The sequence below is a fragment of the Bombus terrestris genome, chromosome 10 (genome assembly GCF_910591885.1).
Source record: "Bombus terrestris chromosome 10, iyBomTerr1.2, whole genome shotgun sequence".
In the NCBI taxonomy this organism is placed as follows: domain Eukaryota; kingdom Metazoa; phylum Arthropoda; class Insecta; order Hymenoptera; family Apidae; genus Bombus; species Bombus terrestris.
The window spans coordinates 5,862,121-6,006,299 of NC_063278.1; the positions used below are offsets into that span (position 1 = coordinate 5,862,121).

The 144,179-nt window shown below is 38.6% G+C and overlaps 1 protein-coding gene and 1 long non-coding RNA gene across 2 annotated transcripts; both read right to left on the bottom strand.

Moving 5' to 3' along the window:
• Nucleotides 1-7,597: 7,597 nt before the first annotated feature.
• Nucleotides 7,598-56,471, bottom strand: LOC100645414 (B-cell lymphoma/leukemia 11A). Its single transcript, XM_012312643.3, has 3 exons — nt 54,662-56,471; nt 28,681-29,133; nt 7,598-13,906 (listed from the first exon to the last, which is right to left on the bottom strand). Exons 1-3 carry the CDS (start codon nt 54,696-54,698, stop codon nt 11,763-11,765), a joined length of 2,634 nt encoding a protein of 877 aa, XP_012168033.1. The 5' UTR covers nt 54,699-56,471; the 3' UTR covers nt 7,598-11,762.
• A 65,579-nt stretch (nt 56,472-122,050) lies between these two features.
• On the bottom strand, nt 122,051-127,012 carry LOC125385749. Its single transcript, XR_007225334.1, has 2 exons — nt 126,842-127,012; nt 122,051-123,899 (listed from the first exon to the last, which is right to left on the bottom strand). It is a non-coding gene; the product is annotated as an uncharacterized LOC125385749 (long non-coding RNA).
• Nucleotides 127,013-144,179: the final 17,167 nt, after the last annotated feature.

Here is a 144,179-nt window from a genome sequence, read left to right on the forward strand (position 1 = left end):
AAGGGAATACAATGTACGTTTCTAAGTAAGTTTACATTTTTAAAACGTTAGTCAGAGGGAGAGAGAGAGAGAAAGTATCCTCGAGAGTATCTTGGTCTACTTTATGACCTCTATATCTTGGCCCCATAAGATATAGCTTGATATTTAACGTTAGATGGATGGGTTAAGTTTTAAAGGAGGTAATCAATTTTTAATTGTGAATTTCTAATGGCTTATAAATAAATTTTTCGATCGTGATAAATAAAAGAAAAATCCTCCTGAGAAGTGAAATATCTTTCATTTTAGAATTTAGATTGATTTATTAATAAAAGATTGAATTGAGAATTTCGAATTGAATTGAGAACACAATGGGGATCGATTTACCTCAAATTAGAAAAAGAATTGTAACCAAGGCGCGAAGCTTACGAATTTAAAAACCTCTTTCAAATAGATAGAAATCTATTATTTATATTATATATTGTACATATATTGAGCCAGTGTATAAGTGGTTAAATCGGAGAACAATTACCCAATCAATATTTCATTATAAAATCACCTTCTATTTAAAAATGATTGCTTAAACTGCGAATTGGTATACATTTATTGGAAATCTGTAAAACTTATAAATTATCCAAATTATAACACTTGACATAATATTCAGTAAATAAAAGAATTGTCTGTCATAATTGATTTTCCGTAATTATATTCATAAAAATGTGAATTTGCATAAATATTCGCGGTTTGCCGATTATAAAATTACAGCTTGTTACATCCAATCTTAACCCTTATATGTACATGTCATATATCTAGAAATTTTGTTTTTAACAACTTCCACCAAGTAGTCGCTAAAATTTTCGTGTCATCGCTAAAAAATTCACGTGTCAAGTGCCAGAAGAAGTATAAATTCGAGCGTATCCCAGGAAATTGCGACAAGTTAGCGGCGTAAAATTTTAACGAACAGCCAGCCGCACTAACCGGGTTCGTTAGGCTTCGGCATATCCCTAAAGGGACCAGTTTAGCCAGGACACGTCAAAACGGTCCTCGATTGGTCAGCAGAAAGGGGTGGCAAGCCCACGCATACGATTGGTCAAAGCTACCCTTGTAGTAAGCGAATACTGACCCTTCGGGGGAGGATTTCTCTCCCTTGAAAAATATCGCCGATCTTTCGCGCCCCTGGCAAACGAGCGGAAAGAAAACGCACAGGGAACTCGATGAAACGTATGCGGATAGTTTAGCGGCTTGCGGTGATTCGTTTCATGTCTTACGATTTCTTTTTCCCCTCCTTTTTCCCTGTACCTTTTTCATATCGTTTTCTGTGGATTTAAGTAGAGATGAAAAAATATTAAATGGTATATTGATTATTATTGACAATCCTTGATAAGGAAGACTGTCAACAAAATATCTTACAAGTATTTCTAAACAGGCATATTGTTGATCTTATTGAAAAATATTATAATTATATAATACATTAAATCTGTACATCTTGTTCACGAGATATAAATGTAAATCCTGTAGATCACATACCTGCACGCATCACGTTACAGCGGCATTATATGTATTTGTCACTTGAATTCAAACGGCTTCAAGTACGAGCAAAGCATTGGCATGGCGCTACTTGAATTTAACCCTGCCGCGATTCTCGAATTTTTATATTACGATCTTGCTCTTATCTCTGTAAATAAGAAGATTTGTAATGTCTTAAAAAATGCATCAACTACAATTCTCTCTCAACGTGCTCAAACTTGAGATAATTTTCAATATTAACAAAATGCAATGGGCGAAAAAATCAGCAAAAGAATACGGCAAACTTAAAAGTTGATTTGATTCGGAAGTGGCTTCATCCATCGACAGCTAAGGAAAGAAAAAGCGCGATAAGAGCAGCCGGTCTCGCAGTATCGGCCGCAAATTGAAAAATCGAAAAGCAAGGCGTGACATGGTGGCCCGTGCAAAGAAACGTTCCAGTAATTGATTTAGGAGTATCCATTTAATTAGGCGGACGTTGTAAAGGCCGAGAAGAGATCGAGATCCGACAATACTTTCGCAGTTCTTTATCGGGAAACGGAGAAGGACAGCCGCGGGAACGACGAAGTATCGGCAATAATGAGATTGAAATTAATTCGACGTCGTGCCGGTCGACGAGATATTCGACGATAAGATAATTCAACAAATTTGCCCAACTAAGTCTCGGATTTTCGTTCCACACCGATGTTACTATTATTCGAGAGTATTACCCTCTTGGTCGCTATTTCTATTTTTTTCTTCTTCATCCTCTCGTTCCTTTTCTTTCTACTTTTTGTTGGTGATCCTTAACGCTTCTTCACCGTGAAACGATTCTCGAACGAAGGAGAAGCGAGACCTCTTGCCGCGAAGACAAACGAGCACCGTTTAATCTTTTAACCGGGAACGAGACAGTGGCGCGAACGCAGCCGAACTAATCCAGCGCAATTGTTTTCGTCCGTGTTGACTGCTTATCTGGCTTAACAGCCGACTAATTCCGCGATCTAACAAACTTCGAGGCCCCGGTGCCTCCTCAGCTAGTAGTTAACCTCCGGTTCCCGTAGTTTTTCACGGCGCTCCCTGTAACGCTGCAACTGAATACCGGACATTAAGATATACACGGCGAACAACGTAATCGCTTAAACGGCCGCGAGATCATACGTGTCTCTAACGAGATAGCGAAATGGCGGCCATTTAAAGGGAAATAAACGCGTTCTTGGGAGCAATCGCGAGGAACGAGAGAACGATGCTTGAGTGGTGTGATCGTTTGGTTTAGAAAATTAATTGTGCAATTGATCTTATATATACAGAAGAAAGGTCTAAGGTTTTAGGGTTAACTGTTATAAGCTTGAAAGGTTCATAGCGTGTAAAGAGAGGAATAAGAGGATGATTAATAATAGAATGTAATCGTGTATTATGTTGTAGGGATACTTGACGAGGTTAATTTATTTGTTCGTCGTAGATAATTTAGTTAAATTATAATAATGAAGAATTATATTGTATAGGATGAACGTGTAATACGTCCGAAATTTTTATTTGAAGCGAAAAGTTTTACAAAAATTAGACTTTCAATTTTAGTTCTTGTTATAATTATTTTTATTAGAATAATAGTTTCTATTAAAATTAGAGTCTTATTAAGATTTTATTTTTTTTGTCAAAGACGTGTCAAAGAACGATATGGCTCTATTGGCATTCTTTAAACACAGCGGTCCCTTCCTATGCAGGGTCTCTAACTCACCCTCGGATCGGTTCTGTGAGGGGTTGAAATTTTGTAAGGAAGTGTACCACCTATTAGTAGGCAACCGTGTGTTACGTCGCTGCTGTACTTCAGGTAACTCAGGTGTATGGAACGAAATAGGAAAACACTTCGAATCGATACTCGAATCTTAGTTTCGAAAGAATTCTTGATATTATTTGCAAATTATATGCACAGAAATTTGTGTTAACAATGTAGCTCAAATTTTCGAGCATTGAGATTATTCGCAGGTGAAAATCGATAGTTTAATTTTAACGGAGATTCGATTGGGCTAAGTTTAGCACGCGCAATTAATGGTTACATTCGTTGGAGAATACCCGAGTCAATATAATTCACGTAATAATCGCAAGACATTGTTACGTAGAATTTGAGAAAATTTCAATTTTGAATCGCGTTTGCTATTATGTTATTATTGTTGGATATTATTTCTGCTTTTAAAAAGCAATTTTGAATATAAGTTGTTATTAATTCGACTGAAACCATCGATATATTTTTTGTAATTATAAACAGAGGAAATCTGAAGTCAATTATTTTTATGAGCTTCGCATCTCTACTTAGAAATAAAGAAAATCCCAATCAGTTGATATGAATCAATTGAATAAGCCATTTACAAATCTTCTTTCCAAATTCATATAAAATGCCTGAAAGACAGAATGAAAATTGGTTGAAGGTAAACGTTGCTATCGACTCTGTTACCTGTCACATGAACGAACGAAAGTATAGAAATATATCTCGATAAATCAGCAAGAATACAACTCGTTAACGGCAACGGAGAATCCTAAAATTTAGAAAAAAGAAAAAGACAAATGCGAAGGAAAAAGAAAATTTCTGTTCTTCGTGCTCGGTTGTCGAAACATCGCGATAAAAAAGACCTCGACTCTGTTTCCCAAAACGCATGTGCAACCGAAATCCCTAAAAATTCGGCAAAACTAAACGTCAACGACGAACTCGGAATAGTTAACGAAACGTCACGATAAAAGGCTAAAATTATATGCGTCCTTCTCCATTTCTCTGCCTTCCTCTCCACTCTCCTCTTTTTTCCTTTTTTTTCTTTTATCATACTGACTGCTGGTGCGCTGTTTTCTACGCTCGCGACGAACGGATGCGGACGAAACGGCGACGCGACGCCGGAAACGCGGATGGGGTGGGAGTTGAGCGTTTGACATATTTTGTCCGGAAAACCGACAGATCAGGGACGATAGCGGCGTACGAGAAAGGGTTGGTGGTTGGGGTGAGCACAGGGGCACCTCTGCTTCTGACGTGGAGATTAGTGTCCGCCATTGTGGTGACGTCACCATAGTTAACACGCATTCAAACGACCGTGCAAACGGCTGGTGAAATTATTGACCAACGCCTCGCGAGTTTCGTCACCTCGTCCTCATTCGTTCTCTTGTCTTCCTCCTCTCTTCTCGTTTTCTTCTTCTCTTCTTTTCAAAAACTCATCACGAGTCATTTTACGTAAAAATAATCGAATAATGGAAGAGATAGGATAAAAATTGATTTCATGGTGGACAGTAGGATAGAGGAAGGAGATGATCTACCGTTGAATCGTGTAACGTCGAGTCTGCAGGCAGAAGTCGGTACCGGTTGACAGATGAATTGTGCCCCGAGGAACAATGGGACCGACCAAAAATTAACGGCATTGTCTTAACTTTGAATTCGCATGGCGGCTGGTGTTTGCCTCATGCCGTAGTCGATTACCACGAAACAGGGAGGCGCGGCTGGGCGCGAACGCATTCAGAAGAGAGCTTTCCGGGCTTTCGATTACGCGCCCGACGACGGATTGTCCCTGGCGTTACTGCCGCATTTCGAACTTTATGACGTGTAATTTTGGCTTTGACATCTTCGGGAGATATACGAGCGAGAAGGAAGGGGAAGTGTGCGTTTATAGCCATCACCTGTTCTATTGCGTAAAAAATCCGCGGAGTTAGCAAAGTAGATGTAAATATGAAATGTTGATCCATGTTGGATAGGATTTACCGTGATTTCTATTTTGAATCCTTTTGCTTTTTCAGGATGTGAATGCGATTATTGAATGTAGGAAAAAATTCGGTGATTTCATATATATTATGGCGAAAGCGTAGACGTTGATGGATGTATACGATAATGAAGTAAAGAGTTTAGGAAATGTTACCCGTGAAATTGAAATATAAAATTCTCCCCATTTCCATTTCCAACTTGACTTTCTTCGAACATTTAATAATTGGTTAAGACAATCGCGATAAGAAAAAGGAAAAATAGTATATATCAGTTTATATCTTTCCCAAAAGTAAACTAAGGACAGTAGAAACGATACGTAAAATGCAGATTAATATGTTTATATAGAACGTTTTATTACAAATTTCTAAATTTTTATGAGTATGCATAATTTCTTTTTACATTTGGTAATATGTAAATTTTTTGTGAGAATTTATTATTATTCTGTTCATGTATTAAATGCCAAACTGTAATGCGATTTCATTAACTTTACTGCTACTTTACTATTTACGAATTTATTTCGTAATTTTACTAATTAATTTATTATTACTTAACTATCAGAAATCTATAACATAACTCAATTTTATCTAATTTTACCTAATGTTAAAACTGTGCTCAACCCCCGTGGTACTGCAACCAGATACGCGCTACAGTAGTACTCATGGCTTGACGTGCAGGCGAACTATTCTTACCTGAGCCTCGTCCATCGATACCTCTTTCAAACGTGAGATGGCGTACAGCTCATTTCCAACAAGCGTTCTCCCTCGTACTATGAATTTAACGATCGCTCAGAGAAATCGATTAAAAAGAAAAATAAGAAATAATAGCTCGATTATCTGATTCCGGACAGAGCAGAGGCGATGGGTTCACGCGACGCGGCGGTTTCGCACACGCGAGACACGTTGCGAAATGCATTATGCAATAAACGTAATAAGCGTCCAATAGTAATGGCTCGAGAGGAGTTAAACAATTTATGTAACGAGCTTTCTATAGCCAGCGGAGGTGTATCGAAATCTGGCGTGAGATCGATCAATTATTCTCGCATAAATTCGCTCTTGTAATCGAGGAAGACGATCGTTCGTCAAGATCGTATGAATTGAAATTTATCCTCGGCTGATACCTTTGGGTCGTGGATGACCAAAACACTTTGATTTAGATGTAGCGGCACAGGAATCAAAGGACGATGCGAATCGAAAGCGACTCATGTTGTTGTTTTACCTCAGGACATTGACACAGCCTTGACGCATAAAACATAATGATAAATAAACTCCAGGCAAAACAATGTCGCCGCTACATGCAATCGTCGAATAAAGGCAAATTTTAATTCTCCGACTCTCCTCCTACCAGTACAAATAAACGGAAGTGATCGCGAGCGAGCAGTTATTGTTCGAGTTATTGTCCAAGTTATTATCTGAGTTACTTTCCGAGTTATCGTATGAGTTATCATCAAGTATTAACGGAGTTAATCTCAACAGTATTTATACTTATATTTATTTAATTTATTTAAATATATTTGACGGGTTGCAATAGCAATTCCTCGTTATTCTATATTATAATCCTCGACACTATCCACCATATAGATTTAAGATTGATTATTCAATCTTAACTTTTAAGATTTTATTTCTAAATTCTATTTAAAGTTTTTGTCATATAAAATAATGTTAAATAGTTTAATAGGTCATTTAACGATTATAAATTGAGGATCTTCAAAAATATTTCTTGAATTGTATTGATATCGATTTATATGAATTATATTTGTGACTGTATTTTTGAGTTAAAGATTCTACTTAGTTAAAAAAAATTATTTAAATAAATTTTGTACATTGATATATACTTATCTTTCTCCCTTATCCATTTCAATCAAAAATAGGATTAATCTGGTACAATATCTTTTATCTATCGATCACGTGATATAAATTTAATCGTGAAAATAATTTACCTAAAATTATGTAAACATATTAAAAATAACATCTTTTTGGAATTGCTATAAGTCAATTAGTGAGTCAATGCCTTGTACTGTTACTGAAATCTTATTTTTTTCTCAGGAACAATATACTCTTTTTACAAGGAATATTATTATACCTAGCTTCGTTAACAATCATTATTTGAGCGAGTTACTGTCAAAAATCAATCGATAACAATACCAAATAATTATTATTACGCAATATACATTTTAATGCTGAAAGACAAAAATCTAACCCAAACCAATATGTCAGTAATATTATTGAAACAATTGATGAGACGCAACGTATGCGTCAGTAACAGTGGAAGTCTTAGTGAATCTAATTACTTCAAAAACCAATCTGAAAAACATTAATTTATGGAAGAATTAATAGAGATAGTTTTTAATACAAAAACCAGAATGGGAGTATATTAATATAACACGAATTATTTAAAAACAATGTGGTTTATTTGAATCGCACAAGACATACACCGTATCTGCTATGTTTATAATTACGGACCTCCCCGTGGAAAATCTGGTCAAAGGATGTGTTGCGAACTTTGGCCAGTCTTTGCCCGAAGACGCCTTGTTTTCTCGTATTGCCTTAATGTCGATCCTCGGTTTTTTCTGATTTTTCATTTTTCTTTATTTTTGTTTAAAGTGTTCGAAAGTGTTACCAGGTCTTGAAAACCCAGTCGTACCGTGTCTAGAAACCGAGCTTCGGATTATTTTTACCCTGGATCAGAAGATTTCATGCTAAAAATCCAATTTCCCTGCTACCGACTGTTTTTGTTCGCCTCCGTTTCTGCGCATCCTGCCGCGTTCATCTTGCGTGTGGCTCATTTCCCATCCTGTCGCTTACTATATTATAGGAAATACCTCTTCATATTTTTTTTCTTGTTTATTTATTTTATTTAACTGTCTAGATACTTCAATTTGCTATACTTCTGACGTTTTGCTCTTCGCTTTATTTATTTATTTTTTTATTTCGTCTGGGATTATCTTTTACCATTTTACGTGGTTTACCCTGTGTAGAAACGTTAGAAATCGATCGACAGGACACGGCGAGGCGAAATAACACGATTTATTTCATCCACGTGAAAGAAACTTCAGGTTTCGTCGTCTGGAATTCGTTCTGGAAGATTCCACTTTCGCGGCGAATTTACTCATCGTCTCCTGTCGATCGAATCGCCCGCCGCGAGATTTGCGTGTGTGATTGTGTTCTTTTTCTTTTTTTTTTTTTTTTTCCTATGTTCGCTTCGTGAGGCAGGGAACTTGGTCCTATGTGGGATGAATTCGAATAAGAAAGACGAGAGAAACTTTTGGAAACGAAGCGCGCGTTTCGTCGCATCGTCTCACGGATTAAGGTGATTCTGTGAACTTATAATTCTTTTTCTTTCTTTTTACCGTTCCTTTGATTTAATTCTATCTTGCTGTTTTACAGAATTAAATTTTTCGAAAGCACTCAAGAAGGACGAAACATCCATCTTTTAGATAATTGCCCCATTTGTTTCTCTTTTATTATTCGTATTCTTATAATGTTCACGTGCCAATAAAATGGCCAACAAACATCCTCGAAGATAATGATGAACGAAACGACGCGTTCTCGTGTGCACGAAAAAGATTGATACAATTAATATTATGATGATTTTTATTTATTTCTCACGTTTGAACGCCGACGATCATGTTCGTCTGCCTTATTCTCCGCCCGGTTCTCCACCTCCCTGTATTCGTTTCCCATTTTTGCTACGGGCAGTGCCATATATTTACAATATATCGTATAAACGGAGCCTGGCATGTACGTATTTCAGAATCAATCTAACAAACGCTTTTTTTTCTTTAACTAGATAACGAGATTTTCATTTTTTTATCATTTTGCCTTTTACCTAGGGCCGTACACGTCTAACACCGAGACAACTATCGTGATATGAGTTTTTTTCTCCTTTTATCCTTTTATTACTCACTCGTTATTGACATTCATACAATACACAACTCACGGAAAAATTGAAGAAACTAACGTTCGATCCTTTTTCCTTTAACGCGCAGACGCACAGTTTCAACGAACTCATACATACACAAAAATCGAGAAACGCACACACATACTATACTCCAGTTACTCTTTATCTTATTGCCTAGATCATCTTTTTTTTTATTTAGGAACAGTCCCCTTCGAAAACGTTTACAACGAGGCGTTTTTCGGGAAAACGAAATGAACGAAGGAAAAATAACGAAAGGGGAAGAAACAGAACTATACAGTACGCAGTATAATGGAACGTAAGAGAAAAGGAAAGATAATTGAACGCTGGATGCATCGATCGTGCGAATACAATATGTAAGTACCTCAGTCTTCGGTTTCTTCCAACGAAAAAAACGGAGAAAGTAAAAAGATAATCAGTTAACCAACCGTCGCATCGTTTGGACGCGCCACTTGGTGGACACGACGATTTTCGCAGGATCAACGATCCGCGGTCTCGATCCTGCGAAAGCCGCGCGATATCCGATCAGCCGCGACGGTAATAAATATAACCAACGAACAAACGCGCTATAATAATAGCGCCAGCGTGTTTTGCGACCGCAAAATGACCGTCGAAGATTTCTCGAACGCCCTTCACACGAGCCAACCACAAAACTGTCTTTTCAACGTCTATAGATCATACTTTTTCCAAATCATCGCCATTATTTTTCCCGAATTTAGTTTTATCACCTTTTTGTTATTTTTATTTTCTTCGTTATAATTCTTCTATTATCTGCATTAATTTCTTTTCATTTTTATTCGATTTTTTTCTGTGAACGTGAATAGACAAATTTTTATGACTAGCTATCGAACGTTAATTAGACGCGTTTTTTTAAAAAATCCGTTTAACATAGCGCCATCGCGAAAACAACAAAGAGAAGTTTCGATAGAGAGCCTTCGACGAACATCTTCGGCCGACGATCATCGCGCCGATAAACCTAAACAACTTTGGCATCTTCTTAACCATGTAAAACATCATCTTCGATAATAATTTAATAATAGCGGAGATAAAATAATGAAGACAGCGCTTACAGTCGCTTGTAACCGCGTTAATAATGGTGGCAATGAATAATAATAATAATAATAATAATAATAATAATAATAATAATAATAATAATCAGTATGACAATAATAATAATATAATAGTAATAATAATAAAGTCAATAATTAATGTTAATAATGACAATAATAATATTAATAATAAGCAATAATAGAAACATATATAATAATATTAGATAATATTAATAGACAATAAAAGTACTATGATATATTTTACATAGGATCGGGGGTGGAGCTTAAAATCTAGAAAAAACGCAGCGCACACTTCCGGTTCACGCTGTATACGATTAATCGTACATCAAATACTCTCTGTATTCCTAATCATCGATAGCTAAACGCTGTTGAATTATTATTTAAGGGTGGATTTGAGGTTTTTCGAATATCGATGTTTCGCGCTTATATACATACACAAAGGATAATTTCGAAATCGCTCACGTGATTATTCTTCTTCCCGATGGAGAAGAATAATCTGCCACTTTTATTTTCTGGCTTTTTTCGCGTTTTCTTTTTTTTTTTTCTTCTTCTTAGAAAACAAAGAGAGACGCTCGATGTACCGGAGCGACGTCGTCGATGCAATGTACAAAAGGATTATTTTTCCCCACCTAACCCTCTAAATCACTTCTCTCTCGCCCCCTCTTCACGATCTTTCACCCTAAACGCTATACGCACGAACTGGTTGCAGGTTTTTTCATATTATATAACGTAATGTACATACATATACACGCGAACACGTTTCTCCATTACACATATATACATATATTACGTTATACAGTATTAGTATGCGATAATATTCTCTATCATTATTAAATAAATAATCTTCAAATGCAATAATAAAGTTACTATGTTCATTATCCTATGTATAATATTTATATTTTGTATAATTCATCCTCTCGCGATTTTATATTTATGTATATATTTATACATTTATATATTTTTTTTATACTCTTTATGTATATAATATGTATATTTATATATATTCATATTTATAGTTTCTTTATTTATAATTATTTACTCTTTTAAATAGTTCTGCTGAGACTCGCAAACTGGTAACCATTCGTTCGTTTCTCTAGTTCAATGTTTAAAATCGTCTTCATTCATCGAACCAGTTTGAATTTTTCTTTATATTCGGTTTCCTCCAATTCGGAAACCTTTCTTTGTCATCTTGAAGTCCTCAAACGTGGCTTTTTCACTTTTGAGGCTGACATTTGTCGTTGTTCTTCGTTTATACAATGATATACATTCCTTGTGTTGCCGGGACCGTTTCCAGGTCATATCGATCGGCTGTTTCCTCGTTCACCGACCTACCGCCTCCCCCAACACTGAGAGGCGATCCTGGACATTTGACCAGAGAAGATTATTCGGAGTACACTGCAACCGTGTCTTCGTCTGAACATTTTAAGGTTCCTGGTCTTCGTCCAGGATTCGCCATTTTGCCCTCTGTTTCACTTCCAAGGAAGAAGATCCCCTCTTCAGTACACCGGGTATGGTGGTCTGTGTGGCCACAGTGGCGGGATCGGCGGTAGGCTTCCGTTCCAAGATCAAGTGTCCTTGGTACTCAACGAGGAGTCCTCGTCTTGGCTACCAGGATATGGCATGCCTAGTTTTGGACCTTGTTGCACCACAACCACGCACTTTCTCATGTGCTTCTCCAACGTGCTTGGCACCGAGAATGGCATCTCGCAGAAGCGACATTTGTACGTGTCTTTCCCGTGTCTACCGTGTGTCTTCATGTGCCTGGTCAGTTTCGAGCTCTGTGCACACGCGTACGAGCACAACTCGCACTTGTAAGGTTTTTCTCCCGTGTGAGATCGCCTGTGTACCGTTAGATTCGAGCAATTCTTAAATACTTTGCCGCAATACTCGCACGTGTCGTTCCTGCCACTTCGTTCCTTTTTCAATAAGGGACTTGGTAAACCTTGAAGGGCTAAACTGGACGTGGTAGCCTTCGTTGCTTTTCGGAATTCATTGTTTTCTAGGTAATGAGGACTCGGTAGCCAGAGGCCACCGAAGTCCGGCCCCGAAGATCTGGGAAAACCCTGACCAGAGAATATATTAGGTGTGGTTGAGGAATTGAAGTTCGTGGGCGATAACGCGCTGTCTTTCTCCTTGTTGTTGTTCAGAGAGTTGGTCATGTTAGACGGCGATTCTGTTTTAATGAAACCGCCCCGGTGGTTCTCCTGCAGAGCCTGTCTATAAGCCTCCGAGTACTGTGCGATGTTACTCAATCCGAACTTTTCCATCAAATCACCGACTAAACTGGCTGGTTTCTGCTCTATTCTACCACTGCTTTCTTCTCCGCTTTGACCTTGAGTAGTACTCAAATCCTCTGGTGTATTCTCTTCGGTATCTTCCCTTTCTCCTTTCTGTTCGTTCTCGTCCGCTTCATCGAGATCCATATTCTCATCGCAACTGGAACCATCGTCCGGAACAGTTTCGACGCTCCCTTGAGGACTAGCCGCGTTCAGATTCTCCTGGTGTTCTTTTCTCATATGTTTCCTCAACTCGGCAAAGCTTGGAATCTCCATTTCGCAAACTTCACACCTCGTCGGCGTCGTTTGTCCATCCTGCGTTCCATCCTGTCCATACTGTCTCTCCTTGTCCCTGTGACTTCTTCGATGCACGATGAGATTCGACTGGAAACGGAACTTCTTGTCACAGACCTCGCACGAGTAAATCGTTTCTGATACGGAGTCTGCGATGATGGGCGTCGAGGCGACAGGTGGACTGGTCTTTTCGCTATCGGTTGAATTATTATTGTTATGATGACCAACCGGGCTCTGACTGTAGCAGGGCGGCGAATTCTCCTTTTGGTGATTGTTATGTGTCAGTATTGTAGCGTTGTTCGACGCTGGACTGGGAGGTTCGACAGGTTGACTGTGATTTTGTGCTGCTGGCGGCTGCTGTTGTTGCTGCTGGACGGTGCTCGGTACAGGTACAGGCGGTACCGGGGCAGGTGGGTTCGAATTCGTCGTCGAATTACCGCTACTAGGTGGAGCCGCGCCTAAGGACGGATTAGCGAGGCTCCTTAGGCGCGCCGAGTAAAAATCCAGATTGGCCTCGAGTGGAGGAGGATGCGCTTGTCCGGCGAGGCCACGGCCGTGCGACAGTTCGGCCAGGTTCGCCAGATTCCGGGCATTGTTCAAGGAGTCCAATGAACTACGGACCAAGGGATCTCCCAAATTTAAACCATCCATACCTCGAAGCGGATCGCCAAGATTTTGGAGATTTCTCGTGGCAGTCTGTAGCTCCTGAAGGCCTCTATACCCGGCCAAAGGATTCAAGGCCAAAAAGTCTGGCCTAAACATGGGTGGGAAGCTTCGTTCGAGGTGCTGAGGTAACCTTAGAAAACTGTGAAGCGGATCGCCAACAAGGGACGCTGAGGATTGAAGTTGTTGTCGTCCACTGCTACTACCGCTGGAACTGGTGCCGCCGGATGAGTTTCCCGTGGATGAGCTTCCGGTGGATTTACTGCTTAGGTTCAGGTGGTTGGGTGGGCTGAGGTGATGCGTGTGAGTGGGTGTGGGCGTTGGTGGACTTGGCGCGGGTGTGTTCGACGAGGAGTTCGTCGATGACGTCGGGGAAGTGTAAAGACGGGCGCCGTGGACGCTTTGTACATGCTGGAGCAGCTCCCACGCTGAGGATAGTCTTCTGGAACATTGCGAGCACTGCAGCCATCGTGGTTCTGAAACAAGATAATGTAGATAGTCTCGGTTAAATACTTGAAAGTATAGATTTTTGGAAAAGAACTCATTGAAGGAAGATATATCGTTACTTTATAGTAAATTGACAAATCGAGTATTTTAGGAATATATGGGACTATGTTGATACGAACAGCTACAAGGTACAAAGGTTTTTTAATTTTAAGGAATTAATTTTCTCGTCAGAAACAGTGCAAGGGTACACGAATCTCCGAAAATTTCTACATTTCGAAGCTTGTGGATTGCTTTTATTTTATAAAACGAGAATATTTAATACTAAATGCGGAGGGGAACGACTTCGGTAAATTTTAGATTAAATTAAAATATAACATGTTCAGAGGGTCGTTGATGATTCTCCGGCAGTAATACGAAATGGGTCTCGGGCATTCCAGCTGAGCGTCGGGCGGTCCACCGTGGGGTTTTAGTCGGTATAGTCCGACACTACCCCGACGTTTTCAAGGGGAGAGGGGTGTCCATGAGGATTTCCCCACGTATAAAAAAAGAAAAAAGAACAGAGGTCGTTGATGATTAGTCTGTATGAATTCACTTGCACATATAAAGATACAGAAATGCATCAGCGATCGTCTATGTACAAGAAAACTGATTATTACCGTGACGTAAAAGATATGGTATTTACATTTCGAATAACGAAAAATGGTATAAAATCGAGAACTGTTCAAAAAGCCTTGATCACGCCTAAGATAAGAAAGGATCGAAAATCGCATAAAATATTTCACCCCCGAAGCAACACTCCTGCGAGCGATCACGCATGCGATAAGTTGCAACCGCATCAAACCAGTCCAGAAGATTACCGTGAACCACGATGATATATGGAAACACGGGGAAAAAATCTCTCGTCAAAATTGTAGAGGGGCAAGGCGACACTACCGCGAGAACATGTGTGTCTAACGTGTGTCCGACCCACGTATATAGCAAGTTCAACTGGCTATCAATTTTCGAGGCACCCTTAATTTCGCGGAATCGGGATAGAAATCGGGTCCGCCGATTGAATTCGGAATTCAAACGGCGCGGCTGTGTCAAATTGCGGCCACGCGGGGGCTTAAAAATAATATCCCCGACAACGATGCTCCATAGTCAGGGGGGTTGAAAAGGCTGGCTCGAGGCGAATAGGGATCGGTTCAGACTGAAACTGACCCTTAACGACTTCTCGACCCTGCCTCTCGCTCCGTCGACGACCACGGGAGGAACTGGTTTTGAATTTCAATGTTTTTAATCCGGAATATCAGATTTTCGGCCATTTTTCACGCTCCGGAGACGACGCTCTACGCGGTGCTAGGGTGTCCGTAAGATTTTATTAATTCGTGGCCACCCTCTCGTAAAAGAGGATGAAAGAATACGAGGAAAAAATGGAAGGAAAGCGGAACAGACGTTGTGATGGTCCCTTGTTTCGTACCGCGGAAATGCCATTGAACGGAGGATCAGGGACATATTCGGAGAACTCGTGATCCCGGACGTTAGGGTGACCGTGAATTAAATTTGTTTGGAAGAAACGTGGAGAGGCGATGTGGAGTTTGTAAGCAGAGGGATTTTTCGTTTGAGGTGTAACGATAGTTGAGATTACGAACGAGGAAAAATGCAATTTAAGTTATATGATCGAAGATTGTAAATAATTCATAATGTGTCTCAAGATACATGAAATTCAAGTTTAGATTTGTGTTCCGTGACTTTGAATATTTGACGATTCTTTTAAATAATGACACGTGTTTTTAGCAAATTGTACTCCTTTCAAAGTATATTTTATGTCTTCAATATGCCATTTGCTTTCGTCTCATATGTTATAGAATCGTGAACTCATGCTTATCAGGAGTTAATATATTTATGAATTTCAATAAAATAGTGGGGGAAAAGTTCTGTGATTAGTATAAACGAGTTAGTGTTAGAATACAATATAAGCAAAAAATTACACAGTTAGATCGAACGTGGAAGAGAAGCGTGTTAGAAAATTAAAAAGTTGAGGATCGGTTCACCTATTATACCGTTTCAGACTGATTTAACATCGGGAAGAAAAGTCAACCGGGGAGACAAAAGATCTGGGAAAAATAAAAGCGGTCCTAATTAAATGGCTGTTCGAGATAGGGGAAGATCTTTGTCGTCGAAGGAAGTCTGGAAGCGAGAGTCTTAAAGCCGAACCTCCTCTAAATAAGACCTTACATTTTACTTAAGTTTCTTATTCCATTCGAATTGAGTCGTTTGTTACACCAAACGGAACGTTCTCGTCGATCGTTTACTCTTCTGAATTCTCTTTAAATCGTATAAAAACAGTACGACTTGCAACTAAAATGATCAGGTTCTATAGTTCCTGTACATTCTTCTATTTTCAGTGTTAGTTATACCTTGCGATGTTTCATATTGCTCTATCGTAAATATCTTTTAAATTAACTGTGAATTAATGGAAAAGAAAATCATGGATTATTTATAAAAAGAACAATAAAGAAACTAACTACTAGCAAGCATTTAGTGCCAAATACATATGAGCTTTTTCGAACTTAAATTGATCAATTCCGCTTTTTATAAAGTTATGAATGTCGCATTATCCAGATACGTAATTAGTACTCGACATCTCAACAAAGAAACCATATTTTCATAAATTTATTGATCACAGGAGAATGGCGCAAATAACTGTAAATTTCAAAAAAAGTTCTCACAAAGTAATGTTTGTTTAATTTATAAAGTCGATCCGCATAACTTCTGAACGATTCACATAGCCCGTCCAATCCATCAAAAAGTGTTGAAACCACGACGAATGCGTAGAATATTAAAAAAAAAGAAGAGATAAAAATTCCGAATACCAATGGAACAGGAAAACAACGAATTATACGATTTTTGGTCACACCTCGGTCTCGTTACTGAAATTATTCAAGAGAAACTGCTTGAGAGCCGCGTGGAACTCACAGAAGCGTGTATCAACGATGTCCAATAAATGAATCACGCTGGCGCGGATCCCGGCGACAATGGGACACGTAAACAATGAATCCTAAATTAAATTAGAAACAACTCGAGGGACGTCAGCTTCATAAGCGATAGGATATACCCCGCGACAATACACAATAGAACACATATCGCCGCGTGTAACAAGGTGCTAAGTAGAATAACGAGGCTGCCGGGTGGGCGACAGATTTTTCTTCCCCGCCTCGCTGACCTTTCACCACGATTACGTTTGCGTTTACGCGTCGTGGTAAGAAACGCTCGCGGAATGGAAGAGGGAAAATACCGTGATTCCTCGCAGATAACCTCGTTCCAACGTCTACCAACGTTGCGTCGGCTTCGAGGCTGAAGTCTGAAGTTCAAACGTGATCGTATATGCAGTCTACAGGGGAAAATGACGATAGATAGATTGGGAATTTTTATACAAATTTGTATTGTATTTTTATGGACACAACTAAAGAAATAATAATTAAATAGAGATTCGTTCTATCTATTACAAATTATTATAGTTACCTGTTATACATTTTTACCTGCAATATATTTAGAAACGCTTAAAAATGCACCTGTTAATAATTACAAGTTCGTTACCTTGGACAATTTAAATATTCTGTTAAGTACATAAACATTCACGTTCCATTTATCGCAGAACATATAATATTTAATATACTAATATCTCACACAGCTTACTACAAGATGTAGCTTATTTCATGATGCAATTTATATCTTCGATTTGTAGAAATCATTAAACGAACTCGTAATATACGATCCTGACAAATAGAACATCTCGACGAACATAGTAAAACTTTTCGAATTTGACCGCTTCGACTGCTCAACAGAATTTCCAAACAAAACTGAAACGGCTACACGGTTATCTCGACAAGCGGTAAAACAAAGGAACGCGATACCGCAGAAACAGGAAGAAAAACCACTTAATTTTCACCGCGTCATCGATTCGACGAACCTTTTCGAGTGCGAACTTGGCTGACCCCGGCGAGGAGAAAATTAGAAAGCGAAGAAAGGGACGAGTCACGTCACAAATGAGGGGTCATCGAGTGGCAAACCGTGAAAATTTGGCATATTGTTTCACGCGTCTGGCCCTCGGGCGACCTTTCGTCGACCGGAAGTCGAAGATATTACCGAGTTCCCTCGAACTCGTTGAAGAGGGGACCCGACACCGAGGAAGATAAGCAAGTGCTCGAGCATAATAAAGGTGTATCGATTCACAGGCGGACGCTTTTCATATGCAAACGTCGCGGCCGGCCATCCGTTAGGATTATTTCTTTAGATTTTCCACCATCTTCTCTCTCCATGGATGCTTCTGCCCTTACTGAAGATGCGGCCGATAGAGAAGCGCATCGATCACGATTTATAGAGTTCCACTTTACAACGTGAATGGTGTTGCGAAAAAAGTACTGCGGCAATGGAAATCATTGGAAATTTGAAAGTTCTGTATGAAGCTGGCGTATAAAAATTATTAACAAAAAGAAAATGAGAATATTATCTATATATTAAAATTATAGTTAGCCCATTTTGGGTATTATTAAGTTCGCCAGAATTACATTTTCGCATTATTACATAGAATGGATGATATATAACATACTAGAAAATGTTAAATATTTCTGCGATCACCTATGAGTCGATAACCTCAATTGAAAGTTAATTTTAAGAAGAATTTAATACAATTTAATTATTCAATTTACATATCGTATTGTGAGAACGTAAATGACCGAATCATCTAGTTCTAGACTAATTCTCTCTTTCTATTGTTAGTGTGTATGCCCTCGTGCGTGTATGCCGAGCCAATACACGTGACTTTGTCGAGCCGCCGAGCCGCCGCGGCTTTTCCGAAAAGGCCGGGCTTTTTCTTTTGTCTTTCAACCGTCGATGTCGATCACCGAGGCCGATCAAAGTGTGACGAACAGTTTATAACGAGCCGGTCGCCGGTGAAGATCTAATAACGAGCTTCTACATTCTATTGAGAAACAATTCTCCGTAACTTCAAAATTACAATGAATTAATATAAAAATTTAGTACAATATGTACATTTTAAGCTTTTTATTAAATTTTCTACATGAATAAGTATAAAGAACCGTTTTACAAAAAAACAGATAAACTGATTTATTATTATATTTGTTTGTCTATCATACAATAATCGTATCTTCGAACGAGTACTTGATCAAGCAATATGCAACTAAATTTCTACTAAAGAATTTTGTTAATATATTAAATACTAAATATATGTGACATACGACTTGATGGCAAAAGCTAAATTCGTCAGGGGTATCGTAGGATCAAATAACGAACAATGTGGTCGCATACTAATACATGGTCTTCCGGTACTCGCGATAGTGACCGAACGATTTTCCTCAGAAATTGCCCGACAAATTGGCCCACGCGACGTTTACGGGCAAATCGTTCGGAATGCCATTGTTTAACGACCATCCAAACCCTGGTCATCCTACGAATACTTCCTTTCAACCCTTTCACGGAAGATTTCACACGAAACCTAGCTACCCTCAATCGGTGGGTATAGTTCCCGCGAAATAATTTTCCAAATATTCTTCGTCTCTTCAATTCAAACGCATTTCTCATAGACTTCTAACGTGTTCATTTTACAAACTTTTGGAAAAATTATGAAACTGAAAGTTACTCTTTCATAATATAATATTTTATATATTTTACTGTATGTGCTACATACTATACGAAGACAATAAGATGGAAATACAATAAGTTCATTTTTATTGATTTCGTAATTTTAGTATTCTTAATATATCATAGCTGAAAAATCGATTCACAAATCCAGAAAGTCTTTTAAAGGAAAATATTCACTGCATAATGAATAATATTCGATATTCACAAATGTTACGTTTATCGTAAGTCAGAGTCTATCGTAAATAGAGATTTGTCTGCTGAATATTTCAAAATCATATTTTCTACTTTGAATATTTCATATATTTTTACAGATGACACGAATTCTGCATATTCTCGGCTCTTTAAATCTTTCATAAGTGTATAAAAATTCTCAACCTGTTTACGATTAAAGGTCAACTACAACGTCAAGGAGTATGTTCAATTTGACACTTTGCACAAACTTGGCACGAAAGAAAGAAAATTAGACAATTCTACTTTCTATTAATTTCTTAATTTCATTGCATAAGTCCACGAGGAATATTGAATTCTCAAAAAACGAATGATTCACTTTTTGAAGTTTATCCATCGCAAAAATATGACGTAAATTTAAAAACCACTGTTTGTAACGTCATTATGTTCCTATGCTTTGTGCATGCGAAAGATTCTCACAAGAAGAATGTTACGAATGAAGAAAACTGCATACAGAAAGTGGAAAATATGAAACTATTAAATAAATTCATTTGATGTTCATATGAAACACCGCGAGGCAAAGTTTCAATCGGTCAATCTCTGTTGAACAAGCATAATCTGATCCCTGATTGCGATGCGACGCGCGTTGTCCCTTTTAAGTGCAACCCTTGTACGTAGGACAAAGTGCATACGCCGCATACGTTGGCTAATCGATATTTTAATATTGTCACACGCCATTCTGGATTAAAGGGCTTTCGGCGTATGCGTGTACACACGCGTATCCACGCGTGTGTACGCGTGGTGACGTGACGAACAGCAGATGTGCCCGGTTTGAAAAGCGAGAAGATTTCCTCCGACGAAACTGTATCGTTTTAATAAATTTTCGTGCCGTCCACGGGACGTTCGTCGACCGAAAATTCCGAAAACAATCGCCTCTGGACGATCAATAGTCGTTGCCAGTAATTATCGTTTCATAATTAATAAATTCTGGAAATAGTTATCGCTCGGTGATCACGACTGTTGTTAACGTACCTCTATTTGAGAATAGCTTTGGTAGAATTCGAAACGAACTGCTTTTTGGATCTATAGAGATCAGACTGAGATGCAAAGAAACTTGATTTTTGGAGACACGTAAAATTGAATGGGTCCTGCCGAGTCTTGCCTCTCGCCTGTCACGTTCAACCTCTCCCAGATTTAATGTACGTGAGCGTAGTATTATTTGAAATATAGCGTTTGATCTGCGATTCTTCTTTTAGCATTCTGTTAATCGAGAGACCGATAGTTCTATCTTTTATTTTTTTTTGTTTTTTTTATTTAAAATTTCAGAAGTGTATTAACATTTTGGTACTTGTACGCGTTTGGTTATTTTTTTTGTTGAACTGGATTGTAATTTTATGGAAATATTTGTTGAATGAAATGTTCGATCAAGTTTGCATGTCTTATTTTCATATTTCTTGGATTAATCTCTTTTGCGAAATAAATTTCTGTTAGTGGATCTAAACAAGATGAGATATATAGGTCGTAAGAGGAAAAATTGATAAGCCACATTATGTGCTATGAGTTTTTGGATGAAATTTGCTACTGTATCCTACGGCTAAATATAATGCGAAAATGTTGCTCAAAGAAAACACTTTAAAAGCTTTATCAAAATGTTACAACAGAAATATGGAAATAATAGTGGCGTTATTTGCAATGCAATGCAAAACATGTGCAGAATATTATAATTAGATAATTATAGAAACCTTCCATTTCTCTATCGTATTAAGTACACGACATATTACACTTATACACGACATAGTACACTTATTATATCAAAATTAGTAAAATCGATAGAGTCTTATTATTTTTGACTAATGTGCTTCATCGAATAAAGTGATACACATATATTTTCTTTCGCATAAAGGCTTCTCTAAAATATATGATGAACCGATTTTTTCTTTGAAATGCAACATATTCCAAGCACAATTTTATTAAAACATTAAATACGATCTATTGTCAAATGCGCTATATGTTATAAACGTCGCTGAAACTTTCGTGAATCGAAGTTCTCTCGCTTTAAATAAACCCACATACTGTTCGAAGCTTCCCGCGACTGTATTTCTCGTGGTCACTACAATGTTGCAACGCGACTGGCTAGCGTTTTCTCCGAGACTTTATGTCCCTTGTTCCCCTGTCCAACCGCAAACGTCAAGAATGGACCACGGTGCCCATTAACTCTCTCGTCTGGCAAACAAACGAAAGAAAAGAATCTCGAAGCGAGAACGTTGTGTTCTTCTGTTTGAAATAACAACATTTCCAAAGAGCGCGCGTGCCAAAAATATTGCTCTTCTTCGAATGTTTGCGCGTTATTGCGTTCAGCTTCATCTGCCAAACATGGTGCAGTTCAAGAAAGAAACGAAAAGAAAAGGCAAAGTGAGTACGCGTTTATCTTAGCAGTCTGAAACGTTGCTGCTGTTACTTTCTCGTCTTCGACTGTGACACTTTAATTGTCTTCGTTGAACCTTCGCCGCCAGGAAGAAGACAAATGAAGTTTGTAGTGAGCTTTTTAACGTGTCTTTGTTAAAGAAGATTGGCAAGGGCATGAGGATAAAGGGTTGAGAAAAAATTGAAAACCGAAAGAAGGTCGTGTAAAATGGAAACTTACTAACCCTTTATACTTTGATAACTCGCGTGACAAGACCAACGATTTAAGTAGATTTTTCCAATCAAATTTTTTGCGACCAAGGATTTGTTTCAAAACGAGAAAGATTACAAGTTAGTAGCCTTCTTCATTTTTCTGCTTCATATGGGTTGAAGCAATGTACACCGTACAGTGTAGTGCGAAGGATTAGACAAACGTGACTTTGTAAAAATGTTCAGAGAGGTTTCTTCGAAAAATTGATGATCTTTTTATTGCAAGGAATAAAGACAATGTTTCTAAGATTCGCATGGTATGTAGAATATTAATTAACAATTTAACAACAACGACTACGATAACTTGATCAAATACGAGTTAATTTAATTTCGATCAACCAGTTAAAATTGTCATCTAATTAAAATTCAATCGAAAACCATCGCGCTATATCGATTGTTACCGTCAAAAAGATTCGAACACCTCGAAACTAAACATTCGAGGAAGAAATCGTCGCGAGCAACGATGATGAAAAGTAGAGGAAAAATCCTTAAAAAATCTGGTAGAAAAACACGAAGAGAGGGTAAAAAGTGAAGACTGTCGCGCGTATTGGCACTGCCGCTACAGTGTATCACTTTTATGTCGTCCTCGTTGACTTCCTTCCTTGCGGGGGTGAGAAAGCAGGGAAGAAAGAAGGGAACGGAAGGGCTGCAGGAGCTCGAAACCCTGAGATACAACCAATTCGCAAGCAATTCTCGTCGCGCCTCGGGCGGTCCACGAAGACGAGCTAGCACGAGGATGACAGAGAAAGAGAAACGAGTATAAAGCGAAATAGAAAGAGATGGAAGAGGTTCAAAAAGGGGACGCGCGAAGGAAGCATAAAGAACCACCGTTGGAAAAAGCTCGGCCACGAACGAGAATTAATATTCCAGACAAACGTGACAGATAGATCAAATCTGCATCTCACCGGGAACACCAGTGTCAATTTCGACGGATTATCGCTGCTTGTCTCGGTTCCTCCTCTTCATCCCCCATGCCAAACTTTCGTTTTTCCCTGTAACGTCAATCTCGATCTCCTTACGTCTCTGTTTCTCAAGAGACAATCGCGAGAAGATTTTTTTTTCGTTCTCTGTATTGGTTTCAAAGTCGCTGATCTTCTTCGTCGATAAAAAGTTTGTATTTATGAACATAATTTTATAATATATTTTTGCCAAGTTCGTGAAAGTGAATGAAAGTCCCTTAAAAAAAGTAGCTTTTGATAGCTTCTATCGTGAAGTTTGAACGATAAACGACGTAAATGCCACAAATGATGACAAATAGTATATGTTTGTTAGATTTTGTTATATTTCTTGCGTATCGCCAATTATCAGCATGAAATTGACCAGTTTTTTATTTTTTTCGTTAGAAGATCAGCGTTAAGCGAAAGTCTACAAGTTTTAAAACTCTCCGAGGTTTCATATTATAAAACACGTTTCCAAGATCATTCAAAGCTTCGATAAACGAAAAATTCAAAAATTCCTCATCTATATAATATTCTATAACACTATTAAATCATCATACCTACTTATACCGAGTTAACCAACCTCAACATCTTACTCCTTCGAGAACCAAACTACGTTAAACCCTTTCACCGCGAAGGGTTCAACACATCTTCCACTTATACCAGCTAAAATATTATGTCAAAAGACACAGTTGCCATTTTCACTCATGAACGAACTTCATCAAAAAACTAGATAAAAGGCAGATGATCTAGAGTGTAAAGTCTAGAGGGCTCCATTTCCGCTTCACTTCGTTTCTGTCGATCGTCTCCGATTCAGGTTACTTTACCTAGAGACAAACTACAAACTAGATATACCGTGATGTCGCAGATCAACCGGTTCGCTCACATTCACGCATATTATCCCACGAATTCACACATACGTATTCGCGTGCGTGCTCGTGCAGCATTGGCTCGTGCGGACCACGTGGCCAAACAATAGGACGATTCTAATTGGGCTTTTGGACGTGGCCGGTCGATGACAAAAAAACTGGGCAAAAAAGGCGACGAAAGGGGCTTATCCAGGAGAACAAGTCCAACGTGGACGCGGTGTTGGGGGATGAGCACCAGGATGGGGTTAACGCTCTTTCTCCGCGTACCTAGCAGAAAAGGGGGACCGGGGATGCTTCAGCGAGTTTCACGGACCGTGATGAAATTTTAAAGAGACACACCGGTGCGCTCGCGCCGGATCAACAAGCTGTTGCGTAATTATTATCGTTTGCATTAATCAAGCGGTGGCCGCGGTTTGCCCGCGATGGAGGATCAACCCTTCGAGTGTGAAAAATCTTCGAATATGAAGGGATGACAGCGAAACGGGGGTAAACACATATTTGGACGGCTGGGTTGAGATCTTCCAATGAGGTTTCATGATGTTCGGGCGAGTTTGATGATGTTTGATGATGTTTAATCACGTATTACTGCGGTTTGTATCAATTGGTTTAACGTGTAGCGAATGTTTAACTCTAAAAGAGCTAGTTGAGTCACTCTGGATTGCTAGCAAATATAATTATTTCTAAATGTTTAATTTTTGAAAAAAAATAAGAGCGCTTCTATGTTTCGTTAGAAATTATAGCAGATTATTATTATTTGTGATTATAGCGATTATTTTTGAAGTATAGCGAAATATATTGAAGATAAATATTGGGATAAAGAAACTGGTATTTCTATTTAAATATGTATACAGGTAGGATGAAAGTAATTTAATGTGGAATTGTGTTTGCATGAGTTAATTAGAATTATGTATCACTGGAATCTGAGTCTGAGGTAATAACGTATAATGTATTATACATCTGACTGTGAGTAGCTAATAACTGTTATATATTAATGATAATTAATAACGTTTTGCATTTTAATAAGGATAGATATGAAGGTATAGAAAGGATTCCTGAATGCAGTTAGCATTATTTGTTATTAGCTTTTTCGAACAAGTAAACTATTATAGGGTTACATTATTGATAATGCACATTGCTATTCATTTATTCTGTTATTCATATCATGGAAAAATAATCATTCGTTTTTAATTGGTATCGTTGGGTCATAGGTTACGATAATAATTTATGCTAGGTTCGTGTTAAATTACTTAATCTTACAGTATAAAGATTACTAATGATATTTATCGTGTAAAATGTGAAATTATATAAAGTAACCTATAAAATCCAAACCTACCATAAATTAAATTGTTTTAATTATTTGTAATAATTAATAATTTATAATTCAACGATGCTACTTCAAAACTAACGCAGAAGATCTAATTGTGATTCTTTCTATTAAATACAATACAGTCTATTGCACGAAACAGCCATCACATAAAAGCTTATCTCATTTTAAATAACTCGACTTCAGGCGTTTATATTGAATTAATTCCTTGCTTAATGATATTTTAATTGCTATAGAAACATGTCAGACGACAAATTATTCATCATTACTAATTAACAATTCTCAATTTGAAGAATGGAAACAGTGTTAGCGTTCGAATTAAATTGCACAATTTATATCACAAGTGACATTTGATCTTATTAAATCAGGGGTTAAATATTTCAATAAAGTACTTGGCTCGAAAAAGTGTAATAAGGTCAAAAATAATATAACAGATCTGTTTCTGCAACTTCTTGTAGCTTCAATGGAACGCCTAGTGATCTAAAACTTTTAATCAGTAGTGTACATATAAATCAACGTTGTTTCATCGATGGTAATCGTTCCAATCGAACGATTATTCCGCCAATATCCTCTCATCCACGACTTTCCTATAATCGTCGCTTTTCGAACGGGACACAATTAAGATGGAACGATTCTTAAGTCTTAAGGAATGGCCGGATCATTCCGGAGCGAGCGTGATAATATTTGCAAAAGCGAAAACACGCTAATTGTAAGAAAGAGAGCAGAGGAACGACCAGCGATTCTCATTGAATACCATTACCGGGATCCGTCTTTTCTCTCTTTCGTTTCCACCCTCTCTGTCTTTATTTCTGCGATGCAAAACAGCCGGCCGCGGCAATTTGCACAGGTAAGCACCGAGTTAAGAATCTCAAAGGCTGTGCTTTCAATTCATCAGGGGCGTCGGGCCGCATGAATTTCGTTCGAGGTCGTCGCCGTGTCTTTGAAGTTAATCGGAGTAAACCGTCGCGATCCTGGTGTCGATTCGTCCCTACGAGTGGGTGCGAAATTGAAACCCTCCCTTTCGTATCGTTGTCATTCAGTCATCGAACGTGCCTATTTTTGAAGCAAATTTCGAAGAAACTGACGGATCAAGATATTATGAATGGAAACTTGAAAATTGGCGAGATTGATTGGTAGCGAGCCAGAAAGTTTATTTTTCGCATTTTAAGTGTATACCTTAGATTAGTAAAAGATACGAATCGAACACACTACTTTTGTGGTTCGATTTTTCAGTTGCAAGAAAATCCTTGAGAATTATTAAATTACACAACATAATGACGATACTGTGGTAATAATAATCCTATGGAACGCTATGTAAGATGACGCTGAACTTTATGAAAATTGAACACAGTGGGGATATTTTTTATTCATCCTGTGAATATTTCAACTTTTACTCTCATCATTTATACAAAGTTTCACGAGAAATATTTATATTCCGTTTTTCAGATAAAATTATAGTCCACAACTATTCGTTAATATTTCTATCCTAAATACCAGTAATTCTGAATCGAATAAAAAATGAGATGAATTTACAAAGACTATATGTATATATGGAAACATGCTACGAAATTTTATTTCTTTATGTTTTAACTACAACTTTTACAACCACGAATGTTATTTGCATCGATTCGATAAAAGTTGCGTGGACTGTCGACCATCGAATAGTCGATCTGTCATCTGCGCAGTGAAATTCTGGTTTTGGATTCGCTGGTCGAGGGGGCGAGAAAGAAAGAAAGAGAAAAAGGGAGTTTTAAAGTACAGTTACGGGCTGCCATGTGATGTCGATCGTGGTTCAACGAGCATGGACAATACCGCGGTAGATTCGATTTTTGAATTTAAAGAGCCCGCTCGGGGATTGGGGTGAACCTGCCCCCATAGCCTCTCCCCTGCCCCTCATGGCCCTCTTTTTTATCGGTGGCCGCATTGTCGAAAAGTTCAACGTGCGAATGTCCACGCTGGTTTTCAATCATGGTCCACGATGAAAAGTCGTAATTAATTTTATTTTCGAAACTTGCCGCTAGTCTGATTTCGGTTTCGAGTGCCGTCAAGGGAATCATAGAACCGTCACGCTGCAGGGTAGAGCAAAGTTTGTAGACATCCATCTGGATGATCGACAAATCTCAATGGTTTATTAGATATTAAAGAATAAAGGACAGGAATCCTACGTAGTATCTTAGGATAGTTTCAAAAATTTATGACTTCACTCTTTTTTTTAAGGACGAGCAGTTATGGAAATAGGTTTGTAATTGAAAACATGATAGAGAAGAGTCAGTAACTTATTGTTATCCAGTTAGCTATTGAATTGTTTGTAAATTAAATCATCAAAATTGCAAATTCGAAAAATGAAATTTCCAAGAATATCGATATCGTTTTTTAAATCGGAAAATAAGTAATAAATCGGAATTTTATTGTGTTGTTATATTAAACAGATTTCTGAATCGAATTTAACGTAATTTGTTACTTATTCTATCGGAAATGTCGGCTCGGGAGCTGTATAGAGTACGAAAAGCATTTGTTGCCGGAACACTCGCGTTTTATTTATAGAGGCTACCTTGACTCGGAAGACCCAACGCAGAACTGAAAGCGGAATATGTGAAAACATCGTGAGGCATCTTTAGTAACGCGTATATCGTTGAGATCTACTTGATACTGCGAGTTCAATGTCGGTTCCACTTTTGTTCGAAGAATATTCCTGATAACTTTTATCAGGGTAGCATAAAGGTTTAAAGATCGTAAAAACGTCAGTATATACCTACGTATGATAAAAGTACTATTTAAAAATAACGTGCTTTATATATACAACCTTAAAACTCTTAAAATCTACCAATATATTATTTCAATCCTACATTGCTCCAGGATACTATTCCGAATATAACTTTTCATTTTATCTCGTTTCATCCCCATTTCTTGGAACCTGCCTGGAACCTGCTTGGAACCTGGAACCTGTATTTCTATTTTTCTGAGCGAAATAATCAATCAAAAACCACTTTCTAATCATAACTTAACAATTTTCCGACGAATACTCCCTTTCCAATCTTCAATGCTTTCTAATACGTCTTATTCTTACGTATTTTAAATTAGTATTTCGACTTTCTGTGTTAAAAGCACCCGATTCTCCTCATAATTCACCTAATACCCAACAAATGAGCAAATTCCAGGGACTGGAATTGACCGTATTATCTACTCACCAGAATTGACCGTATTGGTGTCCGCGTCCACAGATTCCGTCTTCGGTTTCTTCGGTAGATCCTCCTTATCTTCGTCGGAAACTTCTGTCCGTCTTTTAGGTGTCGAGCTAGCGCTTGCCTTCAGCTCGATCGGACTTCCAGCGTCCGGACCGGGCCCTTGAAGCGTCGGAGGACTCTCCAACCTTCCTCCGCCTCTTTTGTTGATGGGCGCCGAAATGCTGGGCACCGAGTTCAACTTCGAGTCCTGGTCGACCGTCTTCAAGGCGAGCGCATCCTCCGGATCGGAGTCTTCCGGCGCCGCAGTCGCCGGTGGACTGTGACAACCTTGAAGAGTGCTGCGACAGTGATTCACCTTGTGTTCGATGAACCGCACTATCTCGCCAAGGGGGTAGGACGCCCTGCATGCCCCACATTGGACGGTGTCTGGGGATGTGGTGCCTTGCGAGGTTTCCGCTGGAAAATTAAAAAATTAAACTTTCTTAATTTGTTTGTCGTCGGTTTCCAAAGCATATAGAGCAGTTAAAAATAGCGGTATAAGTTGTTAAGTGTTCGTAGATTTTTACTCTTCTTAATGAATAGTATAGAAATTTTAGAAAGTTATTTTTAAACCTGCAATGTTAGAGACAATAAAATTCGAAGTGTAATAATGAATGTATCGCCAGTTATTTTCATAATAAATGTCTTTGTATGGTATTGTTTATATGAATATGTAAAACAAAATTGTGATAAAATTGTCGAATAGAAAGCTTAGGTATTACGTAATGCGCGAAATAATTCTTCAAGATCTCAGTATTTTATTTTAAGTTGATTTTTCAAAGTTCGTGTTCCGTGTTTGACAACATTCTGTCCAGTTTTACGCGTCTTACAGAAAGTCGTTCACATGTTCCTATGAAACTAAACAGAAGACCCTCTTAAGAATTCGCCCAAAGCTGCAGACACTTTAGATAAAAGGATACTTCAAGTCCTTTCTCTTGAACCTGTGTTTCAGACCACCCAAGAAAATTTCACCATCTCGCAATATTTTATCGTGACGCTTTCACCGTCCACGTTCTGGATGAAAAGTTCATTAAATTTGTTCCGTTACGTTTCCCTTAAAATACGGCTTCTAATCTCTCTCGAACATATTAAAGCGTGAAGAGATATTCTGATTGCGTTTTAGAATTAGAACTACGAAATGAGGTATCATCGATTACCAATCAAGTTAAAAAATCAATGAAAGTGTATATTTTATAACATATTTCCATATTTTATGACAATAATTGGATTGTAGGAAATGTTCTCTTTTTTTATATGTTATTATCTATAATACTTCGTTATCAAATTTTTACAACCGTTTTGAAAAATTGCTCTTTTTAGGATAGAACATATTAATTTTACGGCAACGAAAATTAATTTTACGATAATAAAAATAGCCTTATTACAATATGCATGAAGATTTTTAATACTCCTGAAAAATGTTAAAAAAGAAAAAAATCTCCTACACGATAGTTCAACCAATCGTTACCAGAAAATCTCACGAAATTCCCACAATTACCGCATGCTTATGCATATAATTGAAGCGCGTTCAATTACAGCGCCAGTTACGCAGGCATCGCGAGCTCAATTTTCATGTAAGGGGTTGAGGGTTGAAATTTGGTTAGCTGAAGGAAAACGCGCGCCGCTGATATAGAGATCTAATTTCCTTCTGTGCGAGTCTTATAATTCACCGTGGTTCGAGGGGCTAAGGTCCCGGGGTCAGCCGCAGACGTAACAATTCACTTTTAAGTGTCCTCCAGCAGACCTCCTGGCAGCATTCCTCGCGGCTCTTCCCCTTGCCCACTGCTTATGCCGCGCTCCATTAACATAGAGATTGGCAGGAGTTTCATGCATCGATCTCTCCCTCGTCGGAGTCAAGTATCCATATCCATCCGAATGGGGCTGCCAGTACCGCGTAAAAATAAGAAAACCCTCTATCATTGTCTTTCTGACCATTTGTTCTTCTACTCTTTCTTCAAATTTAATAGGTGTTTTAATACAGAAAACATTATAACATATAGTTTGATTTGGCTGTGTTGTACAAATATTTCGGATGAGCTTCTTAGCAAACTTCTTTTTATGGTAGGGATGAAAGTCCATATTTGGATAGCCTGTGGCTATTTGCCCGTTTTCGTAGGTGCGCGGACACCGTTCGATTCTTTCGGGGCGGAGCTCTGATTGACCACTGGCCAACGCGCAAACGCAGTTCGGATGACCCTGCGTATGTAAATCACCTTTCGTTTGATTGAGATTGTTAGGTAGTTGCATGGAAAGGTTTCAGCGATGCATTTGTATCACTTTTGCAGTATCTTGGTCAAAATTTATCACGTGACGCTCATTAATCATTTAGACATCATGTAACTTCGTACTTAGTGGCATTGTTGGTCCTGATGGAAGTACTCGCATATCGATCTGTGTTTTAAATATTGAAATACTTACAGTGGGGGAATTTCTTAAATTGCACTTGTTCAGATCGTTTTTTATAATTTTCATTTCACGATTTCATTATTCTTGCCTGGCTTTAATCAATTCATCCTTGAAAACACTAATTTATATACTTACTTATTATAAAAGATAAAGGATATAAACAGATGAATTATTACTCACGAAGAGAACAAGGGAAAACAACGTCAGAATTCGAACAAGTAAATTTACTTCTAGGTCTTATCATATCTTGTACAGCAACACTATCGAGCCTTTTCTTTGGAGAGAAACGTTTTCAACACCCCTATATCCGGAAGAATCCATATCTGTTGCCAACAACTATATCCAAATCTTAACCAACATAACTGAATCTATACCCGCACACTTTCTATGAGGATACAATATTTTAACCATTCCTTCAACATCGCCGGCAAAAAGACGCGTCCTTAGAACCAACAAACCTAACCATCCACTCAAAAAGATACACCATATACACTTCGGCACAGCAATTATTATGTATGAGGATGAAAAAAATGTTCAACGGTGAACAGGCTGAAGCAGAAAACACGATTCAACGAAGAGAGACAGAGAGAGAATCTTAAAAGAAACTTCGCGAGCAGGACGAGGAGGGCTGAGAGAGGTCCAGGATCGAAGGCAGAGAACACAGAGACAGAAGAAGAGAAACGGGACATAGAGAAAACGGGGCCTTGAATGGACTCGGTTCTGGGTCCGTTATTCGCCTACGATTGAAAAGCGCTCGCTTAGAAACAAGAGACGCGCGACCGGTCGTTAACGACAATGGGCTTTTGTTTTTTCGGGGGCAGATGTTGGACCGAAGCTCGGGAGCTGCGGCCGACGGGTAAACTCATGGTTGAAGAGGAAAAGAGAGGAAGAGACTCGTGGTTATGTTACCTACCCCTCTGTGGCGTTCCGACGAAGGTGATCGCGAAGGAGGACTTGGACGACACGTGTCCGCTCCGTCATTCTCTGGTGAATCTCCCTTCGTGCATACACGCACGCGTCACCCTTCTAACCTGTCCGCTAAACCGGTCCAAGAGATACAGCGTACGATACGTATGACGTACATACGCTGTCGTTGTGTATTTATTCATTTGACGGCACGACCCACGGAAATAAAAAATGAGAAATTACGCGAATGAGTGAAGTACTTGAGATTTTGAAGAGTTTATGGACGAGATAAAGAAGAGTCCTGTTGAGGATATATAAACACTGGAGATATCGCAGTTTCCTATTTCTAGAACTTCTTTCTAGTAAACTTTCCTTTTTAAAAGTATCGATAGATAGTAATTATTGTTTTAAACAAAACACGGAGTAATACTTGTGTTTAATTAAAAGCGAAAAGGTTGGTGAGTAATTGTTCTTGTTAGTGGAGATGATAATTTTTGCTGATTAATTGCTCAATGGCTGAAAATGACCAGGCTGCTTTTTCTCTTAAAGAATAATATTAAGTATAAATTAAAATAAAATCTTCTAAGTGCCAAACTAGTGTGATCGTTTGAACAAATTTTGGGAGTAAAGTGTACATATACATACGTACATTACTAACATAAGGGATGTTTGGAGAATGTGGTGTGAAAAGATGGAGTCAGAATGGTTGACGCGTCGTCCTTCAATTCATATATATGCAAAGTACAACTCGACGTGTATATGTATATTTTATCGCTAATATAAAGAGATATCATAGTAAGGAGCAGCACTCTATTTCCTCTCTTGTAAAAATTTCGATTCTTCTTTCAATTTGTATACGTTTCATATATATAAATCATTGAATTAACATAGACATATTTTGTTATATTATTTAATATATATATATACAGTAAGACGAAATTTATTGTATCGTTGGAGTTATCAAGTATTTCCATAAAAAAGATACAAAATCACATTTAGATTTTTAAAAAATTGTTCAGAGCTTGATAAGCGTAAAATTAGGTTTCGAGATGGTAAGATTGGCGGATGGGAGATGAAAGTTTGGTTAACGGATGGAAGTAGGTGATTTCTCTTTTCCGTAAGATTGTAAGGGGAGGAAAAGAGTTTAAATTGATTTTGTGGGTAGCTTAATAAAAATATAGTCTGAATGTTTCCTGATCTTCAGCGGAATTTATTAAAACGGATAACGTTTAAAGTTACCGTAAACGATAAAAGCAATGTAAACGTTGAATTAACTTTGTTTGCTACATTTAATAAGAATCTCGGTCGAGTAATCCTCGATGTTATATAGAATTTATTAAAACATCGTGTTTCCTGTATTTCATTTCTCTTAATTATGACAAAATCTTTGTACAATATCTTTCGTATAAATTGTTGGCGTAAAAATATTTCGATCGTCTTGTTAACAAATAACATTTATCTGTTAACATTCTGTCATCGTTCAATTTGCCAATTTTTTGAACATTCATAACTTTCTATTGCAGACATACCAAATTAAATGCGTTTCTAAATAAAACTTTAACTACACACAGGTTTTTCAAAATATAATATCTTTCGTTATGTAAAACTAATTCTCACGTCGGTAATTAGCTAGATTCATTATTCCAAATCTATTGCAGTTATCAATTCTAAATTTAAAAAATTCCTGGAACGAAGTTTTTACACTTTCTTTTAAAATATTTATAAATTCACGAATTAAAAAGATGCCCAGATGGAATAGACTTATTTCGATTCTTATTGATTCGAAAGTTATTTTGCCTCCAATATAGAGAAAAGCTTTTGTTTAAGTTCTTGATTCTCGATTCAATTCGATTCTTCCCGATGGCTGACATAAATACGCTAAGAGAAAGCAAGCTTACTGGCCACAAGAGTAAAAGTAACATCCTCCAATAAAAGGATGCCGCGAATAGCTAGGAAAAGATAACATAAAAATGCAATATTGCCCCGCGAATGTAAGTTGGATTGCTTACAAATTGGTCCATACATCCGTAATGCCTCGATCACTGTACCGCGTGTCTCCCTTATTGCGAAGAGACTTCGTAATTTCCATCGACGAATGGAGGGGCAAATGCGTATGGGAATCGCTGCAGGAAACGTCCTGGAGCTTATTAGTCCTTCACATTAATTTTCTTTCGTTTGCCGTTCGAGTTAGATGAAACGCTCGACCAAGGGAATCGACTCTACGCGTCGATTAGTCACGGCGATCTCCGATATTAAATTCTGAATCGTTTCCTTCGAATAATCTTTTTCCTTCTCGAAAAGTTAATCGCTCGATCAAATGTCTATCTTTTACGTTCGCTGATAGTTGAATTTTAAGTGAATTTCAGATAAATAATAATGCCCGAGTGATATTAAATTTCACTATTTTTTGAACTGTTAATTGTTTCGCATTGAAAAATTAACATTAATGTTAGTTTTAATTATCAGGTTGATTCAAATATTCATTTCTCGATTCTTGAAACATTTTCTTTTATTTTAATAATATTATAAGTTCTCTTCATTCGCATTTCTCAAAATCGATCTCGATAAATGAAACAAGATGTGGAATAATAAACATTTTAATTAGAACATTTGATCCCCTTTTTCTCTACAAAAAAAAAAAAAAAAAGGGAGGAACGACAGCATTTTCCAATGAGCTTCATAAATGGACGCAGGAAATTTTAGAAACTTTAAGTTCTTTCCAGATCTGAAAGTATTGCTCGTATTACAGTCATATAATCAAGTAGACACAAGATCGTTCTTCATAAAACATTAAGAAACTTCTAATTCAAAACACAATCACAGGTCCCAACGCACTCAAAACTGCCCTTAACTATCTTCGAACATATCTATTCGTAACTATCGAGCGACGTTCCTTTATGAGCAATTTCCTGCAAGTTTAATTTCATAAAGAATTACTACACCAGTTCAATTATCTCCGTATTACACTTTCAAGGAACCAAAAACGGACAACATCCCATGTAAGAACATAAACTATTAATTCAATCTTCAATCAGTAAAACTGATGTTGGTATAAGTACGATACAAGTACATACAAGATATAACACTCATGGAACTTACAAACTTATTCGCATATAACTAACATTTAATTGAACATCCTCCAACCTAACTCAATAACTATAAAAATGTGATTAAATGCGATCAACTATAAATTTAATAAAAATGTTCAAAATCTTAATATCAACACTAACAAGCTTGTCGACAAAACAAAACGTGCAAGGAGTTGTTCCTGCAATTCTTCTAATTCCAATAGTAAAAATAGATTTCTGATGTAGTAGTATTCTAAACAAATACTAATCCAAAATCCTCCAAATCTTCAAAACCATTCGTTTCAACGTCAATAATACGACATCAATAATACTTACAGCCAATTTATTCCCAATGTATACACAATAGACATACACTTGACTAAATACTAATCCAAAAACCCACAACTCATTCAAATATCAACAGAACCTTCAAAAAACACCACTTGGCCAATTAAAAACCAGCAGTCATCGCGACTGACCTCCACTCCACCAGTCGCGTATCAGAAATACCACGCGACATGTATACTCATCCAGACTTTCCAAAACTAATTTCGTCGTCACCGAATTTCAAGAACCAGACGGCTGCAGGTTGGAGCATCTCGGAACGACGTCGATTTCATCGGGACGCGGTTCCATTATCAGCTATGCCTCGCGTCGTTCCGTGCGTGGCTCGATATTCCTGGCGACGTGTGCCAGGAATCCATCGGTTTCTTGATCCGTCTGTATATTTCGCGTTTCCCGATGGATCCTAGCTGCACACGTACGCGCGTCCGTTACCTCGGTCGTCGAAGGAAATTGCCGCGACCCAATACTAATGGATAATGGAATTATTGGTTACGGTCGGAGCTCGCCCTGGGGATGATCGTAATTCAATTGCTTCGATGTGTCCTGTGGACGTTTTGACAGGACGGATGTCCTAACAAGGAAACCGCCTCGGGATATCCTCGCGTATATATCTCTATTTCTTCATGTGTTGTGTCGACGTCGTTTGTATCCCGACATAACGTGGTGGAAAACCGTGACTGGGGGAAAAGTCGAACAACCGTGTTTCGAATTGGCCGTGGATAATGAGAAACTACAGTTCACCAGATTAAAAATAGAGAATTTTGAACGAGAGGTTGGGGGACGTTCATGAAAGTATTCGAATTTGTAGATACCTTTTACGAATATATTATGCGTGTTATGTAAAACATTCTGAATTCGATCTACATTTTTAGATTCCTTCCAAATTTTACCGATACAGTCATGATTATCTATCAGTCTTATTACAGAGTCTAATTAACCACTCGAATTTACGTACAATATCTTAGGCATCAAAATACCTGTACAATTTATTCAACAAGAGCCTCTTTACTTTCATTATCAACGTTGTTATCTAAATCACAAGCCCATAATTTCATGGTTAACAATCTGTGTCGAAACACTTGTAAATCAACTAAACGATCCTAAGTCTTCGCTCATCAAACATACAACGTGTATTCAGTTTTAATGCAAGTTATATTCAACCTTCAATCTTAGACGAATCTTCACAATAAAGACGTTTGCAAATAAAATCCAATCCCAAATTGTATCCCTTCAAGTAACAAAATTCTCCCTCAGAAAACCAGAACAATTTCTCCTTGCAAGTTAAGGTTTGTTTACCTTTATGCGCCATTACGCGTCGGTCCATGGCGATAGTTTCCATGGTGCAGCGTACCAATTCCCGAATCATCGTCCACTTAATCAGTAACTCACTCGTAAACTCGGTAACGATCAATGAACCAACTCATCCTCAATTTTACTGCAACCAATTAAATAATTAAGAAACGAATCGCGTTCGGTTAAGGCGGTGGAAGATCTGGTTTCTCGCATGCTCGGATGCTGACTGGAGAATTTGGCGGGGCACAGGGCTGGCCAAGGGCCCCGACAACAGGATATCAAAAGAATAGAAAGGACCTACCAGCGCGTTCTCCGATGGTGGGGGCAATTTTTATACGGAACCCCCACTTTTTCTCTTTTCTCTCTCTCTCTGTTGTCTCCCTTTTTCCTTTCTCCACACCCGGAAACCCCTTCGTCCTTTCGACTTTCTTCTAGGGGTGAAGAGTTTTTAACCCTGGACCTGGCATCGAAACGAACTTACCCCACAAAGGACTCAAAATGGCGGTGCCATACGTGTTTTTTTCGTTCTTCCATGTGGAAGACCCTTTCCCTTACGTACGTGGACCAGATGATGATGGGAAAAAAACGCTGGTCCATGGAGATAGAAGAAAAAATCGGACCTGGTTTGCGGATCATGCACGTCGAAGACTATATTCGAAATCTCGTTTTGTGTACCTTCGACCCGCCTATTTTTATGGAAGGAGGCTTTTCTTTTTATATCTTACTCGATGATCGTTTTCCCTTTTAAGGCTCCGGTTTTTCTTTAGGATACTCGAAATCGTTGGAAACGGGAGCGAACCTAACGGCCACTTGTTTTCGAATGGAAACGGGGTCATAGGTGTAGCAGAGGATCTATCGTAACACGGGACACAGGAAGTGGGAGGAATTCAGTATTATGGTGTAGGTTCGTGCTTGAAGCGATTTTCGAGTGTTCGTATGTTTGAATACCAAGAAATTGGGATTTAAGGAAAACAGTCACAGTTTTTTGTAAAGTAGATCAAGTTGTCTAGTCACATCGTATCATATTTTCTTCAGCTTTAAAAATATACAATCTTCATATTATATTCATGTTAGAAATATTCAGAAATATCAAACTTTCAACATTAACATAACATTCGTAGAACGTACATCTTTTTCAAATATGAAATACATTGATGAAAGGATAAGATGACCTTACATTTCATATGCATAATACCCGCATAATATGATCGCGTAATAGTCGTACCTATAGTAGTTTTGTAATACGACTCGCTAAACGATGCATATCTCCTTCCGTGTTTAAATAATCAATATCCAAAAAATCGACGTTACCCTCAAACAAGATTCAATTAATCAACATTCTATTCTATATTCGAAATTTCAAAACAGCAAATGCATTATCTCTGGATCAGGAATCCAAAGTGCACAGTATCCTGGCGAAACTTTCCATCTCGGTCCACCCACGCAGGTTCACCGTCTCTTATCGTCAACGTCTGCATTGTCCTCTGCTTGGCACGCTATCTAATCTCAGGGCATCGGCTCGAAAGCTCGAACGAGTCCTCCGGAAACGCGGCGTTTCTCACGTGTCACGGAACCGCTTTTCCTTCTGGCCGACGATCAGATATACGCACAAACGGGAGGTAGGGTTCTTATTCTTCTCACGACTGAGGAATCGCGTTCTAAGCAAGGTGGACCCGACCAAGGACGCGCGCATGAGCGAGAGGAGAAAAGACACGCCGTGTTTCAGAAATTTTAGACGGAACGAAATCCGTGAAAACGGGTTGACCAGTTTGGGAACAACATACGCTAGATTCACAGAAAATATACAGAGAAACAGCTAGAAAACTGCGAGCCACTCTCTGTCCCGCGGTCGGCCAGGCGGTTATGAGAAATATGAAATCTGGTTCTCACGGACTGTGAATGGGTACACCGCGGCGTATCTTTCTCTTTCTCGCCCGGTTTCCCACTCACGCACCGGGTTAGATCCTTCTCTCTGTATCGTCGCTCCACATGCGTATCGTGGGAGGATCTCCAGATCCCGGGGGTCCTTTGTACGCCTGGCTAGCAGGACATTGTCCATTGAGAAACGGCCAAACAGGTCCTAGAGAGCTGACCTGTACACCCGTCCCCTTTTCAATCGACCTCCTTCTTTCAAGAAAAACCCCTTTCCTTATTTTTTCATCAAAATAAATCATGTGAGTACAGTTATCCATGGTCCAGCTGGTCTTTCGAGTAGGGCGAATTGAAGCCATCAGATTAAGACCATATGCAGAAGTTCCATTTTTGTAACTGTCACGTGTTATATTCACTGACACAGTGTGTCAGATATTTTTCTTTTTCTTAAAGCAAATTGTACTTGGCTTTTTAGATTATTACGACGTCGCGGAGAATCGTGTATTCTTCTTAACTCTTCGCTAGCTCTTCTTTACGAATATTAGGACATTTAGAGAGAAAGGGTGAACCTGAGAAATTATTAGGAAATTATTAAACATTGAACTATAGAGAACGTATGTGTTCAATGTTTCAATCGTTTTAGTTAATTTTAATATTTGTATTATTAAGTTCTGTATGATATTTATATTAGATATTTTACGATGATATTCATATTAGCAATATTATTTAATACACTTACTGTAAATCATTCCATAAGTCAGATTTAAGTTTTTAACTGTTTAATTCATTCCGAATGTTTGCAATTAATTTTAGATGGAACATTTATGTAAGGATCGACGTATAATATAGCTCGTTCGTTATTTTGCTGTTGAAAAATGAAAAATATCGAAAGTTTCGAATAATTTTAATTCGACGTATTTTCTATCGTCGTATAAAGATCAGAATACACTTGACATATTTCTAAACATGGAATATATCCCAGCATTCTGTCACGTTTCTTCTCTCCCATGGAATCTCTGAATTCGCCCATGCGTGCCCTTTACCGCCAAGTTTTCACCTTTCGTGTGAGAATCGATGGCTTCTCGTCTCGTTTCGACACGGTGGCTCGAGAGTGCAATTACCAGGCTAGAAACAAGGGAAAAACGTGCTATGCAAGAAACGGCTTTCAGAGGAACGAGCTTTGTGCAACGTTTGCATAAAAAGCGTTTACAGTCGTTACCACCCCTTTGTATCGTATTTTTACAGGCAACCGAGGAACAAAAACGGATCGCGTTATTACAGGTGGAAAAAGGGAAACGATACCGAACAGTCGAAACGTGATGTACGATTGTCAGCTCCTTTTAGTGAATAGAAGTAACGAGCTCAGAAATTTTCTAACATTTTTATTACACCCAAAGTCTTTTATGCAATAATTAATCAACATATATATATGTTGTAGTATTGGTCAGTTGAAATATTACAGATTGTAGCTTATAAACCTCTCTTTTACAATTTTAGAATTTTAAGTGATATCGAATACTCAATATGAAAACAGCATTTCTTTTTTAATATCATTTTCTTTGTTTACTATTTTCTAATGGGTAGATAACAGGACAAAAGTCTTGATTATCTTTTTTATTTTATATTTAATTTATAGTAAAACAATTTAAATTTTTCTCGCCTCTCTTATGTATTTACATATGTATCCTACATTCTCATTTACACGACGCGAAAACAGACGGTAAATAAAAAGAGTGTCATTTTTTAACAAACCAAAGATAATCTAAAAATTAGTTTTCAATTAAAATGCTTTATCGCGTCTATTCTGTACAACAAGATATAGCATCACTCGTATTAGTATGGTATATTAACACCAGAAGTCTATAAATATTGCTCGAATTAACGAAAAAGCGATCACGAGATTATTCAATAAACAGTAAAACGAAATTTCTGTGCAATACAGTTTTCTTCGCTTAAGAATCATTATTTAAAATTTACTATTGGGAATTACTATTTCTTCCGATTAAAATTACTACTTAAACTATGTCCTATGTACAACACATTACATTTGGCTGAAGACTTATTGCCAGGGGTAGTAGCAACTGGTTTGCCCGACGTGACGATCAGTTGGGAACAAACGGTGAGAAACGCGAAACGAGGAGATCGCCAACGCGACGAAATACCACGGATAGGCCTTTTGTATTGTCCGGTATCGTGACTGATTTTGCTGTCCCTTTCTTTCCTGGGCTCTGGTCGGTTCTCTTTCTTCGTTCTCCGGTGTTCCCCGGGTTTCTCCGGCTCTCTCGACGCTCCGCGGGGCCAGCGTCGGTTAATTAGAAAGTTCTGTGGTAAAGAGAGGAAAGAGGAGGCGGTCCGGGCGCCGCGGAGGTTTCGTTGTTACATTATTCACAACGTCCCTCCCGCGAAACTCGCCGGGCGTGTGCCGCAAAACATCCAAATGCAAACTTTTGACAACGCGCGGACGCGGCAAGTGCCGAAGCATGTCACGCGAAATAATTAACGATCGCGCGAGGCGAATTTTCTCGAGCGAGAATTAACCAGCGAAGCTGGGATCGTTGGTTTTGGTGAGCGTGGAAATGTTACGTTTCCGGGCCTCGTTGTCCTGTTGTTCGCCGAATTCGAACTGGTGGCAAGCCGAGTTTCCCAAAATGTTATCAGGTACTACATTTCTAACGCGAGTACGTGTATGTGCACGCTGTAACGCTTTCTGGTTGTTAACAGTTTACGAATCCCCTGGTGCTTTTGGGAGTGTAAAATGGTAAATGAGATTCTTGTAAGGATTTTTCGAGATAAAGTTACACAATGATGTACAAAAGTACAGATCAAACTTTGAACACGAGATTTTTTAATCAATTTGTAATTTGTAAATTATAACTTTCGAATTTTTGGAGTTTCAATATATACGTATATACAAACAACGGTAGAAAATTGTTCGTTGTTTTTAGATTTTTATAGGGAGTGAGGTAATTTTCTCTGTAAATTTTGTATTTAACCCTTGTGTAGATAGCCAAGATATAGCTCTTCCATAGTATTTCAAATTTTTCCATAAATTTCGTAAGAATAATTAATGAATGATTATCCATGATGGTATTTTTAGAAAATACAGTAGAAAAGTAAATAAAGGAATTAGTAAAAGAAACACAAAAGAACACATAGCAAAATATTATAGAAAATATCAAAAATGGTTGCTCGAGGTATAACGAAAGTATACTGAAGAGAAACGTTAGAGAAATTCTGATACTTTAGAATTAGAAATACGCTTGGTAGTCAGAACAGCGCGCAACAGCGAGGCCAGAGTTGAACTCGCCAGTGGTACAAAAAACCTGACCCCAGATTTCTTTTTTTCTCTACATCATCAGATCCAGTCTCTAACCCCCCGCGGATCGACCACGCAATTGGTCCAGCCCGGCGGCGGTCGATGAATTATCTCGAACCCGATCCCACTCTACCGGTTCGAACAGCGGGTTCGATTTTTTCGCGAGAAAAAAACCATCCCGCTGAGCAATTTTGTCGTGGCCGGCCAATTGGAAAGCAGCAGGCGAAAACGGCCACGCCACTGGCGGATACCGGCCGACCGTTCCTCGTCTTCTTATTCGACTTCCGGATCGGCCGATGCAATGGCCGGACATGACTTCCAATGTCTGGTTCTTTAGCTCGTGTTGTTCCATTGTAAAGGGACGTTTCGTTTTGTCGTTTTCTAACTCTGCTACGGAACATTGAGTTTTTATGTCTAAGTTTTATTCTTCTTTCGAAATTCTTTAACTTGGAGTCAATTGTTACGATAAGAATTTTAATGTTTTGTAAAAAAAAAAATTTGTTGCAAAGTTGAAACGAGAAATTACCTACAGCAACACAACGATATTTTTATAATTTTTCTTCAGCTTAAGAATGTTTTTAGCGTGGAGAAACACGGTCATGATGATGACGGATATGATCTGGACGAAGATAATTCAAAGAACGTAATAGGATTAATGCTCCGTGCTTCGTAATAAAATTGATCGCAGAGATCTTTCAGCGCCTTCCAGGGCGTTCTTGACCTTTAAAATCCAAGTTTTCGTCCCTGGTCTGTGAACTATTTGCAAACAGTTCAATCAGATAAAATACTTTCTTCGTAAATACCACGTATCTACTCCGTTTACTATTCCCGTAGTATTTTTTCTTTCACTTTCTACAAATACCAAAAATATCGAATATTAAAAATTCACTTTATCCTAAAAATATTATAAATTCCAGAAAAATTAACTAATAATGAGGCAACTTTTTCCAAAAGGTACGTAAAAATTTGATTTTCTGAAATATTTATGTACCTATATTGTGACCAAAATATAATTTTTTAAACTTTGTTACATCCAAAATGTAACTTTCCAAACTGTATTATATACAAAATATATGCTTTCAACATATTCAAACACAATCTGCATCAATTTTCTCAATAATACAATGAATTCCAATAAACAAAAGGCGTATTACTCATTCTACGAATATAAGAACGTCCAGTTCTTGTAGAAAATTCCTTTACGGTCAGTCGTGTTTCGTTGAAGCAAATATCCTGCTATCCGGCCGAAAACAGCGTCTCGAATCGCCGTTTCCTCTTCCGGTGGACGCGCGACGAAGGACGTGAAATCGAGAGGTAAGATTTGCGTAAGCGGATGGGCGATCGTTAAGTGTTTCATCAGAATTCGGTTTAGACGTTTTTTGTACGGTTAATGGGTTGAATAAACGAGTTTACGTGTTTCAACATGGTCCATTTCTGGAGAGAAACATAATGAAGAAGAAAAGACTTGTATAATAAAGCTATAATAGCCAGATTAGAGTATTGTTAAATTTTGAATAATTTTATTTTCTCTAATATTTACTTTGTTCAAGAATATAGAAAAGAATATCTTCATTCGATGACTCTTTTATTTTAGCAGACTATTATAGTTCTCTATATATCACTAACTTATGAAGTATGCAACATGTTAATTAAATCCAGTGACATTTTGAGTGAGCAGAAAAATTTCCCGAGGAAATTCACGATAAATTGTCAATGAAGAATATAATTACTATTTTTAAAAACTAAATTTGTTTCAAAATTATTTTAGATTGAAAGAAATCGAATTATGTTAAATATATTTTGAGGAAAATTTGTGTATTATAAAGATATCAAATAATGATTATAGAGTCGCATAATAAGTATATAATAGCCGGGATGTTTACAGCCATTACATATCAATAGCTAAGAATAAACGTTTAAATTGGGAACCGTTAGTTTCCCGAGTAAAATATTTATTAGTCACTCGATAAGGGTTGAAACGTGTGTCTATCTTGATCTTCAACATCCACGTTGAACCTTCGAAATATATTGATATCCTAGAGTAATGTAGTCTCCCCGAAATAGGAAAGCTTATTACTTCGACAAGCCTATTTATAACAATAGATTTATTTTGGAAACAAAGCATTAATAGATTTATTTTCAATCCACTTGAAATAACTGCCCTACGCCGCGGAGATATTCGCACTCTCATAAGCGTTTCGGCAAATGTTTCTATACGTAAAGTATATTTAGAATATAAAATAGAATCAAATATTCGAACATTAAATATCCTAGCTCGAACTGTTCCACTCACTAACAAAACATTAATTCACAAATGAGCTTTATCTTATGCTTTATGAAGACTATTAATTATTTCTATCAGTAATATATAGAATTTAAAAATAATATCAATAATTGATTAAAACTTTTAAAAAAGAACTCATTTTATCGTCTACCTGTTTAATCAAAATATGCATTGCACTGTATATACATCGTAACGATTTCATGTATACCCAGTAAATGATACTGTATGATTCAATGACTTTATATCTCTAATGACGCAATGCATCTGATCGTACGATCCATCTGTTAGAAATATTACATAAACCTACTTTGTAAATTGTCACGTGAGATCGATCCCTCATCTGCACCAGGCCTAACACAGCTCTCATTGTTGTCTATTTAATCACACGCTGTCAGGCTTTCAGTAAAGCGGCAGTCAAGTTATGTCCAAGTCTCGAAACGAGTAACTGACTCGCGACGTTCCAACCTTCTGACGATTCGAGTCATAACCGGCGGAAAATCTAAAAACGAGACTCCACTCTGTTCCCCTGAACTTGGCGTGTTCCTATTTATAGAAAGGCCCAGTCAGCGTGTGTACGCGCCACGTGGTTTACATACGCGTGCGTTCTTCTGGGATATTGGACTATAACGGGTGACCGACACTGGGGAAAACAGAAAATCGCCGCGGAAATGACTGGACTTTAATGCCGCCTGATTAGGTGATCCAAATCCTAATTAAAAACTTGGCTCTTTATTTCTCTCACTTTAAAGCATTCGATTCGTATAATAGATGGACATCATCGTGATTGTCGGTTACAAGCTGATGGATAGTTGATTTACTGACGAGAAAATTCCTGGAGGAAAGCTGATCCCGAGAAACACTTTCTAAACATGAAAGTAATTATCTCGAGGACACGCGTGATTAGTCAATCAAGCCCATCACCGCTTAATCTTCTCTTCCACAAGGTCAAGTATAGGAAAAAACAGAACTGCTTGATCTTTAATATCTGTCGACGTTGTACCTATGAATTGGAAGGTTGCGTTTTGATCGTAAGAAGACAGATTGACCTTCGTTGCTCCCTGACAATTAAGTTGACACGGTCCAGGATGGTCCACGAGGGGTGAAACGCACCTTACTAGGTAAGGCGCTTCGAAGTGACCCTTGGTCAGGTAGGCGATCTTTCCCCCTTTTGGACAAGTGAACTAGCCGACAAAGCATGTAATAATACGAGTGGATTATCGCCCTGAAGGGTGTTCGCACCTTGGAAGGAGGGACTCGGACAATGCCGGACAATGGAGCAGGAAACCGACACCGCAAACAACATAAATTTTCTTTGGGCACCTCGCCATTATGCTCCACTCGGACATCTCCGTGTTCCATGGGTCAGACTGTCTTATTCTTTCCTGGATTCTCCCTTCTCTTTTTTACTGATGTGTACCGAAGGGACAAATAACAGGGTGATTTCTTCGAGAAGTAAGCAGGTTTTGAAAAAGCCTATTTCCAAGTGCTTGTAAGTCCATTATTGGTTGAAAGTCGAGCTGGATACCTCGGTATCCGTTACTCCGGTGTATAGGATGTTTAGGTACAGTGTAATGTATTGTGATTTGTTGTTGTGAGATGTACGTTTTTTTTGGAAGGTAAATGAGATTGATTTAGGAAATTACTTGTACAAATAAATACACTTGTAAAATTTGACATTTCTTTATTAGGGAATTTCTCATTATTCAAGTGTATTTATTTGTACAAGTAATTTCCTAAATCAATCTCATTTACCTTCCAAACTGACTTGTAAAATTTGACATTTCTTTATTAGGGAATTTCTCATTATTCAAGTCAGTTTCACAAGCAAAGTGTTTCATTATCCTACTTGACAAAAATTTATGATATTACAAAAGGATAACTTATATAATATATAAATTATGAAATTTGTAAATTAATAAGTTGTTAGTTATATCATCAGCTAGTAAATTATCGTGCAAGGGAACCCTGGCTATTTAACTTTACTTTTGTTACTACTAACTCTATAACCGTACTTTACTACTTACTAATTGTACTTTTCACCTCTTTTAAACAGCATCTGTATTCTTCATTATTGCACGAAAACTATTTGACAACACATCAAATATCCATGTATATACAACGCCACCGACTCTCCAAATTGCCATTCTACTTCGTGTCAAAAGAAGACGAAGACACACATTGCTCGAAACTCATCAAATAAAAATCATACATCCAATAAACTTTCCAATCTACACGACCGACCCAGTCATCTATCAATATTGCCCCAAACACTTCTTTCTTGAAACTTCACTCTGAAAAATCGATCGATAATTCAGACTCGATCAGAGCGACGAGGACGCGAAGCGATCTGTACACGGCTTCGCGGTCTTAACCCCGTTTTGAGGGATCCAGAGGCGGGGAGGCCAATAACCCAGGTCGTCGAGCTTCGCGAACGAACCCGACGACATCGTATTTCAGCCGAAATTGCCGAACGGCAGATTGGACGGACGATATACAGCCACGTTTCGGGAAAGATAGCGAGAAGTGGTATCGGCGTCGTTCTGTCCTGCTCCAGGAGGACAAGGATTTAAGGAAAGGATGGTTAATTAATTTCTTACTTCTTTTACTGGCCATTTCTTTCTCGTAGTCGATCTGATTAAAAATTACGGGAGAAAAACATAGTAAGTGACATTCTTCATGTTTAATGGAGAGACAATTTCTTCATCGATATGTTATCGATACAATTTTGTACTATCATTTCTGCTGTCTTTGTTCGATTTTACAATTAAATATATGTACGTACATCTGTTTTCCATTTTCTTGAATATGCTGAAAAATATTAAAAGTAATATAACATTGTGCTATTGGTTTATTACGTTAGTGGATTTATCAGATATTTCTAAAAGGCTTGTATTTTGGGATTTAACAAGTCTTCCTACCAACTATGCAAGTGCATTAAAATACTTCGTTTTAGCCATTAAGCTGGCCATCAAAATATGAAAATCAACATGGATAGACTTGTCACGTGTTTTCGTTGCGTTCGTCTCTTCAATTACATACATACTCTTCGAAGTAGTTTCACAGGATTGTCTTCAGGATGTACAAAAACCGTGAGCAGTGGTTAAACAATCGTGCGATCTGCAGTCGCTGTTAAGTGTATTTAGAAGTAAGAGTAACCGCGGGACGTTAATGTTCTGAGCTGTTATCTTATCAGTTGAACGTTTTCAGAAGACATCAGATACCTACTGGAAGCTTTTGATCGCTTAAGTGACTGTGATGTTATTTGTCCCATTCTTTCGCGTTTCTTTCTGTTAAATTATGTGAAATAATTTGATTGTGACAGACTTGTACAACAGAGTTTTCCCTTGACGAACTTTAAATATACCTCGAACAAATTGTTATAGATAAAATTTTGGAAGAATGTTGTTGAAGTATTTCTGCAGTCTTCGTGTCTAAAGGGTAAAGAATCCGGTATTCGCAAGACATAAAGGGTTAATAATTCAGAGATAACAAAGCATAGTTGCACCTTGTCCAATAAAGATACGTAACCATCCCATTCACGTCCTCGATTCCAATTCGAAGATCTTTCCTCGAGGAACCAAGTTAACAGTTAACCAGACCATAGTCCCTCTCGACTATTACCCTAGGATTAAAACTTTCCGTGTAACGACGAGAACTCATTGACAACGAGAACCTTTGCTATCTAGTAGCGGACGTCAATGCGACATCGGACAGCGTCAGGTGGCGCCATCTATTCCACCCGCGTCTCTGATCGATTCCTCCATAAATATTCCACGAATTAAAACATATGAAAAAATCCCTCCACAATTAGCAAAAAGCTACTATACTACATTTATCCATAGAAGCATCTAAAAACCTTGATTTACTGTCAACCGCCGTTATTTGTTATTCGCATTTGTTATGGCATTTATACACTAATTAATTAAGTTCAAATATATTAAGTTTCATATCGTTTGTCGGTTACTTTCGTACGAAGAGAAAAATTTGACACTATGGAAACGGAACGTGGAAGCTAAAAGAAGAACTCTTCATTGGAAAAAAGATTATGCGCAAATACTTCTCGTAGCTGGTGTATAGTAAAAATTGAAAATTCTTGTGACAAGTTAACTTATCCTCTCCACTTAACAGATTTAAAATTCTCGTCTGAAACTTGCACGAGAAACGAACTCTTCTCTCGCAGCTGGAGCGGGATAGCGCGCGACAACTTTTCCTCACGGTCCATAAAAGATATCGCCATTAGCGAGACTCGTGTTACGGAGACTTTTTGCGTAGCTCGCGTGCTTCTGGGATCAAAAGTCGGGTTCCGCGTGGTCCCTGGCTGCACGACCGCGCGAGAGACTTCTTACCTGGCCACGTGCTGGGGCTCGGTGAGTAGATAGCGGTTCGTAGAACGACAAAGAGGGAACGTGAAGAAGAGAAACGGTAGGAGAGTCTCGACGAGGGAAAGGGTTCGCCACGCGCCCAAAGCACGAAAGGTTAATCTGAGAAATCAAATCAAAGTAGTTTTTTGTCGAGGCTCGAGGCGGTTGTTAGAAGAAGAAAGAAGGAGAAAGCGGCAGATTAGATTGGTTGATTTCTCGTGTTGAAGAAGGATAGGTGAAAGAAGCGATGTTGAAGGAAGAAGATCGAAGAAAGGGAAGGAGAAGGGCTTCCGACGGGCTGCATCAAAGACAATATTTAACGCGCTCGGCATAGAAAACGCCGCATATGCCGTGCACGTGCCGACAGGGGCGCGTAAAACTCACTTTGTTTGCTAAATAACATCCTCGAGAGTGCTTCGGACCCGATATCAAACTGAAACGACGCCCCAGCTTCGCAGGACGCCGCGCACCGAAGAGGTGTCCTGCTATGCGGGCGTAATTGCGTCAATTAGCGAGTCACGCTTTCCAACTACTGATAAAATTGCTTTCGCCGAGCGAGACGTCATTTCCTACCTGCGTCGTGATCAGTTTCTGCTCGCCGCGCCGAGTGAATTACTTTCGTATACTCAAGACGATAAGATATGAATGTATTTTATGGGCACATACGTGTGTGCCAATGGTCAGAAATTTAATATCATTTTTGTATCTAACTAATTAGTACTGTACTTTCATATTCTTAATAATGTTAAGAACATAGCGATAAAAAGTCATTGAACATAAAAATCTGAAAACTAAAAGTGCAAAATGGCGACAAGAAAGTAAGCAAATTGTAAAAGTGACCACGTCCATCATCTTAGTTTCAATGCTGATACAGCCTTCGAATTATTTACAATCTTGTTGCGCCTGCCATTCGTTAAAACGTTAAATTTCTCAACTTTGAGAAAAATACGGGAAGACTATCACATACTTCTTGCTCCTTTTAATTTCATACGAGAAATATTAATTTTCCTCGTAGTCAGGTTCTTTCCTAAACTTTAATGTGAATGGACTTAATAGGATTGATGAATTAACGATCGAATACGAGATTGAATTAAAAGAGTTTCGAAAATTGTTGCAAGGTTAAATCGTAAATTTGTTTATTAGTTGACTATTCTATTAACTTCTTCTTTTATTTGCAACTTCATTGTGCGGTTTCTGGAGAAAATATAATATTCGTATAATATAACACTAATATCACAGGTTTTAAGATGAGCAAACTAGAGAGGCATTTAATGTTGCCATCTAAGAACGCTAGATTCATTAAGCGTTATGTGTTAGAGCGTAGCTCGTTACTGTTTGTGCAGGTTTGTTAACAAGCAAGTTGCGTTGTAAGTACATACGGGATTATTGAATATATTTGTTGAGATCATAACTTAGAGATGATTAGAAGATTAGTTGGAACAATCTCAACTTCTACTCGTTTAGCTTCTACGTAGGAAACTTTATCCAAAAATTTAACTTGTGAATATAATTATTTATTTGATCTGTACCAAAAAATCAAATCCAAGCAAAATAGAACCGAAAATTTTCCTACTCAATTGTGGTATTAATTTTCCTATTAAATGCATTGACCCTACGAAATCTACTTCCAATTCTACGTGTAAAGTTATATTGTCAAAAATGAATTCCTCTTAACATCTCTGCTCTCGCATCGATTATTTTTAAACTTCTGCTTAATATATTTCTTATCAAAGAAACCATTTACCCCGCCATGTACAAACTAAGAAGCTACGTTATCAGAAAATAATAAAACGAATATCTAAAACATTGACAACCTTTTCCTTTCTTTTTTTTATCGACTACCTGCACACGTAAGGCGATACAGTCCACAGGGAAGTGATAATTTACTGGCAATGCTGGCGATTCGTTCGTTACACGATTTTCCCCTGACTGTCGCCGATATTTCGCTCGATTCGACGTTGTTTTGTATTCAAACAACAGCTGCCTGTGCTCCTGTTCTTCGAACAGAAGCGTCACGGTCCCGTACAACGCCCGATATACGATTCCTATCTTAATTGGGAATTTGCTTATTCCGATAACGGGTCGCGCCATCGCGTTCACTTTAATCGTTGATCGCCGACCTGTGAAGAAATTTGTTCGAGGAAAGAAGAAAGAGAGAAAACGACCAGCGATTTCGAAAAACGATTTCCGTTCCCGAGATCGCAGCTGACAATTCCGCACGGTCGCTCCTGTTCGAAAATTTCCACTCGTCGCGTCGGGTACCGATAGTTGCGCAATTATTCATTTCAAGCATAAATCATACTGCATAAGCATAAATCATATTGACGCTTGAGAAAGAAACTTTTTAAGGAATCATAGTTTTAATTGACTGTGACTATAGTTGGGCAGCAAATAAGTAACTGTGAAGGTTCTTTTATTTAAAAAAAAGGAAAGAGAAAAAAGATCAGTCCGAATTTGAAGTTAAAATGTATTTTCGTAATGTTAACAAGTATCTGAAGATTTAGCAAAGCATAAAAGAATTGTCAGTCGATGAGAGATTACTTCTTTCTTGTTAAAATATTAAGAGGCTTCTTACTTATCGAAATAAAAATAGAACCGAGGCATAAAATTGGAAGAATTACAGCGGAGTTAAGACAGAAAATTCTCAACATTTTTCTCTTCTTCGCATCAAGAAAAATACGCGTACTTTAATCTCGCTACGTTCTTCCTTAATAATATTTTCCTACTAATAAATTTCCTTCAAGGAAAATATGACAGAATCGTTCTTCGGACGTGTGATTTCTTGTTTCAATCCCTATGCTTTAATGCTTTCTTAAAACAAGAAAACATTCATGAAAACCTGTAGCAGAGTAAAAATAATCGAAAATTTATTTGTCAAGATTCGTAAAATACAAAATTATCGAAGCCGCTGTGGTAAATTGCAAAATAATTGTACAAGACGTTTACCGATCGAGGGCTGGGCGATCGCGTGATCTATTTACTTGATTACTCGTATGTAGGACAAGTTGGAAGGCGGATAATCGCGATGTAAACAGGAGTCGTAGATTCAAGCGCCGACAGGATAATCCGCATTTGCAAACAGAAATTTAAAGGTTGACCTCGCGATCGTCAAATCGAGCCCTCTCGAATCATCAGTCTCTAAGCTCTAAGACCGTTCGATCCTAAATTTCAATAACGCGAATTCACATAATCAAGGTAGAAATTAAAAGAAACGTCGAGTGACGCGCGTTGAGACGAAATAGAACGGAAATTATCGCAATGGAAAGCGATCAGAGAAATTTTGACATTTCGACCAAGCAAACTGTCACGAAAGAAAATTATTTCGAGGTCTAATCGATCGGACTCACCTCTTGAAACGCACGCGATGCCGAAATCGTGTCGACCAATTCGCGAATTTCCTCGGAATCGGCATCACGCGACGCGTGCGTGTCCACGATCGACCACACACGTTATCGTCACCTTCGACAAACTCGTATCTCGCATAAAAGATATAGCAGATTCATTTCTCGAATAAAAACATGGTCGAGAACTGATCGAAAGCTTGTCATCCTCGTACAGCTATTTCACAATTCCGATTCCATACATTCCAGACATGCGTACGTAGTTGACTTGCGAGCCATCCTCGCTCCACCTCTCACGCGCATATGTATACGTAGCGACCACTTTTCGACACTGACAGAAGCCCAGGTCACCGATGAAGGCACCAATCACGCTGACATTCTTCCTCCCCTCGAGAACTTAACATCTTCAACAGTATCAAACAACAAAACCACGATTCTACCTATAATACAAATGAATAAAACACACGGCGGCAGGTGTCCATGTCCAGCCATCCGTCGTCTATCGTGACGATCCTGACTGACCGATCGAATTAGATACTCGATCGATCGATACTTTATAAGGTGGAACGAACGATTTCATAAGATGGAGCCGCGGGGTTAATCAGTGGAGAAATATTCCGGTATCTTTTCGCGGCGGCGTCATCGCGCGAACTAAAGAATATCGCAGTTGTAATTAAGAAAACGGAGCCGCCGCCGCCGCCACCGCCGCCGCTGCTGCTGCTCTCTCCGTGGGGGCGAGGGGGTGCAGAGAGCCGGTTCGAGGCGACGCGGGGTAGGGTGCGTTACCAACGGGGGTGCCGGCAGTGACGGGGGTGGAAAAGTCTGTGAAAAACGCGCGCATGACAATGCCGCCCCTCCTTATCCATCCCACCCCCTCGACTTGTTCTTTCTCCACCTCCGCCTTGGCCGACTCCTTCTTCTCCTCTCTTTCTCTGCAGCTCTTCTTTTTCCACCCTTGAAACTTACGAAGGTGGGGGTGTCGGGGACTAATTAAAAATTCAACCGGCGACGAGTTCTCCGAAGACGTTGGCCTGCTACCCCGCTTTTCCCGCCACCACCCCCGCCCGGTCTTCTCTCCATTCATTCATTCCTTCCCTTCCCTTTCTCCTTCTTTCGTCACGTTTCTTCGTAACGTCTCTCTCTCTCTCTCTCTCGCGTCTTTCTAGACGTCCACGCCGCGCGTCTTTTATTTTTCTTAACCGTGGCCACGCGACCGCCACCGATTCTTCTTCCTTTTTCATCCCCCGTTGCTTCTTTTTTCTCTCCTCTTCTCGCAGCTGCTTTTAGTTTGCCCTTGCTACGAGAGGCGACAGGTTGCCCTTCCACCAGAGAGAGACGAGGAAGCAAATTGCACGAGATTCGAATAATTTCATGACTTTGAGTTTAGGAAATGTTTATAAAGATCGCGTCCCTAGCAGAAAGATGAAATCGGAATTATTTGGTGAATTCGAGATTGGAGAAGTGTGGATCGATTCAAGTGTTTGGGTTAAGGTTATCGTTAAGAATTAGGACAGCGGATTCGAGTTACACGATCGAGAACGATTTATGACCTCTCGGTCGGCAGGATTTCGAACACGTTTGGTTACATTGAGTCCTACAAACCGAGGATTTGTCGGCAAGAGGTTGTGACGGTGACAAGATCGCTTTTAAATTTCTTTTTCAATTTACTGGAAGGTGGAATGAACAGCCGAGCGATCTTTCAGTAATTCTATGAATCAGTTCAGAAATTGTTCGACTGTTTCGTCAATATTATCATTTAAAATTGATAATAGGAACCTTAAAATAGATTTCATAATACGTAGCTTTCAATGTAATTCTATAATAAGAGAAAAAACAGAATGTAAAAGCAAACTTAATCGCTACGGTTTATTCTAAATTACTTTAGGTTTAAAGATTTGCGAAATTGTATAAGACCGAATAGTGTTAGAGAACATAAACTTTTATACACTGTATTACCCTTTTCTACTTGCCAAATATAAAACACAAAGAATAAAGTAAAATATGTCAAATACAAAATAACTAAAGTTTCGATTTACTTTTACCGAACAGATACATTTTGCATATTTCGGTGCATGTTTCCGTCAAATTAAAGAAACGTCAATTTCTTGTAATTCACAAAGACAAGTTATATTCGCAAATTTTCCAGTAGCGAGCCAGCTATACACGTATCGAACACTAAACAGATGACAAATAGAGCATCTTCGATTTATAAGATTACGAGATCGACACCAAAAATCGCCAGAAAATTCAAACATTCTGCAATTAGAAATTAGAACGAATCTCACAAATGAAACTATTTAAAACTTTTAATTAGAGGAATCATGAATCATTGGAAAACCAATTATTCTTCTATTATTACAAATTAAAGGAAATTTCACATACGCGACACGGACAAATCGCAAATTATCGGAAACCCCAAATATTCTCCTGCGATCAAAGATTAAAACGAATCTCGCGAATCAAACCATATTGAATTCTCCGTTGACAAAACTACAAATCTTTTTTAAACGAAACTTCCAAATAAAGCTGGAAACGAAGCATGAAGGAGCGAAGAAGGTTCGTGGCAACGAGGAAAACTTCACTCCAGGCTTTCAAGTTCAGGCGCGCGTCTTCGTCGCGCCGCGCAAAATCCAAAAATAATAACACGTTCGAAACGGAAACAATTACGGTTTCTGATCAAGCGACGGACGCTGACGAGTCTCGGCTTTCTAAATACAAATTGAATTTTGTTATTTTATTTCAAATCTACTCACCTTGCGCGATCCTGACCGCGGGCATTTTGATCCTCATGGTGACGTTCGTCGATTTTCGTGGCGCGTCGCACGATTTATGCCTCCGATCAACGGGTTTCCTTCGAACGTCCAGGACGGAAGGTAGTTCCGCGATCGAAATGCTCGTCCTTCGATCGTCTTGGCCGATATTCTACGCGATTCCAACGAATCTTCGACACACTTCTTATTTTCAAATTTGCTTGGTATTTTTTTTTTTTTTTTTTAACTGTGAGTTGTTGAAGAAAAGGGGGAGGTGAGGACTACGCTGGAAGGAAGACGGTTCCTTCGAGCAGAATCAAAGTAAATTCGTCAACACCTTCTGTCCTCCTCCCCCTCACCTCCGCCCCGCGGTGTTGCTTCGTTGAAACGAGTCCATCCGACGTTTCACCTGTTTCCACCTTGAACAACTTTTCACTTCCTTCCTCTGTTCCTCGAGTCTTTCGATCCTGGTCGATCGACCCTCGCGATAAACCCCCCTTTTGAATCACTCTTTCTTTTTTTCCTCTTTTCCTCTCCGTTAAATTTATTCTCGATTATCTCGAATATATTCTCGTTGAAGATTTTCTGTTCTATTTACCGTCCGATCGTCTGGTGCACCTGGCCGCGACGACGACGGAACTGACAGTCGGCCGGGACGCACTTCTTCGTCAACTAATGTTCGTCCTCATCGTGTTCCTCGGCTGGCGTTCAGCGCGGCGCGTTCGCGAGAAACGACACACGTCGCGGCGCACATATATGCGATCACACAGACGTGGAACGAACAGAGCACGAACCAAGGTGTTTAATCGCGATCGACACTTCGGGGAAAACAGAAGCAAAAACCTGGAGACTTTCTGTCGCGCACAGGTGCTTCGCCGGCACCGTCGCGATTCACTGTCGATTCCAGTCAGCCGAATTTTTCCCAGAAAACTGGCACCGTCGCAGGAATTTCACCTCGTGGAAGTTATATCTCTGGTAAACAGAGTCACCGCAACAGTGTCGCGGCCAGCTGTGGCCCGTCGCGCGTTGTCCAATAGTCACACGCTATCACTAATTATACCAACAATCCCATCCTTCTTCTGTTGTCATTCACCTCTCTTTTCCTCTTCACCTTTCCTCTCACCGAAATATTATAAGAGTATCGGAACAATCAGAAGCAAAACCGATATGAAACAAACAAAACAAGTGCGCCTTAAGATCAACGTAACTGTCGCTCCTTCGACTGACGTAACACGCTTCACACACATTGGTCCTCCTCCTTCTCGGTCTCTTCTTTCTTATTCTTACAATGGGCTCTAAAAAGCGCGCCAGACGACACACGCGTATTTCAACTGAATTTTCATCGGCTTCGGTAACATCTTCCTGTAACTATCACGAAGATCGTAATACAAAACACTCTGCTGTTGCTGGTCTCACGTCCTTCCGGTTTGAAACATGTACAAGACGAACAACAACGTGCTATTCCTTTCTGGACGGTTCGTCAAACGCGTGTCCTTCTGGTCGGCGTACTTTTGGACGTTCTCGACGAGGTTCTTGCCGACGAGGTTGTCTCGGCGTGTGGGCTGACGCGCGGATGTCGAATGCCTGATGCCGGCGTGGACCAGAGCGACGATGGTCCAGCATGGGTCGTATCTCTGAGTGGACTGTGCCGGACGGTGCGCCTAGTCGTGCCGTGCGGGACCTGATGTCTCGGGCACTGTGCTCACTTCGGACGCGCTCGGTTCGCCTCGGCGCCGAGACCGGACACCCCACGCGCTCTCGGGGTAGTTTTCACCCCCGTGGTGGGGGTAACACGGCTCCCCCTCTTTGTCGTTCCTCACTGGCCGTGCACGAGTCTCTCGCTCGCCCGATCACTCTCTCTGTCTGGCGACCGGCATCTGTTCTCTCTCCACTCTGTACACTCTCTCTCGTGTGTTCTCCCTTCTCTCGCAAGCGTGCAAGTTACACGCGCGCACTAGACTGGTGTGTATACTCGTGCGCGTACCATAGCCTCGTCTCTGTCCGCTACGCGTCGCTCCTTCTCCAAGCTGCCGTTCCCCGTGTCCGCCTCGAAATCGTTCGTCTCTGTCCCGATCGAGACGACTGACTCGCGCGCGACCCGACTCGACAGTCTCGCGACGGGACGCGGGATCGCGCGGATACGCATCGTTTCGCAGGGTTGACTTTCTTTCTTTGTTTTTTTGCCCATTGGAACGTTGATTCTTAAAATACATTATTGACGGAAGATGTGTATCGATGTTTTAAATTTTTTATATGTTGACGACAGAACACGTGGATCGACGTTTTCTAGTTTATTTGATATGACATACGTATTTGCCAAAAATGTACGGGAACCGGGTTAACATTTATGTTGCGATATACCGTTAACAATATGTTGGAAGCGCAGACTCCTTTGCTTTCATTGGCCCTTTCTATTGGAAGTTTGGTTTGAGGTGAAAATTGCAAAAGCAAGTTGGAGGGTTTGCAGCAATAAGGACGTGCTTTTAATATGAAGATCATGGACAATAAACGTGATTGGCTCGTTTTTCTAGATTTTCATTGTTTTAGTACCGTTTAATTTTAAACGAACCTCGAGTTGGTTTTTAGTTATTAACACGATTTACTGTCAAATGCAACTGCTTCGTTATTGCAACCTGCTTTTTCAATTGATTTCAGACGTTTCTTCGCTAGCCACTAAACTATGGTTACCGTGGATGTGTGAACACTGTCGTACTGTCATTTTGAGAGATTGAGAACATTTGAACATGCAATGTAACGACCCTCGTAAAAATCTACATGAACAGAAAAATAACTTATAGAGAAGCAGTTCGAAAATTCAGTACATTGGCAACAATGTACTAAATGTTTTGAAGCTAAACGCGCGCTTCTTTCATAGTCCTCAAAATTCTCAGTATATCTGTCACAATGAAATTTTAAAATTTACAAAATTGTAGTTGATCGATTTGGCCTCTGAGAAACTCGTGTTTAAGCGTTTTAGAACCGCATTGATCAACTTCATAGATTAAAAAATACAAAAAAGTAGAGATGTTGCAAATACTATTTTTTATATTTATCTTAGAATCGTTCACCATCATTATACCGTGATTTATTTCGTCCTGCTGTGACAAACGAACTTGTGCAGCTAAGTCGTTTTTTCCTTCGGAATTAAATATTAATTATATATGTACTTCTAATGAAATTAAGTAAATGATAAAAATGTAGTTGATCAGAGTCTGGCTTCTGAAAAGCTCCTTTGATTGTTGCGACATATTCATTAAAATTTTAGTTCGTCAGAAAACGCGTGCACAGTGACCAAAGATTTAGTCGGTAAGAAACGATGCGATTAACACTGGCCAGGCGTTTAAATTACCAGAGTAATTTCCACGCGTGTTAATGCCGGCCTGGAGAGGTGCCAGGCTTTTGTTGACGGTTGGTGTCACATTTGTTATGCTCACGTTACCTGCGCTAAATTTCACAGCCACATTTTCACAGTAGGTATCCTTCTAACAGCATCCTTACCCTTAAGTTGTATCTTTTTGTTCAAGTTCCTCATTTTTCTTTCTTCCGTCTCTTTCTTTTAAGGTGGATGAAACGATTCGTTGACACGATTCAATCGCCGGCATTGTGCAACAGTTGGAGTTTGTAAGTTCGATACGACACGGAATACCAAACTGATTTCCACGCATGCATTATAAAGTGGGTAATAAAAGTTTCGAGGCGCGGTTGGTTTCGTTGGTTCGTCCGCAACTAGACGTTAAATACGAGCGCGGTAACATGATTCTTTATATTTGATCGTTTCCACTAATAAGATATTATCGATGGAAATTATCGAATAACAAATATACTGTTTTTGTATGTTGTTCAATTTGTAGAATATGATCTTGTATTCTGGGATATTTACATTCGTTTTAATATTATGTGATCAAATTAGTCGATGTGGTTATGGAAGTTAAAGAAACCTATTGGCTAAAACTCTATATAAAGGCAATATGACGAGGAAAAACGTAATAGATCCATTTTTATTATATTTCTGATTTCGAGATTATTTGCCACCTGTTATCATCAATGATCTAAAAAATGAATTTTATAAGGGGCAAGTAATAAATATACATGATGCTTTATAAAAACACTAAGACACAAGAGGTAAGTAACATATAACGGTTATGACAATTGATATATTCAAGTAGGAGAATGAAATAGCTATATACATCATTTCAAACCTAAACAGACAAATGTCATATTTATAATATGAGTGTAGGAAAATGTAGCGCTAGTAAGTTTAGTAACGGTATGATTTGTTTCAATATCGTTCACGTCAACACAAAATCAAGTAGGATGCTCCGTCAGTCTATATGCATACAGTCGTCATTCGTCACTAGCTACTCTCGTTATAACGGTACGCTCTTTTTCACGCTGACCACGCTCCTTGACAATGCTGACAATACTCACCCCTCAACGCCTCACTGACGGCTACCGCTCATATCATGACTCCGGTATACCTGGCACGCCCATGTTCCACAGACCCATGGTCGCACATATTCCAAAGACGTGGATGACCCATGGTCAACTGGACCTTAATTACCCAGGGTTAGCCACCTACCTCAGCAAGTAAGATGTTTTACAAATGTATTTAAGACATCTCAATGATCTTCTATTGTGGTCAAAATATCAACACTTTTATTTTGGTCATTTGAAATCCATAAAATTCATTACTCATATACTGACTAAATATCCGCAAAAATATCGAAAATACCATGCTCCGTTCGAATTGTAAAAATTCTTTCGGAATCCTGGAAGAAATTTAACGATCGGGCAATCGCTTCTACAGGCAATCGCGGGAACAATGTTCGAGTCGTATCCATCAGTCAGCCGCGAACGTTACAGATCCGCGTCGCGATTACCGATGCACGTTGGTCCCCTTCGAACTTCCCGTAAACACGTATACACAGCTTCAAGTCGCAGAGAAAGTGGAGTAGACGAGTGTACGCAAGGAGGTACCTGCTCTCTCACATTAATTATTCCGTGACTAAACCCTTCATCCGCGGTGGGATCGATACCAGCGACGCGGATCTTTCGACGGGATTATTCGTCCAAGGATCGAGATCCTTGCGATGGAAAGACAGTCTGGAAAAGGATAGAGTAACGGAACGATATTAAAGATAGAAGCAGATAGAACGAGATTGTCTGGATTTTAATGCTGAATTGATAATTGAAATGGGAAGATGTCCGATGAAATTGCGATTAACGTTATGATTTTATAGTTGCTCGCATATTAATATTAGAGGGATACGTTGTTATTATGAGTATGAAAGATTTGATCGAATGGGCTTTTTTCTTTTTAATTACGTTTAATTAGAAAAACCTGAAACATCCATTTGCAAAAGGATACGTTCATCGCTTCGAATCAGTACCTATGGGTTATACTTTGGTGGCGCCCTTTAATTTGAAGCGGACGCTTTTTCTGCTTTCCTTCGGGTTAGAAACGAGGAAAGGGCAAGGAAATGTGCGTCGAAAATATTTCCCAGGCTTAGGGGCTATCCTGGTCGGCGGAGGATCTGAAGTGACTTTTAACTAACCCGAGAAATTATCTGTTGCGGGCTTCTGCGACAGACTCCCGGGGTCCTGGACAGTGTCCCGGGACATAGATATCTGTCCGAGATACCTCTAGTGATCTGTATTTGGGTGTACTGCCTGAATCGTGGGCTGTATATTCGTTCAGAATGTTTGAAACATTTTATGAATATGATGGATTTTTAGATGTAATTGATTTGATTTTCATACTGGTGATTAATTTCTTTATTAGTCGTTCGAGCTTAATTTAGTTGACTTGAACTTTGAGGTATTATAAATTCGACGTTTATGATGATTCGTTCGATTTATAAATTTTCAATAATTCGCAAATTAAAAATCCACCTCCTATCGACCGATACCGATCGCATCTGGCAGCCAATCCACGATCGCTCGATCTTAATACGTAGAAGATCCCGGAGACCGCGATACTATCATAAATTTCCAGCATATTGCACCACTTCCTGCTCCGAGACAGCGTTTTCTCACCCAACAAATCCCAAAAGTCATCCTCCTACATCGTTCAGCCATTAAACGCGAACCTGCTCGAAACATCAACTTTCACAAGAAGAAGAAGAAGATGTAAAATCACGTGCCCAGCTAATTTTTTTGTTTATGCCTTCGCGTAACAATTTCATCGATCATTTATGTTGTCGATAGCGATTGCGTCCGAAGAATTTCGATTCTGTATACGAGTCTCTCGCCATTTCGAAACCACATTGATCAATTTCATAAACTACAAAGTAGAAGAGAAAGATGGTGATGTTACAAAGGCAATTTCTGTTTATTTTAAAATTTACTGTTCTTTATATCATCTTCCTGCAATAAATAAATCGATAGAAGCAAACCGTTTATTTCTTAAGAACTAAAAATTAATCGTGCAGGTACTTCCAATATGTAATGAAACTGGGAAATTATGGAAAGTCGATTGGTCTGCACCTTCTAAGTGGCTTTTATTTATCGGTTTGGGTCCTCTTAGTTGGAACTCGGTTAAAATGTCGGCGAATTTACAAGCGCGCGGCTATCCGGCTCGCCTCGTATTTATTGCAGTGCCAGATAGATCGTATCGTCTATTCGGAATGCATAAGTTATCAAGCCTGTTTATTACGGACGTGCACGCTATATAGCGCGGGCCAGGTCTGCGCCAGGAGAAATTCCAAGTGCATCATCCTCGCGTGTGTTATCCCTAGAAAACGCAGCGATCCGTTGACCCGTGTGAAACTCCCACATTCATTACCAGCGAAGGGGCACTGTGTTTCAAACGTCCACAGGTACAGACAATTTTTCCGCCGCCGTCTAACCCGTGGGTTTCTATGATTCCCCGCCACAGGAAGAGGTCTTATACGGTCACTTTGCCTCTGTCGTTCCTCGCCGCTGCGACACATTACATTGTATGTATGGCAGACAGTATTTTGTGTTAGATCATCTTTATAGGTTCTGTTGTTCTTTCCACTACCTATACTCAATTAAATATCGTTCTCCGTCCGATAAAATTACATTGTTTCTCATTGAGAAAGAGAGATCCTTTAAATTAAAAGTCTCGAATCTAATAAATAAGAATGTGATATTTAGTTCTATTTTCAAGCGAAGAAAGCGGTTTACTTCGGAAGAGGATTACGGAAATTCTCTGCACTACGTATGATTTTTCATTGATATAATAGAAGATAAAATTATTGCAATAGATTTTGCCTGTGTATTACTTGAGTTTGAAGCGCGTGAGTAGCTAAACAGGTAAGAAATGGATGCACGCTGTAATTAAAGCTGGGGAAACCGGGGAATCGTTCGGTCTTTGACCCGTAGAAAGAGTTTAGTTTTCAGAAGGAGTGGAGGTAAAAGTATAATCTTGCTACCGATGGATAAGTAGCTTGGAAATGAATTGAATAAAATACTGTTTTTATATTATAGAATATCATTATCTACGACTGTTGTATAATTGTTTAAGAGTATCATATTTACCACAGCTATAGCTTATCATTAGCATTTTACTAATTTAGTTCAATTTAACCAATTATTAAGATATAAAATGCCGTAAGCTGTCATTATAGAACTGCCTATAGCGTGAATGATGGATATTAAATTATTTACAAGTAAAATTGTTGAAATTATTTATTCAACTTTTTCATTTAGTCATACAAAATATTCAGTATTAATTTACGAATAACATAAGAAAGTTAGAATTGAGTTTTAGATCTCTATGATGCAGAGGATTAGTCTACTTAAGATATACACGCACAATACTAGATTTTACATAAAGAAATAAGATAACTGATCGTAAATGTATTAACACTAATTGACATTCCCCTACAAAATAAGAAACGTTCAGCAGTATAGTTTTCTACGTAGAAGCTAATTGAGTTGCCTCCGCTCGATTACCCGACGAAGCGATTTCAACAATGCACAAAATTCATGACAGTCATGTAAGAACTTATCCGCTCGATTTCTTTATTTCATACGTTATACGAGGCTCGAGAGCAGTGCCGCTTGCGCCATGTGTGGACACGTGTGCCATTTAGCAGCACGGCCGCCTAGTTAAGTCAAACAGCAGGCCGCGATAACGTGGAATCAAGAATACGTCTCATGATCGCCGTACAATTTACAACGTGCAGTAACCCACTTGCAGCGCACTCCGATTCTCTTCTAACAAAAAATATAGTGACCGAACGATTCAAAATGAAACGAGAGGATTTAGCTTGATTGTGATGATATTGATGTTGATATATATACAAATATAAATAGGGAAATCTGTGGGAAAATGGTAACAACGAATATTTGTAAAAAGATGATATAAGAATATGAAACGATACGTAAGCGTTCTATTTGATTAGAAGATTTTGTTATCAATTTCCAAATAGCATTTATTCAGAAATAGTATTCTACCTCAATTTTATCTTTGTCGACCTGACGTTAGGGTTCACTCACATTTTGTTTTCTCTCGCACGAAGTTCCAGATTTCCATTACGAGTCATTGATTCTGCACATCATTAATGCACGAGTGATAATTCGCTTCTAGAAGGAGAAACGATGATTTCTATTATTTGTTGAGCACCATAAGATTCCGTTAATTGTATCTGGAATCACTGGATTCACGATTGGTCATCTACGATTGATCATCAAATGCATACACGATCCTCTCAGGAACTATAGACTATTGAACTCTACGTTATATAAATTTCTCCATTCCATCATTTGAATATACGTTTAGCATTCAACTTTCCTAAAAATAAATGATTTATTTCCATAATTTCGTTTCAAGGCTATCAAAAAATAAAATCTGTAATGCCATCAATTTCTTCCACTCCTCAATCGATGCAGTTGATCGATGTGTCTTTTAAACAACTCACATCATGCTTTATAATATCCTTGCGTCATTACCACGGCAAAAGAGTTAAGTGTCATTATTCTTTACCCTTCTGGCTGCTGAAAAATACGAAACGTCTCATCGTGAGCGTCAAATCTTCACTTCCGACAGATGCGTTCAAGCATCCGTAGGCAAACTTTTCATAGGCAGGGAGGATTAAAGCAGGAGGGTCCTCTGGTTCTCGCGTTAATTTCGGACACCCGTTACAGGGCGTCGAGCGTCCAAAGGGTGAAAAAACGCCGCGTGGACCATCTTGGTGACGATGCCCGGCACATCTTTCTCCTTCTATCTTTTTTCTCTTTCTCTCTCCTTTCCCCTGGCCTAACAACGCATCCTGTTCGGGGTTTTAAAGATTATTTTTACTTCGGGACAAAAAAGATCTGTCTGGCGACTCGGCGACGTGCACATGTGCCTCGCCACGACGACCAAGACGACGACGAAGGAGGACGAATGTTTCGGTGAAGCTTTTCGTTCGTCCAGCTCTTCGTGGGAGTTTATCGTTCCCTCTCTGTCTTTCTTCGTCGTCATACGTCCTCCAGCGTCCGTCGTAAAACGTGGACGGGCAAAGAGGGACGCGTGGAGGAGCACAAGATAAAAGCAAACGCGTCCCCAAAGCGTCTGCGCGTCGCGTTGGTATATCGGTGACCAGAGATGGTCAAGAGGTCGCTTGAAACCGCACTGCAGGCTTCCTGTTTGCCGCTTGCCATGTAAAGGAAATCTGTACAAAACCGTAAATCAAAATAAAATCGTCGCGTATCATGCTCATCTTCGTAACTAATTCAAAATTTGCCGGCCACTTGGTAATTGATTTTCATTATGTCAAACCGTTTGTCCATAGATTGTACAATATATAACGCTATAGTATATTGTTAAATTTCTTCTATTCTCAAGCGTCTCAATTTTATTCTCGACGCTTCTCAAATATGTATTATAGCGTTTTAGTAAATACTAGGTAAATTTTGCTAAAATTAAATGTTATGGTGTAGTGTCACCTTAATCTGTCGTGGTTTCCAAAGCGAAATATATACAGTCAATATGTTAATTTAATAAACTTTTTAATGAATGCAATCTAAACATTGCAATCTTGATAACGTAATTTGTATCGTAATTCAACAAGTTGCAAACCTACGGTATTACCTACACATATGATTTCGTATGAGTTTCTCATATGTTAGATATCAATGGCCTCTGATTGATAAGAAAATCGTTTGAACTATGTTTTGGTCCGAGTACCTAATCTCTCGCAGGTGCAAAGGGAGTTCGTTATACGTCCAAAGAGGTTCGCTTTCCGGTGCGCTTACCTTTGATATCGCTGCGGTAAGTTTACTCGGACATCTTCGTCGACACTGCTCTTATTGTGGTATGTAGTTCCGCTTCTGATAAGGGTTTCTTGAAAGCTACAGGCGCGCCTGTTGGTATTATAGTGGAGTTAGTGGAGCGAGTGTTAAGGATTTCTCTTGGTTCAGAAGAGAAGTTTTCGGGGGTAGAAGTTGGTAAGTATTTTACATGATAAAGAATTTATAATAGTAAGAACAGGAAATATTGAATTATTGTCAGCTTTGGTCTATTCCGATTTAATTTCTAATTTATCACATTTTGATGTTGCTCGTATAAATACCTGATATAACTTTCGAAGAGAAATTTTTATATAATCTAGTTAATGCGATTTTAGACGATTTGGCAAAGAGATATTCGGAGAATTTTATATTTATAATAATACGAATACGTCTGAAGATACTAATATAGAGTATTTAATAAATTTTTCAAACATTCCAAAACCTCTACCGCTCTAAAACAGTCACATTCTAAACCAGTAGAAGTTTAAATATTTAACGTGAAATAAAGAAAGTCGAAAATACTGGTATAGTCTAAAAATTAAAATCGTGCTCAAGCCATTCTGCAGGCTAAAAAGGTTTATACGGTATAGTAAAGAAATTCTGCATACGTTTCAAATCTTCGCAGCTACTAATGTATTAACCGTCTTATTTTATTAATCAATGATGTAAAAAAAGTAAATTAGAGAAGACATTGACCTCTACATTCGACCTTTGGCTACGCCAATGCGGCATATGTGCCCAAGATGAGCGGAGATAGATACCAAATATAACTAGAGAGACGGACCCCTTGCCAAGGGTGTTTGGATCATCCTCCTCACAAGGGTTAACCGTAGTCCTGTGTCCGGGTAAGTAGCGTTCCTCATCAGAAACTCCGTTTCGGACGACTTTCGTAGGCCAAGGAAAATCGTGGCGTGACTCGAACCAACTGATCGTCTCCCCTCGTGTGTTCGTTCCGAAGATATTTTCGTCGAGATTTTCGTAACCGGCTATTTAAAGTCTTAGTTTCTTTAAAATTTGCAGCAGGACCGATCACTTATTTACAGGAGAATGTTGCAGCTGGCACGATCCTGCTTCAATGTCCTCCATATTCCTACATTGGCTTCCGGTGGGGTCGTTGAACCATTTGAAATCAGAGAAACGTCTGATTCGACCAGGCACAGTTTCCATTTGACCGAGAACAGAAAAAGAAAGAAAGAGAGAAAAAGAAGAAAGGCCGGTTTCCGTGTTTTCCTTGGCACTGGAAGCTGGCGAAAAATTTCGGAGCCGAAGTCCATGCAAATCCTCTTTCGCTTCGATGATTAACGTCCCTGTCTTCCGGGCTTCTCGTTTCGCGAATTACCGACGACGGTCACGCTCTATCGGTGATTCATCGGTTCTTTAAATCACCAGGACGAAGCCAGTTATCGAGCCACAGGTCCTTTTGGCGTTTCCTTCGAACGCGAATATTTACCTTCTTCCATTCCCTTCGTCTACATCTCTGCTCAGACAACATACGACATCCATGTTGCGTCCATTTTTTAACACTGCGCTCCTCGACTTTGGATTCCTTGATGTCACTGTTGTTTCAGTAAATAAGAAACCTTTTAATAGAAAGAGTGTGGTAGTTTTAGTTAATTGCGATTACTGTCACGATTCATTTCGATATTTTAAAAATATTTGGTAGAAAGTGTTCGAACAATATCCATCACTTTTAAAGATGTTTTAGTAGACTATTATTTTTCAATATAATTATTATTAAATATATTACTGTCAATGCCTCCTTGTACAATAATTTATTAATTAACGATATAAATAAGTCAAGAAACTAAATTTGTTTTCTTTTTCTATAAAAAGACGTAATTATCTGAAGTGTCCATATCGAAGCTCTCGAGAACACAGTGTCATAAGAATATAAAATATTCTTGTAAGTTTCGAGAACTATCCCTCAGTTTTTTCAACCCATGGTCACCAGAGAAAATCACGTAATACTCCTAAATGTTCACCAACATATTTAATGCTGAGTACGCACCTTAAGACATTCTTGTACTATCTGTTTATCCAATCTCTCACCCTTCCGGTCCATTCGACGTGATCCATAGCCACCGTCGCGTGTTTTTCCCATGTCCAGCTTTGCATAAAAAAGTTCTCAGCTTGACTGGTTCACAGAGCAGTCACACCTAGAAAGACTCTATATTACGCTCGGTGAAATAGGGTGAGCAGCAGGGGTAAAAAACAGTATTTTGTGGGGTTGGAATCGACTAGCTAGGTGGATTCCTTCGATTGGAATCCGAAGAGCGAACGAACGTGCGACTTCCGATGGGGGGCCCCCTTGTCTGTTCTTTTTTAATTCCTCGTGAAGCTATGAAGCTATGGGGATGAAGGAAGAACGGAATGAAGGGCGACGGAACTTCGACGCGAGGACGGAAACACCTTGTGCAATGTAAAAAAACAAGTTAGGGAGAGGGGGGAGGGTGCAGGTTTCGAGAGTGAAAGAGAGGGGAGTGGTTTACGGTACCCGGAGTGGCACAGATTCTCCGACAACGGAATACGCGCGAGGGCAAGGTAAGAGAGAAGAAAAAAATGAACGTGGTGGTTGGGAGGGGTAGAGAAAAAAATTAAAATACCGACGTGGACCTATAGAGGAAGCCTGGCCGGATGAGGTGTTTTCCCTCTGTTTTTTGGGAAAATCTATACTCGCAACTCCGTGAGAACCTACAAGTTCCACGATACCGTTTGTTTATAGAACGCGCACCTTTTGGGAACCTAACGGTGTCATGATTCCGGCTTACCGGTAAATTTTATGGCGATTCACGTGCCTGAAATTGGAATTATTACTAGAATGTGATTTATAATGTTTGAAACATATTTTTAACAAAGTTACAGTGAAACCTTTTTTTTTACCTTCAGTTTTTTATTTTATATGGTTTTATATAGATTCAAATATTTGACTTAAGAAAAGATTATGTATTACATCACGGTATATTGCGGTAGAGACATGAATAGTGTCATAAAATGTTCGAAATTTCTCAGTAGCCTAAACTGACAAGGAAATTAGGCATTGCGATAGGTGTTTTCATTTATCTATGGAGGGTTGAAACCAATCCATATATACATACTAATTAGTCCATTTTCTAACTCGAATCCATGTATATTTAGTAAATTTTCTAATTTATTTTTTAATTTCGATCAATCTACATATACTTAACAAAATATCTTAATTCATTTCCTTCCATCGTGAACGACAACTGACAATCTTACAAAGAACCGCTCTTATCATACTACGTTATTGAACGGCGCTATATTACGTGACTTCCAGCAACGTCCCACGACACATTCTTTCCGTGGAAGCTGCTGGAAGCCACAGATCGGTTCTCTGTGAGGCGAAACTGGGACTTAAGCCATTACCCAAGCTCCTCTCGGACTCGTCTCATCCATTCTATGATAGTACCGTTTGCGTCGCTCCCTTTTCTTGATGCGGCCCGATGCCGCGCATCCTTCTTCCTTTCCCCCCTTAACCTCTCTTTTGCGGATCCTGCATCTTGGCCGCCCCTTCCGTAGCGGCAGATGGCCGGCCAAGGGGTAAGAAAAAAATCCTAGGGCCCCACGAGTAAAAAAAAAAGAAGGAAAAAATGAACGTAGAGAGAAAGAGAAGGAAAGAGATTTATAAAAAGCGATCTGGAGAGGAAAAAAGGCAGGGGTACGCGGCCGGGGGCGATGGACCACGTGTGTTCTTGAAAATTTCTCGTGAGAGAGAACCGATCCTAGACATAGACCGAACAGATTCGTCCTTTGATCGAATTTCGGCCATTCATCCGTTCGATCAATTTTTACGATCGGCTCACTGTTCTGTCCGACTCGAGCCTTTTCTCTTCTGGGTGCTTGGTGTCGTTGCACTCAGACCATAGATGCAGCATCTCGTGTGACGATTCTGTTCGATCATTGATCTTAAGGAAATTGACTCCGTTCAGCTGCGACATACATACGCAGTACAATATTATACCAGTACTCCTCTTCACCTATTTTTGATATTTTCTATTCTCATAGCTTCTGGGAAATTTTAATATTGGTACGAGTTGAATAAAATTTGCAATTATCTAATTTAATGCGAGATCAGTGAAATTTGGAATTTTTCAAGCTTGCTATTTTCCTCACCTGGTAGTTTGGTGTCTTTTTCCTTTCATTAAACTGTATCGCAAAAGATTATGTTGCATATGTTGATTAAATTGAGAAGATTCGAATGAAACGGTATATCAGAAGATCAGTTGGGAATTTTACCAAAAGAGTTAACAACGGTGGAACTATAAATTATCTTCTTCTCACTACGTACTGACATCACCGTGTTGATACAAAATTTAAAAAATTCATTTCGATAAAACATGGTGTAATGTAATATTTTAATACAGAACTTGATATAGAGCATAAAAATGTATAAAGATCGTAAAAATCGCATAACTGTTTAAATGTTTCATAATTTTAAAAGATAATAGCAATGTGAAGAGTATATTACATTAAAAATACTCTGCTTGCTCCTCTGTAGAATTTCTCGAAATCAACATTAGTATGCACGCCTATGTGGAACAGTTGGCACGACAATTTGGCTCTTGATATCAATTTCTCAGCAGAGCTTCTTTCAATTACGTACCCTTCTCGATCTCGAAAAATTAGAATTTAGTAGAATTTTCACTCTTCTTTTATTTACTGCTATATCTACGACTAATACGAAGATGATATCTCCTTTAAAAGCTAATTGATATTTGTTTTGCAAGGAGACGTGGTAATAGGGTGTTTCTCGAAAGCTGTTACGCTTAAATTATAGGAGTTGATGAATTTCAACTAGCCGTAGAACATTATGCTAAGCGTTTTACGATATGTGCGTGTTTCGAGCTCAATATTTGTACCAAAATTGTTTTATTGCCTTTTATCTACTAATAACGATACCTGTGCGGAGTTCTTTTAAAGGTTTCATGTTATTTTTCACGAATCTAAATGATTATTCAGAAACCACAACTTCACCCACGACATCAGCGTAGTTTCAAAGTTAACATACGCGTGCCTCGTGATGGGAATAATAAAGCTTTCTTCGTTTTATCTATCTGACAAATCTTTTTGACTGTAAAGGGCTCGCAAGTAGTGGCTCAGTCTCGAATGATCCGACGAATAGATCTTCAGGTATAAAAATCGAAATTCGTAAAAAAACACAGATGGGGAAAAGGAGGAATGATAAAGGAAGATGCACGAAACGAAGATCGTCGCTTCTGGACGCAGGCCAGCTGACCAACCGTGGGAAGAGCTGCCTTTTCTTCAAGGGATTCGAGAAAATTACTTCTAAATTGGCGAGCCACTGATGCTGCGTAGATGCATCCGAACAGGTAGATCGGTCAGTTTTGGTTGATATTTCCGGATATCGAGGTAGTGGAACAGGTCACTAATCTCTTTAACTTTGGCTTTGCCTTGGCCCCTATTAATACGCGAAATGGATTCTACGAAGGGTAATTTCTGATGAAAACCGTGATATTTTGAAATTTGTTTCTGAGTTCTAGTTTGCTAGAAATTTGTGTCCTTGTAGTAGTTAAAGAAGTGGTTAAAAATAATTCATTAGTGTCTTTCGAAAGCAGTGGTATTATTCTTGATTGACACAGTTCACAATCTCGTCCATGAAATTATTGTTACAACGGAAATTTGTCAAAATTACGAAATTATTCTTCGTGTTCCCTTCCTCCTTGTTCGAATTTCCTAGAAATAATAGACGGGGTGGATCGATTATTGTTACAAGCTGTTTTCTCTGGAAGCAGGAGCACCAATTAACAAAACAAATAAAAAGTAATGTGAGAAATATTAAATTATTAATTGAAAAGTATACATTAAAATGAAAATAGTAGATCGAAAACTAATTTATTAAATATCCAAAATTACCTACTGATCCAAAATAACCTACAGTAACCACTACCTTATATTCATATAATTTTATTCATCTAGAAACACATGTAAATGGAAGTAAAAATATAATCTCCTCTTCTTTTAATAAATAATTACCCAATAATTACCTATACATTCTTTAGAATCCAAAAGGATTAACGCGATAAGTTATTTGCTTCCAATCATTTGTCCGTCTCTTTTAACAAATTAATTCCATTCGTTTCACGACAAATTCTTCCAGCAAACCAAAAAATTCGTCACTGTTGTTTTTCCCCCATCTCATCGTATCTTCAGATATCCAAACACTGAACGTCCTGCAGACGGCGAGGAACGCAGTCGAAAATAGATCGATGCCACCCCGGTGGTGATAATCAGACATCTCCGAGTCGTTTGTTAACACCGGCCAATCGGCTAGAAAATTTGTTCTTTGCCCGGTGAAATCCGCGTCTCCGTCATCGTCTCGTCGTCGTTGCCTCAAACTGCAGGATATATTTCACAGAGAATAAATAAACGTTTTCTGGGTACTGTTAAAGAAGTTAGGAAAAAAGGAGACGCTTTTCTTGACCGTGACATGTGGCCGCTTCGAAATAAATTTTTCCTCGAGCATCGACGACGCCTCTGGCGACGACGACGTCGACGACGGACGGTCTCCACTCTCCTGTTTCGCTCCGCTGTCCCATCCTTCTCTCCCTCTTCTCACCCCTCCGTCCCAGAGTTTCTTCGTCGCGTTTCTTTCGAAAGGGAGACTATGCATTTTTCGGTGTGCTTAAAAATAGGCGATCGCCGCCGTGCCACCGCGAACTGGCCAGAGGTCAGTCACTCCACGGGCGCAACAACTTGCGCGTAAAAATAGCCGACAAAACGGAAAAAAATAATTTCTTCCTCGGCGAATCCGCCTGAAATCTTGGATACGCCCTGTGCTTCTCGCTGGACCCTGGTGATTCGTTTTAATTCGATTTTTCTGGATTATTCTTAATTAGCAGATTGGAGAAATTGAGTATTTGTCCCTTTTGGGAGAAAATTTAAGAAAAGACCCTATTCAAAATGGTGATTTTATTGTATAGTGGAATTTCATCCTCGTCTGAATCTTATTTATTGGAACAATATTTTAGTTAATATTCGATCAAGTACTAGACCAATTAATCAACTGAATACACTGAGGTGTGTGAAAATTTGTAGACAGTGGGAAGAGTTAGAACTGTCGAAGTTCTACATTTTAATACCAATATGTGTAATTAATATTTAACTTCTGAGTAGTCTAACGATTTATTTTAATAGTACACATCGGAAATTACGTTTCTGTTGGTGTACGTATGTACAAGAAATATTCACTGAGAAAAATATTCAGTCTCATATTTGGTGTAAATGTAGTTTTAATACTTATTGACAGCAGTGTATTTATCGAAGTAAAATTGTTCAACATGTCGAAGTTTACGAGGTATCAAGCACTTGAACAAATTACAAAGTCAATTAAGTGAAACGAAGCTAGAATCACGCGATAGCAAACCATCAATCACCTACAAGTATTAGAAATTTCATTTATGCGTCCATTAATCTCTTGCCAGTGCAATACGATAAATACCGCATTTCAATAATCAACTAGAAACTATTGGAAACTTTATTTACAAAAATCTGAAAACTTAACTCTCTCTCTTTCATGTACATTTCATTTTTATTTCCACACTTTGTATGACGCTGCTACTTGTTATTTAATTTAATTTGTTATAATTAATCCATTATAACTATATAATTGTAGTAAATATAAATCTAAAAATATGATTCCTATCTATTTATATTCCTTTATATCTACTTATCAAGCCAGCAAGATTCCCTACTTCCTGTTTGCTCGATTCATGCGACAGAACCCTCCATAATAACGATCCCCTAATTATTTCCAGCAGCGTATCACTATTAGAAGTATCAAATTATCAACGTTACGAAATTCTTCATTCGTCAAATACTTCGAAGTATACACGAAAGCATCATGCTACCCTCAAACCACGTCCAAATCCATGCCAAACTCGCCACAAGCATGAACGATCATCTAACGATCCAAACACCGAGAAAATCACACAGATCGAGCGTAACTTCCACAGATTCCCATAGAGATCACATCCGCCACTTCCATAACATTGCTGACGACTAACATCTTGTCCATTGAGCAACATTCTCTTCTTTAGCGTTGCATCGAGGTTCAGACGATTGCGAGGTCCGAATCTGCAACGTCAGTTCAGCCAGATTTTTCACGCTGCCGATCTCCTTTGTAGGGGGCGCTGCCCGGTTGTCATATTTGCCTATGATGGACGATTTATCGTAGAAAGAACCTTAGGACACGGATCGGCAAACGGATTCCTAGGATGACGAACGCGTTTCTTATTCAGAGAGAAAAAAAGAGAAAGGTCGCACCACATTTCGGCAATTCGAGTAAGAATCGACGAGTCCAATTTTCCAGGGGTGTCTCGTTGGATTTGGTTTTTTTCTTTCTATAAGCACGGAACGAAGACCCTCCTGCCCCTGCAGATAGAACGTAGAAGAATAAATCGTATCGCGTTTAGTCCGTGGCATTTCTCGACCGATCGAGCAAAACGAGGCTCAGCATCTGGACAATTCTATCTTTGAACCGGAATTTTCGTCTGGCGAGTGGGCCGACTCGCGTGTTCGTTATTTTCATGACGAATCGTTATCAACGGTGTCAGGGGTTGGATTAATCCGGATCCTCAAATTTTTAGAATTCAATCTTGTTCTTATTTTTGCGAACAAATAGAATTTATAATGCTTTAGGAAGATGTTTATTACAAATTTGATACGAGAACTCATGCATACCGATAAGAGTTCTCTCATATTTTATTCAAATTGTATGACGATACTTTTTAAAGCTGAGAAAATATAATTGGAAAAATATAGATTGACCGAAAGAACGTAATGGTATTACCAAAGTGATCATTTTTTAAATAATTGTTAACTCGTTTTAATACACTTACGCTAGAGTTTCACTCGGTGTTATGTAAATTTAACAGTTTGACAAACCCGTTGACAAGTGTAGATGCATAGCTAGCTACAAAGCACAGCTTCCGTTCCATTTCTATGGAAATAATCTGACCATTGGATATCATTTCACAGTTTTTCAAACCTGGACAATTCTAGATAACCTGGGAAAACGAAAGGAAGGGCGGTAAACCATATAGTTTTATTTTCCTTAACAGAAACTGAAGGCCTTTGTTGAAGATCCTGAAGTTAAAGCATTCTAAGTCTTAAATACATCTGTATTTCAAATGAATTGTTTCTTCTTCCAATTCTAATATTATTTCACTGACGCGTCATATACAAGTTCAATCATAGCTCTTCGAGTCCAACCAATAAATCTTATTCCAAAAATTTTCTCTAAAACCCAATAAATATTTCAAATTCTTTGAAGCACCCTCGAAAAATTCTATATAAACCTATCTCTCCGTAAATCACGGTTAACGCATCTTTGTCCTCGTATTAAGCTTAGAAACCAGGATTAGCTAAGAAGAAATAACGTGGGCTGGCAAAAAACAGGAAGGAAGGACTCCTGCACGTTGCTTCGATATCCGGCCAGTTAGAATCCTCGTCGCCCTAGGCGCCCTGGCAAATCGTCCGAAATAAATATCCAGATTTCCCGGCGGCGCGGCACGTCGTCTAGCATCAACCCAGACTTGGCTCTTTCTCTTCGTTCTTCCTTCTTCGTGAATGTGGCCACCCTCCTGTGTTATACATACTCGTACACTATCGAACAAAAATATAGAATCACTTTTCACTCAGTTATACTTATAGCGAGGTTGTCAGACGTCTGGGATTGATTTATTGATAGACAATTTATATTGCTGTTCATATGTATTAGGACACTTACCAACTAACTAACTAGAAAGATGAAACTTCCTAGAAAGCCTGGTTTCTTTTATCTTTAGTAATACTGCGGAACAATTACCGCACGAAACTTACCATAAACTCGAGAGCAAAGACTTGATACTTTTGTGTATTTAAAAAAAAAAATTTTTTTTCATAAAAAAGTATTCTAAGGTAATTTTGAACCTTTTTCTAAAAATTCTGAACTTCTCTACAATACAAATGTGTTGTAGATTAATCGTTTTATGGGACCAAACGAACAGTATATGTTTGTGCAATCCAGTTATATTCTGGAAGTCTAAGGAAAGTATCTGAAGCCTGCGAAATTTTCGTTTACACAGCCGTGTCATGGCTGCCCGTATATCAAAAGTTTAATTGAATTTTCGGCCGAGGCCTTGGAGAGGAGATTAGGATCGTAGCCGCTCTCTTTCTCGGGCCCAGCTTCCTTTTGCCTCTTACCTATTATCCTGACCATCTTGTCTATACCTCTTGTCCTATTTATCTTTGTTGTGTATTCCCCTTTATTATTCTGGTTGCCCCCTCATCTTTGATTTTCGTCCACCGTAGTAAAAGCGCCGTAAATTTGATCCTTGACGAGATTTCGATGTTCTGTTTTAGAGATTAGAATTTGCTAATTACGCGGTTGTTTGGTAAATAGGGATTGGATCAATTTCAATTAAGAATTTTCGATCGACTTCTGTATCTTTTATATTAATAGATATAAATTATATATAATTATGGTAGTAAATCTTTAAATCTTTTATAATAAGTCTTTAAAGATATAATTATCTTACAATTCATGAACGAATAAATTATCTATTTCTGAATGCCCTTATCGTCAGATACTTGTATCATCGAACAATTTCCGAGAATCAACCAGTTCGTGCCACGCGTCCCGATATCGTACGACCTTCTTCTTGTCAGAACACGCCTGGGAATTTGCATAATTGCACGTTTTAATGTGCCCTCTGGTCATGAGGGTCAGGTCGAATTTATCTCATTGGCCCTCACCTGTCCTGCACGATGCGGGCCTCGCTGGGACAACTGACCACCTGTACAGTCGTGTCAGTAAAAAGGGAACGACCTGGAATGCCCGTTGCTGATGAATCTTTGTATGACAGCTAAATAACTATTACGCCACTGATTGCAATATACTCAATATCTTGATAGAATTGATAAATCATGATCGAAGTACGTAAACTTTATTCGAATTCAGATCTTTGATTTAGAAAGGAATTTTATATTTGATGTTCCAAATTTACAAATTTTTAATTGCTAAATTTTAGTATTTTCGAATTTTCAAACATTCCATCTTTTTCTCCATTTTTTTCTCAATTTTCCTGTACTTAAATCCTTAAATTTCCAATTTCCACATTCGAAAGTTGCGATACTCCGAATCTCCAATTTCATCTTCTTCAACAAAAGTTGGAGCTTAAAAGAAACTTTATTTTTGCGAAGATAATGTGCCGTATCTCGTAATTATTACGCTTATTACGCTTCTCATAACTTAACATTTTGCAACTTGTCACTCAGATCAAACCAATCGAAATTAAATTAAATCTTCGTTCATCCATCTATAAATTTCACGATACGTGTTACACCCTGTATCAGTCAGCCGATCTAGAGGAACAAGGGATTTAACGGAACCCTGAAAACGGATATTTGGCAGGTTAAACGAAGGTCCGAGACATGGCTGAGAGAAAGATCTACAGATCGTAACATTATTGCGACCAAGTTGTGGCCAGTGCGAGTCGCATCTTGAGGATCGAGCGCGCTGCCCCATTCAAAAACGACGATCCCGCAGGTCGTGGCAGCCGCGCGAAACAATAGAAAAGCCATAACTTTCTCCGCACGGTCGTAGTCGTTACATCCTGTGTCAGAGCGGCCGCGAGGCGCACCCAAAAAATTGCCTGCATCTCTGTCAGTCCTGTTGTCTTCTTCACAAAAACGAGAATTAAACCTGTGTAATTGGAATTTTATTTGATTACGAAAATAAAATGAAGAAACAAAATGATTGCCTATTACAATTTTTCATTTTAATTTATTACGGAAGATTAATGAAACCTCGATATAGATTAATGAAACTTGTTTGCAATGAATTTATATTATTGAATTTTGATTTTTTATGTAGTACGCATTTATGGAAAAGAATTTAAAGGGTTCGTTTGATGCTTTTTTTCATCATTATCTTTCTTTCTTGCTGAAATCTTGCAACTTTGCAGAAATAGAAGAATTTGTGACAAATTTGCACAATTGATACAAACTGTAGATACGTATGTTTGATTTGTATCACTGCCAACACAAACCACTTTGTACTGAAATACAAACTTTAGAAACAAGATCAGAACACAGAATGAAAAATATATGTACAGTCGAAAACACTGTCGAGTTTTGACGTATAGTTTCAAGAGTGAGGAGTTAAATTCAGTGGCAAACCGTTACGTCGCCTAATCAGAAAATTGAATCGTCTTCTGTCGTTTCGGCTCGTTTCTCTTTTTGCTCTCTTTTTCAACAACCACCGATTCTATCGTTTCTCTTCTCGTCTCCTTGTTGTACATATTCTTTTTTTGTGTTCCATTCTTCGATGTTGGACTGTACGACCCGCATATCGTTACCAGAGACGACGAGAGGCCGAATAGGTGGCCCGAACGCGTGTGTCCGTTCCCCTCCTCTCGTGCGTTGGTTGAAGAGGCCGCAATGGGGACACATGTCAAAACAATTGGCACACAGGTGTATCGAATTTACCGAAGAAAACGACGGAGGACGCGGTCGAAAGAATCGTGGAGTTGCGTCATCGGGCCCCTCCTCGTCGACCGGCCGATCGTCGTCGAGCTATCGACACGGACAATTGTTGCAGCCAAGCTTTTTGTTCGTCACGTTGCGTAGAACTTCTGTTGATGGATGGTTCTGTGGTTAATACCAAAGCTGAGAGCTTTGTTATTCCTAAGTGTCCACGCTCCTTTTTGTTAAGAAAACGATATTAGACGTTCGATCTTGTTCCATTTTCCTCCAAACAATGCAATATTTTTGCTTATTAACAAATTGAAAATGAGAAAAGTGAAATTAAGCAGTGTATGAGGATCCTAACTGCACTCCATATTTCAAGGTCTTTTTTTTTTTAAAAAAAATCCTATTACGAAAAGAAAAAAACGATCTTCAACTTTCATATCATGACACGTATAAATTTTATTAACTGATAAAACGAAATATATATTATAAATATATTATAATATTGGTTCAAAAGATGGTGTTCATGCTGGATGTCTGTATTTCTATTTTACTATTTTAAGGAGAAAAAGTCAGTGCCCCTAATAATTAGTTCTTGCTACAGTTGTGATTCATGGTTCTAGATGATCGCACCATGAAATACAATCTTATCTCAGGCGAAAAGCTTCTTCTGAAATCTTTTGGAACAACCAAGCAACAAGAACGTTCTTCAGCATTTTCAGGTTCACGCGATTCATCGATTCACATTGTACGGAGGCGATTGAATGGCGGTGGATTCGCGTGTCCCTGCTGGTAGCGTACAACGGTTCGACCGGCTCGTTTCGAGCATCATCGACGTCGAAAGTTACGATTATCGTTTTTGCGCGGTGCCGCGTATCGACGCGTGTACTTGCGCGCACGTAGGAAGACGTTACCATTGCGATCGCCGTGTCGAAGACACGAGTTGGCTTCTCTTGTTGAAAGGCGGCGCGACAAGGACGCGCGATTCAAAGCAGACGTAAAGTGCCATTTGGAGAAACAAGGAAGAGCGCAACCGTCGCGAAAAGCGGCAAAGAGCGAAGGAGGAGTAGCAATAGGGACGTAGGAGTGAATGTGGCGGAGAAAACGAAGGGAAGGAGTAAAAATAAAAGGCAGAAGACGAGGAAGAGGGTAAACGGGACAAGAAGGAATTCCCAAGTATTTGACGTGCGTGTATATTAAATGGCAAAGCTAAATTGTAGCTTCTGTTACAGCTTCTGAAACGGCTGCGTATGTTTGAGTGATTGAAAAAGTAGATGAAATATATGTAGGTTATAATGAAACTGTGGATGCTGATGCAAATTGAAATTTGTTTATAGAAAATATAATATTTGTTTATTAAAAAGAAACTGAAAATTTCTAAATAGAGATTAAATTCGAACGTTAAATCCTACAATAAGTATTCTACTAGTATGGTTCAGAGCCTCATTTAGATTAATTAATAACTTGTAGTTCATGTTCGAGTTTGTCTTCACCACAGTCAAGTTGTTTGAAATCGTTTAAATTCAAGTAACCCGACTACGGCAGGATAATTAATAGAAATAATTGGCTACCTAATGACGTTGAAGAAGATGGTGCGCACAGTACATTACGTTACTTAACAGCTGCTGTTTCTTTCAAGTCAACGAATGGCTGAAAGACGCTCAATTTCGCTTGGACATTTGAAGCCAAATAAATAGCAGATTCAGTATTGTGTATGTATCTACTGCAGAGTATGCCAGTTATTCAATAATGAATTTGAGTTAATAATACCTTATTTGGTTTTACATTAAATAAATTTTAATCTACTACAAAATCTTTGATAGAATCTTTCCTAAACTTCTCTTAATTATAAACTCTATTGACTCGAGATTTTTTAAATTTATAAAAAATAGGAATATTTCGTAATTAAAATAACTACAATGTAGTCTCAACGTGTCTCAAATGAAACGGATTTAAGCTTCAAGTTCTTAGTTATTTTTCTTGATACAAAATACCCCAACTTCGTAATTGAATTTGTCTAAAATTCTATCTCAATAAGAATACATTTTCGCGATCGAGTATTTGAAGCACTCTTTCCTGATTTACGCAAAATTCCTGATCACACTTAACAAACCGATCGATCAACCATTTCACGCGTGTTTTCACGACGTTACGAATGCCTAGCGTCGAATTGAAACACCGACAATATTTTCCATTCCAACAGTTATTTTGACTCCTCGACGGATCCCCGCTAGTCCCCGAAGACATTATCGGTGACATTTGTCCGCGCTGGACAAAACATGTTCCGGTCCGGCGGGATGACCCTAACGCCGCGCCTTTTGTCGAGCGAAAGGTACCCAGCCGACCCGGCGTGTCTTTGTCATTATATAACGCCATTGTGGCCACACTTGCCCGGCGTGGAAGTCGACTATACCTTTGCATATTATTAAAATGACGATGATTGTCATTTTTCTCCCCTTGTCCCTCCGCGACCTCCCATTCCATCACCACCACCTCCTCCACCTTCTCCTTCTCCTCTTCGAGTCTTTTCTTCCACCTTGGTCCCGGTCTTGTCTCGTCCTTTCCCCGCTGACTCGACCACCAACACTCGTACCACGGAACGCCCGTTCGTTCTCCACGTTTTCTAGTCGAAAACAAAGACCAACAGACGCATCCGTACTTTGCTTACTTCCTCTGGCCAATTCTCTCGCAAAGTATCAGATGTGTATAAGTATGTAACATGTATAGTAGATAAATTTGGGGACAAGTCAGATAAATTTAAGTGGTTTGAATGGAAATAAGTTGAGGTCTCTCTCAACTTGAGGATCTCAAAATGACGTCTCAGGGAGGATTTAATTTTGATTTTGTAGTAGTGCTATTAATGGAACCTAATCAATCGAGGGAAAGTTAATTTTTTAAATATTATATTTAGAGATGTTTGTGTTTAGATGTTCCATTTGCGATTAGGTATTTTATTTTAGGTATTTGCCATTGGAAAATCATTTGGTACGCAGTTCTATTAATTCTAATATGTTTATCAATTTTTTGTAAAAAGAATAATCGGAAGATTATTTTATCACGTTTCGTAATTATGATTATCTCTACTCAAATAATAGAATCATTTTATACAATGTTCATAATCACAGTTATCAATTCAGACGTAGCTTAACGTTCAAAAAACTCTATAATATAAAGTTTCCCAAGAAGCTCTCCATTTGCCCGCTCTTAATTCCCTTCAAATTACAACCACGATCGTAACACCATATCGAAATGATCCCAGCTACGTGCCACAGATTCACACCCACCAAGCGGAATGCCAGGCAAAAGGCGGTAGAATCGAGCGTCTCGTACGTCAAGTTTATCGCGTTTGGAAAATCGTGCTACGGTATTTCCCGTACGAAATTTCCCTGCGTGATCCTGCTCACGTGTTACGCATCGATAGTCTCCTAAGCACTCTGTGTCTCCTCTCTACATCCTAGTTTCGTGAAAATCGTGCGTCTTAAGGATCGTTTTAAAATTCGCCATCACCCTTTTCCAACGGCGAGCCCAGGATATTATTGGGATCTGGACTGTGGTTCGTGGCACGATCGAAACCGCGAGAAGAGGCTCTACGTTCCGGGTAACGTACGAGGTGATCTTTCACGATCGATCTTCACGAACACACACGTATGTGTAGCGGGGCACACGGTGTGCCCCGGTCGACACGGTGCTCCCTCTTTCTCTCTTTCTTTTTCCATCCCTTTCTCTCTATCTCGCCTTATGTACGCTCTGATATTCAAATCGCAGCAGAGCGCGCTAAGCCTGCTCTCAACCGTACGAGATCCGGAGACGTGGCTCTTCCAAAATCGTATAGGGAGATAAAAATTTGTCATCGTCGCGATTCGTTGGCTACTACGTCTGGGAATGGTAAGCAAAAATCTCTGGACAGAAGATAGACTTTTTATTTTATATTTGGAAAGTGATAGCTTAAAGAATCTGCGACGAATATGTCTTGTAGGATCTGATTGCTTCACACTCGGACAAGATAATTTTTTATAACCTTCTTAACGTACAAAAATGTTAAATTCTGCGTATTATATGTATTTCATAGATTTTTGCACCGTTAAATCTTGCACAAACGTATAAAGATTCTCTTTCATAATGGTTAAAATTTTATGGTATAAAGTTATGGTATAAAAATTTTTTATGGTATAAAGATTCTCTTTCATAATGGTTTCATAATGGTTAAAAATCTGTAATCTTCCGGAAAATCTTGGAAAATCCTGAAGTAATTCCAAGATTAGCGGTTTAAATAATGTACTCGGAAGTACAGAAAACGTTAGTATTGCCTTTAGATAAACGATTGAAATTTCCTGGAAGTATCCATTTGCGACTATCAGCGCTTCAGAGATTGCATTAAAATAAGCCAGGTTTAAAGTACGTGGTTAAAACGTTTCGAACTGACCTATTGCAGAAGTTGGCCATTAAGCTGTGTCTATTGCAAAATCTATATACTGATCGATATAAAACTACCGAGCAAGCCATATGCCATCATCTTTTTTATAATGCGAGATTAAGATTACAGAGTGAGCCGATCGTCAGCTTTCTAAAGATTGTATTAAAACGAGACAGATTTAAAGATTTCAAGCCGAACCAGCTCCACATTGTCATCCTGTCGCAACGTGTGATTAAAATTTCTGTGACACACTTATTCTGTTAATGATTTGGACATTGTATTAAAATGAGACGAATTTTAAATTCGTCGCACGTTTCTGACTGGTCCAGTCCAAAAGTCGAATATTATCATCTCTTTTATAGTGTGTAATTAATGTTCTATTTATATAATTCTCAAGGAAAGAAAATCGTAGTTCACTCTAATCAATTGTAGCTAGCTTCAGTAGCTCACTTGATATAAAATCATTCATGTAGTTTCCTTAGTTGAAATCTAACTCTTGCAATATCCTTACGCTTTAAACCAAAATTTTTCCTACATATAGATCTCGTCTCATTTTCCTTGTTATCAATTCCTTCTCAATAAAACATTAAACCACTCCACCTTATTTAAAAGACCATCGTCAAACAGCTGTCAGCATCGATATTAGATTTCTACCTACCTAACACGTCGAGATTTTCCTTGCTCGTTGAAAACCACGTACAAACACCCTCATGCACCTCGAGAACTAAATCGTCCTCGAGACGAAGGGGGCGGTTTCCTTCTCGTACGCGCGCATAAATTTGCATCTTTCACGAAACAGGTAAAAACTTCGTGTCTAAGCCACGAACAGGCAAGGGTGTTTTGAAAGAAAAAAAAAAAGAAAAAAGAAAGAAAGAAAGGTAGTTAGTCCAAGCGAGAAATGTCGGTCAACCGGGGCGCGACGTTTCGTCGTCGTCGAGAGAGGCTGCTTAAAAATTCGGACAATATTTCTCCGAGCTGTGGGCTCCATTTAAATGTATGTATTCATACGCTCTCGTGTATTGCTTTGACGAGAGGTGTGGTCAAAATTATTCAAACTGACCCGGACTCTTTTTTCCTTTCGGTCTGGGACACTTTCTAGCGGAGCGGTGTGCTCGCTGCACCCACGTATACTCCTCCCCCCTCCGCCCTCTGTTCCCTTCTCCATCGGGTGGTTTCACCGTCCCCGTCTCGATCGTTTCGTTCTTTCGTCGTCGATTCTCTTCCTCTTCTCTTTTACTTTTGTCCCTGCCTTGTCGCTTTTGCTTCGCGTTGCCTCGATTCTCTCTTCTAGCCATTGTCCCATCACGCGGTGTCGAATTTGAGATAGCGATTGCTCTTCGATTATTTTCCCGGCCTATGATCTCATCACTTTGCGATCCACGTGGTGGAATAGCGATTTTGAGGACACCGTGAGTGGTATTTAGTCGGTTATTAGATTAGACAGATAAGCGGAGCAAAAAAGGTAACGCGTTGATTAAGCTTTCGACCAGGTTGCTTTTTCAAGAGCAGTTTTCATAATCATTAGAATGTTAGGATTTATATAATATAGCTTTGAACAATCTGGTTATGTATCATTTTTTTCTTACGTATACTCGGAATATACAGACGAAACTCGATTCGGATAATTTGAGACACCTTATACATTCTATATATTTTTTCACATTTACATTTGCCGAAGATGCATACACACCCACGCTGTACACTTTAATATTACAATTATATTACACCCTACCACGAATTAAAGATTGTCCAAATACTACTAAACAATCTATTGTACACAGTTTTAGTAAAATTCAATATCTACATAAAATTCTAGCGTATTAAACATAGATTCAAAAGATTCTAGTATATTAAATATAAAAATTGTAATATCACTTTAATTTGTCATAAAAATAACGTTTAGTTAAGTATATGTATCTTCCGCTAATTGCCAGCCATTTATAATTATCTATATCAAAATTTCAAAGAAAATCCATGTTATTCTCGGTCATAGATGGTCAACTTCGAAACTTTTGTTCCAAGATCCCAAGAGACTTCCACTACGATTCTCCCTATCGGTTACCTAAAAAATTCAGTGTCAGAGGTTCCTGGCGGCGTTTAAGAAGGAAACTTCGCGGTAAACATCGGCGTGTTTGTCCTGGCCAGCGGAGGAAGGTAGAGAGGGGATCTTGAATACGATGGAAAAAGAAGGAAACGTTGGGGTGGTTGGTTAGCGTGGCCAATCGATCAGCATTGGTGGTTTTTGCGCTACCCATATGTCATAGTCGTCCGGGTCAGGAACATGCCGCAGCATCGTGAGGCCAGCTTGGTTCGTGTCCATTCATGATATGTGGCTGGAAATTTCGTTCAGTGGCCGAAAATCACATTCATCGTGGCTTTCCAGCTTCCACCCTCCGTTGAGACTCGTTTAAGATTCAAATCAGGAGAGGTATCTCTTTCACCGTCATCCAGAGTAATTGAATTCTGAGAAAACGTTGCGATTCTTTGAGAAAGTATCGTTTACGAGGTCTGCTAAAATACGGATCAATGAAAAGCGTTAAAATTAATTTTTGATACAATGGTCTATAGATTGATTAATAATCATTAGAATAAAGCTTATCAATAAAAAGTATCGAACTTTGTTCCAGTGATGATGTATCTATCACAAGTACAGCAGTCTTTACCTACTTAAAACAAATTCAAACAAATTCAAAATAACTACATATTAATATTGTGTTACTATATCTTATGCCAGATCAGATAATTAATAATATACCAACTCTTTAACGTTGTCAATGTATAAGTATCAATACAAACATCAATAATCTTACTCCTCATAAATCAAACGAAACGAAATAAAGCAAAAAAGCTGCCCTCTCAAAACAATCCCTGTAGAAACTACATAAAATCATCATACAATCGTTTAAAACAATTCCAAAACAAATTTCACAATCATCTCATCAGCATACACCTCCCACCGCCTCCAAACTCGCCTCACCGACTCTCCAACCGTTACGCCGATCCCCGTCGCGTCGTTATATCGTGAGATTGCCAACGCTTAGAAGGCGCGTACCCAGAAATTTACAGCCGATCGTCGGCGTCGTTCCACCGATTAACGCCGATTTCCAGTTACCAAGTGAGAAATTCAGATAGTAAATAACGTAAGTGCCAGAAGAATAGAAACGCAACTATTTTTTTATCGGCATTTTTTTACAGGAACGAAACAGTGCAAGGGATTTTGTCCGTGACATTTCAGATCTTTAGTTATCATATTCGTTACCACTTATAAAGCTGATTTTACTTTAATACCATTATTTACATAGCGATTATTTTTAACAACAAAACTTTTTCTCTTATATTACTTTATTATACACGAATTTTCATCAAGATTCATACTTTTATGGAAATAAAAAAAAAAAAAAAAAATAGGACCTAAAAGAAAGGTGTGTTTCACCTATTAAATATTATAACAGGTATTATATTTTGGATATTTTGTACATTTTCGAGTATCATGTACAATCTTTTTTTTTCATCTTCAAATCAAAATCAAATTTTTCCATCTTTAAATTCTCCATAAATTGATAAAAATTTGCAAACTAGAAATAAGGAATATTGACGAGCTTCTATTCTGCAAACTGCAATTGTATAAACTGCTTGTGCCCCGTCAAGTTCAGATCAATCTGATGTACATAACATTACTTAAAATTACAAGGTTATCAAAAGGAATATCAAGATGGAGAACAAAGTCAAATGAAACAGAAGTCCGACTGGTCCAGACCGAAAGTTGCTCGCTTCCCTCGAAAGCAACTCCGTGGCCGATCGATCGGCAATCGTGTCCGATATATCGAGTCCTACAAACGACGTCTATAAAAGGTCCCCCCTTTTCCATCCGTCACGGCCCCTCGTTCCTTCTCTTCTCCTCTGTAACTCTTTCTCTGGATCTGTTCACCGTTCCGCAGGCCTCTTAGGCCGCATTCGCACGATCCTCGATGCCGGGCCACCTTCGGCACGACCTCTCTCTCTCTCGATGCACCTACGGTGAAGGTTTTTCGCTTGTGTCGTAGGTGGTCGGGCACGACGTTGGTGCCGAGCTGCCTTCGTCGGGAATCGTCGGTGCATTAGAGCTATCGTTGGATATGTATACGCGCGAGAGAGACCTAACATATACGCGGCCGACCGCTGGACGACGGTCACTACTCATCGCCGTGCGCCGGGAGCCGAAAGTTCATCGGAACGGTTAACCGGCACAGCACGGTACGGCTAGGCACTAGGCACGCTTTAGACCTGCGATTTTCAACCAGTGTGCGACGCAGCGGCACACTAGCGTGTCGTAAGTATTTTTCAGATGTGCAATATCTGAATATTTACTAAAGAACACCTACCTCATTTTCCTTAAATTTTCAGATAAAGATGATTGTCCGGTGTAAGTGTTCTGTCTGAGATGAACCAAATACAATAGATTTTCTAGCGTGTAGAACCTTAGTAATTAATTTATGTGTGTTAATTTTGTGCGCCATAGAATTTTTGTAATCGGTTTATGATACAGAAAAGATTAAACATCACTGCTCCGATTCCATCTTATTCTTCTTTGCGGTATTCTTGTCCTTCTTCTATCCTTTCGGTTTCTGTACTCTTGCTACGTGTCACAGTATCCTGTTTCCTAGTTAGAGGAAGATTAAGACGGATCTAAAATTAGAATAGCTATTCACTGGTCACAACAGTATGTAATACTAATATTTCTGGGAAACACAAATCGGATGAAGAAGATAAACAATAGGTAGAATAAAAAATAGCCGATTAAAATGACCCCTAACGGGTGTTTAAATGGGATTGAATTCTCAGAGTTTATGGACAAAGTTTGCCATCGATTCAATTGGATACATTCCATTTGGGTAAATTGCGTGTACAATTTCAAACATTGTAATCTCTTCGCTTAATCTTTCGATAAACATTCCTCGACGTAGCCACTTCAGTTATATTTTTATCATCAGGTAGGAACAAGAAATCGTGACAGTACTTACACCACATCGCGCAAACCGATTCAGATATCCGCATAAATACATGCATTCAATGGCAACAGCTTGCGGTAATTATGGTTCGCCTTGAGAACCTGTTTTAACTAATCTTCTCCAACCTGTTAAATTCTTCAAACGCACAAATTCCAGATCAAATCACCAATGTTCTACCAATGTCTTGTTCAACATCCGAATAATTGGAGTATCCCAAAGTTCAAAGTTTTTCTAATAAAGTCTACAGAAGAATTTTATCCAGAATTGGATATTTGGCTAATATAGAGAAACTATCATTATTTTTTAAATATAATTATGTAATTTTTTAAGCACGTATAAATTATTATTTCTCTGACTGTCAAATAAAGTTTCAATCCTAACAAAACCTTATATATAACGCGTAAAACATGCTTGAAGATAACGTTATTCAGAAATTCGAGAATTTGGAGATCTGGAGGAATCGAGAAATTTAGAGATTAAAAAATGTGAAAATCTGAATCTTCTTATCTTCTCATCTGAAGAACTCCATCTCTATATAACTCGTAACTTGTCCACTCAATAATATTAAAGTAATTGATAAATTACTGTAAAGGAAGATCTTGCAAATCCAAAAATTGAAGAATTTGATAATTTTCACATTTCCAGATCTATAAATGCAAAAATTGAAGAAACGAAGAACTTAGAAGCCGAAGAATCTTAAAATTTGGCAACTGGATGTCGCGTAAACGCAACATTGAACCTGAGTATATTAAATTTCGCCACAAATTTAACGATCTACCATCACCACAATATAATCTCAGTCTCCTCAAACTATAACTCTCTCCCGTTCTTCTTCTCGATCTCTTGCGGCACTGCTCTACTCTTATCCTCGTTCTTAGAGGAACCGACCAGCTCAGCTGGGTGACTCTTTGACTCCTGAACGACCAACTGTATAGGTCGGCCGAGTTCTAGTTTTAAAGGACATGCACGTAAGTACATACATCTATACATACATAAACTTATGTATGTATATAGATATCTGAGCCCTGTGAACTAAGTGGCACGAGGATATTTGTAGGTGAAAACACGTTTCTGGTTCAGAGACGTTTTAACCCTTCGTCGTGAGCGCGTTCTGCTCGTCCCTCTCGATGTCAGCTCGAGCGAGATCAAGCGTGCGTGGGACGACCATGGAAGCTGATCCGAGATGCTCGTAGTACGCGAGTCTCGGAAATGACTTACGACTGACTGACGTGCCCCTTGTTCCGATGCGTTCGATGGTAGGTGTCAATGGGCGAATTGTAACGCGACTTCGCATCAACGATACATGGCCTTCTATCTTCGCCTTAAGCGCTTTTTCAACTTGCGAGTTATTGCTTCTGTCTTTGATTGTGTATACTCCTTCGAATTCTTATGCACTTTTGTGATACGTTGAGATATTTATCTGTTACGATTGTTCTGGATATTATACGAAATGTTCACTTTATTTTAGATTTTTCACTCGGATCGTATGCAAGTCGTATAAGATGTTGCGTGAAATTGTTAAAAATGTTGATTCATACTCTGGTTTTGTGTATTTTCTGTTTGAAACAATGTTACAATTCTGTGATATTGTCTTTATAATTATCGATATTTATGGAATTGAAATCGTTTAATAAATTTGTTTAAAATATTTGCGGTGCGAAAATCATGCTCAGTTAGAATGTTTGAACATTGTGGTAAACAGGATACGATTTGCTAACTTGATTGGAGCAATCTAATTAGATGTGATCGTAATGATATGTGGTTGATTACTTTTCGTTTATCTAAACTGTATACTCGTTATTGAGTGCTCAAATTATACAGATGTAATAACATTTGCCACACATAATATGATATTATAATATCACGAGAATTAGTTCAAAAACAAAATAAAAATATAAATTTATTAATTGACGGAATCTTATTTGAATATCTGGATAATTGTCTATCAAATAATTTGTTATTAAACTATGGAGCTATAAAATAAATCTCCAAAGAATTTCTGATTATTGAAAACATTTCTAAGTTTATAGTATCAAAATTAATCAATTACTATAAAGAGTGCCAAATTAACACAAAAGTTATTTTCATTGATGTTTATATAATGTTATAATAATACATGGAAGAACCACATTTTGAAGAAATCGCAAATATTCGAAATTCCATTCAAGGAAATAGCGGCTCATATGCTAACCAAATACTACTTCGCCATACAGTATCCATAGCATCGAAGCAGGTCAATTAAACCCGCCACGATACGGCAACAGGCTCGTCAATTAGTCACGTGTGACCACGAGTCGAATCGAGCAAATTTCCCATTCGACGGATCGCCGTTCGAACAACATTTAATAAGGAAGCATCCCGTGAAAGCAACGAGTGCTAGTTCACGAGGCATTAGTCAATTAAATCTACCGATGGACTGATTAGCCGGCGTGCACGCGGAATAGACCAGAGGGTCATTACAGCCGCACGGTGTCCCGATGCCAGAAGCCAAAAGTTCATGACACGGCGCTTCCATGGACGATCTATGCGACAGTATGTATATACACATACAGGGTGTCCCGTAACTGATAGTATAATATGGAAATATATGATTTGCGAAATATGGAAAAATAAGTCAGAGACATGAAATAAAATTGTTGCATACGTGGCTCTATTTTTGAGAAAGTTGATTTTGTATATCTGAACTTAACTAACATCTCTACATACATATGTATATTGGCGAATTGAAGATAGACAATTAGAAAGAAATTAGCAAGGATAAATTTATACATGATATGCACATACACGATCGTATTCATTACGCGTTTACATACTAATTAATTAGGTTCAAATATATTGAATTTCGTATCACTGTAGTATCTTCAGACGACTATAAAAGGTTGCTACTACAAAAATGAAATATGGAACCTGACAGAAAAAACGTTGCACTGCAAGAGAATGTGACATAAGTAGGAATACTTTCTGTAGTCGCTTTAAAGTGTCAAAATGCCGGGAAAACGTTCAAATTTAAAACGATTTTACAATGCAGCGCAAAGATGGCAAATTAATTCTACGCCTAACGGAATCACCCTTGCCCTGATTGTGTCACCACTTGCAAGACACCTTGTATAGCGCAAGCGAGTCAACACAGTCACATAGTGTATCTTTCTACCGTTCTCCAGGCCGGATCGTTTCTTCAACGTCCGTGGTGTTTCGCGCGCGCATCCAGAGAGCCGGTGGCTCTTCGCCTCTCGGCGACGTCGTCGTACAGACCGACCGAGTTCGAGTTTTAAAAGACGGGCGACACAACACACGAGAGTCGTGAGTCGAGCACAAACGCTCTGGCACCGCGCGAGTTCTCCACGAGCTCCCCGATATATAGGGCAACCGTAGAGTCTCACGGTTTCTGCGAGCTATTCATCTGCATACTCTCCTCCGCTGCCACCGTCGCCGCTCCCTTCGTCCTCCACCTCCGCGCCCGGCACATGCTTTTTCTTCCTTCTCCGCTCTCCTTCCTATTGCCAAGCGCCTACCCTATCTCCACGCGAAATTTATCGGATTAATTGTTACCGCGACATGCGTCACGTTCCATGGTCCTTCTTTTTCCTTCTCTTACCTCATTCGCGGTTCTAACGTGCCCTCTTGGCGAGCGTCGAGAGTAACACGGCTGCTGGAAGTGGAGACTAGAGGAATTTCGCTGATTGGTTGATTGGTTGATTTCCTGTGCTTCTTTTTTGTATATGTTAGGGGTGTGGTATTTGTGGATGGTTCGAGGAAGGATAGAAATTCATAGGTGCTTCATATTGGGGTAGGTGAGCATTTCAATCGAATATTGAACATAGAGATTTGTTGAAGTTATCTATTTGCTTTTTAAGAGTTTGACGAATTAGAATGTCGAGAGATTGCTTCGATTGTTTCGGGGAAGAATTCTTTTTAATTTCCTTGTGCACAGTCTGCAAGAAGAAGAGTCGAGGTTATAGTTTGATAATGAGAGAAGGTTTTTAAAGGGATGAATGATTTTTCAAATTGTTCAAGTGTTACTATGTCATAGTATATGACACGATGAGAAGGTTGTTGGAAATTTATCTGTCACCAATATGCATCTCAACTACCATCACTTTCCATCCCCATATAAAACAGCATACTCCTTCAAAAATCAAAAACCAAACCCAAAACCAATCTCGAAGACCACAAACAGAAATCATCAAAATACCAAAAGATTCTTTCTTTCTCATCTTTTCTTCTAATTCGCAATCGTTGGCAATCGGCGTTATTCCAACGAAAGAGAGAGCCGCGAGGCAGAATTCGTTGTCGGCGTGGCGTGCAGAGAGGAAGAGGAGAGGATCGGTGGCGGTGTAGAAGGCTTAACCGACGGAATAATAGAAGTAGGAAGCGAAACGTAAAGGCGGCGGCGGCGGCGGTGACGGCAGTGCCGGGAAAAATCGGCAAAGCACATTACACGAAATCACAATGTTTAATGAAAATTGCGGGGGACGCGTTACACGAGGTCGATTCATTGTCCTGGCCGATAGCCGTGCGACGATCGAGAAGAGTCACCGCCTCGTGTAGCCACGGCTGTCGGCCGAATCGTGACGCGGCGCAGCGGTATTCAGATTGCGCTCTTAGCGGTTTTGCCGATTTTTTTCGCCGTGACAAAAGAGGGATTTCTGTAACCACTGGTCAGGCGACCACCGCTTCTGAGACGACAACCAGTAGATCTTTGTAAAAATTCGTGCAATTGTCTTTCTGGACTATCTTCAGAGACGACTACTCGTGGTCCCCTGTTCGTGTTCTCATCTTCTCTGTCTCGTTGTTTTGAAAGTGTGGCTGTTTACTGTTTGTTTAAAATATATAAAAATTCCAAAACATTTCATTAATCAGAGAAATATCACATAATAATAATCGATATATCGACAATTAAAATGAAACGTATGATATCTAAATCTAAGATTTCACTTGTTAATTTACTTCACTAACCAATCTATGGATTAAATCATAAAACAATTAACATCTTTATCTTCCGGAATCTGTTGAATCTTACTCATGGATTCCGTAAATATGATTACAATTTACAATAGGATTGTTTCTCGAAATAAATCATAAAATAATAAACATCTTCATCTTCTTCACATAAAATAATCATAATCTTAAACAATGTTACCCATTCCTAGCTCTTAAGGACGATACATAACAGCGACGTAATAATATCAATGAAATATAAAGCGAGAAAACGAAAAGGAAGAGGAGACAAGGAAGGAGGTGGCAAGTGCAGGTTAAGATTCACGAATCGCGAGTGAGTCACGCATTCCGCACGATCGACAATGGCCGTTCGGTTTCGGAATGTCTATCTCGCATTCTCTCCATCAATTCTCGAAGCACATCTCTAACCCAAGCATTCGAGTATCGACAATTGGTGTAATGTCGGTCATTTGTAAACCATCACCCAAACACGCTACCGATACTCTCTATCGCTCTCTCCCCTCTTACAAATATTCACTGAAAAGTTAATAGAAAATCGTCGAACCGTTCTGTTCTTCGTTGAAAGAACCGTTTCATTTCGTCCGGCTTCTGTTCCACTTGGCCATAAAAGATTCTACAGCCAAGTTACTATGGCTCTCACATGTGAGAAGCCGCGATGCCTATCGAAGACGGTGCACTGTATCCTCGCAGCGAGTTTCGATCGTTACCGAAACGAGATCGTTATCGCGACACGGATGCGCGATACATCAACGCGGAGTCGGTGATTTCTGCGCCACGTTCAAGGATGCGACTCGTAGCAAATTCTACGCCGAATACACCGGCTGCTGGCCTCTTATCGCCGCTGATATCGTTGCGATTTTTCACGCCTTTATCGCGGCCTGATTAGTCCCTGTGACCGCCCCACAAGTGAGATATATGGTGGCTCGAAAACTTGCTTTCGCACGTTGAAAATCATCTTCTTCCCATTTCTTCTAGCATTCAGCCACTTTCCACTATTTCTTTAAAAGTATAGTCTTCGATATTTAAAACCTTCTATTGCCAGACAGACTCATAAATTCTTGTATTCTCTATAATAATTCTCAAACATCATCGAACGACGTTTAATCAAACGTTTGAATCTTTACTTTTTCAAATACTTCCCGTTTGACGAAATACCCATCGCCTAAAACATTTCTTAAGAAATTAGAATAATTCTCCAACATCATCGACCAGCACCCAACGAGAGCTTCGTGTCTTTACGTCTTCCAAATTCCTTCATCTTAGGAAATTCTCATCGATGCTTAAAAATCCATCGAACATCATTGACTAACGATCAATCGAAGCTCTCCTGAATCTCGCATCTTCTTCTACCTCGTGAAATTTCTATCGTTGGCAAAAGAATTTTACGAAAGCGACGTCAGTTCCTTGGTCGGACGTCGGACGAGGCGCAGTCGGTTCGGTTACAGCGGTCGGACATATCTCGCGGAATTGCGACGGCGGATCGAGGCAGCGGCGCGCGGACTGGCTGCTGCCCGATCCCTAAGCGAAGTGAAAGTTAGATGTGTGGGCACGGGATGCGCACGAATTCATTTTTTCGGCCTCACCGTGTGCACTTTTTTCCAGCGTCGCGGCATCAGTTCCCATGTATACCGACCTAGCCTATATGGCCGGCGCGCGATATCTTCCCGCACAAACACATACATATTAAGACACACGGACGATCGTGTTGGCCACTCTCTCTTTCTTTCTCTTTCTCTATCCTCCGGTACCGATCCGCTCGCGTCTTCTCTTCCTCTTCTTCTTCGCGCTTATACACGTATATATGTTGAGCGTATCGACGCGTCTCTCCTCTCTCGCATACCGCCTTCCATTTCTAGCCGGCGACGTAGAAGAGCAACTTGTACAGCTAGTACTCCCGTGGCCTGGCTCTAGCCGTGACTTATCGGCTCTGTGCACCTTAGACGTGTCCCTAGGCCGGAGTATCGATTCCGCGTCGTCCGGAATCGACCGGCGCTACCTAGCTCTCGTGGGATCCGCGGATGCGATCTTGGGCGGCACGCGGCTTCTTTGACTTTCTCGATGAGAATTATCGTTTCAATTTGAATCACATCTTTTATTTTCGATACTTTTCTTTCAACACTATACTTTGGATTGGTAACGAGAGAACTCGGAATCTTCGAGTATAGCAAATTTGCTACAAATCTGACGATTTCTTTACGTATAAGTCAGCCGTATTGGATTTGTTATTCCGTTTTCAATAATTTTAATGTTTCTTAAAGAGTTTGAGGTGTAATTACTGTGGTATTACGACTGAAATAAATTTAATTTATATATCGTAAGTAAATAAATCAAAATGAATTATGGACAACTTTACGTTTCTAAATGTAAATCTTTCGAATTCTTTCACGAATTATTGTGTACTGACACGTACATTTTATTATCAGAAAAATAAAAAATAATGATCATCGTTCTGCTTCCATAAATTTATCTCTAAGAACGTTCATTGAAAGATGTTTCCTGTGGTCAGTATATCGTACATCGAGTTTGGATCGAAATGGATCATAGTAGCAGCCGTATTCCATCGAACTATTCGATCGTGTCGTCCCAGTGTATTCTGGGTGACGCGAAATCGTGGCTCGTTATCGAGCGTGCGATCGAGATCGTTCGTTGGAAATCTTTGGGACCGAAATTTCTTGCTCCAGATCGCAGCGTCTAGCGTACGATGTATACCAGCGAATCCTGGTCAGAAGAATGCACGACCTTTCTAATCGATGTAGGCAATCCGTCTTTTCCCCTTTCGTGTATGCCTAGTATATCTTCTCTCGGTGTTTTTTCGGTTGCTTCTCTCCCGGTTCGCACAGAGATCTCAGCCGATTCCTGCGCGATTAAAATCTTCTAATACCATCGTTTCGTTGTTGCCTTGAATCGCGCTTGCTTTCTTTTTCCGTTAATATGATCAAGGAACGGTTAACCAAGATCTATGGGGTCAGCTGGCTTCTTAAGATGGAAAGTTCTGCTTTATATGTAATATATTTCTGCCCATCGATTGTTGGTGACTCCATGAAAAGACTTGATTTCCTAATTTGTCATATTTTGTGATGAATAAGAGCATGTACCTCATTGTAGGTTTCTTATAATTAACTATTTTCGTTATTTCAGACTAATAAGAATTCAGAATATTGATAAGAAAAGGAAGAATTAAAGAATTTTTCAGATAGAACTATTCCAGAACCTGCATTCGTAATTAACATGCATTTTAAGTTTTTAAAATTGTCTAGACTGAACGATGTCTTCAACCTTCTCTGAATGTTTTATTTGCGTTCTCAGAAACTTTCATAACGCTTTTTCCAAAATTGAACTCATATAAGAAGTATTCCGATTATTTATGATGGATTTTTTTGTTATTAATCTTCTCGATATTGAACGCATATAATTTATAAGAAATTTATCTTCTTCAATGTGATTGACATTTAACAATTTTATGTGCACCTAACCAAATACAACAGAGAATACCCATCACTACAAAATGTTAGAAAACAGATGCAAAGTTGACTTAAAGTCAGATTGAGGTCCTGCTGAGTTAGACTCGACACCATTTTCATGGTGAGACAGCATACTTGGTTCGATATGGTTATTCAAAAACGTAAGAGGAAACTAGTTTTCAAACACGAATCTGTCGTCCGTAATCAACATTGTGATACAGCCGAGCAAATTACGCGATCACCGTATCCAATATTGCGTTTCTAACTCACAGTTATCAGTTGCTTGCACTTAAAGGCTGTAACCACACGGCCGTTGAATCTGACTGGTGGCGACGCGAAATCGATGAACGTCGACAGCCTCGTGGGATCGAGATCGCGTGAATCGAAATTTTCTACGGTGCCTTCGACGAACGAACTGACTTTTAGTTCACATTTCACACATTCATCGCTAAGATAAATCTAGACATGCTTGCTTAAGTGTACGATACACGTTGAACCTTTTTTAAGGAAATATTACGAAACAGATTGATTGCAATGATATAAGTATACCTGGACACTTGTAAACGTTTTTATAGATCATTTTTATAGATTTATATTAATATCATGAAATTTTATTAACACTTGTTTCTTATAAAACACTACGAACTTCTATAAACAATTACAATTTCCAAGTTTATGTAACTACGCGAGGAAAAACAGGAAGGTATAGTAGATAGAATAAAGGTCGAAATATAAAAATGGACAAGTGTTAGTTCGTCAAAAATAGTGCCAAAATAGCAATTTTTGTGGATGGAAGCTGACCATGACAATGTTCATCGTTCCTCAGATAAGAAGACGATCATTTGTTACGTTTCAGGCGAGGCCATTGTTTCGGTTCGCGGATCGATAGGTTTCTCATCCCCTTGTACATTATTGTTTTCGTCAATCCCAGCCGTGTGAAAGAACGCCGCGACACATCTCGATTTCTCGGCATATAACCTCTTTTCATGGCGCGTTGTTGCGTCCCAAAACTGCTTATCTATCCTGATACTTCGGGGTGAATGACACGTGTTGGTTAAAGAAGAAAGATGTCGTAAAAAGTGCAATTTCTGGAAGTAGACGTCAAATACATCGAACTGACAACTCGAGATCTCGTAAAGTACATGGGAAATTACCAATGAAGATATGATTACAGTAGAATCTCATTTATCTGATTTTATTGAAAGGAAATTTTATTTAATGTTTAACGATTAACTGTATTTTTTAGCTAAATTCAGTTATCTGAATATGAGCTTTTGTTACATGAACGAAGAATAAAACGTAGCAAGGAAAATTGGTCAGTTCTTGTTATATAAACTATTTATCCCCTGACGATATATACATATACATATATTTATAGCCTAATGAAACGAAAGAGCGTAGTATAAAAGGAAGATACTGGAGATCAGCAACATCTTTATATTTGTACATTATATTTGCTATAACATTTACGTAACAATGAATTAGACTCGAGTACATTAAATTTCGCATCGTTTGATAGTACTTCCATATGGTTATGAAAATTTATCACCTTAAAAATAAAATGCACAGAACCTGATAAAAATACGTGTGGAAATTAACAGTATTTTAATAATTACTAAAATTACTAAAAATTTTTAATAATTTTAAAAGTTTTTCTAAACTAAACTATAAAGTAATTCCAAAAGTTTTTAATAATTACTGTAATTATTAAAAGTAATTATTACTGTGTAAATATTATTGTGTCTTATGCCGCATTGTCCTCGATTTTAACATCCACTTTCGTGTGTTCTTCTACTCAACTCTCCTCCTGATATCAAGACAAACTACATCAAAAAAGAAAAGAAAAAGAGTCATTGTTCCTAGCCTGTTACCATTCTTCCCTTCTACTCCCTTCTACTCCCTTCTACTATCAGTCTCCACATTTACCTTATTATCCGGCGATCGCGAACCTTTCTGTTGCTCGTTATCACGGGCCTATTAAATTTTTCTACCTGCTCGTCGAGGACGGTTTCGCCGAATAATAAAGTACTTATTCGTTTCGATCCGTGTATCGAGAGGGCTGTAATACGTTATCATAGGACGACGAAGAGGATCCTCTTGGTGAAGGCGCGCGTGCACACGCGTATACGTCGTCGAATAAGCGGCTCGACTCGAAGCCAATCAGTCCGCGTAATGGAGATCGATAGCCGTAAGTCGTTTCCTCGCGATATACGCGGCTGGTCTGTCGAATAATGCTCGACACGAGTACGAACTCACAAGACGTGTCTTCGTCTTCCGTTGCTTTCGCTCTTTTCCTTTTCTTTTCAAGGCTTTTTTCGTATGTTATTTCTTGTATATAGATGATTGGTGAAATGATATTCCAGAGAAATATCAGGATGTCAGATTGTGGATATGGGTTACGAGGCGAGAATCATGGTGTTCTATTGTGATAGTTTGGGGTTTGGGAAAGTGTAAGCGATGTTATTTTTTGGTTTGGTATTTTCATGGGCAGTTTAGTTGCTGGAGGGTTGAGAGAAATTTTGTGGTTTGTTGGAGATGGGAAGATTCGCGTATGAGGGGTGTAGGTTTTTTTTTTAGCCCTGTTATGGTACTTCGAGTACTTTTGATTCGATTGTGTTCCCCTTTTGTTAAGATAAAAACCTTTTAAGATGAGAAAAATATAAAGATTATGTATGAATTATAATTACTATTTTCATATTATATAAACAAATATATTAGAGAATTTTGTTTCGTTTTCCTCTAATTGCAAGTTATTTTGTAGTGAAATAAAAGTATTAGAAAACAATATTCTAAACAAATGGGGCATAAATGATTCCCAAAATTTTACGAATCAAGGAAGAACTAGTTAATATTTATAATCTCAAATAAAATTTCAAATTTCTGTGGAGAAGTTTCACGGTGCACGTGCAAGGATGTGGTGACGGTATCACAAGGACAGAGAGATCACGTTCCCCTGGCCGTTGTCCCGTTGACGTCCACGTTATCGTTAGGTAAACTGAAACTAAAAGACGGACGAACGAACGGACGTTGCGGAGATGAAATGCTGGCACTGTCCACTGTGCCCCACCTGTGCCCTTATCTGTACAAACAGCTCGTATCCCGTCGGCTCTAAAGAAACACACGGGTCACTCGACTGTTTCTCGCCTTTTTTCCGGTGTCGTCATGTAGCCGGGACACATTCAACTGAAAAATCAAGCAGATATGAAAAAAGCCAAGTCCTTTTTTAACCTCTTTACAAAACGAGATTAAATCGTTTTAATTGTGTTTGATAGCACGTTGTAGGTAGATATGAATTTTATTTGTGGTAGTCAAATAGCTAATGGAGATAATAAATTATAGAAATGATTTTTAGAGCAGTGAATGAATGTTTGTAAAAAGGAATTGCGTGAAATTTAGAAAATTATAAAACTTACAACACACACACATTCACACACCCATACACATGAGATACAGAAAATTTTATTATTTAAGAATTTTACTATTATTTATACATAGATATTATTAGATATAATAAAATAAAAAAAATAAAAAATCTTTGTTATACATATGTATGTTATTGTCTTTCATTGGCTGTATATTTCACTTGTTTCTTTTAATTATTATCTTACACTATTTTATTCTATCTTTTAATTTATTTTTTGATAATTTAATTTAAATAAGCAAAATCAAATTTCTATTAAGCTACCAGTATCGAATCTGTAAGACTGATGATAGTGATATTTAAATATTGGTTTTACGAAGGCTAAGGAATCAGTTGCTGAAAAGAAATGACACTGCGAAGCAAACTAGTGGCTTAATTTAAAAGGCAACGTGTTGGTTTGTTTGAAATATTCTTCAAACATGTCATTCGTGATATTGCCAAGCATTACATCGTTGCTTTGAATAGAAAATAGAGTCGGACGGGGATGTACCGAGGTTGTAACATGTTACATGTTTGATTTAAGATAGTTTTGCAACGTCCACATGTATGGTTGGAGCTCGTGTTTGCTTACGATATTCTCTTTGCGTCAGACGCTAAGGTCAGCTCTATGGAAAATGTTGGGGCGGTTTGTCCATACACAGTGTATGTTAAACTGTGGAAAAATCGAAATTAATTATGCAGCCTCTCAATAGTTTCTAAGCATCCAAGATTATTTGTTATGTTTGACATGTAGCAATTCACGATGAAATTATTTGCATAGACCAGCAGATGTAATAGAACTAGACATAGATTTAATTACTCATTAGAAAACGATTATAGAAATTACTCTTACGCTTACTTTAAAGCGTAAATACAACACTCGATAAAATACAAAATTTGTAACACTATTTTTATTGACACTTTACATAACGTTTCATGACAAATTCAATAGATTTAACAATTTCTAAATATACCACATACGTAGCTAAAATATGCGATATGCCTCGCTCTATATTTTAAAAAATAGATATACAAAATATATACGTTTCCCGAAAATGCAAAATAAAGAACGCATTGTCCTAATCAAACGGAACAAGCAAACCACTCAAAGGACAAACTTCCACGTATCTAAGTTTCATTCCGCTACTTGCATTTTGAAAAAACATGCATTTGCATGAACATGCGTGTTACAAGCCACAGCATTAAATGTATCCAGAGCTATTAAACTCGCTTAAAAAAATGCGTCATTTTGACATTCTTCGTCTGTCTGTTTCACAAAGGATCGCATGTGCGGATGATTAGAAATCGTTTTCACAGATGCGTTTTCGTGTCGTGACGCTTGAGTTCGTGTTACGTGTAAAAGCGAGCCGAGCTGCATAATAGAATGACGGACTCACAATGTGCCTCGTCTACGATTTACAAGGGCTGGCGTGGAGAGTGTTAAGTGAAAGTCAAGTAAAATCGCTGACCACGATGCTCTCCGACCCTCCATTTGTCTCGACGCAACGCTGAAAGCCCCGCGTATCGCGCAACGAAATTTACGAAATGTATTATGCCTGTGCACGCGGGTAACGCCCGACATCAATGTTACGTACCTATCTATTTCTCACTGAGTTTTTAGTCGATTTATGAAAGTGGGAACAACGAACAGTATCTTTGATACAGCCATGGAATTTCGTTTACGATTTACACGTATTTGATAAATTAGATGAGGGCGAGTGGGTGGAATAAACAAATATTCGGGATTTCTTGATATTCAGGTTATGCTTTAGAGGTGGAAAAATGTTTTTTGATTGGCACATCGAATGTTAGTTTGCTTTAATATGAAATTTCACTTCTAATACTTTTGAACAATTTATAGTATCATTTTTTGTTTTTCAACATTGTTCATGGATTTGGTTGATACTTTCTTTGTCGTTGTCCTTTCCACGTACATTTTACGATTTTATGAAATTTGAAGAAATCGAAGTACTTATTATAATGATTAAATATAGTATTATAATACATCTTTTGATCTTGATCTTTAATAGATTGATTTTAGTGATTCGAGTTACATTTAGTTATACATTAAAAATTTGCATATAACACTAACATTAATACAGGCAAAATATATAACTTAAAATGTACTGTGTGTACTAAAAAGATAGTAAGAAGAAATTAATAAGAATGAAAGGAGATAATAGTGATTTACAGAATAATAATAACTAAATCGAATTATAAATCCAAATATTTATTTCAAGTTATCTACTATTTATCAAATTAATGTAATAAAAAGAAGTGATATGTCAAAATATCGTTTTATCTAACTATCCAACATTTCTTAAATTTTACGAAGTAGGTATCATAAACTAAATTTTACTTCCCCAAACGTAACACTTCATCCCTAAATCTTATTCTCTTCCTTCCTCTTACTCTTACCACTAAAACTCCATATAAAAATAATTAGAAAGTCAAAGAGACAAAATGACCAGGTCCACCAAATCTACAATCTCACGTATTCTCGACGAACATTGTACCGACTTCAGCCAGTTTCTCGCGTGGACGTGCAAGAAATCGTTTTTCTCGTTCATCCCTTTGAGGAAAAAAACTAATCCGCGGGATCGCACGCGCGATTTCCCACTTCCTCCATCGTCTGCCTTGATTTCTTTCTTCCGCTGGGTGGTCCACTCTTTTACGATTCTAATCCCGAAAGGCATTATCCGCGCCACGACTGTCCCCGAGACTTAAAGGCCCGTATTGTCCTGGACCCAATGTAAAAATCCACCCTCGGACGCCTCTTCTTACTATGGCCTAGACCCGACACGTCGAGGTTTTCCGGCGCGTGAGCAGGCACGTTAGAACCGTGAAACGATCCGTGATTTGTCATGGATAGCCTTGTCCACGACTGTCTTGTCACGTGTCCTACTAAATTGTTAAAATGTGTTTCTAGGATCAATGGATCGTTTCGTAGATACGTATGGACACCGTATTACCGATCCTTTTCGACGTACAATTGGAAATCTCTGCACGTCTGATGGATTTGTTTGAGTGTCTTTGTTGAAGTTGTATGAGTGCAATTGACAAATATGTTCATCGTCGATTGGGTCCTCTGGATTTACATATGCAAATTTAAAAAGTTGTCTAAGGATGATTATCACATAAATATTCTATTAGAAATTCCATTATTACTAAAATAATGTTAGAAAATCATATTCATGAAGAATATAGACACGAGGATTAACGATACTATATAGCCAATAGTAATTTTCATAAAACAAACGCACAAAATACTTAATCAATTTTAATTTTATTCGTTAATAAAGATATGCTAAAATATAATACTTTCAATAAAAGATACACTTGAAGAATATATTAAACATGGCAATTTTATGAACTATTTTCGCTATACCATATCAACAGCTTCTATAAGACTTCTTCAGCTAATCATAAATCGATCATGAGGAAATCCATTATCAGAATCGATATCGATTCAAGAATTTCCGGTAGCGTGTTTCATATTCTCTCTGGTTAATCGACTGTGGACACGTTGGCCTGTCAAAAAAGAAAAGAAAAAAAAAAGAAAAAATCGGCCGAAGCCAGAAGAATCGTGGAGTTCCCATGAACCTAACTGTTCCATAGCCCTAATATTTGAGCAGATCTCTGGTTTCAATCGAAAATCAACAACGCTAGCAGCAACAAGAGAACCGAAGAAAAAAGGAGACAGAGAAGTCTCGTTTCGATCGACGATTTTCAGTTTCACCCTGAAAAGAGACGACAAGAAAAGAAAGGGAGAAAGAAGATGAAGAAAAAAAATCATGCGCCCTAACGGATTCCAGTGTGAAAGACGATCGAACAACGGAGGGGCGAAGGTAAAATGGCCGATCTGGTCCATACAGAGAGAACGAATGTCGGTTAATAACGGAATTATTAACGAATGAAAAATAATTCAATTAAAATAAGAAACATGCATATAGAAGAATATAGAGATTCATGAAAACATTCGGACACTTACGCATGATAGAAATCTTTAAAAACATTTATATTGTGTATATTTTGCAAGACATTTTGAAATTTTAATAGTACTGATGCAACTACTGATGCAACATTCAAAAAGATATAAAATATCCAAGGTGAAGTATTTGTTATAATATTGAATAGAGAACAGGTATCTTTATCTGAATTCTATTTCTTTATTTATGTCCAAAATGAGTATAAAAATATAAGTTTACGTAAAATTCCGCAGCATAATGATAAATATACAATACTTTTACAAATCATTATACTCATTATTACAGCAAAGAAAGTCTTTATTTACGTATTTAATAAAATATTGTTCGAATGCCTGAAAATTCATCGTTTTAAATTCGTAAAATCTTCATGTGAAAAATTACGAATTGATTACTTCGACTACTCTTGCAGTCCTAACATTGGTGAAAAAACTCTTTCATCTTTTCTTGTTTCGATACATCTTCTGGTGCCCATTCTCTTTGCTCTCGTACTTATTTCCGCTTATCTTTACGATATTTGCGTGCATTATCTGGCGGCGTGTACACACGACCCGGGATTCCAGTCTGCTTAGAGGGCGAAGCCGCGGTTTCGTTTGCCAACGACGAGAGAAGTTCGTTAGGGGCCTCTTTTTCTTTCTGTTTATCCATGTCAGAGGAATTAGTTCGGTCAGCAAAGAAATTGCCTCCTCTGCATAGAGAAGCTCCTCTTCGAACCAGGAACAGTCTTTGACCCCTTTCTTCGTTTTTCTTCCGGCAAAGAGAGAAGAGCAGAGGGTGTCGAGGTGAAAAATAACGTCTTCTTCACCCTCCTGCTTCAACCACCCCTCGACTCGCGCCGATTCCTCGCTGTTACGAGGACGTTACGTCGGTAATTAGCATAGTCATCCACAGGTGGTTGATCGTGAAATATATCGTCGAGGTGTATCTATGTATACAGACAGGAAGAGAAAGAAGCTGGTTACGATGAAACGAAAGTTGAAAGAGAGAGAAAAAGTCTGACGCGCAGGGTGAATCTGCCGTGGAATAATAAGGACTAAGGGGATCCCGTGGTGGATAATCGACGCTAAGGACGCTGGCTTAAAGACGTCTTCGTCGAATAATTCGCTGTCTAGTTCACTTTTATGAATATTCCGCTGGATTTTATTCCGTTTCATCTGTTTCTTTTTTGTCCGTTTAGAAGTAATACGATGAGTTACAGAGAATTTTGAGGATGACTTATTCGTGTTTTCTACTTCGTAAAAGTTTCATCTTTTTAATTTTATGAGCCAGTGAACCTTCGATAAATTTAGTTCTTGCTCTGACACGGTTTTATATTATAAACAGACTTCGCAATCTTCATTATGATTCTTCTTTTCATTTCGTCGATATGAACGAAAGATCCCTATCAAATATTTTTAAAAGAACTACGTTGTAACTAAATTGTATTAAAGTCAGCAATCGACATATTGATATAATACCTTACAAATTCTTTCGAATGATACTGTGCCCAGGAGTGCTGGATTCAAAAAATTCGCGCACGTTGACCTCACGTTGACTCGTCCTGATAAGATAAACGGTGAACCGTCGGCTCGAAAGGAGTACACCGTAGGTAATCAGAAAAGGAGAGAGTAACGGGTATAGGGTACGAGGGAAAAACGCAGTTTTTTTTCGGGAATAAAGAACGGGAATAAAGTCTGGACGGTGCGCGCACTTCGTTTGAAGTTAATCGGGACGTGGGATCAGTCTGCACTGGACAGCCCTCATGCGTCTCTCTCGCTCTCTTCCTATTGAAAAACCGTTATCTGATAGGATGCTTTGTTTTAAAGTGGACCCGTTCATTGTCGAAGGCACGGACTTGTCTCCGCTTCGACGAACGGAGACGCGTTTCCCTCTATAAAATTTCCTTTATATTTTTTTTTTTTTTTGCCTTTAATTTCACCGGATATCGGAGTTGAATATGCGGCTGTTACGTCGAGTACTTTCAGAATGGAGCGACAATGTAATTTATTGAACGAGGCTTAATGATAAGTGGGTTTACTTTGTTTGTGGCGTGAATATTTTCGGCTCGCAATTTTATTCACTTCTGAGATTGTGGTTTTTCGTTTGTGGAGGTTGGAGCCAGATATTTTGAGTTTTTAAGTATATGCTGTAATATTAATATTATATTTTATATTGTTAATTATGTGTTGTAGTATACCGAAAGAGATAAATCAGATGCTAGTGGTGACCATTATATAAATGAAACAAACTTCACGTAATAATTCGGTTTACATCAAGTACTAGATTTTATGTCCATTTTTGGTCATTTTCACGTTCATTCGCTATGTAACAAAGCGTTAAACAACATTATCAAATATCGAGAACAAAGTCTCACTTTTTCTCAACAGTTTCCAAAAAACAACGAAGTCTTCAAACGCACTAAAAGCAATTCTCGCAAGGCAAGAACTTGAGCTCATTCCCATTCACTACAACCATTCCCCTACATTCCTGTGTACGTCTAAACTTTGTGACCCTAATTTCCCATATTACCAACAAACATCCTTCGTAACTATCAATCTACATGTCTGAATCTACACCAATAAAGGGAAAAGAGACGGAACTTTTTCACAAAATTCATCGTTTACTAAAAATCCAAATCTAAGTACCCTAGAAACACGACTAACCGTAATTAAAAAATATAATTATTTGTAAAAACACATTCCGCAATCAAGACGTGCGAAAATGCCAACTAATAGTAAAAAAAACTAGGAAAATGCACCTAAATCAGAAGAAAAGAACAAAAATTCATAAAATTCGCCACTCGTTCAACCATCCTCGAGAAGTGATTTGAGTCAGACCTACTTAATTAAGCGTTAAACATAAGTAATTAATAGCGAAACACATCCCGCAATCAAGGACACAAAAACGTCAACTATGGTAGAAAATGGCTTATGCACGACGAATCGAACAGCGATACGCAGGATCCATGGCGTGTAAATCAACGAAAATCCCTAGTCTGAGCTGTTAGACGGACGTTTTTGCGTGCAACGGTAACGAGGCGGTGTCAGGAGGAGGCACGCGGCGGCCAAGCCGGGCCAGTTTCTCACAGACCCATCGGGGACTTTCTCTGTATAGACGAGAGCTGGATTTTTCTGCCGAGTATTCGTATAGGTCGTGGCACGGGGTCAGGAATGCCCTTAATAAAGTAATCACACCGCGAGTATCCGCGAGACGAGGCGCTCGTTACGCGGAATAATACCACTTTCCACGAAGGTGGGAGCTCGGACCTTTGCTTGCGCGTTTGCTAGTCTACGCGCGTCCTTCTTCCGTTTTAATTTTCTTTCTTTGTAACTTTTTGCAGAGAAAGGACATGCTTACAGGATAATGTTGTTTGGTAATAATATTTTACGAGTTTTGTATTTTTTATCGTGAAGCTTTTATTATCTCTTACGAACGTTTAGGAAAGTCATAATGTATGCAGTGGTCGTAAACGAGGATTATATCGGTATTGTGGGATTCTGGTGTTCGTGGAGGTTATGTTCCATTGGAATTGCTTTTGATAATGGTACATTACATATTATTGGTTCATTTTTATTTTACAAAGAGGACTATTTTGTATTAGGAAAATAATAAGAAACTGGGAAGAAATTAATATTTGTATATTTTGGATCAAAGTTTTATGTATTTATACATTTACAAAAAAAGAAGATATTGTATCTTCAAAAGAAAATTGTTCAGTTTCTTATTTGACACTCAAAGATCATTGTATCGTCCATCTGCAAATCTCGATAAAGCCATCGCCTATTGGAAATAGATATCACCCATCTCCATTACGTACAGCAGTAACTAGCATCTTAATAAAAAGATCACGAATGTTACGCCCTAGAGAAGATAAAAGAACAAAATGATACACGTTGTTCACAAGTAGTTGGTTGATTAGGAAAATAAAGAATATAGCTGGTACACCTTGATAGGTGTCATTGAATACGCGTGACGTCCAAGTCTGTTGACTATTAACATTAATGAAACGAAGTGTGTATAGCTTTATACCGAGCCTTCTTGGTGGCTGAAGACGGAACGAGCGAAGATCTACGATAAGAGACGCGCTAAAGCGGCACACGTTGTTGCTACCTGTGCGCGCGATGGTAAAGAAGGAGAATCGTGTTCCGGTCACTCACGGCCTTTTCGAAACTGTTAGGTTTCCCAGCTGCTTTCTCGCTTATAATACGCTCGCCGATTGGATAACTCGCGCGCTCCATCAGCCGGCCTCCGCTCTTTTTTCGTCGCGCATCGGGCTAGAAAATGTCAATGTTGTCGCACACAATCAAACATCTCGACGTTGCGTCGTGAACGCGGCGATCACGCGATTCTGATAATAGCGCTTGTTAGCGGGTAATTAAATCGATATCCTATCTATTCTCTGTCGTGGCTGGCGATTCAACGCGTAAATTGGTTTGAGATTCTAAGAAAAATTTTATTGGAAATTTGCCAATTTTGATATTGGAGTGAATAAGATGTTTTTATTGTAGTAATTTTTGCAGTTTTGTAATAGTATAGGACTTAATAAACGAGGGAGCTATTTTTTATATTATCTCTTTATTAATAATTATTCTGCTTGAAGATATTTGAAATTTGGAAGATACGTGTGTTATTTGGCAGAGGTAGTTTTGAGAACAAAGATAAAATTAGGAAGATAACTATGTGATTACCATTTGTCATTAAGAACTAGTTTCAGTTTTTAAATAAAGCGAAGTTGTCGTAAAAAATATTTAGAGTAATCACCTTTATCTGATCTTGGTAAAATTCCTTCGTGAAAAAGTAATATTCTTCCTGAATATTCTTCAACAATTGTTATAGATAAAAGTAGTAATAAGAATAAGATAAGAATCATAATCATAAAGAGATATTTTTAAAAACTGTAAAATAATAGTTTAGAATTCTTGAAAGTTTATCTTAAAATTTTATTTGGTAGCCTTATTATTTACCATGTGGGAAAGAATTATTTGAACGTTCAGTATGTTAACAGAAAGACTAGATTTACTACTTAACTAATTTGACATGATTTCCTCCTTTTCACCACTGGTTGATTTCAATACAATTTTTTAACGAAGCATTCCTGATCACCGACATATGGGAACATCTCTGCTTCCATTGATTCAAACAACACGCTCTTCAGACATTGCCCCATTAAAATTCATACGGCCCGAGTAATTACATAATTATATCTTAAGGTTACATTATATTTCCTTCAGACATGTGAATCTTTGAAAGCTGCAATAATCAGGCAAAACATCTCTTTATCTCGAGAACATCAAAACACAAACGCCGTAAGTTATATTTTACAGCGGTATTGTTAAGAAAATAAAAAGAAGAATCATTGAATACAACAAAATACATATTTCTTTTTCAAATCATTTTCTTTTCCTCTATGTCAAATATTCAAATTTGTTGCACAATTTACCGTTAGTATTTAATCGAAACTCATAATTGTACTCTAACGCAGTGTTTTATTCCAGTTTGAAAGAATTGTGCAATACTAGATCGGAGGTAGCGTATAAGATTTAAATTTGATCATTCACGAAATGTGTGTTCTGCGTTCTATCTTCTCCTATCTTTAAAATTGTTCGTGCCATTCCTTTCTTAATTAGAAACACCAGAAATTTTCCAAATCCAAGTTCATAAAAAATCTATACAGAAATTACGAAACATTTAGTGCAAATATGTATCTCGCAGAAATCATAGAAGTATTTAAATAGCCAATTATATATTAACAAGTCACAATATTCAGTGGGATCATAGTTAACGCTTATTATATGTTCAAGATAGTTATTCATACTGTGTAACAGTATTTTTCCAAATATATGTTCGCAGCAAAAATGTTCAACTTCCATATATATCTTCAAATTGATTTCGAAATTTACTAATATAATCGCGACAATCGCGTTTCATTACTTAAAAGCAGGTTATATCCCGTATCTGGTCAAAAATACACGTCGTCAATTTTCCTTAGACTCTTGGTGGATTAATTGCACTCGTTTCATCTTCTCTAGAAACTATGATTAAAATATTCAAATTATCGTATCCCCGCCACCGTACATTGTCTTTTATCCTTTATCATACGAACATAAAAGAGGCCAATGTAGCTTTGTTTCGCAACAAAGTCGCAGGATCTCGCGCGGGCAGCTCGCGACGTCTTCGCTGGTGCCCGGGGCTCTCCCGTCGATCGGAAAGGTTTTCACGGTGGTCCCCGCGCGGTCGTTCGCGTGGAATCGGTCGGTGGCGCGCTCAGAGGTCGCCTGGTGAAATGGCCGCGGACGGTTGGTCTCCTCCGCACTCTTCGGGTCCTCCTCGGTCGCGGAGGCACACAGGAGGCGGCAGGAGGATGTGAGGGCGTGAGACTCCTTGAGTGTGGGAGAGTACAAGGCGCATTGTGGAAGTCGGAACGCCGACACCGCCGTCTAGCTGCCGTATAACGCGAGTCCTCGTTGCAAAGAAGACCCCCCTCCTCTCTCTCTCTCTCTCTTTCTCCCTCTTTTACTCTAACTAAACTCTACATCAACATGAGAGGCCGTGTGTACCGGGATATACCCGTGTTCGAGGAGCACAGAGTCTTCGTTTCTCGTGTGAACTGACCACCATGGGTCACGTACCTATTATCATTTCCCGCTGCCTAAGCGGAGGAAAGAATGAAATCTAGATCGCCGGAAGCCGCTCATAATTAACGCGCCGCGAACGAGACGAAAGAGGTAACGTGGAACTATGGCGTGCGCAGTCCACGCTGGTTGCACGTCCACGAGGAGTACAGGTCGCGGAGATAGGAGGAAATAGAGTAAGAGCTATGGTTGTTTTGATAGAGTAAGAAAGGTAGAGGAGGGAGGAAAGGTTGAGAAGGAGGCAAGAGGAAGAAGATATTCGCACGTGGACCCTGGCTGGCTTCCTTCTCGTCGTTCAAGCCAGCCCGTTAACGCCGCTCTTAATGAACGCTCAATAACCAGAATCTTCTCTTAGGTCGGGTTCGAAGTTCGACTACAAAGCCGTTTAATTATAGCCTGGATAATCAGCAGGATTTTTATTTCCGGCTATTCGGCTAAGATACTTGGGAAAAGGATTTTGAAATTTTTGGTGGGGAAGTGGTAATACGGAAGGGAATTTTTGCTTGAAGAATTTTGACGTGTAAGTGTTTCTTCTACGCGACAAACAGGAACTTTCTTTTGCACGACATACATGTTGCAAGAATTGAAAGTTTCAGCGTAGGTTTCAGTCTATTTATGAATACATTTTATGTGTTATTGAGAAGATGACTGATATTTCTATTATATTATAGTAACACCAGATGCATAATGATATGTTGAAATACAATCAACGGTGTGTTGGAACATTCAATATATACTAACAAAATTTTTGATTAAAAAATATATAATTCTACAAGTAAGATACTCTTTCAAATCCTATTTACAATTTCATATCCATACAAGTGTCAATCGTCCCAAAACCGAGTCCAGCACACCTCAAATCGCAAATCCATTGGCAAATCAAGAGAGAATCCCAAAATATGATCGCTCATAGTATGCAAAGGGTTACGTGGTCATAGATTCAACGGGTATTTTGACGAATTCGGTGTCGTCGAGTCGTGCAGCTGTTGTTTTGTTGCGCAAGTAAGCGAACGGACAGAGCTGCCTGCAGGGGATTGTCATGGGGGTGTCGGACGACGCGTCGTCGGTCCGTCTGTCCGTCTCCTCCGTTTGCTGAAAGGGTTCCTGTTATGCTTCGGGTTCACGCATGTGGAACTGAAAGCCGTCCATGCTGCATTCCCATTATATCACCTACCACCTTGGTCCACCCCCTCGAATACATATGGCCTTTCAGGCTGCATGGGGGCACGTCATCTTGCAGCTTGCGCAATGATTGGGAGGATACTCCCTTCTTTCGTCCGTTTCTCTCTGTTTTGCTCGTTTGGGACACACGTTCACGCGTCTGAAATCCATTAAGTCATGGAACGAGAGTCGTCGCTCTTTCTGGTTATGGAGATTTAAGGGTGGATTAAGAATGACGATACAGTTTTGGAGATTCTGAACTACATACGTGATGAGAATGTTGGTTAGAAGATAGTGGAGATTTGTTTGTTTCTTTGGTTTTTAATACCTCGTGCGAAGAAGAAGTGATTGTTGGTGTTGGTTTAGAAGGAAAAGGGGCGGATTGTGTAATTGGATAAGTAACATAACTGAATTTTGTGCGTGTGTGTTACATATTTGATTTATGGTTAAGTGTGATTTGAATGTGTAAATGATTGGCAAAAAAACTAAAGTTCATACATATATTGGTTGTGACTTATCGGAATTATTTAAATATCGTAATTTCAGATAAAAATAAAGTCAGAAGTAAAAGACTTCACTACCAACAAGAAGTTCAAATTGCCAGTAAATTCTTAAAAATTGTAACTTCTTTATATACAGAAAAATATGCTTTTACCCAACAAAGCTGCTCATACCCGATAAAATAATTCTCGTAAGAAATCAATGTCCAACCATCCCCAAAAATACGATCGCATCACTAATCGATCAGTGTACGGTATTGAGCGCGTGGTTTTTCGCGATTCAGCGGAAAAAATACATTTGTCAGAGCGTTCACAGAAGCCGGAGGATCTTTATCTCCCGTGAGATTAATTACTCCGCGAGTCGTGGGCGAATAATTAATTAATGTCGGGAATAATGAAATGGACCGTCTTTGTTTTTCCGCTGACCCGGCGTCGGACGACGAATAACCAAAGGGCTTATGTTGACCCTCGAGCTGACCGTCGAGCTGCGAGGATTAAAGCGAATTTACATTTTCACGTTGTAAATATGCATCTCAAATAGTTCATCCGTAACGAATGTAAAAGTTTCAACTATTTGAATTTTCTAGATTTCTTTCTTCTGGATTTTAAATCTATACAAGAATTTTTTAATTTGAACTATCGAAATTTTGAACTTTAAAAGCTTTGTAAATTGTTAGAATCTTTGAAGCTTATATTCACAGCTAAATATTATATATTTAGCAGATATATTCAGCATCAATATATATCAATATATTGTCAATAATTCTTATTTATTTGTGAGATATTAGGTTAGAAATCATTCATAGTGAATGGGAAAATGAAAGCTGCAATATAATATTTATACCAATTCAGTAGTTGAATTCATTTCGCTAGGTTTCAAAACGTCAGTGATTGAGTTAGTAAGTTTTAGCCTTAAGCGATTTTATTTTACATAGAAGATGATTTAGTTTCTTTATCTGAAGTTCAAATTGTATACCTATCTCTGGTGAACTTACAGACTAGAAAACTTCAAGAAATTTGAACTTGACAAAACTAATCAAACGATCAGTACAACTTCCACTGTGAATGAACACAAATATTTCTATCGAGTGTCAAAAGCCACTTCCATAAATTTACTTTTACACTTAAAGTACTACGACATTCACCTGTTCTTCTCGACACCGTGCAACATCGTTACTATTTCTTTTTTTCTCCTTTTTTCAAACACCATTGTCGTTATTTTTTTTCTCTCCACACGAACATCATACGGTACGTTGATCCTATTGTCGCGTTCGTTCGAACGAGGAATTCTCGGTATCGAATTCGACAAAAACGTTGCACCGTGAGAGACACGAGGTCTTTCATCCCGTAGGAGCATCCTGTGCCGATCGTAGTCGGTTACTAGAGTCGGCCGTTTTTTTCTCATGCTGTTTGCAAAGGGTTATGTTACGTTAGTGGGGCATCTCGGGTCCTATGCTAAACAGGGGCGAGAAAAAAATATTAATAGCCATCCAGCCTCCGGGTTTTTTTCCCCGCGCCCATCCATGGTACCCATAGTCCTTTCTTCGTGCTTCTGGCCCAGAGTTACCCCTATAAGCGGCCCTTGTGCGGTAAGATATAACCGTGATAGCGAGCCAGAGGCTTTTCGCCCCGAGGGATAACGAATTTCTACTGTCTGTCTGTGGGACTGACTTACAAATGAACAATCACGCGAAATATCGTAATTTTGCGTGGTTACGGATGAAAGAATTTTAATCTGAATGATGGAGGTTGGAAGATTGGGAAAGGGTTTGTGTCGTTAAATTGTTTCACGTTTTTGAAGAAGCGCATAGTCATATTTATTGATTTGGAATGAGATAGAAATTTGACTTATTTTTGTTCAGTTGGGGATCATAATTTATTATAATTCATGTAACTTTTATTTTATTAAATGATATTATATTATTTATTTAAATGGATCGAAATTAAATTACGTTATTAAGTAATATAATCTACGTAGAGTGTCGTATAATTTGATTTGATCCAGTATGAGAGAAGCCTTGCCATGGATATTATTATCCATCCTTTATAGCGCTTGTTTTAGTCCTCAAATTGCTTATTTTATAAAGAGTTCTATTACTCATACTTCGCATAAAATGTAATTTCTGGACATTAAATTGAATAACGAACCACTGTGTCCACATCCTGAAATCTGCATGGACCACAGATTTTCCGTTCTTTCATAGACCCGCAGGGTGAGCTTAACGTATCATTACCACGAAGGTCAACGCCACCACCGCGTGGTAATTTGACTAAGCCAAACGAGCCGGGCATTCACGATCGCACACGTTTTCACGAGGGTTTTCCTGTCTCTTTTATTGCGTAAAATCAATCGATCGCTATGACTAGAATCGTCCTAGCCTTCACATATGGTCAAACGGTCAAAAAAGAGGGTGGCCCGGAAAAATGACCAAATAGACGTGACTGTTCTGTGTGAAAAAGTCACCACTCTCAATGGGATATTTGCGCCCATTGCGTGCACTCTGTTGTCAAAATCGTGCGTTTTTTCTGTGGAAATTGTATATCCTCTGATTAGATAAAAAAAAGAGGAGGAATACAAAAGTGGGGAAAAAAGATGAATGAGAAATGGGATTGGAGATATTGATGAAAATGTTCTTTGACGCTTTGATATTAATTTATGCTAATAAAAGTGTTTTTTGTGAAATAAGTTATTGAAAATAAACGTTACTGATACAATAGATCACAAATTTCAATTTTTATGAATGTAATTAAGGTAACGAAACCTAAAGAGAGATTTATGTTCTAAATTTTCAATAAACAATATTTTATTGCAAGAAAGATAGTTTAGAATTTTTCGAGTATCTATACTGAGTTAGTTTGTGAATTTTTATGCATTGAAATGAGATAAAAGAACGTACGTAATATGCAAAGATATGCGTGTAAAATATCGAAAGTAGAGTACTCGTTGTAATATTTGATAGATTAAACAAATCTCCGCTTATGTTCCATTTATTTGTTCGTATTCATAAAAATATGAATTTGATCAAATATCCACGATCTAATAATTAATATATATAGATCAAATGCTTATCGATCTGCTCACAAATTTTGATACGAAACCAAGCCTTTAATTTCAACGTAGCTGGCACTTTAAAAAAGACGGTGCAAAAATTGAAAATTTAGACTATCGACAATATTCGTCCATCTAATCCATTTCAACGAATAAAGAAAATGTCAGAAAAGATTTTATGAAAATTTCAGAGTTCCAGAAAATTCCAGAGCGGCGGACGATCTCGCACAAGCAACTCGGTTGTAACGAGAACTCTTTGCATCGATTCTGCAAGCTTCATTCTTCCAGGGCGTCTCTTTGAGAAGGGCGCGTATAAATCTTGCCAGCAAACACAGCTACAGCCATGGTCTCGAATTTCACGTGAGTAATTTTATAACCGTAAATCGACCTTTCAACGATCTTTCGCGAAGCGAGACAACGAGGCAAGAAGCATGAAAGCTGCGAGCTTAGAAAAACGAAAGGAATCCTGCAGAAAAAAAGGAAAGACTAAAACTAAGAAAACACTTCCTCTTTCTGTCTCATCTCTCTTATATCTTCTCCTTTTTACGCATACAAAACTGGTGTAAAAACTCGTGTGTATAAATCGTGCGCAAAAACGAGGTTAGAAGCGGTCGGGCCCTTAATTTAGTTAATTTAGATTTTATCCGTTAGACGACAGAAGAAAAAAGAACACCGTACGATTCTTTATTCCGAAAGAAGGAAAAAAATAGAAAGGAAAAGAAGAGAATAAGAGAAGAGCTGGTTGCGTCGTATGGAACTCGCGAAGGGGTTAAAAACACCCCAATGGACCAGTATTATTATATACTTATTTAAGACCCTGCCTCTACGGTCCCCGAACGGGACGCTTTTTTCCACGATGGCCCGCATTATTTTTTTCTCTCCTCCCGTTGTCTCTATCTTCATCCCTCCGCTTCGGTTACTACCCCTTGCCCTGTTTCGTATCTCTCCACCCTTCTTCTCTATCGCAGCCAGGTTTTCTAATCTTTTTTTATATACCACCGCTTTATTATAATCAGTGTGAAATGATAACCGATCGAGATACATCACGGTTATGGTGTCTTCTGCGTTGTTTTTCTTATTGCAAAAACTAAGTTTTCATGGTATATATGTATGCGTCGATACGTAAGGTTGTATATGTGTATGCATTAGTTTGGTGTAAGAAAAAAAGTAGCAGAGGCTGGCGGTGGTTAAAGGGTAAAAAATTTACGGTTTTAAAATCACGCGAGAAATTATTATGCTCGGCACCACTATCCCCCTTTTTCACGCAAGATTCGTTAACTTTTTACCACCACTCACCCTTATCGTTAATCGTACCTTCTTCATTTTTTATTTTCAAACATTACATTCGTCTCCGCTCTTCTTAATCTTCCTTCATTTTTCAAAATTTTCCCTCTTCTTCCAAACCGTTTCAGCTTCCTGAACCGAGAGAATAATCCCTCTCTCTAAGCCGTCCCACAAATTCTCACGTCGAAAAAACTTAACCCAAACTGAAAAGGAGGAGATAGAAAAAAAAACAAGAAAGTATGACGCGACAGAATCTGCAGAAAATCCTCTTCCTCGCATCTTTTTTACAGAACCTTGGTATATACGTGACTTAAAGCAACGGAAGAGGGGTAGCGTGCCGGGGGGTGACTTTCGGTGGACATGTGCAATTTGACCTGTTGACCTCCGTGGCGCGGCGCTAGGGGCGAAATGTATTTGGGGTAAAAATAATACAATTTACACATAATAGGGGAGAAACGGGGCAGCGTATTCAAATGACGCGCGCACGTGGACCAGTGGGAGAAGATGCACCGTTAAGAAGAGCGGGGATCACCAGGGGGTTGATGAACAATGGACATCGTTCGATCGATCGATACCAGTTCGACTTCGATCGCTCATGAATACGAAACAAACGCAATTTCGTCTCGTCCACTGTGTTTTCCCTCTCGTACTTGTTTTTTCTGTGGTTTCTACATCGTCGAAGTGCTTCTCTAGTTAAGGCTGAAAAAAAAAAAAAGAAGAGACGTCGACGGATTTCTCACGATATCCTCTCAGCTGGCCCCGCGTAAAAAATCGCCGACTGAAATCTGTGGATTCTCGGGGAATTTTTCAGCGGGAAAAAATGCCCGATTCCGCGATTTCCCACGGGCAAGCAGTTTTTTCTCCGCAAAATTCCTTGACACTCTGCTTCGCGATCAACGGAGCAGGATGACGAATGGCGTCGATACCTCGATGATCGAGAGGTTCGTTTTTTTTTCCTCGTGCAGATAATTGGGAAATCGGTATGGTGAACCTTTCTTATTGAAGCAATTGGAATTTCCATACAGATATTATTTTGCAGCACGTCGAACTTTATACAATGGCAAACAAATTGTAATCGTAAAAAATTTTCATTTTTGTTGATTTCATGACTCTTATATCGCTTGGTGGCTGAAATGAAATATTTTAATACGATAAAAAAGCATATAACTTAATAAATTCCGAAATACAAGCTTTTTGAAGATAAGTATAGGCAAACCCTCAATGTCGTCCTTAAAAACGAATAATAATATTAAATAATAATAATAAATTGTTTAGATGATTAGTTTCATTTTATGAATAATAGCCTACGTGTTAATAATGTAAATATAACAGTACCTTAACGGTATCGTAATAATTTGAACATATTTCAATAATGGATTTAATTACATAAAGGATTGAAATTTAAACATAAGAAGCGTTTTATTTTCTAAATATAACGATAAAATTTTTAATCAAATCGTGACAAATTTTAATCGTTGTCAACGGAAAGCTTCAAAGGGACGATTGACCTAACTAACCTAGTAATAAAATAGGTAATTGTAAAAAGAATAGAACATAATGTTTTGATCCCTGGAGCAGAGAGTTAAGGTTAATTAGCATAATCAGATATTGCGCTAGATCGAAGATAAAAGTGCGTAGCACGAGCTGCGACCTGACATCGTAATTTCTGGCTACAGGGAAAAGGTTGTACGATCGCCACTTGCCATATCGAAAGACCTGTAATTTTCAACGCGAAATATTCGTGCACGTACGTCTGCGTGAGGTTCCATGAAATAATTGGCCGTAAGCAGGGTTAAAAATCATAGTTTTTGATGTACTTGTGAAAACGGGCACACGATGAGTTTGACTGACTGTTGTATATAATTTTAAGTCACTTCGTATCCAAATGATCGTTGTGAAAGAAATTGTTTAGAATATTAATTTATAACGGTTGATCGAACTTTCTAATGATAATTATTAGTAAAACTTGTGTACAATTTTATACGAAAATAAACAACATAATTAATTAGATACAGATATTACATGATAACAAAAAGTGCTATAAAGTAAAGGGTATAGTCAAATGATCGTTATACTACTTACATACGTGTAAAAGTTTTTAACATAAGTAAAAGACGTTTGAAATCATCAAAAAAAAACCACAAACGTTAAAAATAACCAAGAAACGAGATTACGTTACAATTGAAAAACGACAAAAGGTTTTTGGAAACTGCTGCATAGTCTACATCTACTTCATCATAAAATACACTGATATTATACAGAAAATATATTTGCTACAGTAGAGATTCATTTATTCGTACCTCGTTTATTTGATTGAACTTCTGTTACGTAAAGTGATAATTAAGTATAAGCAAAGGCCTTATGAATGTAGTTCCACTCTTTATTCGCTACGTAGATAATCCTTGAACAAAGCAAATTTTCGATGAACTTCCTAAAACATCTACATACGTCCAAACTACGTTATGTAACAAGTAAAATTGTACAAAATAGCTCTCTACTCGGCACTATTCTTGAAGCGAGGATAAATCGGTTCTCCAAAAGCCAAGAATCTCGAAAAGCAGCCGTTCTTCGCGCCATAGATCCACCGTGTAATGGCTCGTGCTGCCGAGTACGTTGCTATTTCTGTCCCCCTAGGTCCTAGGGCCTAGAGAAAGGGGGGTATCCGCGTCTAACGTTGGAAAATCCTAACATCCCTCAAGACTTACCCCTCTTCCCCCTTTTGCTCGCTCCTTATCGAGTGCTTACCCCCGGCGTCGTGTTGCTCACAAGGCGAATCCGCCCATTCGTTCTGACTCATCTGCCGTGTTCGTGGGCGTGAAAGAGACAGCAAAACACATCCGTGCCGCTAAATCCTAGCGGCGACGAAGATGTTACGTCGAACCGTTAGCCTTCTCCGGTGAAATTGTCGCGCCTACGCTGCCTTCCGTTTCCTTCGACGGCTGCATCGTGTTTGAGGTATCGGCCGGCTCTTCCTATTGTTCCACTCGCGTCAACCACAGGCTACGTAGTTACTGGGTTTTGGGTCTTTTAACCCATTATTTACATGCTTCCCATTTGGAAGATTTACAAGGAGTTTGTATTTTTGGTAATATTGTGTTTGGTAAGATCAACCGCCATTTGTAAATGGAGATTGTTTTATATGTATATTAAATAAATGAATATATTTATTTATAATAATATATTCGTTTAACTGGAAACAGTGGAGTATCTCAAGAAGGATTTAAGTTATGAAAAAATTGTTCTTGTTCGATTGTTTCGAAGATCATATCTTTCCATGTGATTGTTTCATTTTATTAGAAAGAAGCAAAAAAGACAATCTTAGATCCAGAGTTTTAATGGAATAGAGAAGTTAGGATCAAAGAAAGCTAAACGCTAAAGAAGGAGATTACAAGAAAGGAGGAAAAAAGAAAGAATATTTAATTTTTAAACGAGAAAACCATGATTATGTTAACAGCAACGAGCTAATATAGTTAATTCGATATCGTAGAGAATGAAAAAATAACGGAATATATTAATTAGAAGAAGGAAAATGGCTAATTAAAGAAGAGGAAGTAAAAGTGATCGTAGTGAAATAAAAGGAAGAAAGGAAGAAGAGTAGTTAATTAATTGCAGATCAGGGAAATGGAAAATAAAAGAAACGATGGACTGTGAAGAATAAGCGAAGACAAGAGACGAGTAATTGTGGTGAAGATAGACTAAAAAGAAAATAATTAACTGACAGCGTGGAAGGAGGACATATCGATTAAAGAAAAACGGGAAAGAAAAAAGTGAGAGTCAAACGTGGAACGAAAGGAACAACGATCGATGAATATTGATAATGTAGATTATTTCATACAACCAGTGTATTATTAAAGTAAAATCATATAAATGTTATTTTACTTACATTATATTTAAAAATTAACTATTCTTTTAAATTTTCATTTCTCTATTATCTTTGAACAATTTCTATTTTACATCCAATGATAAAACTTTTCTGAAGCTATTAATAAAATTAATAAGGATTAATTAATTCAAGATTTATTTATGTTCTTTCGTTCAATGATTCTTAATGTTTTTGATATTGTTGGAAATAACAGACAATCCAAATATTGATTATGACAGATTTTATATGAGTAATTCTCAAATCTATCTATAGTTTTAGCGATTTAATCAGACATGTAAGTGATATAAAAAATTCAAATTACATTATTAAAACAATTCGTCTGCACAGATTTAACTATCCTTAATGAATAATAGTTACACTAATTATCTAAATAATTAACAAAAATGTGTCAATATTTGAAGGAATTCAATTTCATAGATCGATTCAAACCTGTTCTACTTCTACTTTAGATGAAATAAAATGGGATTGATATTTAATACTTAATATTTAAATTAATTTTTAATATTTAACAATTCTAGCAGTCGCATATACGTGTATCAGTTCTATGATCATGCATATATCAGTTCTATAATACTTAGACCACTAATTGAACTACTAACTGAACCAGCTTTATTTCTATACCAAATGAAATGCCAATCTTCTACATTTTCTAACTATTTAAAGGATGCACCATAGCATTATTCAATTACTTTGCTTGCTTAAATAATTCTGTCAGTGATTGAATATCTATTCGCTACTAATAAGTAAAATTTTGTTCCTTAATTTTATCCGTTATCTGTTATTAGAATAAAATTTTCTTCAATACTGCCCCCAAGCAACAGACAACCACGTCTAAATAAATCAAGAAATTTACCATGCACTAAACAACCCCCTTTCACCTATAACAATCAACTTGATCGTCTAACATCAGCGGTTGCATCGGGACACCCGTTATCACGGTTACGTGCGCACACGTGCTTAGGTGTATCGCACGCGAATCCGATCTTCGATAATAAGCGAACCGTTTGCCAACGATAGAAAGCTGCATCGTTACGTGTATCGGCCCCCATGCATGCATGACTCTAAATACACACGAGAACCAGGGATGTAGCGCGTACGTAGCATCGTCGTCGCGCACGTAGGAACGATATTTATTGCCTCAGGCCTGGAAACAATTCATTATTCCCCGGTCGATGGTAATTAGTATAGTCGAAAGGGCGCTCGAAAGTCACGTCTGTCTACGTTTTCGACTGTCTTGCGTTCAGGAGGTAATTTCCAAAGAGAGAACTACTAAAGGGTAGGGAAAAAGGGATTTCCCTCAAATCTGGCAAAGAAACACAGGCACATAGTTTTGATTTCAAGTACGGTTGGTTTAGTACTTTCACATTTGTTTCGAGTGAATTATTATTGAAAGGAACTTATGTTCGAATGAATTTTTATTCCGATAAGGGATTATTCGAATGAATTTTTGTTCCAATAAAATATTGTTCAAACGTATTTTTATTCGAATAAAACAGCGATTCATGTTTGCCGAATAATTCCATTTATTTGAAATGTTATTCGAATAATACATTTAATTCTAGTTGCATGACATCGATGATCTAGTAAATAATAGTATGCGATGCGATGAAACGATAGATGGATGATAGATGTTCAAGTGAGGTTTTCCGGTCAATATATTATTATTATTATGGTTGTACGTAATTAGAATAAATCCTTGTCGAAAGCTTGCTTGATGGTATATGGTCGGTTTAGTGGAGAATGAATATCTTTACATGAGCTTGAGGAGTTGTTGCAGCGATAAAATAGTTGTGCATTTATTATATTAAAATATAATCTATTAAAGAAATAATGTACTAGGGATTAAAGACTAAACCTAAACCATACTTTTTTTTTTTTTTAAAAAAAAGAATACCTAATTGCAAAAGTTAGGAGATACCGTAAAAAAGTTTTGGTATTTCCACTGTTAAACAAACGTCCCGATCCATTAAATCTCACTCATCCATTTATCCACAAATCTTCGTCGTTGTCAAACGAAGTATCATCGAAGTTGCTCGTGATCCGTGATCGCATGCTATTTAGTCCACGGTTCGGTACCATGCACGAGGCTCGATTTCGACCAAAGACCAAGCTTAGCTGGCATTCTCTGCTTACGTTTTTCGCGTTGTTCCGAAGGTCTGGAGGTATTGACCGGTGGCCCTCTTGGTACAGCTCGGTACCAAGGCCCCTGTAAGGCGTACCAGGTATATGGCCATCCGTGCTGGCTGGCACCAACTATCGAACAAACTGACCAGTAGTCACGATATCCTGACGAAAGTTAAGCCCTTACACCACCTGTTCTCGATTGTCTTTCAGTCATTGGGATTTTTAATACCCGTTACTGGACAATAGTCGTTTGTCACCATTTAGCTTGTCAAGCCGATTTCGAATAAAATTTTCCACCAGTAAATCCAATAATTCTTTTAACTTTGACACTTTCATCGTGAAATGAAATAACTGTGAAATACGCATCGATGTTGATCTAGTTATGTATTTTAGTATGTTCGTAATTGTAATTGTTCAACTTTTTAATGTTATAACTATACGAGATCAATTTAAATGAACAAGATAGTAATGTGGTTTGCGATGTTAAGAGTCTTTGTACATCCTATAAAAAGGCAATTTTTACTGTAAAATTAACGCGATCTGTTCCAAGAAAAGAAAGAATGGTTTCGTTATTGCTGTACATTTTAGAAAATAAATACGTATATACGTCATTCTATTTGGTTTATATTTATCGATGTTCGTATTTGCAATGAACCGATAATTGTTGACGACAAGATATAGAATCTTAATATTTTAATTTAATTTCTTTATTTCTGTCCCCAAAACATTAATCGTTAAACAGAGAACGTCTTACAAAAATATATATATTTCTTTATACCCTTAAAACATTAAAACATATGTTCATCGTAGTAAGAAATTGAAACAAAACATTCATCGCAGATTGTATTCTATTTCTTGTTCTTTTGTGTAATATATTTAATAATACTACAATAATATTTTTAATATATGCCATAACTGTCTAAGGTTCAAACAACATCGATTAAAAAGTGCGAGAAATCCAAAGAGAAACAAATCATCCTCTAAACATCCTCCATCCTCAAAGAACAATTTTTCCATTCTCAAAATCGCAGTACAATTCACACGTACGTGTTGCGCGTGATCTGACCCACGAGAGATCTTCCTCGATCTGACCCATTCATCCCGAACGAACCTTAACAGAGATAGAAACCATTAAAGAAAGGAGAGAGCGTAGAGACAAGAAGGCGACAGTTGCGCAAGAAGGGGCGCAACGCTCCTTCTCCGATGGCATCGTTGGTAAAAGGGTTCGTAAAAAAATGATCGGCCAGGATCTAAGATATAAAAAAAGATTTGTCCCCCCATAGAGAGACGGTATCCTTTCCTGAGGGTAAGAGAACGCACGGTGATCATCGACGACGGGGGACGACGGTTTTTGCAGCTGGGCCCCGTCCTGAATTACCAACGAAAAGGATTCGGGGGTCCATTCTTCTGACCTGGACGAATAAACTCGAAAGGACCTGCGTCCATGCAGGAGATGCATCTGACCTGCTTTTGCTTCTTCTTACTGCGCCACTCTTGCCCTCGATTCACGCGACCCAGACCCTTTTTCGTTCCTCCACTTATCGCTTCTTCCACCCATCGAATCCGCTGCCCTTTACGAACAGATTCTCTTCGTCCTTCTTTCTCTTTCTCGACATGTATCCCTTTGTGTATGTGAATCTTTTTTCTTCCGGGGACGTTATTGGCCTTATGATGTACTTCTGATCTGGTATACGCTTCTTCTTTATTGGGACCATGGTTGATGATACTTACGTGATTGATGGATGGTCAGGTTTTGGAATTAATTTCTGGGGGTTTTTTTTTGTTGTTGTTGATTTTTGACATGTGGTTAGGGTGGAGGTTATACCGTTTATCGTGTAGCGAAATTTTTGATGTTTGCTATAAAAGTGTATTTCTTAGGGTGTTAGGTAATAATATATGAAATGAAACACTTTTAATAGTCAGCTCTTGATTGAATTCGAAGCCGAGCGCGTACAAATTGGAAAAGGTGCTGTCAGTTTTCCTCTATTAAAGAACAAAAATACAAAGTCAGAATTCTTTTCTTCCTTACATCTGATACATTGTTTTATGAAGCTTATAATAAAAGATACGTAATCGTAAATGACGTAATATATTTTAAAGTATCTTTCTTCAACTGAGGCATAGTTTTCTCCGGCTTGTTTCCAGTATCTAGTTATTCAATAAGACTTTGAAAAGTCTGCAGCTAATTGCAATATTAAATCACAATATTAAAACATTCATCCGTTAAATTAAAATATTAAATTGCATAGGCAATAAACAATATGACTATTACATTGCAACATATTCATCTACCTAACGCATATGACTACTAAATCAAAACATGTCCATTCGATTAATGCTATTACATCAAAATTGACAACAATTGAGATTTCTATCAAAAACAAGTGCATAAATCTATATTAACAACGCTTGTGCCTAACAAAACCTAAGCAAAGATATTTCTTGCAAAAAGCCACCAGCTCGACAATACTATCGTCCCATGCAAAATTTACCTCGTCGAAAATCCTTCATTTCCAAACAATCTCTCAAGCATTATCACACGCTACCCCATTCATTGCCACGGCAAAATCAGCGGCAAATAAGCAGCCTCGCTTTATCACGCACCACTTTACGTTCCTCCGAGCTCTCGTTTCTGCCGGCTTCGAACGACGAATGTTTAACCGCCTTATCAGCTAGGCACCGTGAAGCTCCTGGAACCAGATCAATCCGGTAACCAGAGAAAATCATAAGTTCCTTTCCAACAAGCTATCGAGAGGCTGACAAGAATCTTTTAATCAAATGCGGATAAAAGGCACGGATACTCGTTCAAATCGACAAGGAAGGGGAATACGAACGTGCCGAGTCATAAGTATTCGGCTATTTTCGTACATTCATAGTAACTACGTATATGGGAATTTTTGTCGAATTATGAACTTTAAAAAAATTAATGGCAAATTGATAACTTGATTGAAAGTAGTACCTGCTATATTTTTGTAAAATTATCGCTATAGATTTAGATTACTTATTATAAGATATAAATGTTTTATTGACATTTGTTTCTTCACATCGATTCGTCGTACCAAATACTTTTTTAGTAACTTTTTATACACGAGAATCATCGTGGCGCTTACGCATAGGCTTCTTATTAGATTACAACATTAAATTATTACGAAAAATAAATAAATACTCAGGTAATTCGGAATAATTTCGTACTTCCTTACTGCATACTTTGTATCATTGTTATATCGTATACACATTAAAGATTAATTTTACTGTTCTACATATTTTTTGTTATTTCTTTATAGTACTTTACACATACGCAATGATTTTATATTCATGCATGATAAGAGATTTTTGATACGATAAAATTCTATTTTTTATGACATTCCAGATATTTTTTTAGCACCAATAATACATAAATAGAAATTTTTAGCACATCCCTGGTTTTTCTTTTCTGGTATAAGTTTGCTTTTTGGTATTTATGGGAACGGTTAACGTCCTCCCTCGGGATCCGTGTCCTAACGCGCGCGATCAGCCGGCGGGACAAAGCGTCCGACAGGATTATGTCACACGGTCTGGCACGTTGGTCTATGTCTGGAAACAGGATTCGTTTTTCGTGCCTCGACGAGGATCGTGAATGATCGCAAATTGCTCGGACAATTTTCTACGGAGGATGATCGATCTCCCGTTCGAAGGCATACGCGGCCACATCGGATGGGATTACGCGAAAAGAACACAGATTTCGTGGGTCCCTTCCAGCATGTTGCCACGGAAAACGTGGCTTTTACGTCTCCTGATACTCTTTGAAATATATGATACTCTTTATAAAATTCCGCCGAGTATGAGAAAGGTAAAATAAACGTTGGACATTTCACGTTATTGCGACGTAATAATTTAACATAAATAACTAATAATTCAAAATAAATGGCTTATTAAACAAAGTACAGTTGTTTACAAAATTGACTTTAGAAGTAGAATTGACATATCTGAACGTGAGCTGCTATTATGCGAACGAATTAATTATATGGACAAATTAAATGGAGATCTACCGTGTATCATAGTATCATGTATCATAGTATGGTAGTGTGGTATCACGACGATTTTAAATTCTATTTAAAATTAGACCATCGTGAAGCATGGAATCTCCCGAAACCGAGTCAGAAGTCTGAGCAGGAAGCCAAACCGAAGCAGGCTAATTGCACACCGTCGTTACGATTACGCCGACGAGTCTAATCAGCCGTCTTAGCGTCAAAGATCCTATTCTTATCTTCGTCTCGAGGTTGTCACGGCGATTCGGGTCTCGCCACAGCGACACCGAACTGTCAGCTTGCAAACACCTGGCTCAAACACGTGAATCACACATCTCTTTACGCCTTACATTGTCGTCATCGACTATAATCGACTCGTAACACGAATATCATACGAAATTCGTTCGAACGATTCGGCGAATTCTAAACCTTGGTCCGGAATTTTTTCGTCCGTGGTCATGCAGAAGGTGGCGTCGCCGCGGCGAGAGGGAGCAAACAATTGTACAAATACCGCCGTATTTCATGATAACACATGTACAAACAGCCTTACGTAAAGCTGGCAATTACGATAAAACTGGACGGACGAGAAAAAACACGGAGCGAGCGCACTTTTCGTGTACACAAGACCGCAGATCGGTGTTCTTAAGTCGGTGGCGGCGGGACAAGGGCGAACTGCGGCGACGCACGTGTATCTTCGCTTTTGGGTCATCGCTTGCGGGATAACGAGAATTTTGGTCTGTTAACCGATTTTTATTGGGAAAAAAAGAATTTTATCCATGCTACGTTTTTTCGGTCATTTTTGACTCGACTTTTCTGACATCAGAAATATCTTCAGCTTGGGTGACGTACTAAAAACGGTTATGCATTAGTATGTCATAATTTCTTGTGTGAATTTTATGTTGAGTTCATCTTCTGAAAACATTGCAGATACTTTTTGTTTGCTAACTGTGATGCAAGATCGAAATATAAAAATTCAAGAATTTTAGTAGGATTAAATAGGATTGAATAGATTGCGGATGTTTATGCATTTATGGGAAACTAAAAAATTATAGATTTGTAGAATGGGCATGATATGCAGGAATACATCAAATATCTAATAATAATTATAATATTTAGTGGGTGGAGGAAATTTTTATTTGTGTTTCATTTGCTTAATTACGTTCGTAATTGGTATATGACAAACATCCGCAATCTAATAATGACAAAATTAGAAGAAAGGGAATAATAAATGAGAAATACATAGATAAAGACGATCCCTGTAAGACTACCTGTTTCGGTAGCGTAGAAGAGTTCATACACGAGGTTGCCTACGTGCAGGTGCTAACGGAAGCTTCCAAAAAAATCGAATAAATTCGATCGACGTAAAGTAACTATAAACTCATTCTTTTAGTATTACATTCGAATCTATTAAATCGATCAATTCTGTCATAGTTATTATTCGAATATATTAATAGAAATTCATTGTTTCACTAAATTTTCATTCGCTTTTTCTCCAGAAAATCAAAATTACATTCTTAAAGATGAAGTCATTGGAAAACACACATAATATAACTACCATTAAACAGTAAAATTCTTCTTCCCAAGATCGAGTAAAGTACTTAATAATTTCCTGAAAATTCACCTACCTGATTTAAGTCGTCCATAAAATTAAAAAGCCAAAATCACTATTACACCAAATTGCCAAATATAATTGTCGTTGCTCATTTAAAACCTTTTCTAAGACCGTCAAGCAATTATATCATAAAACCAGCCACTACGACCTTTCCTCAACAGAACAAAACGAACAAATCGTTGTTCTCATCCCACTCACTCATCCTTATAAAATTCTTTAGCTCAGCAAGACTCCGGAAACGTAGCCGTGCGCGCTCTGGCGGTGGCCGCGGTAAGCTTGACTACGGTACGGTCGAAGGGCATGCGCCGCAGCCGTACGTCAGGGAACTGCCGTATCGATCGTGGCGAAGGGCGGCGAAGGGCAAAGGAAACTAAAACGGGCGTGCGTGTCCCGGGATTGCACATGTGTGAACGGGCCCCGGGAGCCAAGGATCCTGTGGCTAGGCAACCCAACTTACACGAGATTACGCGGAGCCAATAGCGTCGCAGGAGCGGCCGTCAAAGGCATATCGCAATGCGTGGTATGAGCCGAGTCTCTAAAAGGGGATTAGAGCTCCTCGTATTCCAGGATATGCGCGTATACACATACATATATATGTGTGCATACACACACATATATATGTATTAGAGGCTGGTTGCTTCTCTTCTTCTCACACACAGTTATACGTGATCCCCGGTTGCACGCATATGTACGCGGCTGGATATCGTGGCCCAGGTACATATGCGGACGAGGAGTATATATAAAACGTGGGTGTGGAGGTAACATCCGCGTAAGCGGTGCAGGAAGTCTTTGCCGCTACGGAATGGATTCTCGAAGACGCGATCGCGGTGCAAGAAGGACGGACGCCCCCGACGAAAGATACGTTTTTCCGAGGACATAAAGCGGGGATCTGTAATGTCGCTCCAGCTACACGATACGACTATTAAGATCCCGGTGTGCTTTCCTTTGGGAGAGGTATTAATGCCATGTCGACGGATCTTTCAACGTATTTGGTGCACCTAAAGCAGGGTGCAAGGGTGAGCCGCTTTCTTTACGGAGCTGCTATTTAGACGAATCGTAACTCTGATTTTGACGATATCGAAAGATCTTGTTGAGGGAAAAACTGGAGGAACAAGTGAAAGGCGAATTTTGTCGGATTTTGTAGCTTTATTGACTTCGGTTTCGATATGTAATAAAAATATGTATCGTCTCTTACGATGACCATCATCATTTATACCTTGACAAGTACTTTATTGAAATATTTTTCGTTTTTTTTTTTTAAATAATAAATTGTTTCAAATAATTTTGATAAGCCCTTAAAGTGTTCAATTTTATTCAATATATAGTAGAATATAGTACAGAATATATGAATTGTTAAAACACTACGAACACACCAATAAATCCAACCTAATATTGAACAAGACTAAATAACAAGTAACACTTTTTAATGTTAATCCCTTAACGTATGAATTAGTCGTGGTTTATTGCTGAAAACGGCAACAAATTCTTTTAAAAACGTCATCCAAAAATTGTCATACTTTTCATCTTTTCAGTAAAACATATTTATATGATATATTCCGAATTACAAAAGTGAATATTCTATATATGAAATCAGTTCGTTAGCCTGGAATTATACATGCTTCCTTCATAACAAGCTTCCTTCAAACAATCTCCTATCTTACATCGCAAGAACTCATCTCTGCCAGTAAAAACGATAAAACCGATTACTCTGCCACCGATTATCGGAAAACTGGCGGTATGCTGATGAGGTGGGGCGGTACGAACGTCAGCTGGGAATTTATCGTGGGGCTACGGGGGCTGAGTTTCTTTAAATAAGCATCCGGTGTCGGTGGGCGATCGCGGGAAAACTTGGACGGCGAAGTTCGGCCGCGCGAAAGTTCGCTCGTCGAACGAAACTCCGCGGCGTGAAATAGGGGCGGTTTTCAAAGTCGTCGACTTTCACCGTCGCCAATTATCCCGGCACTTTCGATTTTTCCGCCGGTTCGTAAACTCCCCGGGCCGCTTAATTTGAATAAATTTCTAAGCGAACAAGCTGGTACCCCTACCCTCTCGTCTGCCTCGTCCTACTTCCGCTTGCCGCTACCTCTTACCCCCTCTACACAGTCTGCCTGTACCCCTTTCTCACCCCTTACCCCTCCCTCTTTCTCTTTCTTCATCCTACGAAGCATTTCTCTCTCGGCGTGCCGCCGTAAATCGCGAGTTCACTTTCCACACTTTTCACCTAGTTGGCGCGACGCCAGCTCGCTGAAAGAGGACGCGAAAAAAAGAGGGAGAAGGAGGAACAGGAAGAAGCTGGCCCGAGGAACTTTGCTTTCGCGAAACTTCCCCTTTAAGACGGTGACGAGATTTCGCTCGCGGAGACTGGCTTACCCTCCAATTATTCCTGATTTCTCCTTTATTCTTAGCCCGGAACCGCAAAGACAAATTCCACAGGAATACGATAAATAAACGTCGCCCGATGGAAAATTAATTTTCGCGGGACATGGAGGTGAGTAGTTTGCTAGTTTTGTTTAGGCGCAGTTGGTAGAATAAATATGGCTGTAGAATGATTGTGGATGATGCTGGCGACTGTTATTTGAAACATTCAGAAACAAGATTGATCAGCTTCATTTTTTTTTACTTTAAGTTTCCTCTTTTATTTTAAACTTCTTAATGTTAGCATCAAATTAATTTGATTTCTTTTCTTAATTTTAATATCAAAGTACATGATTAATATTTATTATTTTGAATACCTCGGAAATTAAACAATTAAGCTGGGTGGAATCAATTTAACAATGTTTGGTTGTTTTATTTCATCGATAGCTAATTTTCAAATGTTTAAAACGATACAAATAGCAATTACCTCGCTCTGATAATTCTATTTCTAATTTCTATAATCGCCAAGTAATTCATCTAGGTATTTGCGTTTAACGACTTGAAGATAATACGAGATATAAGGAAGAATATTCTTCGAAACAGCTTCATCAGAAGTTTGGCCCGTTGCTAAAACTTTCCGAAACAAGATACACTCGTTAGTTGGTTGAAGAAAGAGAAGTAGGCTACCTACTAGCTACCTGGACATCAGAATTATCGAGGACACGTGCTGACAAGGGTGAAAGGGGGTAGGTCAGCGTGATGTCCAGTTCGTCGAGTGCAGGACCTGCGCGTTTGCTTCGTACTCGGATCATATGGCAGAGAGTGGAAGCCGATTGGAGCAGCCAGTTTCGTCGGGGCGGGTTCTAAGCCGGTTTAGGGGCAGTTTACGCGCGGAACCACCCTCCTTCTTCTGACCATGGAGTTCTGACCCAGGGTCAGGTGTCTTCTTCGAATCCGATTTCGTCGTAACGCGTTTGACGCGTGGCACACGCGTGCTGTCAGGTGACAGCGGTTGTCTTCTTCATGAAGATGGTCGTGATTTGGTTTGAATTTTAGGCGAAATTCCGTGGAGTAGGTTTAGGTTACAATATTAGTAGAAAATAGGAACTCATTGAAGATCAGATTCTCGTTTAGAAATAGCACTGTTTGTTAGAATTTTACAACTATTTATTGTAACGTAAAAAATTGTCGAGTAGATTTAGGTAGAATAATAAGATAAGCTGAAACTTGTTGAGGAATATGCTTTGATTTAGAAGTAGATTCGTCTGTTCTAATTTTAGTTCCTGTGGGGTAGCTTTAGGGTAATATAGCAAGATATTAAAATGAGGGATCTTGTGTGTGATTGCTGAATCGATTTCCATTTAAAAGTAGAATGAATTTTTTAAATTATAGTATCATTATGCACATTAACTACAGATTTGGGATTCTACGTAGATGCTAATTTTGCCCGCAACGAAGAAAGTCGAATTTTATTAAGCAGATATATTCTTTTCTCTTTCAATTAAGAGCTTAATATTGCATCGGCTCCTCGATCATTAGTTTCATTACGTACCCTTTTTTTCTTGCTTCTACTTTTAGCAATTTTATTTTACGAGTTAAGTAGAAAAGTTAATGTAGAAGAAATGAAAGAATTACTTCAACTATCAGTTCAACATCATAGAAGGCGATATGTATCGTTACGTAAGTAATCTTTCTAGCAGTTAGAAGCACGCAATAAACATACTTCGACTTGGGAATCAAGCTAATATGTTTCTCATTTCCGAGCGTGAGAATTAAGAGAATTAGTTTCCTTACCTGAGCAGAACTTTAAACAAAAGTCTAAAGCGTAAGAGTAGACTGATCTATTATGCAGCTTAGTTTCCAGAACATAGCTTTAGAAGACTAACTACCCTTCGTCATAAACTTTCACCCCGTTTCTTCTTTCACTGTGTTTTACTCTGCTAGAAACAGTCTCCATAATTTATTGACCCCTTCACCTAGACGTATTCTTACCTCTTTTACCTCCTTCTATACCCTCGTTCATAAGTATCAGGGTACTTATAAAGAATTAGGTAAACTTCAGTAGATGATCATTCCAGATAATCATTAAGAAATTATTCAGATCACATAAGGATTATTATTTCATTTGAAATATTTCTTTCTACTATACGAATTCAGACAATCAAGAATTTATTAAAATGCACTGTTTTATTTGAAATAAACTTGCCAAATTAAGTACAATTCAATAAAATTTCCTTTTCATCTACAACGTTCACCACGTTTCTCCATAACTGGCTAATCCAATCTCAACATTGATGTTATTCAGTTTTCTATTGTACTTGCTTATTGTGTTTTAGAAGTAATTAATAGCTAACAATGCTTGTATATAGAACTATATTAGTAATTATCGATATTTCTCCACTTTTGTAAATTAAACATTACTTAAAGTTAAACATGGTCACTTCTTTCAATCCAAAATTCAAAATTTGAAAGGAACCAAATGATACATGAAAAATATCGATGCAGAACGGGGAAATGAGTAGAATTGTTTCGTCGTAGCGTGGAGGCAGATGATGAAGGCTCACGCATCCCGGAAAAACGACAACGATTTTCCCAGGCGGAGAGCAGGGCAGGCCGGGCGAAGAGGGTGGTCGTGTGACACACGAGCCACCCCTGCGAATGGCCGAGCGGAGCCCGGCCGCCAAACAATCGATATATGCGTTCAAAATGGCCGCCAGAAACGCCACCCACCCTACTATATCCCTCTACATCCCAACCCACGTAACCACCACGTCCTCACCCCACCACCTTACCCACACCCTCATGCTCTTTCTACATCCCTCTCACGTATGCCCCCGAAGCTCTTTAACTTCAGGACCCAGCCACTGACTGCCAACCAGGCAATACCACTCTTGCTCACCCTCTTTGTCTTTCCACCCTCTTTTACCTCCTCCTCGTTTTTACCACTTTTCCACTCTTCTTCCTCTTCGTCTTCTTCTTCTTTTCTTTATTTCATTGTCCACTGTCGTTAAGTCTTTGGTCATCGCATTAGGATCGTATAAAATTCCCTGGCTTTTTTTCGTTTTTAGCAAAATTAAGAGGCGTAATGGAATTTTATGTACGTATTACCATTGCTCAGTCTCTTTGTCTTTCGCCCTCTTCTATCTCCTTCTCGTTCGACCACTCCTTTTCCTCCCTCTTTTTCTTTGCTGTCTGTCGTATAGTCTTTGGACATCGAATTAAAACTTTTAAGCTTTCTTAAGTCTTTAGCAAATTGCTAAAGATGTATGAATGAATCTTATATATATGGATACTTAATAGAAAACTGTAGCAACTGTCAGGCTGTTACGCGCCTATTATTTTATTAAATTTACGTCCCTCTTGTCCAGATTATACAGTTCGTATTATTTTTGGCATAAATCGTATGATAAGTAAGTTACAGGGATAAAAAGTGATAAGTAGATTTTTTAATACATTTGTGGAAAATTTGAAAGTGTCAAAGTGCATGCACGTACTATATAAAACTACATAAAATATCTGAATTAAGTTATACAAAATTGTTGAATACTTCAAACACTTCTGAAGCAACGTTTCTATAGAAACTTCAAAGAAACTGTAGATAATACCTTCGTCGAAAAATAACACCAACTTTCTACCATCTATCCCGTCGAAACCGCGAAATTTATTGGCACGCTGTGTGCATCGTGTTCGCGAGGGATGCAATGCCAAGGGTAAACACGCGCGAGCGATAATTTTCTTTTCGCGCTGAGAGTCGAGAATGGTGGTCGTAGAGTGGCGACGTTTGCACGCGGGTCTGAAATCGAGGGTGCGTTTCGTATATGGGGGATCGTATGGGGGATCCCCGCGCGCGAAAATTCACTGGAAATCGGGCTAAAGCGCATCCCACCCGAACGCTGCCGGATCGAGAGATTACCGGTGCGAGTTGATCACGAGAACTGCTGCGGAATGCCAATCTGAATGAGTATGTTTCTCGAATATAGGAAGAGATGCGGCATTTTTAAAAAATCCATGTGAAGGTGGTATTATAAATGACCTTCGCGTTTTATATTGTTGCGATCTTTAAAATAACAAATATGAAGACTATGAGGATGGAGGATGTAGATGAAATACATTTTTCATGTTCTATAGCATACTAGAATTTTTTAATTAAATACGCTGTTCAACGATTTAATATGAAATATTAAAATTGTCTTTTTATCGGTTACCCCCTTGAACATTTTAAAAATATTGATTGGCATAACGTCACGTATGTATCTGACGTATTGGTTACGTTCTAGGAACACAGTAATTTCTATGAGATCTACCGATTGACACGTAACATGGGTAAGAGACAATGAATATGTTAATCAGCTATAAATCAATCCCAAACGACCTAAATCTCACTAAAGCATTTCAAACCTTCCACCAAAAGAAACCAACAGAATTTCACCCCCTACCCTTCTAAATAGAACCTGGTCCAAAAATAACTCGAACCAATCATCCTAATGGATTTTTCGGGGTTCATGACCGCGAGGGGAAGAAATCATAAAAAGCTGAATCCCGTTTCCCGGTTACCAGCGCGAAAAGTGTTCTCCTAGAATCCTACTCATCCACGCTCGCGATTCTCTAGAGCGGAAGAAGAAGTAGTAGAAGAAGAAGAGGAAGAAGAACAAGAAGAAGACAAAACGATGAACTATTACACAGTAGCGAAAGAGAACGAAGACTACGACAAACAGACGAGAAACGAGTTGGTATAGGAGCGAAGAAGACGGCACGCGACGGGTTTATTAAAATATAATGGCGTTATCAGGCGGGAGAACGAAGGGAGAGGCGTCAGCTTTAAGAGGGAAGTTTTCTTAAGTGTTCTTAATTAGAAGGGACCTGTTGCTTCGGAAAAAACCGGGTCACGGCCGTAGACACGCTGACGACGCCCCTCCACCCCCTTTTCTGTTCCTCCTACGCGACGCCCCCTCAGACGCTCGCAGACTCGGCCGCCGCTCCAGACTCGTAAGAGTCATTATTTTCTTCTTATTCTCCTTCCTGTTCGCGCCTCAACCCACCCCCTTACTCGTTTCCGTGGCCCCGTTTTCTTCGCGGTTTCACTAGGTTCAATCCCTAGTCGGTCGCCTCTGCTCTTCCTTTTTCTTCTTTCTCTTCTTCTAACACTGCTGCTGGCTTTATTCCGGTGCTGGTCTACTTGTTATCCCTCAGGTACTACGATACTTCGTGGAATATTTAGCAAGTTACACTTCTTTGCGTCGCGGTTCAGCGCCGTTGTTTCAAGGGGTGCAATCGGCGGTAAGGACGCTTTTGATATACGACGCAGATATCGAATTAAATTAACGTCGAGAGTTAATGTGATCTTAAAATTAGTGTAACTTCATAAAAAATAAAACCATGACTATGTACAGTGAGCCACAGAAATCTTCGTATACAGTCAGACGCAACGATAACCACTGAACCATCCCGCGTCTTATTGTATCAATACCTTTCATCATAAACCTTTTATCAAGATACAAAGCGAAACATCGAGACGTTAAACCATTCTAACTCCTTGTCCCTCAATTTTTCACCCGGAGACTATCCGTCGAAGAAGCTTTTCTCAAGATCAAGGGGAACGTATCGCAGTGAATACACAGTAAAATCTTTCAGAGGGGGCGAAAACGCGGATCGAAGGTTTCCGTGCATCTGCCAGTGTCGTTTCCGCTCCAGTTTCGCGAGTATCGAAGACGAAACGATATCACACACATACACGCACACACAAAATAAAAGGAAGAAAAAAAAAAGAAAACAGAATGCAAATTCCTTTCCATTCTTTCGTTTTCCTCTTGTCGACCCCAATGGCAACGCGGCGACGGTTATTCGTCGCTGAGAGAGCGCGAAACGTGTCCTCGACCGGCTGAGAAGAAGGGTGGGAAGAACGTGAACCTTCCGTCGAATATAAATTTGAATATCGATGCCCATTGAATCCGATCGAAGGGTTCGGCAGAAGTCTCCTTTCACGGTCGAAAGGGTTGCGATTTGAATATTCTTCGTAAGGGGTAACTAGATGGGGTTTATGTCCTTCGAAGGGTTGACAGCAGCTCTCACTCTCCCCTCTTTCCTTCCTCCTCTTTTTTTTCTTTTCTCTTCCATTTTTTCTATTTGTATACTTCGCGAGCTGCATTGTGCACGCGAGTAAAAACCCAACACCCAGCCACCAGCCCCGGGGCCATTCCGTTCCATTATTAAAGTAATCAGCGGCATTGTGACGGGTGTTCGGTTTTGACTAATACATTAGTGAGGCGGGACACGATCGACACAGGTAACCGTTTTCCAAGCGAAATCGAACGTCGAACGAACGGTTTTCACGTTCCATAGGGGAATCAGCTCCTACCTGACCCAATTTTTACTGTTGGATTTTTTCAGCATGCAAAAGCGGATTTGATGCTGTTGGTATCGCTATTTAAACATTGTCATCGTTGATTTTTCTTCTTTCCAGAGATTCCTCTTCGGTATTTTTGCCGTGGAGTATTGCGATTGTTTGAAGATTTCCTGAATCGGGCAGCTTCGAGAGATTGGAAATGGTGAGCATTTGTTTTGAGCATTGGTTGATTGAAGTGGTTGAGAAAAATAAGAATTTTTAGGAAACTATAGGAAGTAAACACAGATACAAGTAGAAAATAAATTTCTATAACATCAGAATTTACAATTCGTCAACGAAGTTACATCAAATTAACTCAATTTCACTCAAACAAACACAAACACACGCATAAATATAAAATAGGAACTGAAGTAAAACCAAAAATTGTAAATATACAATTTTAACATTTACAATAATACGCACAATCCGTGAACGATAAAAATCCCAAACTCAAAATCACTCCATCACATTCCATTCTGGCGTCAAATCGAGTCAGAGTTGCACGCAACCCCAAGCAGCAAAAGCGCAACCACGGAATCCCTCCATCACCATCATCAACTACACTTCACCACTCGAACATAGACTCCGAAAAATTCCAACCATTGAACAAAACTACCCAACTCTCTCTCGATGAAATCACCACCAGGGTCTGTGACGTGATTCGAATCACTCGATTCCAGGTTCGTCGCGCATGCAAATGAAACGACCTCTACTTGGCTTATCTGTCAATAAGATCGCAGCTCGAGGTACCCCGCTCAAGAGGACTTTAAACCGTGGCAATCGTATTAACTCGTTTCGAGGGACACTTCTTTTGATTCTCGCCGTCCATCCTCGCGACAGATGTGGAAAATCGCGACCTCCTGACCGGTGGAACCCGGAACACCTATTGGAAACCAGGTCGACCCTTGTTCCTGTCTTTTTTCATCAAACGTTCATCGTTTTTCTATGCTTTTTTCACACTATTCTATACACGTGTAGGACTTAGTTAAGACGTCAGAGAAACGAACAATACGGTCAGCCATGCGTGGCTGGGCTTCGCACCTTTGGCTCCGCGCGTACAATTTGATTTTTATCTTGGAGGGCACTCGATGGGTGCCGCGATTTCGAGATAGCCTGCATCGTTTCGAGAGCTCTTTGGGACACTCGTTCCTTTTCAATTTGGGCCCCGACGATGTACGTCACACTCCACGAATGCGCAGTTCGCCGAAACTTGTAATATCGGGACTGTATCCGCGGGTTTTAGGCGCTCAGGTACAGCTCGGTTGGGTCACATTTCGTTAGCACGAGCTTGGCGAGACTGCGGTTTAATAAAGTTACTCGGTCAAATCTTTTTTTGGGGTATTGTTGTCCGTATCTGCTGGTTGAGGAAGATTTTGTTTAATATTGGAATTTTGTTTAATATTAGGACTGTCAATCAGACTTGACGAAATGATGGTTCTTGGAATTTTGTTGTTGAATTAATGAAGATATACAGGTGTCTTCGGTAAAATTAAAGATGATTTTTGTTAAGATAAAATTATAATTACTTGCAATCAGCAACAAAAAGCATCATATATACTGTAAAAAGAATTGTTTTATTAAAGTAAAGTTAATATAAAATACTAGAAAATTTCCCTGCAAAATTAACAGGCATTAGTGAGTGTATATTAGAGGCTGATAGTTCTATCGCTAAATTCTACTGTAAAATGCACAGTAAATAGTAAAATACATTATTGCCATGTGTTTTTTAATATATAATTTATGTTGATGGTCTGTTGATTGTACAAAGCTGTAGCAAGTACTGTTTCCAATTACTAATTCATCGTTAATTTCAACACCGTGATCAAATAAATAAATCCATCAAAGTATCCTGATACCTACATACTACTATAATAATCGATGTTAAATGACAGAATATGATAAGTACGATAGAAATACAAGATACTCTCGCTTTTTAACTCCAAATACGAATACAAACGAAATATCAATAAATCAATTCCCAAACGTTAATTCTAATCATCTATCCCTGATTGTTTCAAGCCTGTCTCAAGCCAATCGACGAGTCAATCTGCAGTCCCGATCTAACGTCGTGAAAAGCCGATTCGATCCGCGCTATTACAAAAACCTATCGAACGCATCAGCTCCAGCCGTGTCCTCGAAACCTTGAAATCCTCCAAACCCAATTCTATTCGTCACCGTGTTCGCAAACCGTGTCCCCTTTCTATAACATTCTCTCGTTAATCCTCGATAATTACCCATCGATCGAACCATCTCGATTCCACCTCCCATTCACGATTTTCTTCAGGGCGGTTTCATTCTATAAAAGCAACGCAAGAGCAGAGAGTCGAATCAGATATTTTGCGCTTGGTAACTAGAAAGTTCTCGTTTGGTTTTCGTTCGATCATTAATAATCGTCGAACGATCCGTCAGGTTCGCCGTATGAAAATCACATCACGATAAGCAATAGTTGTCACACGGAGACTGCCTGAAGGTATTTCAACCTTTTGCCCATTCATAATGACGCGATCGTGAAATCGAGGATTCAGGTAGCCACGATGCTTCGTGCGTACACGTTCTCCATGCGTTTATTGGAGGGCCCCACCTGGGCCCTGTGCATGTGCACGCATACAACGATACGCTAGTATCAGGGTAGGAGACGCACATGGGACCCCATAGAATATGCATGTGTTTTGTATTCAGGAATATGTTAACCCTTTCGCTTAGTCTTTCGATTGGCACCACCGAGGCAACACCTCGCTGCCAACCAAGATGCCTCTTATTTCATTTTGAGTTTTGGTTCTTCGTCGGTTTCGTCATTTTCTTCTTGTTTCTTGGAGATTTTTGTGACGATTATTTTTGTGGCGATGGTAGTAGTGCAGGTGGATGGTGGTGGTTCTGCAGCTTCTTCTGCGGAGAGTTGTTCGAGGTAGGTGAATTATTGATTGATTTTAAAGTGTTCTATGTTAACTATCGTTTCTTGTGATTTACGTCGTGATTGATCGATCAGTTGATTTTCGGAAGATGTGGGAATTCTTGGGAACGAATAGTGCAATAAAGTATTGTGGTATGAGAGTTATAAAGATTTAGCAACGAATAATTATTAAAAATAGATGATGCATTAAGTGGTATAATGGTACGTTAATAAGATATAATTCCACAGAATAAATGTGGGATTATTGTTAAAATTACCGAAAATTAAAATTGACTCTGGAAACTAATTAATTGAAGGTTTAATTAATTATCTTGAGAAATGAATAAACTTTAAGGTGAAAGTTAAGAACGATACTTAAACTCAAGGGAAATTGTTGATAAACGTACAATAGCAAGAGTTTGGTACATATTTTGGCAAATATTTTACAGAATTAATTTTAAACGATATCACAGCTATTTTTATCAGTATATAATAGAAAAATCATCGAATTTTATAGATGTATCCAATTTTGCAAGAAACTTTATTTTGTTATACGAGGTGTTTACGTGCTTCAAGTAGAAATCAGGAAAATCACAGTCTCGTTTTTGAACAAAGTAAAAAGGTGAATTTAAAAACATTCTTGAGAAAACTTCAAACTAAAGAAAAAAGAAGAGATTAAAGTTTTCTGATGAACTTTCCTGTTTTTGAAGTAAACTTTAAACCCTGCCGCCGAATCTACCGATACACAAAATAGATTAGTTTTCCAACTACAAAATACAACTGTTTGCAGACATTTGCACAGAACTTGTCGTTAATAATAATTAAGCCCGTATCATACACGGATAATAATTCGTATCTTTTTATCTATTTGATTTATTTATTCGAGTTGTTGAAGGAAGCAATGCATATGATAATTTAAAACGATAGTACGTATTTCTAAACTTCTAAATTTAAATTACTGCATCTATAAAAAGTAATACCTACATGCCCTTATTTTACAACAACGAGCCCTTTTATAGGTTCTACATTTCATTTTCGCAGTATCAAATCTTTATAGTCATATGAGAGTATCGCTAAAGGATAAATTTTATGTACTTGAACTTAATTAATTAATACGTACATAAACGTTATAATAAATAGAACAATGGGAAAACACTTTTTGTAGACATTGTAAATTTGAAATTAAAAAGAATGGAAAAAGAAACAAACGTTGAATCCAACTCATTAAACATTAACAATATATAAGACCACAGAGGATTAATGAAATATTTCCCCGTTTCCTATCTAACCTACTGTTTCAAAAAATCCAATCGTTGCGTCCAATTTTGATTTTCATTATAATCACAGTAACATAAAAAGAAGTTTGTTGCTTTTTTCTCCTTCTTCTTTGTGGCTTTTTTCTTTCCATTTTAACACGATATATTTCCGACGGGAAACATTTCCACGGCGGACATTCGAATCGCTTTTATACGCGCCGAAGAATCGGAATAATGCAAAAGTAATATCAGGCTCGAAGCATCATGTAATGGCTGCCTTAAAATATGATCGACAGGAAAAATGGAGCGATAAACTTCTCATTGAGTCATCCGTCGTTAAGGAATGCTCGAATGCTCTCGTTTCGCCTGTTTTATCCCGTCATGCAGGCGACGGGAATAAAACTATTTGTCGCTCATTCGCCGTCGTGTAAGATCCTCTATCGGAAGATGAAGTTTATCGCTGTTTGAATATCGGCTCGGTCTATCTTTTTATCAAATTGTTTATCACACGTGGAAAAATATTTTCATCGAAGAATTTTCGGTGGTTCGTCCCATAAATCAAAGCGCATTTCGTAACTTAAATTCTGTTTTTTGACACGTCGTGTAAGGAGATAGGTGTTCGACCGTGTCACGGGGAGACACGTTCACGATATAACGCGTCAATATAATTTATGGTAGAGTCATAGCATGTAACAATAGGATATATAGTCAATTGTTCGTTCTATTACTTGCAAGTATTTTTTATTTTCAATAAAATTTATAAATTTAGGTATTGATTTCATCTTTATATTGATTTTTTTACCATTGTAACAGCTTGATACCGAAGGATAAATTAAATTGGGAAAATGTGAGACGAATGAAGGTTAATTCGCGGTAATTGAAGTAATGAGGTTGTCGAGTATTTAGATAATCGTGAGATAGGTATAAAAATACGAAGAAAGTTATACGATACATTGAATTTTCATCTTATAATTCGTAAAAATTACATTTATATTTATGTCAAAGTAAAAAAGAAAAAAAAAAAATAAAAATAAAACAATCGTTAATAAACGTAAACTTATTCTATAATGAGGGAGTTTTTAATTTTACAATGGCAAAAGAAATATGATACAGAATAAACTAGCGAAAGAAATATTTGACAAATAAATCCCAAAGTGGAAAACAATGAATGCAAGCTTCATTTTGCTGATCTTTCATCAAAACATATAAAGTGAAAAAATATAATTGGAAACGAACTTTATACGCTATAGTTACAAATAAATATATATAATACCGGTATACAAATCTTTTACCAATATCTTTTCTTTTAAGAGAATAAATTTTTCTCAACAAAAGAGGAACGAGAAAGGGAAACGCCGTTCAAAAAAGAATGGAATATTGTTTCACCCTCGACATTCAGGAATATGTAAGGTTAGTCGTTTTCTGCGATGTGAAAATGGCTCGCAGCCATTTTGTAAAGGTCACCCTTCGATACCACCCCTGCAGCAGGCCAGCCACCAACCCCTGAACTGGAATCGGTTCAATTACCCCGAAATGGCGTGGTTCACTGACTTCTTCGACGACTTCCCGCTGCGAAACGGTTGACCGCTGGTCACTCTTTGCTTGACCGTGAATAATTCGATTCTACACCGGACGTAGTGGCCATTGAAGAGGAATGGAGCGTGTGCGATATTGAATTTGACGTTAAACACGCGCCTCTCTTGAAAACTTTCACCTGTCACATTTTTTTTTGCTAAAAGTCAAGAATTCTTATGCAGGACAGTTGTAGATTTTTTTAAAAATCTATTTTCATACTTTATTCAAATGCTTCGTTTTGATTAGTTTTATTTGGAAATTGGTAAATTAACAGTTTAATAATTTATTTATATTTTTATATCATAACGAGGAATTGTAATTGTAATTTAATTGTTTAGTAGAGAAGTGTACCTTTTGAAACGAGGATGATCTTAATTATCAAAATATTTTACAAATTCCCAAATCATTACAAACATAATTAAAGAAACAGAATCTAAGCAGAAACCCTTTATTTACTTTTTATTCATTAAATATTATAGCAAGTTCTGCATTTTTGTATACCTAAATATTTCTATATTTCTATGTATGTCTATTCTGTGTATCTCTATCGACTGCGTACATTCTGTCCAATTATGCACATACTAAATTTTCAAAAAACCTCTGAACATCAATCTTTATCGATAAAGATCCAAGAAACTCATAGACACCTCATCGTTAAATAACCTTCGTCATATTGAAATTACGCAACTCAAACAAGCTTCTAAAAAATTCCAAGCAATTGCAACCCTTCCGAAAAGGGTAGGCCAGTGCACGCAATATTTACTAATACCTGCGGCAATGAAGAGGGTAGGAAAGTGGAAAATAAACGATTAAAAATCGACAGTGAAGCAATCGTGGTCCTGTGCGACCCGTCGATAAATCACCGCCTAATACTCTCTCCAGGGCGCGTGCCGTAGAAAAGGAGTGACCGGACATTATCGTTCAGGTCAATTCGCCGAGGAAGACGGAGGAGAAGTGGAATTTCCGGTTTTGCGTCTGGTGGCCAATCCGCCGGAGGTCAGCGGGTCCCCTGACCCAGGTCGAGGGTCAGCCCAAACAATCTTTCCTCGGGGTCAGCCCACCGCGTTTACGCCACTGATTTATGGCCTGCCTTCATTCTACATATTTTTCTGGCGGTTTTCGCGGTCGAATAACGACCGTATTCCATCGACTTTCGCGACAGAGACTAATTGTCAGTGACTGATTTGTTAGGAGTGTGATTCTTCCCGCATGCTTTTTGCTTGAAAGAGTTTTCTAGTGATTTTTCTGCACAGGAATTGTAGTGCAGTTTTAATTGGAAACAAAGTGTGCTGAAGCGTAAAAGGAAGTGCTGTAGTTGATAATATTGAGATGTTAGGATTTTTCATCACGCGATGTTTCACAAATTGGAGTGTTTTTAGAAGTTTTGTATTTTCACTGATACTTTAAGATATTTAAAGGGAGTGTTCTTAAAATATGTATTTTCCAGAACTTATAAAACAGGAATATTAGTTTGTTGCTGCGATTTCAAAATTACAAATCAATAATTATTATAAATAAATTACTTATCGAAATAATAATATAAATAGTTGTAACAATATCGATACAGTCGATACAATAATACAATTACAAAATACAGTAATATTGTGATTCGCGAATAAAACAAAATTCAAGAGACATCCATATTTAAACAAAAAGATAAAGAACACAAATTTCTAATAACTTTCAAATGTCATCTTCTAGAATACATAAGTAATAACGATATGAAAAATCATTGAAATACAATCTGAAAGTAACGTAACGAATACATCACTCTATGACTAATATTCCTCCGCCTTATCTTGCTACTAAACAATTCGGCATCTCCAACACTCTTGTCTTAATAAAAACCAAGCGAAATCAAACAATCTTCGTACACCTCAACCGAAAGAGAACCTGAAAAAGCAGAAAATCCAGCGTTTCTACGTGTCTCTGAAACTCTTGTTCCGGAAAGCCGCGAGAGTATTCGCCAGTGGCAAAGAAGAGAGCGGAAAACAGCGGCGGGCGGAGAGTGCCAGCGGCGGTGGGAAAGAGAGATAGAGATTTCCAAGGAGCGGCGATGGTAAACGCAAATTGGCGCAAATTGGCGCAGGACGTAAAGCTGCATAAGACGGTAAGCCAGTGGCAAGCAATCGTGAGGACGAGTCAGCCAGGATCCAAGAGAACCGGAAGAAGACCGAGAGAAGAGATACATTCGGAAAGAGAAAGAGAAAGGCAAATTGGTAGAACAGCGTGTTAGAGCAAAGAGAAAGGAGAATAGAGGAGCGAAGGGATGGAGAATTGTGGAGAAAGCGGGCTAGAGAGGCAGGATTCGACAAAAGGGTACGGTGCTGAGGAGGCAAGAGGAAACTGGAGGATAGGAAGAGGTGGTATAGAGGAGAGGGAAGAGATCGTTAGGCATGTTACGTCTTGCATCCTGCCAGGACGATGGAACAGCCGGCAGACTCTATCGTGTACCGTTGCACGTACACCGTGCCCCTTCTGTTCGTTTCGTTGCATGTACGCGCGAGGACGCGCGAGCACGCCGGGACTGCTTTTGGCAAGCCCATCCCACGAGCCCGTCTTTCGAAAACCACCCCCTCGTGGATAGCGAGGGCGACGAACTGACGCTACGCCCGTGCAACATGGCTCGCCATCGTCCGTGAAATGGCGTTTCCTACGTAGACGTCAACTTTATTTGGATTGAAACCAGCTGCTTTTAACTTGTTGACTAGGTCATTTGATAATTAAGAAGTTTCATCATAGAAGAATTTGTCCGGAATGAAGAAACAGTTTTAATGTCTGGATTCATTTATTGGAAGGGAAGGTGCAGGCTCTATATTTCATTCAAAAGTTTCGTATCAAGTAATGCAAGTTACGATTGTAAATATTATAGCTGATCACGAATGTATAGCAC

Excerpts from the sequence above, each read along its gene's own strand:
- LOC100645414 (XM_012312643.3), bottom strand. The coding sequence starts at position 54,698 with ATGAGGATCAAAATGCCCGCGGTCAGGATCGCGCAAG. Across the intron at positions 29,134-54,661 it reads CGCGGTCAGGATCGCGCAAG|CGGAAACCTCGCAAGGCACC; the intron begins GTGAGTAGATTT and ends TTAATTTTCCAG. Across the intron at positions 13,907-28,680 it reads CACCAATACGGTCAATTCTG|AACCACGATGGCTGCAGTGC; the intron begins GTGAGTAGATAA and ends ATCTTGTTTCAG.